Here is a 144,179-nt window from a genome sequence, read left to right as displayed (position 1 = left end):
GACAAGAATATGATTCTGAGCCATCTGCATCAGGGAACAATAAGGCCACAGCCTTATTCTTAAGTTCTTTCCAGATTGTCATCTGTAGGGGCTACACCCCTAAGTCAGCCCAGTTAGAAGGAAAAGTCCACAGAAGGGAGTATTGGGTATTCCCAGTTCGTTGGCATGATAATGCATCAGCGTGTCCCAGCACATAGAGCCACTGGGTCAAGATGGAAGAAGAGGGTGCATCTGGTGGTTAAGGGCTTGCCCTTGACTTCAGTTATACTGGGGCTGGTTCTACATTGATATTTTAAAGGTTATTAGAACGGTACTAGATATATTGTTCTATAACGTCACCTTAACCTTAAGATGCAGTTTCCCTATTGTCGGTAGCTTGTTGCTCTGCAGCATCCTCTGGTGTCACATTTTAATAACATATTATTAATAATAATTTTAATAATAATAATAAATAATTTTAATAACATATTATTAATTAAGCCACAAGTGTAGATCTGCCCTGGGTATCCCCTTTGCAGTGTTGTATGTATGCAGTGTACTTCCAAGTGATTCTCAAGACTCGCCACTCAGGATTCTGGAACTTTTGGGTAGTGTACAGATAATCTTTGGGGTTAACTTGTTTTATTGACTAGAAGCTGTTAGGTCCCTTGAAGGTTTCCTACTCACTTAAAAGGATGAAACTTAGGTGAAGGAGTAGTGAAATTTAGTATACCTCTACCTGGGCATAGTTGGCTGAAGGATCCTTTAAGTCATGGGTAGGCAAACTAAGGCCTGGGGACTGGATCCGGCCCAATCACCTTCTAAATCTGGCCTGTAGATGGTCCGGGAATCAGCGTGTTTTTACATGAGTAGAATGTGTCCTTTTATTTAAAATGCATCTCTGGGTTATTTGTGGGGCATAGGAATTCGTTCATCCCCCCCTCCAAAATATAGTCTGCCCCCCAACCACAAGGTCTGAGAGACAGCGGACTGGCCCCCTGCTGAAAAAGTTTGCTGACCCCTGCTTTAAGTGCTAACTTCTCCTACAGTCAGCTCTGCATATCTTGTTTCAAGGTTTAAATGAATATAGCTCTAGTATCACCTATTCACTTTTGTCTTACCTCTTCACTTCCAGTTTGGATGTAAACCCACATTATTCTCTTTCTTAATCCCAGCTAAAATCTATGAAAATGCTCCTTTTTTGCAGTTTTAGTGCAAATTTTAAATAATACAATGCAAGTTTATGGAAAGAAAACAGTTTACAGTGGTGCCCTGTAAGACGAATGCCTCGCAAGACAGAAAACTCGCTAGATGAAAGGGTTTTCCATTTTATGAGCTGCTTCACAAGACGAATTTCCCTATGGGCTTGCTTCGCAAGACGAAAACGTCTTGCAATTTTGTTTCCTTTTTCTTAACACCATTAATACAGTTGCGACTTGACTTCAAGGAGCAACTCATAGAACGCAGTGTACATAGTAGCCTTTTTTGAGGTTTTTAAAGACTTTGGTGATTTTTGAAGCTTTTCCAAAACTTCTTTTGCAGTCATTTGGTAAGTTAAGCTTTGAAAACTTTTTTTGGGGGGGTTGGATTTTGGGTTGGGGTGTTTGGAATTCAAGGACTTGGTGATGGGGAGGGGTTTGCAAGAATCTGGAAGCTTGTGGGTTTTTTCTGCATTTTTATGATTTTCTGTGACCATTGGGGCACTCTGCTGTTTTTTTAAAAAAATTCTGGATTTGAATTTCTGTGTGCTGGGTGGCTGGGGGAACAGTTGGGGAGGGGTTTGCAAGAATCTGGAAGCTTGTGGGTTTTTTCCTGCATTTTTATGATTTTCTGTGACCATTGGGCCACTCTGCTTTTTTTAAAAAAAAATCTGGATTTGAATTTCTGTGTGCTGGGTGGCTGGGGGAACAGTTGGGGAGGGGTTTGCAAGAATCTGGAAGCTTGTTTCCCCCCCCCTGCATTTTTATGATTTTCTGTGACCATTAGGCCACTCTGCTGTTTTTTTAAAAAAATTCTGGGTTTGAATTTTGAAATGCTCTTTACAGTATGTGTGACTTTAAAGAGCACTTAATAAACTCTTGTTGTACCAAATTTGGCTTTGTTTGGACTTTTTTTGACCATAGGAACGCATTAATTGATTTTCAATGCATTCCTATGGGATTTCGTGCTTCGCAAGACGAAAAATTCGCTAGATGAAAAAATTCGTGGAACGAATTAATTTCGTCTTGCGAGGCACCACTGTATCAGGTGTAACTCAGCAAAGGCTTGAGCAGCCATGTACCTACCCCATGAAATAATTGGACAATGTTGCATGCATTTCTACTACTTGATTGACACCAAAGGAAACCCACTGACAACATTCATCGATCCAACACGGCTAATGATTTCTTTCAAGCCCATTAAAGTCAGTGAATGGTATTTAACTAAGTTTTTTCTCAAAGCAAACCCTCTGAAATTAATGGCACTAGCTTAATCATGAACATTAATTACATTGGGTCTACTCTGAGTAAGCTAGTTGGGCATCACCCAGTAAGACTCTGCCAATGCTATTAGGTTCAGCAGGTTCCTGCACTGCAGAGGGTTAGAATAGATGGCCCTCAGGATCTCTTGCAACTCTCTAATTCTATGGTTCTGTTATTCTAATTCATCAAGAAAATCAGCTGAGCCAGTAGACAATTTGTTATGCTGTATATTTCTTGTAAATATGTTCAAAAGAGCAGATTAGAGCTTCCTAACTGAATTTACAGTGTCTACAATTGATGTGACTGTCAAATGATTTTGTTTTAATTTACAAAGGCTTAATGTTGTTGCTAAATGCTCTTAGTGTTAATTAAAACTGCAGTTCAGCAAAATGAACTCATACGAACTGGATGGGGAGGAAATCTGCCTTTTAAAATATCAAATTAATTGAAATTAATAGTGATTACCCTGCTGGTTACTTCACAATTGTGTACAGGCTAATCAAAAAGCAAACAATTGGCTTACAAATTCTCCTACCACATTTGAATTATTTATTTTGCACCTTTTCACAGCTAATAGTAATATCAGAAAAATAAAGAATTATTTAAATGTATTTTTAAAAAAGAAAAAAGAACTACCAATTTGTTTTCCTCTTACTGTAGTGATTTTGATATACAGTGGTACTTTGGTTTATGAACTTAATCCATTCCGGAAGTTCGTTCTTAAACCGAAACAGTTCTTAAACTGAGGCAAGCTTTCCCTAATGAGGCCTCCCGCCACCAGTGCCCTTCCACCGTTCGGATTCCATTCTTAGACCTAGGTAAAGTTCGCAAACTGGTACACTACTACTGGTTTTGCAGAGTTCGTAAACCAAATTGTTCTTAAACCGGACTGTTCTTAAACCAAGGTACCACTGTATGTGGACTCGGGTTGGTTTATTCATGAAGCAAATGTGTATTTTAGGGGAATTATAATAGCACATCTAGGAAATATTTGAAAGATTCTTTTTATCTATCATGGCTGCATTTGGACATCACAGTAAACAATGGCTGATCATGAATGGAATGTACAATTAATCACAGTTTAGCATTACAACTGAACCCTACACTCTGGTTAATCTTAACTATAGTTTGTGAAAAACAAGACAGTTTTTAAATCCATGGCTTGTAGTTGGCTAGTTTCAAGCTGGTCAAAATTAGATTTAGCCACAGTGTCTCAGGGCTAAACAGCAAAACAAGCAATGATTAATCAAAAAGGAAAACTGAAAGCTTCTGAATTCCTTGTGGCCACACTTAGGCTTATTCCCATCACAATAAATCATGGTTTATCATTTTTCAGAGAGGCAATCATTAATTTATTTATAAATGTATAAATACTGCCCACTCATAAAATATCAGGGTGGTACCCAGCAAAATAAAAGCATAAAAAACACTAAAAGCAGTAAATGACTGGCTACTCAAGAAAATTTTGCACAACTATATAGGTATGTCAGCATAAAAAAATGTTCCAAGAGACACCTGAAAGTTGTTCTGCCAGCAGCACCCTTCTAAAGGCCTCTAGGACAGGATGGTGGGGCAAGGCAGGTAGGAAAAGCCACCCCAAATTTCCATCACAGAGACTCACCCCTCATGTGACACTATTTGGGTCAATTACTGCTGAGGGGAAGGCCTGGTGGCTGGGCTTCTGTATGTATCTTCAGCCCCAGCTACAAAATGTTCGCTTTGTTGAATTGCTGAATTGAATCACATCTTTTTTTAATACATGCACACCACCAGCAGTTGTACCCATGAATGCTGGGCAGCAGGAATGTTCCAAGCTACCCACTATATGTAAAAGAAAAGAAAAGAAAAATCTAAGTGAATTTCGAATTAGGTTTCAATGATCAAATGGAACCGACCTTGCCAAGCATTTTGAAGCAAAGCCAACCTTTTACAAGAGGAAAGAGACACACTACAAAATCAACAACAAGCCTGATGACAGACGTTATAAGTGGATGAGATACGCTGTCATCCCAACAACATATCAAAGCAAAAATATGCAGAACTATTATTGCTTGTGTCAGCAAAATGTGTAGCTCCAGAGATGAGGTGCTTCATAAGCAGACTAGAAAACAGGACTGGAGAAATCCTCCAGGGTATCTTTGTCTTCAGCTACTGGATTTTAGAGAGCTGGTAATCAAACATCAGTTCAAGTGATCTTTCATATATCGGGCAGAGGTTAGCCAGATATATTTGGGTTGCTTTGTGGAGCTCAGCAAAGGAGTGCCAGCTCTGACCTTTGGTTAAAAATAGCATAGACCTTTCCATATAGCAATATATTAACTAGGGCGGCCTTTGTAGCACACTAAATCCCTGTTTGTTTCATTACATCTGATCCTGAGGTAAACTGGTGAAGAGCAATAAGTGTCATTGACACTTACATTTGATTAACTTTATTCTGCAGCAGTCCCAGAGGTTAAAACCACTTTTATTGCCTTTTGCTGGGACATTTTTATTGAATATTATGTCACACAGCACTAAGTACACCAAGTCAACCAAGGAAATGGTACAAGTTTAAAGCTTATTCCCAATGGATTGTGGGAATTTGCATAGAGCTCTGAAAATGGCCTCTTTACAAGCAAGAAAAACTGCCTTACAGGCCTTGTAATTAATTATGACCACAGCTTCACCATAGGAAATGTTGACCCCATTATGAAATTGGTCCCTAGTTTGCTTCTGGGGAAACCACAGAGTCTTATATCTTCAGCAGCTCAAACTGCTGAACGCTACAGTTCATACATTTTGAATAGCCATCCCTTGAGGGGACAAAATGTTCACCCCAGGAAAAGAAACCAGGATGACCATCTCTGCAGTCACAGAAAATGCAAAGTGGAACAAAACAAAAGCTACTAGCACTGTCAACTCCGGAGAGATTTTTGGGCTAAGGAAAAAAGCACAATATTATGCCATCAGCTTCATGGCTGAGTGAGTACGGATTTGGAACTCAGCTATCTACAGCATTTAAAAAGCTGGCATTCTGCTTCTCAGGTAAACAGAAATGTCTTTATTCACACAAATGAAACAGATTACTACTGTATAATATACAACATGCTTATAGTATACCACATACATTTAGCATGGAATGTTTGGTGGAGACCTGTTAGTATCTGTCAGTCTCTATAGCAGTGCAATGCATCTTGGCCCAGAGCAGATTAAATATTGCTGCCCAGTCACCATTTCAGCAAACTGGGCTGAAATTAAAGGAAATTGCCAGGTAATCAGGTACATTTTCATAGGTAGTGGAATGAAACAGGAATCTCTCTGGCTTGAACAAGTAACCAACTTTTAGCTGTTCTGGAGTATCTGGGATGCTATGTAGCAATACACTTGCTGGACAGCTCCATTTAGGCTGACAGAAACTCATCACGCTTTGGTAAATTACATTTCTTGTCTTAACAATAGTGGAATTAGCAAGCAAGTGGTACAGCTGACATAGAAGGCACTAAAGAGTCTCTATTTCATTTGAGAGAGGAAGCACACTTGCTTCAGTGCAGAAGACATTTAGGGAGAGAAGCTGAAGACCTTCCCTTCTTGACAAACACAATGGGTTCCATGGATATCACTTGTTATGTCTGAAATAAGGGTTATTTTTACATAGATGTCTAAAGTATAGACCAGGGAGCCAGGGGCGGAGGAAGGGGGGCAGTGGGGGCAGTCTACCCCAGGTGTCACCACTGAGGGGGGTGACAAAATGGCAGATGGCACTAACCTCTGGGCCTGCAGTGTGCCCGAGCCACACATCTCTCCTGGGAGTGACACGGTGGCTTAGATGCCTACACTGCCCCAAATGCCTGCCACCTGCCGCCTGCCCCTCAGCTATAATAATATAATAATTTATTATTTATACTCCGCCCATCTGGCTGGGCCTCCCCAGCCACTCTGGGCGGCTTCCATAAAAACCAAAAATACAGTAAAATATCACACGTTAAAAACTTCCCTGAACAGGGCTGCCTTAAGATGTCTTCTGAATGTCAGGTAGTTGTTTATCGCTTTGACATCTGCTGGAAGGGCGTTCCACAGGGCGGGCGCCACTACCGAGAAGGCCCTCTGCCTGGTTCCCTGTAGCTTTGCTTCTCGCAATGAAGGAACCCCCAGAAGGCCCTCGGCGCTGGACCTCAGCGTCCGGCAGAATGATGGGAGTGGAGGGCAGCTGAGTGGGAGGAGGCAGGCAGACTCCTTGGAGGCCCCACAAAGCATTCTGCCCCAGCTGGCCCCATCCCTGGGCACAGGGCACGCACACCGCACCAGGCGCTTGATCGGCTTGCTCCGCCACTGCAGGGAGCAGAATGACATGAACTTAAGAGAAAGATGAAAGCTGATTCGGTTCCCTCCTTGTTGGATATGCCCAGGCAAGTCTTTCTCTCTTAGTTTCTGACCTGTGATGTACATCTTTAATTACCTCCTGTGGTGGTAAGTGTTAAAGGGTAAGCAGAGACCACAAAATTTCCCTTATGTTTGCAGTATGTGGAAGCATATTGATCTGTCCAGGATCTGCTCTGTGATCAATCAAATTCATCATTCATGTACGAACATGATGAGTTAAACCTGAAGTTCTGTTCTAGAACCATTGGCTGTAAATGGAGAATTTAAAAACAACTATAACATTTTACTTTTCACATAAGTGGATGAAATTTGAAGGTTTAAGAGCCATTCCAGAATGGATCAAGGCTGCCAGTTTTCAGGGAGATCCACCCTAGCTTTTCATGCAGGGAATCTTTATTTAAAAAGTATAGTGATATGGGGTATGAGCCCTGCTTCCATTAGGTTAAAAGAGAGAGAGCTGCATTTGAAACATGAATGCTATTGATGTGTTTGTAGACCACAAAATCATGAAAAGCAGCAGACATTTAAAAAGTCCCCTGCATGATAGTGCATGTTCCCCACTTTGAGAATTTCCCATCTTAACAAAAACGGCATTTCTTGAGAATTCTAACTCACTTTCCAACAGCATGCCAAGATCAACCACCTTCCAGTTCATTTGGCACAGCACCAGTTAGAGAAACAGACTGGAGCAAGGCCTGGGACTGAGGGCTTCCTATACATTTTCAAATATATGTGTTTATATACTGAACATGTTAAAAGGCAAATGTAAGGCAGTATTAGGAGTGATATAGTGGCAACTCCAATTGGCATCAGAGGCAGATCATAGGAAGAACAGCCATCACCACTACACAATCAGGCAATGTTCCCAGCAATTGCAATCACCTTGTATTTCAATCTGCCTTTCCTGTGATAATAGGCAGGGGAGTGTCTTGTTTTATTCACACTAGTCAACCGTGCACCCACTCTTGAATGAAGAATTGAGACTTGACTGGAGTTATCGTCAAGGATCTATAGCAAATAAAATGAACTGCCAGTTTCAGCCATCTACTTAGTCCCTTTCACCTGGGCAGTGCCACTCTGGCTCCGGGCACCAGATTAGAGGATTAGTCATTTTTTTGCCCACTTGCTTGGGATGCAAGAGGAAGGGGGCATGTGAGAGGTGCATCCCTTCCCTCACTGTCCAACCTTTGGAATTTAGACTCCTCCAGCACCCAAGTCTGTTCCCTTTCCCTTCAAGGCAGCTGGCAATGAGGGGTAGGTTGGGTGAATACCCTTTACTGGCTTGCACAACCTGCCGTTGTAATGAAATCAGATGTACCAGCAAATTAAACAGTTCTGCTTTCTCCTTTCTTAGGTTTTGATGCCATACTTTTAGTTTGTGACTCCTATAAATGATAACTTCCAGTGATAACCTTGTAAAGTACTTAGGGTGTGCGGGTGCACATGTGTGTAATTACTCCACATTTACCTGTTATCTCACATTTGTTGGAAAGGAAGGCTATGAATTCAGCAGCCATTTGGGATTCTGCTGCTAAATTCAGGGCTAAGCGATGTCCTTCACAGGTTTCCACAGCTCTAAATCAGTTTGCATTCCTATTCTTTACTGGCTGTCATTTCCCTGACAACTCAACCATTATATGAATTTCTTCCAGAGGCCAAAAAAAAAAAAAAAAGTTACATTCTCTACAATGCATTTTACACCTGCAGCTCTTCATATAATGCACTAAAATGTCAAAATATATATTATCTTAGTTGTAGTGAAAGTGTTGGACCTTAAAATATTTCAGCAGCAATTCTGACAAGTTGAAAGTTTATTAGAGCAAGTTTGTGGATGACAAAAAGTTAATTTAAGCTGTTCTCTCTGTGCTTTCTTCCGGTAACTGCTTCTTGAATGCCATCTTCCTGTTGACTGTCTTTCTCGAAACACGAAGCGCTATTAACCTGGATTAGCTGCTGAAACTCTGGAGTCACACAGCTGCAAAGAATTTTAATGAAACAGCCTTTGCATCTTGCTGTCCTATACATAAGTATTGTTGTGCACCATTCCAGTCTCCGAGCTTTGTGAGATTCCAGGTGTTTCCGTGTGCTTCCAAAGGGTTTGTGTTTCCTTTAGGATTGAGGCACAGAGGAGACTGTGGTGTCTTTATAATATAAGGTTTATTTACACATATGCAACCTGAGCCTACAATGGAGGGTTTCACAGCATCAACATCCCAAGAGGGTCTTGCTTCTCCCACAGCCTTGGATTCAAACCAAGATCCAACATTTCTCACTGGCTTTTCCACTTATCCAATAAGCCTCTCTCCTCTACATTCTGTCTTTGTCTCTTGGAGGCCTTACCCATTTGCCATCCAGGTCAAGCCCTTTGATGTCATTAGGCTGATTAGGTGACTTTAGGCCAATGATTGTATCTTAGTCTAATCCCTCTCACAGGGTTATTGCGAGGATAAATGGGGAGGGAAAGAAACGTGTGCCACCTTGAAAGGTGGGATAAATATAAAAATAATAATAAACGAAAACCAATATTTTTGTGTGGTGTCTTAGTAATGGGTAGGAACAAATTTGAACAATGCACATCTGTAGAAAAATAAGAACTGCACAAAAGTATCTTGATGAGATCATAACATTACTTTTTCAGAAACCTAGATCAGGTAAAATATGTGAATAAATTGAAAGAGCAGAAAGCACTGGTAAGTGGTGCCTTCTCCACTTAAATAAGAGGATAAGAGTTTTCTTTAAAAGTAACTCCACATCTCTGGCACATGTTACAAACTGCACTCTGGCAGATATGTAGGAAAGCTCTGAAGAACCACTTGTTTTTCTCTGCTTCTGCTTAAATTGTATTCTGTTTGGGCTTGTGCAAAAAAACAGCTGTAAGGATCTCTCAATTTCTCAAAAAAAAAAAATCTAAGCTAAGGATTGAGATCAACCATTTCCTAAACATGCTTATGCCATTCAGGATATAGCAGCATTACCCTGATAATCTGGGACATCTGCTTAAATTCTGTTTGATATCCCTTCTCTTTGACAGTAAACTGATCTTCAATAGGCTTTCCTTTATTAATCTGTGTGTGCAGAAATGAATGTTTTCCCTTGTTCATTTGCAAGAAGACACTAATGGCAAAGCTGCATGATCTCAATTCTGTACAGAGAAGTCAATGTTGCTGTGCAATGCCAGGTCAATGATGAATAAAACCACTGCCATCCACGACCTGATTGTGGATGGAGGATTTGACCTGGCATGTGTGACAGGGACCTGGTTGGATGAAGCAGATGGGCCTGTCCTTGCCGCTGCTTGCCCACCAGGTTTCTCTTACGCACAGCAACCCAGGTCATGTTTGGGGGGGGGGGGGGTTGCAGTGATTTTTAGGAAGTCATTAGTCTGCACCAGGCGTCCTATTGGGAAGACCCATTTCTCTGAGTGCATGTTCTGGAAGTTGCCGTACAGGATTCCTATTGGTGTACCGACCTCCCCGCTGCACCAAGGATTCCCTGCCCGAGCTGCTTCAGGTCGTGGCGGATATGCTCTCAGAGACACCTAGCTTGGTTGTCCTGGGGGATTTTAACATCCATGCTGACACAACCTTACAAGAGGCCACTCGGGACTTCGTGGAAAGCATGGCCTCCATGGGGCTGTCCCTGAATAAGTCTGGCCCAACCCATAGCCGTGGACATGCCTTAGACTTGGTGTTTACCTCTATGGATGTTGGTGATCTGACATTAACTAAAAGCGAAACAAAAGAAGTGCCATGGTCAGATCACTTCCTGGTGCAACTGGACTTCTCTGCGACCCTTCCCCTCTGCAGGGAGGTGGGATCGATTTGGATGGTCCGCCCCCGCCACTTAATGGAACCAATTGGCTTCCAGAGAGTGGTAGGGGATGTTTTATCCCAAGTTGATGGCCTTTCAGCTGATTCCCTGGTGGCCTGATGGAATGCGGAGTTGACCAGGACTATTGACTGTCTGGCTCCGAAGCTCCCTCTCCGATTGCATGGAGCCTGGACAGCCCCATGGTTTCCCCCGGAGCTGAGGGTGATGAAACAATTGTTGAGATGGCTAGAGCGCCGGTGGCGGAAAACTCATTCTGAATCAGACTGGACACACGCTAGAGCTCAACGTCGAGCCTACCAAGTGGCAATGGCGACAGCGAAGAGGGTCTTCTTCACCGCCTCCATTGCATCTGCAGAAAACAGCAGCAGGAGACTTTTTCAGGTGTTTCGCAATCTATCTGAACCACCTGCACCACCGGGGCCTGGTAGGGACCTCAAGATCTCCTGCAATGCTTTTGCAAAGTTTTTTGCAGATAAAGTCGCTCAGATTCAGAAGGAGGTAGACTCCACCGTGGGAGCAGGGCCAGGGCGGGAGAATGCTAGAGTTCTGTCTAGTCCTGTTACATGGGATCAATTCCAATCTGTTACCTCCGAAGATGTGGACAGGCTGCTTGGACAAGTGAAACCGACCACCTGCCTCCTTGATCCTTGCCCATCCTGGCTGATAAAAGCGAGCCGGGAAGGGCTGGGTGATGGGCTCTGCGGGGTGGTGAATGCTTCCCTCTGTGAGGGAGCCTTCCCAGACCCGCTGAAAGAGGCATTGATTAAACCGCTTCTTAAAAAAACATCTTTAGACCCAGCCAATTTGGCCAACTATCACCCAGTCTCAAATTTACCATTCTTGGGCAAGGTGATTGAGCGGGTGGTTGCCAAACAACTCCAAGCATGCCTGGAGGATGTGAACCATTTGGATCCCTTCCAGTCGGGATTCAGGCCTCACCATGGGACTGAAACTGATTTGGTCGCGCTGGTTGATGATCTCCGGCAGGCTAGGGACAAAGGTGAGAGCTGTTTCCTAGTTCTGCTGGATCTCTCAGCAGCCTTTGACACCATCGACCATAACATCCTTCTGGACCGTCTAGAGGGGCTGGAAGCTGGGGGCACTGTTATACGGTGGTTCCGCTCCTTTCTCCTGGGCCGTGTCCAGAAAGTGGTGGTGGGGGGTGAGTGTTCAGACCCCTGGGCTCTCACTTGTGGGGTGTCTCAGGGTTCCGTCCTCTCCCCCATGCTTTTTAATATCTATATGAAGCCACTGGGAGAGATCATCAGGGGGTTTGGGCTGGGTGTTCATCAGTATGCAGATGACACCCAGCTCTACCTCTCCTTTAAATCAGAACCAGTGAAGGCGGTGAAGGTCCTGTGTGAGTGCCTGGAGGCTGTTGGAGGATGGATGGCAGCTAACAGATTGAGATTGAATCCTGACAAGACAGAAGTACTGGTCCTGAATGGGGTAACTGTGCCCCTGAAGGACCAGGTGTGCAGCCTGGGAGTCATTTTGGACTCACAGATGTCCATGGAGGCACAGGTTAATTCTGTGTCCAGGGCAGCTGTCTACCAGCTCCACCTGGTATGCAGGCTAAGACCCTACCTGCCCGCGGACTGTCTTGCCAAAGTGGTGCATGCTCTAGTTATCTCCCGCTTGGACTACTGCAACGCACTCTACATGGGGCTACCTTTGAAGGTGACCCGGAAACTGCAATTAATCCAGAATGCGGCAGCTAGACTGGTGACTGAGAGTGGCCGCCGGGACCACATAACACCGGTTCTGAGAGATCTGCATTGGCTCCCAGTACGTTTCTGAGCACAATTCAAAGTGTTGGTGCTGACCTTTAAAGCCCTAAACGGCCTCGGTCCTGTATACCTGAAGGAGCGTCTCCACCCCTATCGTTCAGCCCGGACACTGAGATCCAGCACCGAGGGCCTTCTGGCTGTTCCCTCATTGCGAGAAGTAAGGTTACAGGGAACCAGGCAGAGGGCCTTCTCGGTAGTGGTGCCTGCCCTGTGGAATGCCCTCCCAGCAGATGTCAAAGCAATAAACAACTATTTTACTTTTAAAAGACAACTGAAGGCAGCCCTCTTTAGGGAAGAGGTTAATGTCTGATGCTGTACTGTTTTTAATATTCAGTTGGAAACCACCCAGAGTGGCTGGGGAAACCGAGCCAGATGGGCGGGGTATAAATAATAAATTATTATTATTATTATTATTATTATTATTATTATTATTATTATTATTATTACTTCTATATGTCATGATTGATCATGTGGTTTGGGGAGGCTGAATAGCACAGATGAATATATGTGTATTCTTACCACTTTTTCATACAATGTTCATGCATGGGGGGGGGGGAGCCTTACAGGCATGCAGGCATTTGGGGTGTGGTTATCAGGCACTGTCCTCAGCTCTCCTCCTTGCATTCACAATGCATGGAAGGGCTAGGACTTCATAACCTTATCACTTGTTAGCAGAAACAAAGCCAACTGCTGTTGAAGGAGCTGCCTCAAACCTTTTTTACCCTACAGATAAGATGGATGGAAGGTCAAGATGTTGCATTTTATTCCCTAACAAATTGTTCATGCAATGTAATAATCAATGATGGACAAATATGCCAATTTTGGTTCTCTCTGTTTCTCATTTTTCCAGTCTTAATTTCACTTCACATTCCTTCAGCAAGCTTCAAATAAGTTTTTTTTTTTTAATTGCACAGGAAAGTTCCATTTTTCCCTCCTATTAAGTACATTTTTAAAATAAGCAGTTTAGCAAGCATACACATTTTTGTAGTGCAAGCAATTTATAGATGCATCTTTGTATATACTATTTGGTTGGAGAATTTCAAAGAATAGCTGTGTTTCAGTTTATGCATTAGTTTAAGAACAGGAAAATTGCTTAGCTTCTTGTTAAAAATTCAAACAAAATCAAATTTATGCCCCATCCCTGGTAATAATAACTTGCTTTGCTATCTCTGTGCTGGTGCATACTTTCCCTATGAGAATCATGCAATCCTGAAAAGCATTTCCCTGCATAAAAAGCAAGTATACTGTTATGAGCTTTTGGTGCCAGACTCCTCATAATCCTCAGATTTAGAAAGTGTTAGAATGCAATCAAGTCGTGGGGTGTTAAGATGAGTGCTAGACTACTTTAATCCATGGATCTAACTAATGTTAAAATCTTATTAAGCCAGACTAGCATCCTCTTGAGATAAACCCTGGGAAGCCTGTATTCCTCATACATTGGTTCCACAAGATACGTCTGCCCAATTTGGATAGATCTCCCTCCTCCAAACATTGCAGTGCCTATAACGAAGGCTGTTTTGGGGCTCACTCAACCCCACAAGGAAGCTATTGGACCACCTTGTGGGGCAAGATTGGCCCATGGGCCAGAGGTTCTCAGGCTCTGGTTTTGTGGGACACTAGCATTCTGGTATCTTTCAGCAAGTTCACTTACCTTATTCGGTGGGCGGCCTTGTGGTCGGGCCCCAGGCCCTGCAGTGACCTGGGCAAGGGTTGGAGACTGGCACCCTCCCTGCTGCTGCTACCCCTTGGCACTGGGTGGGGCCCTGCTTAAGGGGTGGGCTTCACTGTCCAATCAGCATCAACGGAGTAGTGTCTGCAGGGAATTCAAACTCTGGTGTGGTAAGGAGGCCATCCTTTTGCACCTTTTGGCGGATATCCCACCCTCCTCACCCTCTTTTTTCTGCTTTAATGTGTTATGACCTTGCTACGGACTAATATCAGTCACCATTTTGTTGGGACTGGGCCGGAATATTTCTACTTCACAAATTGGCTCCGCCATTTCGCCTACCTTGTAGCAATTGTCACAACTTAGGGTAAGCCTATGTTTGAACAGAGCGGAAGTTGTAGCCTCCGCCTCCCTCTCCTCATTAAGGGTACCCTGTTAAAGGGATTCGGGGTGTGGATTCTGTCCGATGCCCAGATGTGAGCTAAGGCCATACTACTACCCCAGTGGGGATCCTTCAGGGCGCCTCTATTTGATGTAAGTCATAGGGCTTCCCCTTCTGGTGGTTTACCCTTAGTTGGACTCCCAGCAGACGGGCAGGAGTTGAAATATAGTTCTGATTCACCCTAAGCCAAACCACTCACATCTGGAACCAATAAAGTGGTGGCCTATTTGAACTCATAAACCAAAACCTACTAGGAGACCATGGGTCACGAGGTCTTGACACGCAACATGTCTACCATTGCTTTTAATGCATGGACAGTTAAATGTGTATCTAAAGTGTTCCAGAAACATAATACTGTAAACTGTCCTGTAATACTTGGATGAAGGGCAGGACAGTGGTACCTCTGGTTACGAACTTAATTCATTCCGGATGTCCGTTCTTAACCTGAAACTGTTCTTAACCTGAGGTACCACTTTAGCTAATGGGGCTTCCTGCTGCTGCCGCCGCGCAATTTCTGTTCTCATCCTGAGGTAAAGTTCTTAACCCAAGGTACTACCTCCAGGTTAGTGGAGTCTGTAACCCAAAGTGTTTGTAACCTGAGGTTTTTTTAACCTGAGGTACCACTGTATATATAACTTCCATAATGATAATGATAATACGTCCTCAACTGAGAACTCTGGATTTATTTGTATTTTTATAATATATACACTGTTCATGTCCCAACAGCATGTCTGATCATGCCTGTAGAACCAAACTCAACTCACTGGACATTCAGTTCCCTCAGGGTAGGAGATTGAGAGAGAGGACTATTTCCTAAAACCATTTCCTAGGAATACTAGACTCTCAGGTGGCAGGTGGACTTCCAGTTGCCAAGCGATTGAGCCTGGATCTGCAGTGTATTACATATGCCTTCCATTTTAAATGTATGACACTGATTTCAGATGATCGTTCATCTGTAACCGTTTGGTGGGGATTGTTTCAAAAAGCTGATGTGCCTGGGGAATTGAACCGAAATGAAATATGAATCCCTAGAGTTATTAATCCTGCTTGAATAAATCAAATCATTAATATATTGCAGCAACCTGAGAATATAGCATCCTAAAGGGGCCTGTGAAGTATGAAAAAAAAACCTTATGATGGGTATTTTTCCTCTCTGCTTGAATAATGGTGTAACAGCAGAAGAGGATGACATATTCAGGCTTAATTATCTGCCTTTTCTGTCTTCATCCATTGCCAGGAAAATTTAATTAGAGGAGAATAAGACTTCCTCCCAATATGACAACTACATATAGCTTACAACAATGTAACTTCTAATGGATCTGAAAATAGATAACATAAGAAAACTGGGTTTATTCAGTTATACAAAGTAATATCTTTACTGTGATACTGTTAAGTGTGCTAGCTTGTTAGTGCTATGAAAATTAAGGCCCTCACATCTTGTCCTAAGCAGAAAATGTTCTTTTTTCACTCTGCAAGAAGTTTTGATGAAAGGCTAGTTATTAAGCTAGCTATGTTTTTTGTAAAGAACCACAGAAGTGAGAAACTGGAGCGACTCAACAAGCTGCACTCAAAAGCTCAGGGGAATTTTAGAACTCCTGCACAATGCAAGGAATAAAACAAAGAAAATCCACTATACTGGTGCTGTTGTAAAAATCACTGTGCACACAAAAGGTACATTTTTGATCTGGCCATGGGTTTCACACCAGATTTGGGATGCTCTTCCTCCAATATGTTCATAAAATTTCATGTGTATGATAAACATACATTCATAACATGAAATAATAGTAAACAATGACAACATATAACCACCAAAAGGAGAGGCATTACTTAAAATATTCACCATTATTTCTGATCATTAGCAAATATTTCTAATATAAGTAGACATATGTTGTTGTTTTTCCCCTATCCAGCCCACAGGGAAGGTTGTGAAATCAATGGCTTAAGTCTGATAGAATCGAAGAATTGTAGAATTGAAAGGAACCATAAGAGTCATCTAATCCAAACCTTGCAATACAGGAAACTCAACTAAAGCATCCATGACAGATGACAATTTAACCTCTGCTTATAAACTCCCTAGGACCACATTCTAAGGGAGTCTGTTCAACTGTCAAACAGCTCTTATCATCAGAAGTTCTTTCTGATGTTTAGTCAGAATCTCCTTTCTTGTAACTTGAAGCCATCCAAAGCAGGAGAAAACAAACTTGCTACATCTTCCATATATATTTGGAGATGGCTATCATATCTCCTTCTCAGTCTTATCTTATCCAGGCTAAACATACCCAACTCCCTCAACTGCTTCTTTTATTTTATCATATTTAAAATCTATATACCACCATTCATCCAAAGCTAAATATAAAATAAAACAAAAAACACAAAATACATAATAAAAACAATAACAAGACTAAAACAAAACAATACCCACCCTATAATCCTCATAAGGCTTGGTTTCCAGACCCTTGGGTCACCCTCCTCTGCACATGTTCCATCTTGTTGATATCCTTCTTAAATGTGATGCCCAGAACTGAGCACAGTACTCCAGGTATTCACCTATCATTCATAGGAGCAATGGATGAGAACCATGTATACATGAAATTGTTTCTCTCTGATCTGATCAAACAACTGTATCACGTTAATTTTTTTTGGCTGATTTCGTGTGCAGCAGAGTTCTACTCTCTCTCCCCCCCCCCCAACTTCCTCCTTGCTATCGCAAGCATGAAGATGTAATTTTATGCGTGTTTTGTTTCATCTGGAAATGAAGACAATAAAGCTAACTGAGGTTCTGGAACAATGATGTTCCTTGATATGTCTGATTTTCAGGCCAGGCATTTGAGACCAAATCTTTCTCTCCATTTTTATTAGTGTTTCTCTAACACTAGATCATACTAAAGAGACTTGATCATACACATTGGCTGTCTTGCAGAAACTTCACTGAAACCTCCATCATTGAAATTAGAAGGCTATGTCAGAAAAGGACTTCACTGATATATGCGTTGTAGCCAGAATATGTTCAGTTTCATTATACTTTTCCTGGACTATCCTGAACAATGTTTAATTACATCAACGTAGCTAAAAGTTTTACCCCATTATTCTGTCCTTGGCTTTGCTACACTTTAATTAAAGTAATTGAGTATATTTGTTCATTGTTGTGAAAGCTTGAGATTGCAGTCTATGCCCACTCACCTGGAATTAAACTCTGCTGAACACAATGAAATTTACTTCTGAACAGAGGTCTCAGAGACTTTTAATGGAAACAGAAACAGGTGCAGAAATTGTCTGCATACTTGCTTGTTATGAAGACCAGATTAACTGAATGTAAACACAAGCAGTCAACTAATGAATGTTATGTGCATCCAAGTTATGAAACTTAGATGCAAACTCATCCCAGTGAAACTCACTTCCTTGATGTAAGTCGCTTTAAAGTCAGTGAGGCTTACTCCTTTGTAAGCCCCTGTACATATGTTTCTACTGTTAAACACTGTGTATAACTATTGCCTAATTAAGGCCTACTCCTTTGATTTAATGGGACTTACTCCAATACGGCGCTACCACTCTCAGGTCAGTGGGTTTAATTTTATATGTCACCCTTCCTGCCAAAGGAGCCCAGGATGTCAAGCCTACACAGAAAACTGGGTATTGCCTCTAACAGCAGACATGCCTTATCCCCTGGGGAATAAACAAATGCCCAACATTGTTTGAGTGGGGAAGAGAGAGAAAATCATAGTAAGCCAGGTTCTTGAATGTACTGTAAGACAGGCTCAGAAGTAAGTGCAATTGAGAAGTTAATAAGAAAGTGCAGAGGGGGGCAATTCAATATTCCAGTCAGCTCAGAGCCAAGCAGTGGACAGTTATATATCCCATGCCATTTTACAAAGTGGGTAAGAGTGAATCTACTGACACCACTGACTGAAAACAGTAGGTGCACTTTTGGGTAGCTGAGCATCTGCACCAAGGCTCCACTTAATCAGCCTTTCCTGAAAACCATTCAGCTGCTATCAAAATATTCAAGGATGTACAAGCACCAAAAATTAACCTGCATACTGCATATTATTATTATTATTATTATTATTATTATTATTATTATTATTTTATACACCACTGTTTTCCATGATGGGACTTACAGATAAAAACAAAAACTGTGAAAAACAGAAAAACCCATCATTAAAATTCAATTAAACACTGATAAAATTGAAACAGGCAACTCCCCATTTGCATGGGGGTTGCATTCTGGGGCACCAAGTGCATCAGCAGGATGCACATAAGCCCACCCTGTCCCATTTCACCCCCTTCCAGTCCCGAAAATGGCACGTGTGCCAAACACATGCAACTGAGAAGTTGCCTCTATGTACATATATAAAATCTGTTTTAAACATACCAATAATGGCAATAAAAAGTGCATGGCACCAGCCCATTCATTAAAAACTGTCAATTCCCAGAAGCCTGTTGAAACAAGAAAGTCTTCACCTGCCAAGAAAAGTACAGCAAGGAGGGAGCCTGTCTAGCTTCTCTAGGGATGGAGTTTCAAAGTCTAGGAGCAGCCACTGAGAACGCCCCCTCCCAAGATGCCACCAAGCATTCCTGTGAGGGTTGCAGGACCATGAAAAGGGCCTCCCCCCGCAAAAATCGCCCCTCAAAACCAAGGAAGAAGAAAAAGAAGAAGAAGAAGAAGAGGAGGAGGAGGAGTTTGGATTTGATATCCCGCTTAATCACTACCCTAAGGAGTCTCAAAGTGGCTAACATTCTCCTTTCCCTTCCTCCCCCACAACAAACACTCTGTGAGGTGAGTGAGGCTGAGAGACTTCAAAGAAGTGTGACTAGCCCAAGGTCACCCAGCAGCTGCATGTGGAGGAGCGGGGAAGTGAACCCGGTTCACCAGATTACGAGTCCACCGCTCTTAACTACTACACCATACTGGCTCTCAGATTCATATGAGGGAATATAATATTTCAGATAGCTTGGACCTAAGTTGCGTAGGGCTTCATAGGTGATATCCAGCACTTTGAATTGTGTCCAGAAACAGACCAGTGGCTGGTGGAGCTGTTCTAGCAACAGTCATTTGCTCCCTATAACCAGCCCCAGTCAACAATATGGCTGCAACTTTTTGAGCCACTTGAAGTCTCTGGGCCCTTTTCAAAGGCAGCTCTGTGTACAGCATGTTGCAATAATCTAAATGGGATGTAACTTAGGCATGCATCACTGTGGCCAAATCAGACATCTCAAGGAACGGGTGCAGCTGACTCACAAGGATAGGTACAAGTCAGACAGAATTTCTCTGCTGTCTGTCAGATTTCTGTGAAGCCCGTGGTGCTATTAAGATGTAGTTTTCATGTTTAATTTAATTTGCTGTCTAATTAACACATGAGTGCTCTTTCATGCTTTGTGACAGCATATTAAAATACCATGTTGCCTTTGCTTACCGGCTTAATGATTCGTGACCTGAATGATAATTGACACATGCGTTGCAATCTTGAGATGTAAACATTGTGCCATGGTTGGGATGACTAAGTCTCCACTCTCCTTTCTCTTTGGATCTGTTTAGAACCGGCACTAGACCCCCCAGATTCCAATAGCATATGCTTCTCACACAGCTTCCATTGTACAGTGACAACTACATACTATGTAACTACATACCTGATGCCACACATCAGGTGTGAGGTGGGTGGGCATGGTTTGGGAGAAAAGGTGTCCTGGGCAAAACTGGGACTCTTATTAGATTGTGGGCCAGATGTTCACCACTTCTGCTATAGAATCAAGTTTATTTGCATTAATTACATTACAATCCTAATATCACCCTTTGAAGCACCTTTAATCTATTGTCATGTAAATGACACACAGGAGTCTGATTACTCCCTCATGCGCAAGTCTCAAGTGGCATGGAAAAGCAAGAGCAACTACCGAAAAATTGAAAAAAATAAACCTAGTTCCAGAAAGTGAAAATGTAGTACTGTTTTGGTTTAACATCTGCCTTGAGGAAGGAAAAGGGCATAGCTTAAAAGCTGCATATTTGCCTTCCATGCAGAAGGTCCCAGATTCAGCCTCTGGAATCTCTAGGCAGGGCTGGAAAATACTCCTGCCTGAAACCCTGGAATGCTGCTGTCACTCAGTATAGCCAATTCCAAATGAGATGGACCAACAGTCTCACTTAGCATAAGACAGACTTACCCCTGGTTAAGTCCAGTCAAAGGTGACTATGGGGTGTATGGTCATCTTGCTTCAGGTTGAGAGAGTCGGTATTTGTCTACATATAGCTTTCCAGGTCATGTGGCCAGCATGACAAAACTGCTACTGGCGCACGGAGGACCGTGACGAGGCCCAGAGTGCATGGTAATGCCATTTACCTTCTCGTCGCAGCAGCGCCTATTTATCTACTTCCACTGGTGTGCCTTTGAACTGCTGGGTTGGCAGAAGCTGGGGCAGAGCAACGGGAGCTCACCCCATTACACGGATTCAAACCGCTGACCTTATGATCAATAAGGCTAAGAGACTTAGGGGTTTAGACCACAGCACCATCCACATGTGAAAGAGATTGCTTGTGCATGTCAACAATAATGGTGTGGAGTTACACCATATACAGTGGTACCTCGGGTTAAGTACTTAATTCGTTCCGGAGGACTATTCTTAACCTGAAACTGTTCTTAACCTGAAGCACCACTTTAGCTAATGGGGCCTCCTGCTGCCGCCGCGCTGCCAGAGCCCGATTTCTGTTCTTATCCTGAAGCAAAGTTCTTAACCTGAAGCACTATTTCTGGGTTAGCAGGGTGTGTAACCTGAAGCGTATGTAACCTGAGGTACCACTGTAATGCATAGTCAGTTGCAGCAATAGAGCCACTGCAGTCAACCCAGAGCTCCCCTGACCTTGCTACCACCTTAGAACCCAATAATAATAATAATAATAATAATAATAATAATAATAATAATAATGCACTGCTGATGTTGAGTAGATACAGCAGAGCTGATTGAATAACCTTACGTAATCTGGATCAGTAGATGGTTCTCTCTGGAGTGACTGGAAGCAGCACTAGGTCAAGTATGTCTCCCTGTGTGTGTTTGTGCATTCACCATTTTATTCAGTAGGCATCTATACTGCAAATCACAAACATTCCTTAATGACCATAATGATTAGAATATCATTCAGAAATAAACACTAAAGCAGGAGGATTTAAAAGTCCAGTCATGCTTCACTTACAGTTATATTTATTCTGTGTGTTTGTTTCTTTTCCCCTGGCTCTCTGTTTTAGGTAGAAAGAACAAATAAGAAACAAACTGAGTTGGCCTGCAGCCCATATACCATTTGCAAATAACAATCAGGATGAATTATTTCTCTCTTTTGAGCACTATACTGCTCTCTGAGTTGGTCAGTCTGTAATGAATTTTCCCATTATATGTTCCAGCTCACAGAGCCCTGCTAAAGCCTTTCTAATTTTCTTCTAATGGCTATTTGCTTACAATGCCTCCTCCGGTGTTATTGGTACCTCCAAACCGAAGGCATAACCAGCCTCCAGAGGAAAAACATTCATCCAAGGTGAAGAAATGTTCCCTTTCTGTATTAGTACACAAGCACACCCAAGGAATTTTAAAAATCATGGTTGTAATACGTAGGAAGAAAATAATCCGGCATGGTTTTGATCAAGAAAATGACAGATGAACAAGAATTGGACAGCAATGCTTAGCTCACTTTCTTGGGAGTAAGTTCCATTTGAATGAAACAGAACTTACTTCTGAGTAGAGATGTTGGAGGATACCAACAAAAAATGAAAATGACTGTGGAAATTTCCAGTGTTCACTTACTTGTTCCATGTCCAGAATGGAAATTAATTAATTGAATATGATGAGCATTCACAGTTGTTGTTGTTTTCAGTCTGCAAATGATACTTAATTGATTACTCCCCCCCACTCCAAACCACTTTGCATTGTGTTCCTTTTGTATTGACCTGAAATGGGTAGAATAACATACGAACAATGCAATTTATGCAATTAATTACGTAAGTTATGTAATTTCACCCCAGAGGAGAGTGAGATGAATGTCATCATCTTAGGTGGAAAACAAACTGCAGCAGAATGGAAACAGTGCTGTGTGTGAGGAATACAACGTGGAATGGACAATGGTGCCCTTATACAGCCCTACTTCTGAGTAGACATGGTTAGGATAGTGCTGTGAAGCATCCATTCACACAATCTTGCTTTCAGGCAATGGGTGATATACAGAAGCTAGGGAATGAGTTTGTGGGAAATGTTGTGAAAAAAATCTCTTTGAGAAATAAAGAATATAAGAATATCCTTGCTGGATCAGTTCTAAAGTCTGTCTAGTCCTGAATCCTATTTCCCACAAAGGCCAACCAGATACCTGTGGGAAGCCTACAAACAGGATCCTACAAACAGGACACAAGGGTGATTACCGCCCCGCGCCCGCCTCCAGTTGCTCCCCAGCAACTGACACTAAGAAACATGCTCTTCCTTGTGCTATTAACAGGGAGGAAAATTTCATTGCCTTTCTGTATTGAATCACCTATCCAGACCTTATTTTTTGAGCTACTTTAGTCTACAGATGGATGGACAGGTCAAATTTCCCTATTCCTGGCTTTACAGTATAATGGTGCATACTTTCAGAATGCTTAAGCCTCTCTAAAACATCCATCCAATTATGGCAATTTTTTTTAAAAAAGCTATAAATTGGCCCCCTTTTTGGGGGGGGGGGTAATAATTTAGATGTGTCCAACACAAAAGCCCCTGGGCTTATTTAGTAGGTGTTATCTGTTCTGCTGGGGGAAGAATCCAATCCTCACAAAGTGGTGGTGAGATTATAGCATTTAAAAAATATTTCCAAATAGTGAATGGGTTCAGGGGCAATGATGCAAATTCAACACAGGGTAATATAGGCATCCCTCAGATTGTACTTGAGCCAAATTGGGTTGCTTTCTGAAGTGCCCCACTGGGGTCTGAAGCAAATCCTTTCATTGCTGCTTATTCCTTGTTTTCAGTCCCAAATTTGTTTGGTTTTGCCCTGTTTTTTAAACAACAACAAAACAAAACAAAACAAAAAACATCATGGAAAGGCTACAAATCCAAGCAGGACATATGGAAAGGAACAGAATAACCTTTGCTGCTGAATATTTTTTTCCTTTCAGAATCTGCCTCCATGAGCTGCTTTTTAATCTGTTGGAATACAAAGAAATATGGGCTAAGGAGGAATCTGCCTTCAGCATTGTACATAAGAGAAAATATGGTGCATGAAAACACTTCTCTCAAATGTGTACTGAGGAATACAATCAAATGAAGGCAAATAGTAGAATATTTTTTCTGTCCTTGTCTCTGCTTTCCTGTTAAGTAGAGGTGGTCACACGAAGGAGGGTCAAGATCAAATATGGCTGTACTTACTTATGGATTTCTGAATCTGCGCCCTTGTGGGCTTGTCTAAGTCAAGCACCCCTAAGTACAGTATAACAGAGGCAAAGGAAGAATGATTCATTTTAAGCTCATTGACTGTTAAAAGCCTACTTCATGATTGTGAGTTGTTTAACTTGAGGATCTGAGTAGCATACAGCTACTCAGCTCTAAGTATGTGGTGCTTATGTACTTTTCCATGTGTGATGTTTCCTACAGGAACACAGAGTTGTCACGTTTGCAGGATCCATTAAAATGTACCAACTGAGTCTTCAGCCTAACAACCATTATATATTTAATTTATATTTTAAATACCTTGAATGAACTAGTCCCACTATTCTAAAAAGGCAAAAAAGGCCCAGCCCATAACTGTGTAATCTAGATAAGAGACAGATAATGGGCAACAGGAACAAGAAAACCTTTGTGCTTGGCTGGGTAAATCTAAGGATAACTAAACAGAGAATGCAGCAAATCTACAGTAAGAATTTAATGATGGAAGAGGAACAAAAAGAAAACTATCCCACAAATACTCAGTGCATTTCAGTTGTTCCCAGCACATTTCATTGAAACAAATAGTATTTAACTCTTGTATTGTCTTATTGTAAATATTAAATAATATATTGACAGAAGTTAGAGAAATTATTGCACTGGATGGGCAAATCTGTCAGTTTGGTTTTTCTCATTTTCTCTCTCTTAAGTTTAGTTTTCCATATTCCCAGATTTGTATGCAAGTTCTTATGAATATTCAGGAGCATTTTAGTGCAAATTTCTCCTAAAACACACACCTTTGCATGCATTTCCCCCTAACATTCACATTTATTTATTTTTTGCAAAGCAATGTACCCTAATTTTTACTAAGCCATGCTTTTTTCCATCACATCTACTTCAGTACAGTGGTACCTCTGGATACGAACAGGATCCATTCCAGAGCCCTGTTCGCATCCTGAAGCGAACGCAACCTGCGTCTGTGCATGCGCGTGACGTCATTTTGAGCATCTGCGCATGCAGGAGCAGTGAAATCTGGAAATAACGCGTTCTGTTATTTCCCAGTCGCCATGGAGTGCAACTTGAAAACGCTCAACCTGAAGCAATTTTAATCCGAGGTATGACTATATATATAAGGGACGCAGGTGGCGCTGTGGGTTAAACCACAGAGCCTAGGACTTGCCAATCAGAAGGTCAGCGGTTTGAATCCCTGCGATGGGGTGAGCTCCCGTTGCTCGGTCCCTGCTCCTGCCAACCTAGCAGTTCGAAAGCATATCAAAAGTGCAAGTAGATAAATAGGTACCGCTCCGGTGGGAAGGTAAACGGCGTTTCCGTGTGCTGCTCTGGTTCGCCAGAAGCAGCTTCGTCATGCTGGCCACATGACCCGGAAGCTGTACGCCGGCTCCCTCGGCCAATAAAGCGAGATGAGCACCGCAACCCCAGAGTCGGTCACGACTGGACCTAATGGTCAGGGGTCCCTTTACCTTTACTTTTTATGACTGTATATGCATTTTTTGTACATGTTACTTGGCTGGGGAACTGCTTTGCCAAGTTTGCAGAAGTGCAGATTTCAAAAGGTTGCTGTGTTTCAGATCATGTATCATTTCAAAAAGTGTGCGTTATGTAGATTTGCCTATGTGAACGATCTCTTCCCAATTCCTAATGCATGCATGCCTTCTCAGCTATTGAGAGCATTATGCAGAACCAGTTCTGTCCATGTTGACACGTTTCTGAGTATTTCCTTTTTTTTCTTCAGTTGCGCTCTTGCTTTCACTAGATGGCACTTTGTCTCTCTTCATGGGCTCTGCTCAGTTTCTCACAACTTCTACATGCAAACAGATGCCCACTCTGCAGCTTCACCATCCCACCCACCTTTTTTCAGAGTCAGGGGTTGTGTTTAGAGACATTTAATTAAGTAATAACATCTGACAAATGAAGCTTTTTCGTCTGAAAATGCCTCAAAGGTGGAAAATTGTGGCACTGAAGTGAACCTGAAGGCAAATGAGGACCTATTTGAAAAATGATTATATAAGAAAAATGAGCCAGAAACAAGGGGAAATGAACACCTTTAATTGGCAGTTTTATAAACACAAATCAGAAAGGAAGAAGGAGGGTCCTGCCTTTCATTGGTTCATTTGAGAAAAAAGATAATGAAAGGGCTCTGACCAATTATGCCAGGAAGATTCTGGCATGACAGAGGACAAAAGTGGGGTGCCCTGCTTAAATTCCAGCTTAGAAAATTAATTGGGCTTACATAATTCAAAAATAAAAATAAAAATAAAATAATTTTTTGAATTATTTAAAAATAAATAATTCTTGGCTTCATCAGCTAAGAAGATTGTCTGTAAGTATTCTGTTCCAGAAGTGCCTGTGTGATGACTAACAGTAAACATTTGTCAGGTGAAACATACTTAATAATTTTACGCTACTATTGCTTTGAACTTAACACTCTGCTATTTCAAGAAGTAATGGGTATATTCAGAATGCTTAGTGTATGCAGTCTAGGGATGCTTGACTCACACACATTTTGAGTTCAAAGCCATATTTTGAATAGCTATTTGATGCAGGGTTTGAAGTGCCCTGAAAGATTGTTCCTTTGCCTACAGCAGCTATCAGACCAATAAGTCCTGTGTGAGGAGGACACAGAACTCAGAGGAAGGAGAAGCAAAAGTCATTTGCAGTTTGTAAGCCAACCCTAGCTGTTCTTGATTTATTAATTTATTTTGTTTTTCAGTGGGCTTATCAGTGTTCAGTCAGTAATAGGAACAACAGTATAACATTTAAAAAAGAAGCAGGGAACATGTATTTGAAAGCAAGACATGTGTGCATTCTTCATAAGTCATAATGCTCACATTTCCCTATGCACAGATCTTATATGATAGTCATGTAGACAGTAATCCTATGCAAAGCAGCACTTTGACCCCCAGAGTTACAAAACTCAATGAGAACAAAGTTCCAACCCCATTCATTTGGGAACTGCAATTTTTTATTTATGTTCTTTCTTCATTTAGTGGCTTTAGGTGTCACCCTTCATCGCAAGATAAGCCAAGCTTACACAGGACATTAAAATCTTTTTAAAAAACAAACAAACAAGCCCACATGAACATTTCTATCAAGTTCACATGAACATTTCTATCAATAACATAAACTACCAGTGCTAGTCATATTCAGATTTTAGTGGGTCTGCCATGAGTATGACTTAGCTGGAGATCACCCTGTAGCATAAAAACACAAACAGAGTGAAATACAAATAACAATTACCGAGTAAATCATGTCCGTTTCCAAATGAACTTATTTCCAGTTGAACAGTGGCAACTTGTGGGGCTGTTGCTTACCTAGCTTCCCACTGCTGGTTATCAAGAGGGAGAGGAATAAGGAAGCTTTGAAGGGCTGTCATATAGAAGATGAAGCAAGCTTGTTTTCTCCTGCTCCAGAGGATAGGCCCCAAGCCAATGGCTCAAATTACAAGAAATGAGATTCTGACTAAACTTTAGGGAGACTTTTCTGATGGTAAGAGCTATTCAGCAGTGGAACAGACTACCTTGGAAGGTGGTTTATTCTCCTTCTGTCAGGTATTCTTTTGTTGTGATTCCTGTGTTGCCGGGGGTTGAACAAGATGGCCCTTTGGGTCCCTTCCAACTCTGCAGTTCCATGTTCCTATGTATTATTTTCATTGTCTAATGCGTTCTCTTTTCTGTTCAAATTAGAGTAAGAAAGATATATCACTATTGCCAGGTCTAAATTGATTGGTTTTCATGCACTTTGGCACTCCTAACTTTACAAGATTATTGTGATGTGTTTTCATTATTACTATTTAACTGTGCCGCTATCATTAAAGGTGCACAATCATGCAGACTGCTTTAGAAAGTTGACATGTTTTTTTGAACATCTATCATCATTATATTCTCAGAGTCCATTTTGGGTAGATCATGTTCTTTGTCTTGGGTGAAATGTTACATAGAGAATTATTTTTGATGTGTGTTGCAATCATTTTAATTCATTCCAGCTATGGGTTTTTCCTCCCTTTTATAAGCAGTGGTTGAATTCTGACAAAACAGTGCTGGAAATCCTAAGGATCCTAAGGAAGTGATGACTATTGAGAGGCGAGAGACATATACTTAAGATACCCTAAGAAGCAAACTTCTCTTTATTATTACTTCACATTTTTCAGCACTGAAAATGACCTCCAAAACTCAACCATGGACAAAGTAAACCATGTAGGTAAACTGCTCTAAGGGAAGAAAAAGAGGGGCAGGAGAACAGACATGTATGTTGCTCACATAGCTGGGTGATTTTTGTACATAGCAGAAGGTGGGTCATATTTTCTTTTTCTTACAAATGTTTTGTGGTCATGCGGAATTGCCTTTCCATGCTGCACTCAATTTCTGCAGGCACTATCCTTCTTCATGGCTCAAATACTGTAAGAGATATGAGCAGTGTGTGTGTGAAAGTACTCAAAGGAAAGAGGAAGCGGAGAGAGTGAAGAAGTCTCAGGTACCAGTCAGTCACCCCCTCCTGATTTGGCACTTCAGCCCAGGTGAGCCACCCCCAGGAGAGACCAACTCTAGTCTTGCCCAAGGTAAGAGGGATGGAGCAGGAACACCAGTGTGATGCAATGATATGTAGAAGAGCCAGCATGATTCATACCTCCATGGTAGAGCACCTGTTTCCAGGTCCAATTCCACACCTATCCAGGTCCCCCTGGAAAGCATTGGAATGTGTTGTTGGTGTGTCAAAAGGCAAGGTGTGGCCATCGCCTACCACTTCAAATTTGGGTATTCCGTTAAAGGAATCTGGTGGTTGTGGATCCTGTCCGATGCCTGTGTGGCAGGGGGCCATGGCACGACCCTCGGTGACATCAGGGGAGAGCCTATAGTTGTATTAGCATCAACAGGCTCCCCCTACTGGTGAATAACCCCTCTTTAGGCTCACCCCTCTTCAAGTGGGTGGAGTCAATCTTTTGTGGTCCAACGCCTAAGCCAATACCTTCTCACTTGCTGTAATCAATAAAGTTGTGGCCTTTTCTTGTCCATTAACCTTATACACTGTATCCTTGTGTCTTTATTCCACAAAGCAGGGATCGGGTCCTCGAACCACAATATTAAGCTACATGGATCATTGGTCTGACATGGTATAATACAGCTCCTTTTGTTCCAATCCATGTGGCCAATTGTGAAAATTAGTCTCCAATCTCTAGTGACATATGTGAATGGGGAGAGATGCAACGGAAACAAATGTGATGTTCTCTGTCCCACCTAACCTATGCAAGAACTCCCTTTGACTTGTTCTGCTTTGCCTACTAAGCTTCCCTCTATAATTATAAAACTTCTATTGTGTATCACATATCCATCATGGATAGTTTAGAGATAACCACATAACACTGCAATCTATATTTCTCTACTGAGCCTGAAAGCAAATAATGTACATATACATCTCTATTTGCTGAAGATTAAAGCCAAGCACAGCCCATAAATTTTATTTTATTGCCTTACTTGGTATCTAAATATGGAAATTATTTTAAAACATGTACTTGGCATTTTGATGTATCTGTTGTGGTTTTAATGGTAGCATTTCAAATCTTCCAGTGGCAACATAAATAAAATTGCACTGAGAGCTGAGACTTAACTGCTTGGACAGAAACACCCTGGTTACTTGACACAACTGAACTGGATTGCCCAATTATCAGAAGATTCCATCTAAACATGTACAGCTGTAATGATTGGAAACATCCAGAAATCCTTGTATTAGGATTGTATTAGGACCACTGACTACAGCCAGTTTTCTGGTTACATGTCAGCACACTCAACAATATTCAAACTACACCCCATACTCCATTTAAATAATGCCGTGTGAATGAACTTGGAGCTCAGCATCAGACAGCCTATTCTCCTACTCCAAAAGCAACTAATTATTCCAAGAGATGAACTCTAAACTCCTTTGTAACCCTAATGTGGTTACAAACTACACTGGATCATACAACCTTCAGACTAATTAGATGGGTCCAATGAGATTCTCCAGGACATTTGGGCCAAGTCACACCCACCTGTCCTATACAGGTAAGGTTACAGCTGGGCCAAAAAGGGGGCTTGCAAGGAGCTTTGAAGCTATGGCAATCAGCTAATTCTCTGGGCTTTAAAGCATAGCACAATAGGGATGATCAGCTGATGGCCAGTGCTTGAAGACAGCCTTGCAGCAGCAACCATCAGGTGATTGCAGGCAACACAAAGCACTGCCCCGATGATCAACTAGGAAGCCAAACTACTTTTTCTATGGAGGGAGGAATGTTCAATTTGTCTCCCATCTGAAAAGGAGAGAAAAAGCCAATGAAAAATAGTTCCCCCTCTTCCAGCCTGAAATCTCTCTAATATGGTCACCAAAGGTGGAAGCATATGGCCAGGATTATTCTGCCACCAAGAGAACTTCTAGCTTGAGGGCTTGGTGTACATTTCAGTATATCATGCAGCAAAGTTCTTTCAAGCTCTGCAAACAGGAGATCATTGGTTTATTGGGCAGTGGCAGCTGGCAGTAGGCAGAAAACTGAAGTCAAATGACACTTTCTCAGCAATGCTGTGCCTGCAAAGCATTTCAATGACTGTGCTAAATGATGTATACTCACCAAATGAATCTCCATGGAATACCATTTTTTAAGTATTCCACAATACTTTTAAAGCATGTACAGTATTTAAATACATAGTTGCACATGGTTTTTTGCAGTTTTTTTCCAAATAATAATAATAATAATAATAATAATAATAATAATAATAATCATCACAGATTATTGCAGAAATAAGACAGGATGGATTTATGGGCGAATACATGAGAAGGAAATAGGCTGATTTGCCCATCCCTGTCCATCCTCCCCAAAGCCCCACCTACTAATTGTCATCTTCTTTTTCCTGGCTCATTCCTATCAGTATTTCAGCCTTGCTCTTCTAGGACACTTGCTACTAGGATGAGATACCTTATCAAGGGAGTGATTGCAATTTCCTGGACATGCAGCCAAAGCACCTATCAGCTGCATAAAGATGATGCCTCCCTCTACAATCACCTTCCTTTCATTCCACCTCTTTTTATGAATAGTACATCTGCTACCATTCTGTGCGCAATTGTGGGGCTGTCTGGTGTCCTGCACTACAACACCGGTTCCTAATACCAAAGCAGTAGCATCACCTGCAATGGAATGCCTCATTCCAGCACAGCCAATCCGGCCCTGCAAAACTCATGTAGGCCCAATGTACGATGTTAGCTATCCCCCTAATATATTTAATTTTCACACCATTGTTCCCAGTGAGCTCTGTTTCGCATATGCAAGCCATAACTTGCAACCACTTATTTCCCATCATTTGTATATGGCAAGGCAAGTGATGCTGTAATATTTTCTTTAGCTAAAAGAGAGAGATGAAGGGGTTTGACCTAAAAATGGATGGATAAAGCCATTCTAATGTGATTCTTCGCTCTCAAATCTTAGATGAGCTATAGATCTTCTGGGGAAAAAGTGTAAATTATTCTTTTGCAGGCCTGATTCTAGCCATCAAAGGAAACTGTGAAAATAGGGAGAATGATGCTGCCTGTGAATCATTGAGGAAAGGACGAGTGGAAATATCTGGGGGTGAACTTAACATCTAAGAATGTGAATTTATTTAAAGACAATTATGAAAAGTGTTGGACAGAAGTAAAGAAAGATTTAGAAATATGGTCTAGACTGAGACTTTCCTTGTTAGGCCGAATTGCTGTTATTAAGATGAATGTATTGCCTAGAATGTTATTTTTGTTTCAGACGCTACAGATTTTAGACAAGATGGACTGCTTCAAGAAGTGGCTGAAAGACATATCCAAATTTGTCTGGCAGGGCAAAAAGCCCAGAATAAAATTTAAGATTTTAACTGACGCAAAAGATAGAGGGGGCTTTGCCCTGCCGGACTTAAGACTTTATTATGAATCAGTAGCTTTTTGCTGGTTGAAACATTGGCTGCTTCTTGAAGATACAGACATTTTGGATTTGGAAGGGTATGATAATAACTTCGGTTGGCATGCATATTTATGGTATGACAAGGTAAAGGTGTATAAAAGTTTCAAAAACCATATTGTCAGGAAAGCACTATACAATGTTTGGATTCGATATAAAGACTTGTTGGAAAGTAAAACTCCCAGGTGGTTGTCACCAATGGAAGCTAAGGCGGTGAAAAAACTTAATATGGATTCTAATTGGCCAAAATACTGTGAAATCCTAGAACAAGATGGTGAGAAGTTTAAACTTCAGAGTTATGAGAAACTAAAGTTCAAAGTTCGAGACTGGCTACATTACCGTCAGATAAATGAGACATTTAAGCAGGACAGGAAAATAGGATTTCAGAAGGAGAGGTCAAAGTTAGAAACAGAACTGTTAGAACCCAATACTAAAAACTTGTCTAGAATGTATAACTTGCTGTTGAAATGGAATACACAGGATGAAACGGTGAAATCAGCTATGATTAAATGGGCACAGGACATTGGTCATGACATTATGTTTGCTGATTGGGAACAGTTATGGACCACTGGTGTTAAATTCACGGCATGTAATGCCTTAAAAGAGAACATAATGAAAATGATTTACAGGTGGTACATGACCCCAGTCAAGCTTGCAAAAATATACCATTTGCCCAATAATAAATGTTGGAAATGTAATGAGACTGAAGGTACATTTTATCACCTTTGGTGGACCTGCCCGAAGATTAAAGCCTATTGGGAAATGATCTATAATGAAATTAAGAAAGTCCTTAAGTGGACTTTTCCTAAGAAACCCGAGGCTTTTCTCCTGGGCATGGTTGGCCAACTGGTGCCAAAGAAGGGCAGGACCTTTTTTATGTATGCTACCACAGCAGCAAGAATTCTTCTGGCAAAGTATTGGAAGATGCAAGAACTACCTACTCTGGAAGAATGGCAGACAAAGGTGACAGACTTCATGGGACTAGCAGAGATGACCGGCAGAATCCGAGACCAGGGGAAAGAGACAGTGGAAGAGGATTGGAAGAAGTTTAAATTATATCTTAAAAACTGTTGTAAAATTGAGGAGTGTTGAGATGTCAAGGGGTAAGAAGTAGAGAAATACAGCTGTAATTATCAAGTTTAAGGAAATCTAATGAAAGGGAATCAATAGATAAACTGACTAAAGGGTTGCTAAAGAACTTTGGAATAAGGATGCAGCGAAAGGGAGGTATGGGGAAGTCGGTATATGTTTAATGTTGTGTATGTTTTTGTTTTGTAATGTGTTTGTCTTTTATTATGTGTTTGAAAAATCAATAAAAAAATTTATATAAAAAAAAGAGGAAAGGACGAGTGAAGCAGAATGATCACTAGTTTTCTATTTAAGGAAGGACAACTGCAAAGATGGAATTCTTAGTAAAAGGAAGTTTTGACTAAAATACCTTTTTTATTTTTATGAATTCATTGTGGCTGACAACTGTCCTGGTTTTCTTTTCTTTCTTTCTTTTTTTGCATTTTCAGAACCGTCCAAATAATGTCCCAGTTGAATCAAATAAACTTCCAGAACAGGGAAATTCCCAGAACTGCAGAAGACCAATCAGAAATGGAACTACAAAGCAGAAACATGCTCCTAAGGCAGCACACTCTGATCTTGGTGGGAATTCAAACTCAGCACAGAAGCAAATATTTGCATTTGGATACCATTTGACTGGAAGGATGTAGCTAGGATGCCCTCCTTGGAACACAGAGAGAATAATTAAGGACATCAAATTACCTTATGGATCAATTCCCGAGTGCAGCCCAGAGATCCATCTCATCCAGCATTCTGTGTCTAACAATGAGCAACCTGCAGGCTGCAGGCATCAACAATGAATACCAGGGCATAGTGAAACCCCCTTCCAAGTGAAGCTTCTTATTTGACTCCATTGCTGTGTTAGGCCTGAACATTTTATGTGCTGTATCTTTTATGCATTTGGCCTTATGCCTGCTGCGTCTTTCTATTAAGATTTAAAATAATTTTACAACAGTTTTAGAACTGCACTGAGAGTCACTTTGAGAATCCTTTTAATGAAGTGAATGGCACGCTACTAGTCCGTCAGTCAATCAATCAATCAATCATAGTAATCAAAAGATAGCAAAAAGTAGTCCCTCTAGTTTGCTTCTAGCATCTTGCGATCTGAGGTGTAGCTTCTCTGAATATAGACAACCAATGAGTAAATTCAAAGCGGTGGGCTGATGATGCTCACTTAAATATGAATGCTGTTTTGTTAAATATTTGCTATATGAATATAGATATGTTTTCTTCGGGCAGCAGGGGAGGAACCACATCTGTTTTAGAGATACTATAAACCAGGAGTGGGGATGCTTTGATCCATGGGCTAAATTTGGCATACAGGACCATTCCATTTGGTTTGTGCAGACAATTCCCCCAAACAAGGTCCACATCATATGTGATGTCAGGTGTGGGGCATGTAGAGACATAGCTGGATATTCCAGCTAAAGAAGTAGAACTGAAATCAGTATGCCTCATTCCTACTTGGTTCGGGTGCATGAGCTAGTACCCCATGGTGATCCTGCTGGTGCACCTGAACCCTTCAGAATGCATGACTGAACTCCCCACACATCAGCAGATATGCAGATAGTTAAACCCTGCTTGGTTTGGGTATGTGAGCTAGTTCCCCACAGGGAAGGTACACCCAATCCTTCCAGAAAACAGGACTGGAGTCTCCACACATTGTCCGATGAGCAGGATACTGTGGACCAACTTGGAGCACTCTCCTGTCAATTACCTGACATTATTATAGTATCAGAGAATTGACAGGTGGGTGGTCTCAAATGTTAACTTTGGACCACAGGCTAGTTTCTACACACATTCACACAAACATTATCTTTCTGCATTCCTGTTCTCTTTCTGCATTTGTCCTTCTCTTTCCCTGCTGCCTACATCGGGGTGTTGCATACCCCGCAAGCTCTTGCAAAACTGAGGCAATGAATTCCAAAACAGGTGCTCTTGACTGGACTGTGTAATGAAAGCCCTCTTATTTCCAAAGTCCTGTCTAGATAACTCTATATTGCACTGAATCTCCTTTTAGTTTATTACCTTAAGGATCAAGTTTGGTACTCAACTCATAAACAGCAACTCTGTAAAAGGAAAGGGTATTTTTACTAAAATTCTGTGCACCAGAAGCCACTACCAAGTCAGCTGGCTATTCAAATTCTTCTGGAAAAAAAAATGTGAGCCTGATTGGGTGGGGGGGGGGGAATGGATATGTTTGTAAAATTTGCTATATGGCTAAAATTCTCTGTACAGAGAGAGGATTCATTAAATTTGAAAAGTGAATGGTGAAAATGGAAGGGCACTTACCAGGCACTTACCAGGCCTCAGATGAGTAATTTCTGATACTTTTCTTTTCCTCACCTCCCTAAAAAAAGAGGGCTTCTCTGCATAATTTTCTCTTGACTATCCCACCATTTTGTGATGGTCACCCCTTTCTGCCTCTTTCATACAACTGACAACCTGACAACCTGCACTGAAGATTTAAGTGATCCTCTTCTAGCTGCCATCTCACTATACTGGTTTCTCAGCCCACAGATAAAATTGGGAGCTTTGAGAGGCCATTTTTTCACAACATAATCAGTAGATGGTGTGCCAAACTGTGCGCAAGAGACTGCATACATCCTTGTGGGAATGGAAGCATATCTCTTGATTCTTCCTTTCTCTTGCACAAAGGCTCTATTTGCACTAAAAAGCAGTGTCATACCACTTTAAACAGTCATGACTTTCCCCAAATAATCCTGAGAACTGTAGTATGCTAAGGGTGCTGAGAGTTGCTAAGAAACCTTTTCTCTAGTCCCAGAACTGACACTTGCCAGAGTGGTTGATCAATCAAGCCCACTTTCTAGGGAACTCTGAGCATTCTTCCCACTTAATATCTCTCCTAATATTCAGTTGGAAATTTTGAATATAAGGGCACCTCCAGAAGCACCTCTAACTTCTATATTCTTCCAAAAGACTACAAAAAAAGGAGATACCTTGGAGAAAGAAGAGAGCTTTGATGCACCTTTCCAGTATCCTAGTCTGAAACCAAATTTGGCTGTTTGCATGGAAGGAAAGGGCTGAGTAAGCTTCAGAGTTTAAATGTGAGCCCAGCAATGCAAAGCATCATTGTTAACTTTACACCTTTCTTGTTACAAATCCCACCCCGGACATCTGTTTCATCATTAAGAAAGCTGGGCATGATAGCCCTCGAACGGCTGACTGAGTGCTTCTCTCCCCCCCCCCCGCCCAATTCCCATTTATTTTCTAAGCAGGAGGATGGAAAAACTCCAGCCCAAATATTTTACATGCACAGATAAAATATGCTTCCAGTTGGCCACAAAAAGAAAACATCCATTGCCAGGCATATGTAAGGACCTTTGAATTGTCAGGAGGCAGCATGGGAGGAGGAAATAAATGGTAGAGAATGAAAATGTTACATCTGTTGAAATTAACAGCAGAGACCAAATTGTCAAAACTGTCAAGTTGCTTAGAGAAATCAGGGCACTGCAGATACAGGATTAGGCTGGATAAAATGCATGGCCTGGATCCTTAGGTCTGTGTCCAATGTACCATTTTTCTTTCATAGACAGGGTTCCAGTGCCATGGGCAATGCATTATGTCCAAATGAAAAGTATCTATGTACAAATGATCCATGAGCAGGAGCAGACAGGTGTCCAGCCTCCTGAGGTCTTTCCTTCTAAATCCACAGGCATTATGACATACTATATTTCATATGGATTCTGAATGCATGTATTTTGTTTGTCAGTACATTTGGTTTATTTTAAATAATGAAAAGATGAGGAGACTGTACTGAAATGAAATGCAATAAAGCTCACAAGGGCTGGATTTCATTCCTTCTACAGAATGCCTAGGCAAAATCAGCATATAGGGGACGCTGCTGACTCCATCAGAAATCAAAATTATTGTTGTTGAAATCAAAATTGTTGTTGTTGTTGTTGATGATGATGATGTTATCACCATCCATTCTTTCCCAGCAGACCCCAGGGTGATTTGCAACAATTTAAAATTAAAAGCAGGAAAGAGGGGGGGGGAAGGTCACACCACCATTACTGCTGACAGGGCTGGCACAGAGCATCAGCAAGACCAAGGCCATGTGGGTGTATCAGTGAGACTACTGCCACCCATTGTGTGCCTCCATTGGCACACTCATGTGTCCAGGTATGTCCTTCTGAAAATTGGCTGCCCGGATAAATTTCTGAACATCCTCCGGCTCCCCCATTATAATATGGACTTTGAAGAAACACGAACTCAGGAGAAATGAGCTAAGAGGACAGTATGTTTAGCAAATCCTCAACTCCCACCTGGAAACCTATGTCTCTACTGTGGACAGACGTGTGGATCCAGAATTGGCCTCTACAATCACTTACGGACACACTGTTAAGACCATGTACATGGAAGACAATCTTACTTGGCTACAAGTGATTGCCAAAGAAAGAAGAAAGATCCAGGTAAGCAGAACTGATGCCAATGTTTGGACCATGGCTCTTCCACATCCCGCATGCTGCTACCACTTATAAATATGGTCACAAAAACACAAGAAAAGCCCATATCCCTGTCTAGTCCAGCATCTTGTTTCTGACAGTTGTCAAGCAGACGCCTATGATCAAGAGAGATCTGTTATCATATATATATATATATTTAAAAACAACCCTTTATGTTATGAGTGATAGAAACCTTCAAAATAAGATATAGAACCAGTTCTGATTGAACCATGAAAGCAGCAAATGGATTTTAATTGGAAATAATAAGGGCACCCTGGTGGAGCAACCTCATGAGAGTTTTGGAAAGCTTTGGGTAAAAAGAATATAACCACATGGGGGGAAAATGGGCACTAAAAGTTTGATTGTGCAATAAAAATAAATATAAATAGACAACATTCCAAACAGCTTGTGATCATTTATATTTCTCAATATTATGGACTCATGAATTGTCTTTTTTCCAGCCCCATTGCTTAAAAGGTGATCACTGGGCATTAATGTTCTTCATGCAAAGCAGTGTAGCAACTGCTAATTCCCTTTTACAAAGATGACCTCCCTAAAGAACATGGTTCCAGCTTCATGGAATCGTAGAGTTGGGAGGGAACACAAGGGCCATTTGGTCCAACCCCCAGCAATGCAGGAAGCTTTTGCCCAACATGGGGATCGAACCAATGATAAACTCTCAACTGAGCTGTCCACAGGGCTAGAATGCAGCACACAAAACAATTAACAAAATAAAGGTGATTTTGAGAATCCCACCTAAGCATAAGATCCTGACTCTATCAGCTCTTCAAGATCTGTTCTAGCCCCACAGCAATTTGAGATTCTTTAAGCCAAGATGGCTCAGAATGAACATGGGACTGGATGGCTCAGAATGAACATGGGACTGGATGCATGGGAAATGGGTGTTTTGTCACTGACTTACAGTCCCAGTCAGCTTGCATGAGATAATAAAAATAGGCTTCTATTCCCTTGGAAAGGAAAAATGTCCTTTAAAAACAGGGTGTGTGAATTGATTGAACTTTTGCTGCTGTTGTTTTTTTCCCCTTTGGAACTTTACAGGCTCAAATCTTTGTCTTTGTGTCTGTGTACTTTTTCTTAAATGTCAGCTTTCTGTACACCTACCAATGTAATGAGAAATCATAACAGACTGCCTGCCTGAGGTTTGTGGTGTGCTATGCTTGGCTTGTGCTACGAATGGGATTAGAGTATCTAAAAAAGAGGAGAGAGAGAGAGAGAGAGAGAGAGAGAGAGAGAGAGAGAGAGAGAGAGAGAGAGAGGCAGGCTAGTGTGGACTGATCCTGCCAAATGTCAATATAGGACTCATTTACACTGAATTAGAGACATAAAGTTCAGTCAATCCTCAGCCTATTTGTGGTGCCACAGGCAATCCCTGATCTGAATTGCTAGCCTTGCCATTTTATATTTTTACGTAGCACTTAAATAGCCAGACGTAAGGACAGTCATTACTTTGCACTATCTGAACTGCCCCTCCTTTCCTCAACCTACCCCATCCCAAGAGAATCCACCCACACAGTGTACCTCTGTCAAGTCTTATCAGCACACTCCCAATTATGGCTCTGAGGCGCAACTTACTGCAACTGGCCAGGTGCCCAGCTCCCTAACGAGCTTTCATAAAATGCCAATCAACGCACCAACCATAATCTTTATATCCTATAAGAAAGAAAGGAACAAACAACCGCAAAAAATGAATGTGTTTGAAAATGATTTTTAGAATTCCTACAGGGTAGAAGAATTTAGACGGGAAATCTCCCACAGGTTTCTATGCCAAGTAGGCACAAATGATATTGTTGCACACCACCCCAATCTCCAAGTCGGGTGAGATTCCAGGGGTACCAGGTGCTTATCCATGGTTTGTGTTTCCTTTTGGAATGAGTTACTGTGGAATGAGATTGTGGAGGAGGAGGAGTTTGGATTTGATATCCCACTTTATCACTACCCCAAGGAGTCTCAAGGCGGCCAACAATCTCCTTTCCCTTCCTCCCCCACAGCAAACACTCTGTGAGGTGAGTGAGGCTGAGAGACTTCAGAGAGAAGTGTGACTAGCCCAAGGTCACCCAGCAGCTGCATGTGGAGGAGCGGAGATGTGAACTCAGTTCACCAGATTATGAGTCCACCACTCTTAACCACTACACCACGCTGGCTCTCCACGCTGGAGGTTTCATGGGGTAGTATCTCTGATGAGGGACACATTGTGCTCTTTCTGAGGTAGTTTGTCCAACTTTGGTCCTGCACTCAGTTCTCGCCTGTGGCTCCTAAAAGCTGTCAGCATGTGACACCAACCACACCCTGAGACTGGCTGTCTGAAGCAGGTGAGGGCAGGCAATGGGTCTCAAGCCCTCAGTGAGTCGGGGACTTTCCCTGCATGCAAAGACCGGCTCTGGTGGATTGAGCAGACAAGACCAATAGTGAGTCCAATGGTCAATAAGGCATTTTCTGCACATGATGTAGAGAGAAATGAGGAGCAGATGGAGCTCATCAACCTGGGAAGGTAGCCCATCAAGAAGAAGGAAAACGCGGATCATCAACTCTGCTAGGATATATTTAGGAAAAGAAAACACTGAGTAAACCCTGCACAAATATGGAGTGGAATCCCTAAAATGGCTGGATGGTGCCTTGTGCAGCTCCTTCCAGCAAATCCTGCAGCCCAGCTGCTGCGAAAGGCATTGCTCTGTTGTTGGCAGATGGATGCCAACAACAACCTGATCCTGCGATGGAGAAGTTCATAGAATTAACACCACAAAAGGGTCTTGTTTCTCCCATAGCCACAGCCTTCTAACATTGCTCTCAAACATTGCTCTGACTTTCTCTCTGGTTTTCTGCTTTCCTTCCAGGTCACATCACTGCAAAAAAACCCACCTCTACTCCAAACTCTGGCTTGAGAGACAGGGCCCCACCCATTTGCTGTCTTGCACGGAGCCCCATCAACTTGCAAATATGATTCCCTAGCTCCCTGATTCCCTCTCTGAAAATCCCCACCTCCCTTCCCTTACAAGCCTAAGTTGTGGCTGAGCATTAGATCAGGCTTCCCATATTTGTCAGAGTTTGGAACCTGTATTTGAAGAAGCCCTGGTTGAGCTTAGGAATTCAAATATGGCCCACAACCAGGAAATATACGTTCAACCAACAAATTTCCCCTCTTTTACATCTGCCTTGAACTGTCCTTTCTATGTGGCCATAATCCATTTGGTGACTTAACTGGAAGCATACTGAGCACCTCCTGCTGTTCCCGTCTGTAGATGCACAGAATGGTCTCCAGCTGTGTCTGTTGCTCTCCCCTAACCATCTTCTGAGTAAATCAGCGGCACACTGTACGTAATGCAGGGCTTCAATATCAAATATTGGATTACCAAGCCTTTTCCTCTCTTTAACAGCAAGCACTGAAGATTTGGATTTATGATTTACATTAATCTTGATCAGATGCCTTTCCTGCTTCAGCGGGCCCTAGTTGCTTCTTTCTTCTTTATGACACAGTAAAGCAAAATTTGCCTCAGGCGTCGCTATCCCCACCCCACTGGTTCATGGTGTTTTAACACGCGCCTGCATTGTAGTGTGAAATTCAGTTCACTGGTGAATAACAAATATATTGCTTGGGGGAGGGAAGAGAGAAAGGAACATCTGGCTGTTAATATTAGAGTTGGGATGAACAGTGAGAAATGCTGACAGTGTATTAAAGAAATGAGAGGTAAATGTGAATTATAAGGCTATAATGCCATGGATGGGTTCTGAAGATGTCACAATAAGAAAATGTATCCAGTAATTTAAGCCTGAGGTGAAATTAAAGCTTCATAACTCTAAACAAGAATGCTAAAAAGGCTTTAATTAAGTCAGCATCTGACTCCTTATTCTAACGGTGTGCTGTATCCCTGGTGTTCAGATAAGTCTAGTCTCTTCCTTTCTGCTTTTTACCTGTCACACTCAAGTACACCACCTTTGAATAAGGAATCTTTCACCCTCATTTAAACATTGCTTGGCAGCTTTTCGTTCAATCACTTGCAGCTTCGTGATGATCTGTGCTTATTAACCAACAGAGATAACCAATGAAAGCAGAGCAGACAAGATGTGTATTATCTATTTTCATAAGTGGGACTAGCAAGACTTGACCAGAACTGAAGATGTACTCTCATAGAAGTTCCTTTGACCATGAGGTAGAGCAGCTATTGATGATGGGACACCATGTAAGATGGGATGCTGGACCAGAGGGATTTTGGGACTTGTGCTCACTGCAATTGTAGAAAGGCTCCTTGGCAAAGCATCTTTTAGAAACGGAGATTATCAAACTTGGACAATCCTTGCTCCCTCTGCTTTCCAGAAGTATCTTCATTTGCAGCATGCCTTGTCCCAAAAGAACTTTATTATTGTTCTTGCCATAACCACTCTTCACTTCCATTGTCACCATTTAACTTGGCTTCACACTTTCTGTGATTGTTATTTTTCATCAAAGTGTTCTGTTCTCTGATTGCTGTCATTTGGACTTCCTTCTGGTGAATCCTTAGTAGTTCTTTTTTTATATATAATGATGATTAAAGTATAGTCAAAATTGTTCACTCCCGAGAGTATAAAATGATGTTGAAAATTAGAGAAGGGGCTGAAATGTGCTATAAAGATAATTTTGAGGGCTGGGAACTTCATCGTACAGTCAAAGATATAATAGAATCAAGGGGGGAAAGGAAGGAAGGAAGTTAGATCAGTGATGACTTGATTATGTCTGAAGTACCTTCAGAGGGAGAATATTAAAAGACTCTTTCAGATAATAAAGAAGGGTATAAAAAGAACAAGTTACTTGAAGCTACAGAAGGATAAATTAATACTAAAAACAACGTATGAATTTCAGCAGTTAAAGCAGCACTGGCTGGTTGGGAGTTTAGCCAATCCAAGGGTCTTTATCCTATTGTACAGCCTGATGATGCCCAGGCTAGTTCAATGAAGTTTTCATCTGTTCAGCCAGGTCAGTATCTAATAACTTAACTTCCCCAAATCTGTCTGGATTTGTTTTCCATACAAAACACTGATAATTTTTTCATAAACTTGCTAGGGGAATCCTCCAATGTGGGTGGTGTTGTCTTAATGGCACAATGCTAGAGCATCCTTTAAGGCATGGGTAGGGAACCTCTAGCCTTCCAGATTTGGTCGGATTACTACTAGCAGATTGCAGTGGAAATCCCATCCTCTGAATTCTAGCAGGTGCTGTTTATGCTGCCATTACAGTATACCAATAGCTTTAAGGAAAGTCTTTGGATGTTTTATTTTATGTCTGCTTCATAGTTATTGTGCATGTGTTTAAAGTTTATACCCTTTGGAGAAACCAAAGACTGGAACTGAGGGAAGTCGGGGGTGGGGGGATGGGTTCTGTGGGGGGGAGGGGGGAAATGGGGGGAATAAGGATATGTTTTTGGATAATATGTTTTGTTATAACTTTGAATAAAACAACAACAACAACAATAAATATGATTTTAAGGAATTTTTTTAAAAAAGCTTGAGTTTTACAGGCTGCAATCCTATATATGCTTACCTTAGAGTAAGTGTCTTTGATTTTCATAGAACTTGTTTCTGAGTAGACAGCCATAAGATTCCACTGCAACTTGCAAGAGATTCTTAGTAGGAAAATGAGGGGGGGGAGCGATTGTAAGATTTGGGGGGGAACACAGGAGTTCTTGGGAGTTAATGATTTAAAATGAGGAGAAAATATATATTGTGAAAATATGTGCTGCAGTCGCACTGAAAAACATTCGAGGATTTCCCAGGCAGATGAACGTGCTGCAGATTATTATGGTTTCAAAGGATTCCAGTTTCCAAACCCAATTCCACTTTTGAAAAAGCTTGATAGCAGTAAAATGCAGAAATGTGGATCATTTTTTCAGCCCAGAGGGTTGCTTTCCCTGGTTAGGAAACTTTTGGGGTCAAATGCTGGTGGTGGGTAGAGTCAAAGGCAAAAGTAGACAGGGCAATAGATGTTGCCCTTACCTTTGTACAGTAGGTTTCATTCCAGCACACAAAATCAAAGGTTTCTACACAGAGAGACGCAAACATCTCCATTCAGACAAGCAAGATATATTATCACAATTCAAGGGCATATTCCAGTCAGGCAAAAGCACTCAAGCAAGGCATGAAGCAGAGCATAGGAGCCAATTCCTAGGGGCTGAGGGGTATTTGCCCCCAATAAAATATTTAAGGGGGCCGACTCCCCCCCCAAATATTTTATTCAAGTTGGCACCCCAAAGCAGGTCAGAACTGTGGCCTAGGAAAGTCTGAGGAGCTAGATGGAGAGATCTGAAGAGGATACCTTCATCCCCCAGGACTGAGGATTCCCACCACAGGTCCAATGCATCTATTTTGCATTCATTAGTGTTGTACTTTATGCAGTTCTAAAGCATTGTTGCATGGCTTCCCAATCTCTGAGCGGTGTGAGATTCCAAGGGTTCCAGGCACTTACCTAGACTTCATGTTTCCTTTGGAATGAGGTACAGCTAAGACTTTATGATATATGGTATATTTACACATATATAAAACCCGAACCTACAATGGAAGGGTTCACAGCATTAAAACCCCGAGTGGGTTTTGCTTTTCTCATATCCACAGCCTTGGCTTCAAACAGAAATCAAACAGTGCTCTGTCTCTCTGGCTACCCAGACTGCCGCTTTTCAGCCTCTACCTTCTAGCTTGCATAACTGCATTATCCACTATGGCTTTTGTCTTTCTAACTACCAGTGACTTGAGAGAGGGCTGTCCCTCACCCACCCCTTTGTCATCTGGCACTCATTCACTTTGTTACCTTAAGGATCCATTACCTCACCATGAAACTAGCCTGGCTATTCCAAGAATTTGAATCCTGGATCAGATGTTAACACTTGCTGGATCCAGAGATTAGAAGGGTCTCAGCATACAGCCTACTTCTTCCCAAACTCTTAACAGTATGCTGTTCAAGTGCCATAGACTGAAAAACGAGTTGTTGCGTGTTGAGGTCCCCAATCCACCCCCCAAAATAACTCACAACGGACACGTAATTTTTGTTTAAGATTTTTGGCATGATTTTGGCCACAACTTTATTAAAATACAAACTGTGAGTGGTTGTTTAGGCATTGGTTAAGACTATCTGTCCCCCCGCCTGGGGACAGAACTGACTTCCGGGCACCACCGCAAGACAGTGCGGGGGAAAGCAAGTCGGGGAAGAATTGGAGCTGAGACACAGACCCTCAACTCTCACCCGCCTGCTCCCCGAAGGCTTGCCGGCCCTAGTCCCATTCCAGGGATTGGACGAAAAGATGGCAAGCCCCAGGATTCCTTTAATGGAATTCCCTTTCCGCAGCAACCATGGAGGGGCAGGCCCAGCCTATCCTAACCCCTCCTCCACCAGATTTATAACCAATGCCTAACCACAACCTTACAAGTTGTGACGATTTGCTACGCAGTAGGCAAAAACCACCCAGCCAGCCAATTTGCCAGGTGGAAAAATTCCTACCAGGCCCCTGCTCAAAGGCAGACGACCCCATGACAGGCATAGCAAGGTCAACGCAACAAACCCCTTATTCTAGGGCGGGTGGGCGGGTGATCCGTTGCACGCAGCAAAAGAGAAAGTACAAGGCTGCGTGCAGAGTATTTAAACCTTTTACCCCTCCCACCGAAATTGCAACATACCTTTGGCCCCAGCAACTCGGCAATCCAATCAATGCCCCCTGGCCATCTTGGAGAACTTACCCAGCAACAAAGGCGTGGCTCAGTAGACCCCAACGCAACACGTGCTCTCCCTGAAGGAGAACACGCTTTTTCAAATTATTTGGTTTGACTTTCTAAGCTCCATAACAGAAATCCTGAAGAGTTCCTAAGCTTCATAGCATTTAAGGTGTACATCCTGACTTCCGGGTTGACGCGATCGGTTTAATGGCGGATTCCCTCCGAGCTCCGGAGGGAATCGGCTCCATCGAGGACGGGTCTTGCCGCGCCGGCGACGCGGGGACCCTTAGAAACCACAGGTGCTGATACCTGTGGACCTGGTGACTCGGTGGGCACCTTAAGCGCCCTCCTCGACAGTCGAAGAGCCTTTTTAAAGGCTGCGGAGAAGGTCTGAGGAGCGGCGTGGCGCTGAGAGTCGACCGCTACCTCGGTGGAGCGAAGCCGCAAGCCATTGCCGGAGAGCGTCAACTTTCTTCCTGACATTTGGACTGAAACAAATACCCTCGTGAGTAAAACGAAATTTGGATTTTAAAAGAAATTAATCCTTATAATTTGGCGAACGGGGGGGCTGTGTCAAAAGGAAGTCCGCACCCCCCCCCCTGCATGTACGATCTGAAGCAAGGAGCGAAAGCCTAAGATCGGATTTAAAAGATCTTCTTTTTGTCTTTTGGGACTGATAAAAGATTCCATCAATTTGGGAAAACAAGCTTTTTTCTGTCTTTTTAAGTTGTGCTGGAGGAAGAGGTGTATCTGGAAAATTTTTGGGAACCCCCACTCGGGATCCGGGAGTGTCCCGCATTAGCCTAGCCTGAAAGAAAGGGAGTTTGACAGCTGTCATCTGAGCTGTCAAACAGCAGAATCAAGACAAGAACTGTATCTTTATATCTCTCTGATCTAAAGGTGTTACATTTAACCAGAAGTGGCTGGAAATTAAGTAACAACAAGTAACAACAAAGTAATAGACTGTTGGTAAAGGGGAAAAAATGGTAATCCCCCTAGGGGAAACCAGAGACATTACAATGGCTGCAGAAGGAAAATTACAAGCAGAAATAGAAAGAGCCCTTTTACTCGTGGGAATTCTACAAGAGCAAGAGATAGCTATGGACAAACAGCTCACGACTTTGATTTCAAAAACAAGCAACTCTATTGATGGAACTGAGGATTTGACCTTGAAAGATTCTGCAGCTGAACTGGAAAAAGTTTCTTTGAAGTTGGAGGACAAGGAGTCTGGAGGGCAAAAAGTACAGGAACAGGACTTCATGCAGCAAGGGGACAGAGAAGTTTTTTGGACTATGGATTTTGAAAAGAGAAAAGTAAAGGAGGAAGTTTTTGGACACTATAGATGGGAAGCTGAAATAATGAAGAAATATAACTGGGACTTCCTCCTCTTTTCTGGCACTGGTGAATGTGATTTAAGGGAACATCTGGCAGAACCCCTGCAGCAAGTCTTTTCAACTAGGATTGATTGGAGAGAAGGTGAAGAGACCGCACTAGACATCCCTCGAGAGCTGAAGATTAATAAGAAGGATTATCAACAAAACAGGCAGAGAGAGACTCAAATGGTGTTAGAAGCCTCAGATGTGAGGAATCCGGGCTAGGAGTTATATAAGAGGGCAGATATCTAGGAAGGGACAGATATCCGGACAAGGAGGGAGGGGGAAAAATAGAAAGTTCTAAAACTATTTTATGACTTTTGGGTTTTATAATTTTGACTTATATTTTAATATGAAAATGGGGAAATTTATGGTATAAGAACCTTGATCGATCTTAGAAAAAGAATTTATATAAGAAAATGGGATAAATAAGTTGGGCCTAACAAAGGGAATTAAGTTCAAATATAATAAGAAGAGGTTTAAGGAATGAAACAAGAACTTGCTGAATTAAGTTTGATAATTGGGATGCATGGGTGGGGGTGGGGGGAAGTCAATGAAAGAGGGTTATGAAAGAATCTATTTGTGTTTATTTTTTTCCTTTTCCTTTTCCTTTTTTTCCTTTCTTCTTTTTTTCCTCTTTGTTTTGTATTAAAATTTGAAAATTCAATAAAAATTATATTAAAAAAAAAAATAAGGTGTACATCCTGGAGGAGCCAATAGTCTGCCCAGGATTTAGGAATTTATTAGCTACCATTGGTACATACAGAAGTGCAAGCCTGCTTGGGACAACTCTCCTAGACTTCCCTCTGTATAATTTTGTTGTTGTTGTCGTTGTTTTAAAAAAGCAACCCTGCTTTTCAAAGCCCTGATCTGAATAAATTCTTTGGATGTTCTTCCATGCTCCATATAAAATCAAGGAATCTCTAGGGTCATGTGCCTTATCTGGTGGAAGTCAACAGCAAAGCTTCCATTAAATTCAGAGCACAGGATCTGGCCCTCTAAGAAGAAAAAATCACTGGCTCGCTTAAATGCTAGCTGCACTGTATTTTCCAGATCAGTGGTTAAGACTCTCTGAAGAAGTCACAGTTGCTTAACTTGTTGGCAAGCTACCAGCCTGAACTGAGACTGTGCATAACAATGAGGGAATGAGGGAGGCACCTTGTATGAGAGAAGAAAGTCATTCTCCAATTTGAATTAAATGCTGAAATCTTGCTTGTTGGGATTGGCTTTAGGCAAGTCGTATAGTTCAAGGTTTCTAAAGTGGCTGGAGCAGGTAGCAAAAGAAAGTGGAAGATGGCTTTCTGGTGTGTTAAATCTCTAAGGAGCCATAGGCCAACTTCAAATAGTTTGTGAATCCCTCACACCTTCTTAAACGCAGGCTTTGCTTAGTGATATCTGCCTAGGGCTGTCCTTAAGAACCAAATTTGATACAATTCCCCTTTCATTTGAAGCATTTAGGTTTAAGCTAGTTATCGCAGCTCTTGTGTGCCAAGGTATGAATAATGAGGAGTCTGATTCCCTCAGGTGTTATTCTTTAAAATGGTTACTTTTGCTTTTAGAATGCTAAGCAAGGTGTGCTGGAAGTAGGGCCTTGTTTACAAGGGTGCTCCCTGATAACAGTACAAGCAAGGTTATTTGTGAAGAAAAAAGAGAAACAATTTTCAAGCAATGCATAAAAGCAGAGATGTTGTACTTGGAGATGAGCGAACACCAGCACTTGCTCAGCCCGTAAAACAGATGGACTGCTCAACACTACTAAAAAACCAACAACCTCTCAGTGGGTTTTGTTTAGAGATTTCAGGGGAAGACTGTAGCATGCTTGTAGGCTTCCCTGAGGCACCCACCTGTCCACTGTCTGAAACAGGACAATGGGCTGGCAAAACCTTTGTTTCTGTTCCAGCAGGATTCTTACTTTGCTTAGCATAGTAAAGTAAAGGTAAAGGTAAAGGGACCCCTGACCATTAGGTCCAGTTGTGGCAGACTCTGGGGTTGCGGCGCTCATCTCGCTTTATTGGCCGAGGGGGCGTACAGCTTCCGGGTCATGTGGCCAGCATGACTAAGCTGCTTCTGGAGAACCAGAGCAGCACACAGAAACGCCGTTTACCTTCCCGCCAGAGCAGTACCTATTTATATACTTGCACGAACTGCTAGGTTGGCAGGAGCAGGGACCGAGCAATGTGAGCTCACCCCGTCGCGGGGATTCGAACCGCCGACCTTCTGATCGGCAAGTTCTAGGCTCTGTGGTTTAACCCACAGTCCCACCCACGTCCCTGCTTAGCATAGTAGTGCAGACAAAATTTGGGGCTCCTACAGATAACTCATTTATTGATCATCCATCATGATTTGCTTGCACAGAGCTACTGCCATGGATTGGCTGGATGCAAAAGAGTGGTGGGAGGCACCAGTTGGGGAACCCCCATGGGAACAAGACGCCAAGCCAGGGCATTGGTGGAGGGATGACAATGAGTGGTTAGGAGGAGAAGAGGGAGCAGACTGGGAGGAGGAGTTGTCAGAATCTGAAGAAGTAACAGAGTTACTGAGCTGGAGGAGCAAAGATAGGCATGGCGATGGAGTCTCAGATTGCTTGAGAAGGACCTAGGAGAGGAGGAGACGTAGGCAACTGTGGGAAGGCCTTCGGTCCCCACAACTGTCTCATGGGACAAGAGTTGCTGTGCTCATTAGTATTGCAGCTATTAATGTTACACAGTCCAGGGGCGCCAACTTGGGTCCAAGGTTATGGGTACCCACTGGCATCCATGATGTACGTTAATCAGCCTTGCAGGGTGATCTCCGAAGCCCTGTGAGGGTTTGGAGATCATGCCCAAGGCCTAGTGCAACCTCCAACGTGATTTCTGGTTTACACCTGAAGTCATGTTGGAGGCCTGTTAGAACCTCCAATGTTGCCTCGGAGGTCACTTTGGGGCTCCAATGCAACATCCAGTAGAAACCGGAAGTCATCTCGGAGCCCGCGCTGTGGGTGTGAAGCACGGGGCCCCAGGGCTCCTTATAGTTGGCACCTATGAGACAGTCCGAAACAACAAGGATGCATGAAAACTGACTCCTTTTCGGAAATAAAAGATTGTCAACGCCCATTAGATTGTTCAAAAATTTACTTACAGAACTTTATTCAAAACAGAACAGAAACATCAATACATCCAAACAGTTCCACAAGACATATGCCAGTCCAAGGCATAGGCTCAGCATCTTACATTCTCACTCTCACAGAGCCTGGGAACAAACACTAAAGGCGATTCCCTTCAAAATGGTGATTTGCAATTCAATACCTCTCATGTGATCTAAGGTTAAACACTCAGATAACAGAAAACAACAATAGTTAATTTTCAACTCTGTTAAAGTTCAGAATCTCTTAGAATACTGCAGTGGAATTTCCCAATGTTAAACCCTTTCACCAGTGCCCACAGCCACCCCCATTTTAATGTCAATTAAACCAATTATACTTAACAATTAGACTGGGCACTACTGAGCAGCCTTGTTTCTTTTAATAAAGAGCTGACTTTACTTCCTACGTGCTATTTATTGCTGGCCCACTTCTCTTACATGGAGACTATTCCCTGTCTTGACTGAGCATTTGCTCTGATTTACTTGGGGAGAGGTTGTACGGTGAAGAATATCCATCCTGATTTTCTTTTGCAGTGGTTATATACTCCTATTCACACATTAACCAATTGTTTAAGAGCATTACCCTGTTATTTTCCTAACCATAAAAGTCTTTTTTTCTTTTTCTTTTCTTTTGGATTTGTTGCAATGGAGATCTTTACTCCACTTCCCATGGGCAAACCTAAACTTCCCAAATGCAGTTGAATCCCTCCCACAAAACTCAGAACTCAGAATATTAATATTATTCTTATGGACAAAACTTTGCAGTGCTGTGATGTTGTGGTGGTGGTGGTGATAATGATGATATAATTAAATCAGGTGCTTGTATTGGGGGAAAAACCCCATCAAATCTACCATAAATGAAATGATGCTATTCAAAGCTTCTATTTCGACATCCCATTTCTTATACCAGACAAGCTGAGATTGAAGCAGCATGCTGAATGCAGGCAAGTGTACTTCTGTGATGTATGTTTAAAATGCCTGCCAATGAAAAATAAGGATGAGAACAACTGAGCTTCCGACTTTCCCTCAACATTCTCTGAAAGTATGTTCTCTATACGAGTAGCTTCAAGGAGAAGGAATTTAATGAAATATGAATTGAGCCATCATAATTCAGCATCCCTCAATGTACATTTCTTATTCTTTTACTTCTGTTACCCTCCATGCTAGCTTCTCACTCTCTTATTTTAATTTCCACACCAAATTGCTGTAACAGTGATAAACTATCAGAACAAAGGAAGATTCTCATTTAATTAAATTGTTAGAGTTGATAGAAATTGCATTTTCAGCCCTAGCACTGGAATAAGCTTCATTTGGAGTACAACCCGGCTTTTATAAAATATGGCCTATTAACAAGACAAAACCTATTGTAAAGAGAAGAACTCTCACTCACCATGCGTAAATGCATCTCAGTGTGTTGACAGGTCTCTTAATCTCCCATGCCTTGCCAGAAGCCTTTGTTTATGCCACCTTATGGCCCCTTGTTAACCCCCCTGTTTGAGGGCCAGAAAGGGCTGTGATGAATGCCATTCAAAACATATATATATTTAAAGAACCGTAGTTAATTCAATCAGTTTTTAGGATGGTTCAAAGCAGTCCAGAAATGGTATTGCACTTGGAACAATGAACCTGCAGCTGGCTAATGAAGAGCCAACAACCATTTTGATAGTAAAATGAAGAAAGGACAAACCACAGTTAGAACCAGAAGCTATGCTCCTATTACTAGGTGAAAAGAAGGAGTCATTAAGTAATAGGGCTGTGGATTGGATCAAGTCAAAGCCCAGATTCTGAACAGAATAGCCCCACCCAGAGCGGTCTAGGACTGTCAAAAGGTTATGTGGTCAGGTGGGGGTGGGGGGAGAAGGAGAGGCAGGCAGAATGGTGAAGCAGGATTGAACTCTGTGCTCCCTAGTGGGTGAGCTGACTGTAAGCAAAAATATAGCAACATACATTACTTAGCCATACATAGCCATATCAATTTCAAACGTTAACTTTGACTCTATTGAAGGGTCACCACAACCACACATTATAATTATTCTGCTTGGGGGAAGTACTGTATTTGGATGCTTGGGGATCTGCCACCCATTTATCCAGATCCAGGGGCCTAGGAAGGGGGGGGCAGAGGGGGCGGTCCACTCTGGGTGTCATCCCTGAGGATGGTGACCCCAACACACACTGTGCATGCTGAATCGCCCTGCCGCCACTGCAGCACCTGACGGATTGCTCCACTGCCGCGTGCGGCGGATCATGCTGCCCCCCCGCACAGCTCGCCCTGCCCCCCCCCCCCAGATGCACAACATTGGCGCTGTTCCAGGCACCCATGCAGCTAACTCTGCCACTGTCCGGATCACATCTTAAGCCTGTAACCAATGTTTTCAGTTCTATTTCTTATGAGCCACCTGCTTCTCCAAAATTAAAGTACAGCAAACGTGGACCAATAATTTATCCATTTTAACTGTTCACAGAGAACACCTGGTATAAATACTTCAAGATGTATTGATTATGAAAGAAGAATTGTAATTAGTCACTAAATCTTAGAGACCAGTTAATAGCTGGTCTTGCTCTATTACAACTGTAATCTATAATGTTTTGCATGACATTATTGAAATGTCTTAGATCTTATTAATCCAGAATGCACAAAGCACTGTGCATGGTTACCGTAGATCAGAAAACTGACATTGCTTAATTGCCCTTCTGTCAAATATTTGCATTTTGAAGGATACAACTGAATCTGGATTTTGGCCTAACATAATGAAATGTGTTATATGGATACAGAGCTATGCAAATGTGTACATATCTAATTACACCGATTTCATAAAAGAAGATACCAACAGTCCAATCATACCACGTAAAGTCACCACCCCTACTCCAATTAATCTGACAATTATCAGAATTATAAACCCAGGATCTCTATTCTCAGCTTCACACATTACATAGAGGCAAAGCAGACTTCCCCACCAAGCAAAAACTCCAAAGGATACATATGTCCATTAGCTAAACTTGTATGCTCATGAATTTGTTGTATTCATACAATTTACATTTTAGCTGAACATGTAAAACTTCTAAAACTGTAGACATAACTCGAGATACAAAGGATGGATAGAGCCATGAAAGGGCTTTTGCCAACACATCTCAAAGACCCACAACAACATTGGGGAAAAGGTTGTTGTTGTTTGTTGTTTAGTCGTTTAGTCATTTAGTCGTCAAACTCATGCTGGTAGCTTTGAGAACACTATCCAACCATCTCATCCTCTGCCGTCCCTTTCTCCTTCTGCTCTCCATCTTTCCCAACATCAGGGTCTTTTCCAGGGACTCTTCTCTTCTCGTGAGGTGGCCAAAGTATTGGAGCCTCAGCTTCAGGATCTGTCCTTCCAGTGAGCACTCAGGCTGATTTCCTTCAGAATGGATAGGTTTGATCTTCTTGCAGTCCATGGGACCCTCGAGAGTCTCCTCCAGCACCATAATTCAAAAGCATCAATTCTTCAGTGATCAGCCTTCTTTATGGTCCAGCTCTCACTTCTATACATCACTACTGAGAAAGGGTTAGATTTGATTAAATAAAACCTATTAGAGTATCCACAATGAAATTAAACAGATTAACTGAAACAGAATATAGTCCAGGCAGGAAAGTTCCCCACTTCTGGGCACATCTACAGGCTCTTCTTGCAAGGATTGGAAGGAATTCTTTCTCCTTGCCAAGAGAGCCTTGAGAATGAAAGTTGACCAGCGCACTGTGGTGCCAACAGTCTGGCATTCACCCAGATGTGCAGGCGAAACTCAAGGGGCATCTCAGGGTCTGAAACCCTATTTGGCAATCGATGACCCCAAAATGCCCCAATCTCAATGATGCCACATATAACCCCCCCTCCATATCTTGTTAAACACTTTCCTGCCCAAACTAACAGCTAATTAAACAAATCAGAAAATACACAGCTGCAGAAAAAGAAAACTTCCAGCACTGTGGTGTAGGCAAAAAAGAAGAGTCCCTGGGCCAATTTGGGCTCCCCCAAAATTCCTACTAAGCTCCCAGAAATGGTCAATTAGCAATGCCCATGCTGCCTAGGGAGAGAGCATGGGTGCAAAAATGGGACCCTGGAGAGGAACCACCTAACAAAGTGCAGCTATCAGGATTGGTTCATTAGGATCTTTCTGTTGTTACCCATTTTCCCCTCAGTTTTCTTTTTAAGTGGAGTCCAGGGTGTAGCAAAGGCACCCCTGTTAAGCTGGGAAAGATATTGTATCCAAAGTTGATATTTAGGTTTTGGTAATTACTACACTTACTACAAATTTTGGTAATTTGGTAATTACTACACTTCATTTAATGGTGCATAGAAAATTTAACTAAAGAGTTAATTCCCTTACAGTTCTGCACACAGGTATGATGTATATGTTCTTTAGTGCACTTCAGGCTGACTGGAGCCAGATCTTGAATTCATTTAGTTACAGATCACAGTGGAGCAGGTAGTAGGTTTTCTTTGTAAGTTCAGCACCTCGCCATATTGGCAGGAGGTAAATTAAAATGTATTTCATTCAGGGATCCGCATCCCAGTATTGGGTTTGACAAAAGTGGGAGTGGTTGGGCAGAAACCCCCCTCCATCCTCCATCCAGGTAAGCCCAGAATATATTCCCAGCAGGTGAAATCAGAAGAGGAGGGAGAGTGTAGAGCAGGGGGCAGTGAGTGGGCTGGCCTGGCCTTGGCAGAGGCTTGAGATCCAGTGCCACATTGGCCCTCCAGCTCTGAAGTTCCCCTCCCCTACTCTAGAAAGGGGCATATCCAGAGCAGCCTCTCCTCTATAGATGTTGCCCTTTTATTTGCAGTAAAAAGGGAACAATTACATCTCTGCATACTGATATTCTGAGAAATGTTTTCTGTTTTATCACCTATGATTAGCATCTGATATGTCTCACTTCTCAGCTAATTTGAAAAATATTAACTGGTTATCTTGCTTAGCTCCATTTATTAACAAAACACCGGGTATGGGTCAACATTAAAAAAAAGTCTTTGACCGTGTATTGTAGCTTGGAGCTGCAGGTTATATTGCAAACCATTAGTTAGCCAATATTCCATTAATTTGAACACAAATAATTTTATATTATGTATGCTGACCTTTGCAGAACATCTTCTGTTTTATTTACCAATGAATTTTACAAGTTTTATTATCAACTGTGATTTAATTTCCTAGACCTCATATTAAACCCTGCTAGTTTTAATTTAAAGGGATAAACAGTCTTGAGAGGAATACTTACTGTATTTAGTAGCCCCAAAATATATTACAGAAGGGAATAAATAAAGGTAAATACAACACATTTTTTAAAAAAATACACTCCACTCACAATTCATTTTTTACCAAAAGAGGTGATTATTTTAAAATGGGAAGAGCATGCTTTAATTCTAAAATAATTCACAGGCATATGTAAGGCATATTACAATTTAAGGTGATGTCCACCCTGCAGAAAATATAGAAATATATAGCATTGTATCACATTTGAACTTCATCTAAACCTTTAGGATTGCAGTGTGCACTAACCACAAGATTCAGTACAGACCACAATTTGATGCTTCAGAAAACAGCCTGCCTAAGTTCAGCATGCTTTATAGGTTGCCCAATTTAGCAAAAGGCCCATCTAAGTTTCCCTGGGCTATTGGGAAATTATTAATATAATATAATATAATATAATATAATAATAATACACATAGCCATAGCTGTTTTGGGTGCATGAAGCATTTTAAATTATATGTAAACAAATCCAGGAGCTTATGTGCTTAACACTACACAAACACACATACACACACAGAAAAAGAAAGAAAGATCTATAACTTTTTAAAAATGAGCAGGAGTGGTGAAGACATGTTTGGTACTCTTAAGGCGATTATTCCTGCAAAAATTTAGAAGGATAGCTGCAGTCCCTCAAGGGTTGGAAGCAGAAAGAGTTATCCACACTGGAGCTGATTTTCAAGTCATCTTTAGCATGGCAACTGTAGCTGTCAATGATGGAACATTCACACAACTGGCCATATGCAGCCCAGTCACAGATGATCAACTTTGCATCTACTGAGAGCCCTCAGGAAACCCCAGTCAGTGTGTCCTATGCTGTATGTGGTACTGATAGCTTGCAGCTGATATGAACACTGGCTGCTAGACAAGGAGCAGTCATAACACTTCATAAGCTTCATATTGTTTTCCATGTCTGGCAAGCCCTGGAGAAAAGGCATCAATGGGGTGATGGGGCAATGCTGAGCAATGTTTCAAATTTTATATGGCTTAGAATCATCCATCAATTCTTGAAACTGGAACCAGTAAAAGTATATCAATACTTACATTTCTTCCATTCAAATAAGAACAGTTATGACCCATTTCCTTAGCATATTTGTGGGCTACATAATACATTAGCTGCTGATATTGCAATCAAGGCAGAAAAAAAGCATGCACATTTCATATGTTGTGGTAAAGTGATGGTTTCCCGCAGAATATTTCGGAGGTTTTAACTGTCTTGTGCATTCTAATCAAAATTTCCCAGAAGCTTTCCCTCTTCCCTCACTTTATAATCCTAAATGCCAAAGACAATTCAATATCTGATAATAGAGTCTGACAGCCTACCATAGTTACAGGTTTGACTGATGCTTTTATCTCTGCTAAGTAAACTTCAAAAGTTTCTTAGTCCTTTTGATTTCTCAAAAGAAAGTGGGCTTATTAGAATCTCGATAATATTACTTTGCAATTTTCTTTTACCTCCTTGAGTAATCCAAACAAATGGATGACACTTGTTGTTTCGAGTCAAGTACAAGTTCTCCTTTGCTGGGTGGTCAACCACAAATGAAACAAGGGGGATGGGGGAGGCTTTTCAAGTTTTAAGACCAGTACGAGAAGCATTTATCTTGGCTAAGTCTGGGGTCAATTTTGGATGATGTATTTGATCAACGTATTAAAATAGAATATTGTAGTGGTATCCAGTGCTTAGAGGGGGATGTAAAATATTAAAGTGCAGTGGAGGAAATAGTATTGGATGAGATCCACCTAAAAAGCCCCATCAACAGAAGCCATGTGCAAGGACTTCTGCTTACACCACTGGGATTCCTCCCTTCTCCCCCTATTCCATATGGCAAACTGAAATGCTTGTGCAGAAAGAAAATTTTCATCGTGCAACACTGAATTCCACCCACAGAGTGGACTTCCCAACATAAGGTTACTAATGGGAAAATTAGGCAATTTGTAGCACAATCATCTATGTCTGGGATATGGCTCCCACTGAATCCAGTAGGGCTTCGTTTGAAGTGTTGTTGTTTAGTCATGTCCGACTCTTCATGACCCCATGGACCACAGCATGCCAGGCACTCCTGTCTTCCACTGCCTCCTGCAGTTTGGTCAAACTCATGTTAGTAGCTTCAAGAACACTGTCCAACCACCTCATCCTCTGTTGTTCCCTTCTCCTTGTGCCCTCAATCTTTCCCAACATCAGGGTCTTTTCCAGGGAGTCTTCTCTTCTCATGTGGTAGCCAAAGTATCGGAGCCTCAGCTTCAGGATCCGTCCTTCCACTGAGCACTCTGAAATACATGTACGCTAATGATGACCCTGCTAAGTGAAGATGATAGCAGATGTAAATTCAGCACAGCCCTAGTGAACCTGCTCTATAATAAGTGGGCTCAAAGAGTTCCAAAGCACAAAACCTAAACTCCACTTGTAGATTAAATTCTCAATTACTTATTGTCCCCGCAATACCAAATGGAGTGTGGATTTTCCCTTCTGCTATTGTTCTTCACTTGAGCTCAGTGTCTGTTGGTATATATATATATATATTTAAAAAAAAAACAAGGTGGGGAGGTGGGGAGAGCCAAAACAAAAAAACAAAAACCCACAACCCTTGCTTTTGCCATGTTCCAGAGATTCCAGTTGTGTAACATGAACAAAACCAGAGAGAGGGAAATGTTTACTGTACATGAAGAGTACTTATATAGTGCATTATTGTGTACTGTTTTCAAGCCTTTGTAGCATATTGTAGGTGTCATATTAGGGTAAAGAAACAAAAGTGATTGTCACTTTACTTTCTTAATTACAGCTTTATTACTTACTAAAGGTGATCTGTGTGACAATTAACCATTTGACAGCCAAATGACCATTTCCTCTTTTCCTCTGCCTACCTCAGACCATATGAGCTAAATCCTAGGGGCCGAGGTCCCTTTGCCCCTCACTCCCAATAAAATATTTGAGGGGGCCAGCCCTCAAAGTTGATAGGCATTTCCATTCAAATGGTGTGTGCTGCATCTTGTGATTGATTATGCAGGGCGGTGCTTAGCTGGGCCCACCAAAATTTTATTCAACTGATGAGCTGGTGACCCTACTCTGGTTTTGCGTATGGGGTCAGTTATGCTCCTAGATCCTTGCTCTTCATTGCTCCCAAACCATAAAGGTATGCAAACTGGCCTTGCCAGCAGCCAGATTGTCTCTGCCTATACACTTTGGGGCTCAATGAGTCAAACTGACAGCCTGGGAAACTTTATGTTCCAGGTCTTTCCTAGCTAGTAAGCCATGAAAGGTTGGTTAAGGTAAGTGTTCGTTCATCTTTGGCTGCCTTAGGATGTGCTCCACCTTAACCTATTTCTTTATTCCTTCCCCACCCAAACACATAAGGTAAAGGTAAAGGTACCCCTGCCCGTACGGGCCAGTCTTGCCAGACTCTGGGGTTGTGTGCCCATCTCACTTAAGAGGCCAGGGGCCAGCGCTGTCCGAAGACACTTCCGGGTCATGTGGCCAGCGTGACATCGCTACTCTGGCGAGCCAGAGCTGCACACGGAAACACCGTTTACCTTCCCGCTAGAAAGCGGTCCCTATTTATCTACTTGCACCCGGAGGTGCTTTCGAACTGCTAGGTTGGCAGGCGCTGGGACCGAGCAGCGGGAGCGCACCCCGCCGCGGGGATTCGAACTGCCGACCTTTCGATCGGCAAGCCCTAGGCGCTGAGGCTTTAACCCACAGCGCCACCCGCGTCCCGACCCAAACACATAGTTGTGATTTAATTTGTGCCTTTTGAGATCATTACAACTTTGTCTTATTTTTGTTTATGCTGAATGTTTACCAAATTCCCAGGAATGTTTAGATGCCTCATGTGCCGTCATGAAAAATAGGATGGCTGCTACTTTTATAGGGTATAAAGAGGTACAGTAAAAGATTTAAGTTGGAAAAAGTCAGGTTGGATGTGGCTTTAACTGTTGTAAAAAAAGTGGCAAAAGTCACAGTTTAAATGGGCATGTCTTTGGATTAGTTTAAAATTGCAAACGTCATTGTCACAGTACATTGCCTTCTTTACTTCTTGCAAAAAATCTACAGCTACTTAATTATCTTTATGGGCACTTATTGTCTCCATTGATTTATTAATGGGGAAATTACTTAGACGGCCCTTTCAACCAAGATTCAAGTCTGCAAAGTCCTGAGATCCAGAAATAAATGTCCACAAGTTCTACAAAATTTTCAGAGCTGGTTTCATCTAACATCATCCATTTATATACCACCCTTTACCCAAAGATTCCAGGGTGGTTGTTGTTGTTGTTTAGGCATTTAGTCGTGTCTGACTCTTCGTGACCCCATGGACCAGAGCACGCCAGGCACTTCTGTCTTCCGCTGCCTCCCGCAGTTTGGTCAAACTCATGCTGGTAGGTTCGAGAACACTATCCAACCATCTCGTCCTCTGTCGTCCCATTCTCCTTGTGCCCTCCATCTTTCCCAACATCAGGGTCTTTTCCAGGGAGTTCTCTTCTCATGAGGTGGCCAAAGTATTGGAGCCTCAGCTTCACGATCTGTCCTTCCAGTGAGCACTCAGGGCTGATTTCCTTAAGAATGTATAGGTTTGATCTTCATGGGACTCTCAAGAGTCTCCTCCAGCACCATAATTCAAAAGCATCAACTCAAGGGTGGTATACAACACTAAAAACATAATTTACATAGCATTAAGAAAATAAAATAAAAAAGCATAACAACAGTCCCCACACATTTAAAAAGTCATAAATTGTTTAATGGATGAAAGCTAGGGTAAAGGAGAATGTTTTAACCTGTTGCCTAAAGACATGTAATGATGGTGCCAGGCCAGCCTGTCTGGGGAGAATACTTGACAAATGGGGAGCCACTGCAGAAAAGGCCCACTCTTGTGTTGTCACAGTTCGGATCACCCATTGAGGTGGCACCAGAAGAAGGGTCTCAGATGTTGATCATATTTTTTGTAGAATTTGAATCAAGTTGCAGCCCACTAGTGGATCCCAACCCACCAGTTGAAAGCCAGTGCACTAGAGAACTTGATCCTGCTTCCTACACAGTTACTGTATGTGTGGACTCAGCAAGTGAAAATGGGTAGAAGTAGAAAGAAAATAGGCTTCTATATCAAATATCTAGCTTGGAAGGTCTTAGAATAAATACATTTTGGAGTGAAAAGTATCATTTTTTTAAAAAAGCCAATTAACACATTTTGTTTCAAGTTTCTTACATGCTTTCGGTGGATTCCACAGAAGTCAGTGGCACCAAATGTTGGCCTTCAGACTCTCAGTGGGAGTTTTATCCACACAGTGATTTTTTATTTTTATTTTTAATGAGAATAGACCCTTGGTAGCCTTAGAAAGTCTAGGTGCCAAATAAAGCAAGTCCCTGATTTCTGACTGGAGACGCCTACAGAATTTAAGTAAAGAGGTTGCATACTTATATCATGACGAGTGAAAGCATAAGCTGTTTGATGGGAAGTCTCTGGTTCAAATTTCACCCAAACCATTCATTCACTGGGTGATCTCAGGCCAGTTGCTGGTTTTGAGTCTTCATCTCCATCTGTCCCCAATCTGCAGTAAGAGTGGATCAGTATAGGTTTCTTGCAGATAACTGAAATAATGCTTGGATCAAATGTGAAATCTGATATAATTATAATAGTAAGTGCAACTGTCAAACTGCTAGTTACATTTATCCCACCAACGAGGGTGATTAATAATAGTTTGAGGCGCAAAACCGCCCAATAAAAGCTATCAGCTGTTGAGTCCCTTCATTGATATAGGAGTAAATAATAGGGCACATATTGACTACTAAATACGGTATTACATAAGACCTCCTTTGTTGAAAACAAAATAAAGAAGATGTAACGCTTTCTCCTTCTTCAGAAAATGTCTTTTCCTGCCACTGGTTGCTCTATAGCCATAGCTAGTGATGGTTGTGGAAAAATTCAAGAGAACTTCTAAGGATAAAGCCAGGAAGCCAATCAAAGGCCCAGATGCTACTCTTGGAAACACAAATTGGAGAGCTTTCCATCTGGGGTCCTCTATCTGCCAATTTTGTCACATAAGTGGTCACAGCAGTTAGGTTCTCTGCTCCAGATGAGAGAGAAAGATACCAAAGGGAACCATTTTCCACCCTGCAATCAGCAGGAAAATGCTGTGCCAACTGAAAATTGTAATTATATCTGTAGCAATGTGCTAATGAGCTTTGAAAAGGTTTAGCTGGATAACAGAATAGGGTGGAATTTAATATATTGTACAGAAGCATTAGACATGAAGTATTTATATTAATCAGGGAATTTTCATTCACCATTCAATGTTCACAAAACAGCTATAACTGTCCCCAATTGAGTGACTTCGTGTTTCTGGTGGAGAGAATTTCTTCACTGCTGATGGCTCAATTCTTTCTTAAAATAAATAAATAATGTTCACTGTATATAGAACTTTTATTTTGCAATTTCTTCTACCTGCATAAAAAGGAGACTTCATGGTGGTTTGCATAAATCTGTCTAATCGTACACTGAAAGTCCAAAACTTTATGTAGCAGATTAGAGATCTGCAAAATTCTCCTGAAGAATTTTGCTGCTTTGGGCTTCCTTTAAAACGTACCAGATGTTTTTCCTGAATGGAAAATCTCCAAATTTCCTTTTCATTTTACTTTAGAAATAAACTGATAGCAATTTACAGAAACTTAGACCACCGTTCCCAAGAAATATTGCTGGTCTTATTGATGCCACGTTAACTTCTGCTGAAATTACTCAGATGTTTTGCCTAACAACTATATTAAAACAACCAGCAGAAAGGGCAAATGATCAACAGTAGATGCATTTAATTTCACTGTCCATTTTTAGAGGTGTTTTATTATTTTTCCTGACTGTAAAATACAGAAAGAATCCAGCAAAAGGCAGAAGAATCTAAATATGGTTACTGCATAGCTGAACTTTAGACCCGGTCTTACAGCTATTTAATAATAATAATAATAATAATAATAATAATAAATTTTATTTACGGTATATTCCGCCCTCCCCAGCCGAAGCCGGGCTCAGGGCGGCTAACAACAATCAAATAATCAAACAGTCAAATAATCACACATTCTAAAAATATTTCATTATAAAAATTAATTAAAAAATTAAAAAAATTAATTAAAATCAAATTGATGGCAACCGATTAAGCAAAATTCTGTGCAGGTTGCCAGAGGAGGGAGTCAGGCTGCGCCCTGACCAAAGGCCTGGTGGAACAACTCTGTCTTGCAGGCCCTGCGGAAAGGTGTCAGGTCCCGCAGGGCCCTAGTCTCTTGTGACAGAGCGTTCCACCAGATTGGAGCCGCAGCCAAGAAACACAACTGCATCCTAGAAATTGCATGTGCACAATTGCAAAATACATGGAAGACCTTTTGCATGTTTGAGACAAACACAAGTCCACTGAGATGTTTTGACTCTGCTTTGATTTGCTTGAAGTTGATCTTCTTGGAGAGGAAGAAGGTGCATTTTTCATAGAACATTAGAGCCCTTTCCCCCTTCCCACTGAACAGCTGGTGGTCAGATGTGGACTCAGAGGACCAGGTGCAATCTTCCTGAGGACCAGGGGTTCTCAGTCCATGGGTCAGATGGATTAGTGCTTCACCTTTATAAAGGCAGATATATATGTTCAAATATTATCTCTGCTCTTGTTATCCTGGAACTCTGGAACTCTTATCAGTTTGGTTATGCTTCTAACCATGAACTGCTTAGGCCAAATCATATATCCTCAGTGGATTTGGGGTGATCAAGGAGTCATCTGTTTGGGATTGAAATACTGTTGCCGTCATCTGTTCTCGAAAGACTCCTGTGCCTTAAATAGCTGCATGTGAGGCAAAAATTCAGTGGTGCTTTGAGTTTTGGTGATTTCTTTTCCTATAGAGTAAAATATCTTGAGCATCATGCTGCAAGAAAACTTTCTATAAGGATGTGTAGTGCTTCCTTTTTTCTCCTCCTTCACTATAAATGCTATAGTGTTCCTTTCAAATAATGCCTATTGTGGCTACCAACTCTCTGTGTGGACTTCTGCTTCCCTTTACATTTCATTAGAGTGTTTCTTTCACTCCAGTTTCACTCTCAATTCCAGTTTAGGCAAACTCAGATAGCAACCCTAATTGCACCCTTTTCAGGCATTAGACACCATGGTGCTTTTTGTCACTGGCATTTAACAAATATTCCAAGGTGGAAATACATGTTTCAACCTATGTGAATCTGGTGGTGAAAATAGCAGCTATGTATTGCTTCTTCCTCTGTAACACCTAGCGAAACAATCTGATGTCACAATGCATGCTTTCCAGCTTCCCTCCCATACCATGACAAAGCAGCAAGAAGAATGCATGATGGTTTTACACCTGCATGTTAGGCACATTGCAGCAGATGTTAGGAAGGAGAAAACCAGGCACATGACTGCTGCTGTGTAGGTTTGGCAGAAGAGTCATGAATGACTCAGCTGAAGAATTCTATCACAAGGTAGGTAGTGCTTGTGAAGAGCATTCATCACCCAATAACATTCATTGCCCAATAATCTTAGCGTTCACAAGACAGTAAATGGGGCCAGCTGTCTTTTCACTCTACATGCCGCAAAACAACATTTCCTCCCAAGTTCACCCAAGGCCAATGTTTTGTTGTATGTCAGGCTTAATGTCAGAGGAAACATCCAGCTAACATTTCATTATCCCCATTTCTTTATCAAACCAGATGAAAGATACAATTCCCCATGGAGTCATATCTCTCTTTCAACATTGTTTATCTGAGCTATGTGGCATTTTAATATATTAGAAAAGTTAATTTGGCATTGATGGTGACTAAAGGCTCAGCTGAGACTTACAAGCACATCTTTGCCTTGGGGACTATGTCAGCTTCATTTCATTTTACTTTTCCTGCAAAGGGCAGAGCTTTTATTATGTCTTCAAAACTACTTGTTATGAAAGATGAGAAAGCTATTCATGCACGTGGCTCCTTCGTCTCACAGAAATTAGAGTATTGCTATCATATTCCATTGAGGCAGCAAGAAAGACAAAAACGTTTATTAATCAAGGTTGAAAAATAATTCTCAAATAAAAGCATGTTCCTCAAGAACATTAGAACAGGCTTAGAGGATTGGACATGTTGTTTATCTTGCCGCCTTCAGCAAGAGACACCACTCCCTAATTCAGGGATGGGGAACCTGTGACTCTCTAGATGTTGCTAGACTACAACTCCCATAATTCCTGACCACTTCCTGGACTGACTGCGGCTGATGGGAATTGTAGTTGAAAAACACACACCTGGGGGCGCATCCCAGCTTTAGAGAAACAGAACTAAAGCTTCAAATGCACTGATTCTGATTAAAATAGAAATATATAGAAGATTAACAATTAAGATGACTAGGATTATTTATTAATTCTCATTTTACAGTATGAATGTAAGATGGCAATTTATAAATAATCCTAGTTACCTCAATTTGAACTCAGTTGAGTACACATAACAGAATTATGGTGACAGAAATTAATCAGATTTACCCTACTTGGTCAGTTGTAAAGCTGGAATGCAGATCATCTGGCATCTTCCTGTATTTAATAAGCTTCATCCTATAGTCTCTGAAATTTAGCAAATTATAATAGGGTATGTGTGATCAAAAATGATTGAGTTCTCTGATTCACATAGTCAAAATAAGTAATTGGAACTTTTTGGTGCGGGGAGAGGTATAAGTAGAATGGAGCAATTACCGTAAAGCCTGGTATTTGCATACTGAAAGAAGGACAAGTGTCGGTCCTTTATCATTCAAGTTCCTAATTAGCCAAGCTGGCATGTAACACTAAGCAGCAGAGCAAGCCAAGGAAGATGAAAGAGAAACATGAGGGGAGAAAGGGAAAAAAACATCCAAAGAGGAGTTAGTAGTACACTGAGTGTTTGGCTACAGGAAGTCAAGCTCCACCAGGAAGCCAAGTCCAAGGAATTGTAGTAGATAGCTATCAATTGGGGAAATGGGCATGGGATTGTACTGTATGAAGAAATAACAATGAAGAGCCAGATAGGCAATCCAATTCTCCCACTCTCACTTGGCATCCCTGCAAGTGCTGCTCTGATTGCAAGTATCTCCTGCCACTTAACCCTGCTAATCTTGTGGCAACTGCCCCATGTTTTCTGCTGCGCTGAACCAATGGATTCAATTTATGAGAAAACAGATTCCGACAAACATTAGGAATAGCTTTCTGTTTGAGAGTGGAACGGACTACCTTGGAAGGTACTACCAATGGACTACCTTAGAGGATTTTAAACAGAGGTTGGATGACAATCTGTCAGGATTCTTTAGCTGTGATTCCTGTATTGTAAGGAATCAGAGTAGATGGTTTTGGGGTCCCTTCCAACTCTACAATTTTATTATTCTACGCACAGGGAACTGTGTTCATGGGATGCTTTAGAATGCTTGACATAGGTGGCACTAGAGGGGAGGCAGGGATGGCAGGTGCCCCCCAGCAAGAAATTCAGCGCCCCACTTGGCACCCCATTTTTGAACTCTTGTCCTTAACACAAGCTTGCAACTTATGTGCTTTTAACTTGCGTGCATTCAGTTTTACGCACATGGCAAAATAATAGTAAATTAAATTGGAAAGGGAGCAAAGTTCCTGGAAAAATGACTTTGGCAATCCTGTCCACAATTGAATCCAATGGGTTTTGAATATAGAATCCCCAAAATGTAAAAAAAAAAACCATGCAAATTGTGGGCTTACAGTAATATTGTACGTTTTTACTTTTCTTTCTTGCTCACCTAGAAATATACTTTGCTATTTCTGTGTATATTAAGCAAAATTGCATACAAAAATGTGCATTTTAGGATAAATTTTCAAGCAGGTAATTTTCACAATGTGGAAATGAATTAAATTGAAGATTGGAAATGTGAGAAACTGAGTGAAATCAAAATTGAAAATTCACCCACCCCTACTCAGAAGTATGTCTTCATATTTAATATTTCATAAAGTTTACACTTGGTTCACATGCCAACACAAGAAACTATGGTTGACATGAATGAGCAGTGTACTGGTCCATATTGCTGAAACTGTGGGCCCTTCACTCCTCCCTCACTGCTATTACTGATGCACTGTTTGGAAATAAAGTGGCTTCTTGGGATGCCCAAACCTAGACATGTGAATCCTAAATACCGCTGGTGGAGGTTGAATTCCTCTATCCAGGAAGGACCCTGTTGTCCCAATGGCCCTTGGAAGGGTTGGGTTTTCTTCCTGCCACCACTATTTTTCTCACTATGAAAGCAATGAGGCCAGCAGTTTCCATTGCACAGGAGAGGGGGAGAGCTAAAGTTTTGGAAACTTGAAATGCAAAGACAAATGGGTTTTTCCTGAAGGTGACTTTCCTGAAGTGAAGTGCTTCCTATCTGAACTAGGTTTCCAAGCATCCTTCCACCTGCATACTCATAAGTTTTATGATTATGCTGAACACAGCTCTGACCACTTTTAGTAGAAGAACAAGATGTAAATAGATGGTGGCGATGGTAACAATGATGTATGAAGTAACAGTGTGAATTTGGATATATAATCAACGTAAGGGGGAATATCAGAGTGATGGAAACTCAAGTGTGACACCTCCTCAAGATGGATGATGGCAGCATTCTCATAAAGTTGTAGCAGCAGTGAGCTGACTGCTGTATCTGACTTTGAAGGATAAAGTTAATCAAGAACAGTCATTAGAAGCGCCAAAGCATTCTCCATGCTATAGAATGCGTACAGAATTTAAGGAGACCCCACACACCCTAAAATGCAGCTGAATAAGTTGGTGACAGATCTTGCTCAGGTAGGTTGTTTGGACTGGAAGAATATGAATTCCATTTCTCCCCAGGACGCAACCAACCTACCCAAGCAAGGTCTATCATGAATAGAATGAGCCACATTTGAGGCATGGGGCTATTGGGTTCTTCAATTCTCTATGCATGGATAATTCATGAACAGCCAATGAGGAATGCAATAGCCTTCATGTCCCTTAATACTTGCGTCTTTCTTTCCTTTCCCTGTGCCATGACTGCTGTTGTTTAATGTATATGTATCTCATCTAGAGATGGGAACTTGTATATCCCACCGTAGACTGAAAGTTCTCCGATCAAATCATTCTCTCTTTAAATCAGAGCAGGGCAGTGTTCTGTCTGATTGCTTGGGGAAGAGGCAACCTGGATGATACAAAATTGTTTCCTGATGAATCCAAAAATGATGGATAGCATGATGATTTTTGTCATAAAACTTGGAAGGAGGCTCCAAGAACTCATCTTACACTTTTTTTTTTAAAGACAAAACTTTTCTTTTCAACAAAGATTGATTTTTTTCAATAGCTTCAATGTAGGTAAGAGTAATGTATACAAGGTGGGGGGTCAGAATGCATGTGGGGCAGGGATAAACCTTAGTTTGATGAGTGGGGTGATATATCAAGAAAGCAGGAAAACGATGAGATGTCAGAATAGGACACTGTTTCTTGCCATATATGAGAATATATATACTGCATGAAATTTATTCAGACTGGAAGAGAATGATTCTCCTGTGGTGTTTTGTCATGGGTGGGTTTGCCCCTATCAACCAGCACAGATATGAGAACTTGCAGGATTGGGCTTTGGTTATACTTGAGCATGTCCAGAAGATCAGGTGGAGAATAACTGTGTAAGGCATCCTCACCCACAGGGTCCTTTTGTCCTTCTTGCAAAGATACTAGCCACTCGTATCTAAACAAAGAATGGGGTTAGCCAGTTGCCCATTGGTGGGGGCTGAATCGGAATGTTTGGGTGTCTCTCATAATTGCCTAATGGTACACCTACTCCATACTTCCCAAATTGGATGCAGATGCAATGAATATGTATTAGACTGATTGGCATTTACTACAGGAAGGGGAAGGAAATCACCCTGAGACTTCAGCATACCAAGGGTATGTCTCATAATCTGTCCTTCAAGTCCAGCCAGCAGAAGGGGTGGGAATATGGATATTCTTTCAGCACTGGAGGTTTTACCCACCTCATTCGTGGTGAGATCAGGTGCTGCCTCAGCTCATCTCTTTGTGAGCAGGCAGAGAAAGGCATTCCAGTCTGGGTTTAAGTCTAGTTTTGGGACAGCCTTGGTCACCCTAATGAATGCTCCCTATCCCCCACCTGGGAGGAAGATTCCACAGTCTCTGATCGCCTTTTCTCCTCCAGAGTTGGAGAAGAGGAAGCCCATGGGACTTCAACAGCATTGCCAGGAGAATCTGAACAAAGGAGGTGGGCTCTGTCATCTGGGCTCTGCTCTGATTTCTCATTCACCTCGCACTAACATTCATTGCCCTCATATTCCAGTCCTCTTTGAATGAACTAGGGAATTCAGAGGAAATCATGACAATGTCACCATGCCAATGATACCCACTGCTATTTCTCTGTAATTTCTAAATCAGCAAAGGTCATGCAGGCCCTAGATTGGTGCATGCACTTGATGGTGGTCTGGATAATGGCCAAGAAACTAGCCCGGAATCCTGTCAAGCCTAAATCCACATATCTCTAAGTCCCATTGTATTCAGTAGAACTTAAGAAGGCACTGGAAGTTATTTTTTGTTTAGACTTGTGATGTAAGCTGCCTTGATCTCACTGGGGAAAGGGGGGAAAGGGGGGATAGACAAGTTTAAACGATAGTCATTTATTCTGTTGTGTTTGTTTGTTGGCTATCAGAATGCTCTAGACTCTATAGGGCTGCTGTGAAGAGAAGCTGTAGCATTCCATTATTTCATTTTTTTAAAAAGGTAAAAGAATAATTGTGCATATGGTAAAAGGCTTTTAATGCTATCCACCCCTTTTTAGGTTGCATCAGCAGGAGTGACTCATTTTAATAAAAGCCCAGTGCTATAGAGCCTCTCTCAATAGAAGCCTAATCCCCTTCTGACCTTCCAAATGCAAGCAGAAACATTTTGATTTCAGCAACTTTCAATCAGCTTCCTAATTTTTAAAGTACTATTTTAGGCTGTTAATGATGGTTTGGGGATTTAATAATAGAACAATATATAGAACACAGTATATAGAACACAATATATAGAATTTGATGTGACATTCCCCACCTCATTTAAATGATCATTCAGCTCTAAAATAGAATACTCATATATACACTTTAAGCAGGTAAAATTCTGTTTTTATTATGATAATTGGTATTCAGCCTTTCTACAGGAACTATATTCAAGGGAGTTAAACATAAATGCTATCTGCCCTTCATTCAATACCCATATCTTGAAACTTCAGGGTAAGCACAAGAGTGACTTACTGGTATAGGCTAGACCTGTCTGTTCCTTTTCCAGCTTCTCCCACTTCCCAAGTAAAACCCTGACGGTGTCAGGTGATCACATCTCTGCTGGCATTGGTATTATTCCCTGGTGTTGGTACTACTGCCTAAGCTCCTGGGGGTCTGGGACTGAACATGGAGAGTGTGAGATCCTGGCGTGGTGCATGGTGTTCTCAGGGAGGCCAGGTGACATGTCTTGGGAGATGGATGAACTTGGTCCTGGGTAATGTGATGATGGCATCATCAGGGTCCCCAATGGCACTGCAGAATCCTACTCTTCCTTGGATCTTGGTGAGCTGTACTCTGACACCCACATTGAAATAGCATTATACCATTATCTTATTAGCTTTGGAGATGCATTTTCTGCCAGAAAGTTACTACAGGAATAAGAAACCATTCTACCCGCTTCCCGCTGAATAACAAGAATTAAGATCCAGGGCGACCCAAGTCATTTTGCTGACTGGGGTAAGAGACAAGATCTCTCTTTTCCCCCCACCCCCAGTTTCATATACAGGAGACAACTGGACAGGCAGCTGAACATTAGTTCAATGCTGGCAATAGAACCATCCCCTTTAAGCACCTGCTACCTGAAGCTGGTCCCAAGGTTTCCCTCCTGCTGGAGATTATCCTCAGCCTGAAATTATTTTCAGTCTGATTTTCCAATGCCTGTTTAGTTACTCTTTTAACTACATGTACTTTGGTTAATTTCCACTTCTTTGCCACCTCTATCTTTGTAGTGATAATTAAATTACAAATCTGGATTTGAATTTCAAAGGAAGATGTGGGATACGTGAAACTGGAGTTCTTGCCTTCTGCTACATGCATATTATATTTGATATTAAAAACTTGCAACCTCCTGACTTGTACAGCCTCAGATTGATGTAGCAGAAGCCTGCCAGAAAAGGCTTCTAAGAAACTGGAATCCACAGTTAGCTTCAAAGAAGATCATATAGTTTTTCCTGATAAAAGTTCACTTTTCGCTTGAGCTAGTCATTGCCATCTAGAGATTAATCTTGAGCTTCCAGGTGGTGAAATTACCGTTTGAGATAACTGTGATAGTTCCTGTAAAAACTCCTGAACTTAGAAGTCTACAATGAATAAAATGAATTAACACTAGACGTTTGTCAACTTCTGAACTTTCAAGATGCTACTAAGCTGAAGTTAATATGTAAAAATGTCCTGGTTAATACATTTGATATGAAACATTATTTAGGGTCAAATGACATGATACCTTATCCAGATTTGCTCCTTTACAACATTAAACATTTGTGCTGTGATATCGCATCTTGAAATGCACATAAAATCCAATTTTCATATGCCCAAATCAGACAGTCATTTCCTGGATACTACGTGGCATATCAGCTGCACAATCTGGACACTTTGGATTTGACACATCTTTTCCTTTAAAAATGTTATGACCCTACATATGTGGATGTCTGGTTGTGTTTCAGATGTGGCAGCCATGCTGGATTGGAATGGAGGTAAAAGCTCACACAGAGAGGAGTGGATCCCACTAACAGTCTCATCCCATCTGGTTACCCCTAGTTTCTCTGCTATTGTTTTTTGCCTTCTTTTGTGTTATTGTTTCTACTGCCCTAATTTTCTTGTTTTATTTTCATTTTATATAGTTAGCCATCTCACAGGTCAAAATTAATAACAGGTGTTCTATTAATATATTACATAATAAATATTCATGGGAATTTAAGATTTTACTTATGCAAGGTGATACTGGCCATTTTAACAATTCAAGAAAAGCTGGATGGGAGCGCAAAGGCAAGTCTGCCAGCAATCTTCTGTCGCAGCATCCATCTCTGGACAAAATCCAGACTCTCTGTCTTACACTTGATGCTTGTAGGCTGGGGTCTAAATATTTGACCTTCAAAGCACCATGTCCCCTGATGCTATTGTGACATTCAGTGATTTACAGGTAGGTAGGCGCACACCCACTTTTCTGGTCCACAGAATACAGATGGTCATTGTATCCACAATGTGAACTGATGGTGGCCTACTGTGAGTAATATCAATATGTTGTTGTGGTTGTTGTTTCCTCTCTCTTTTTCTTTCTTTTTTTGCTTGCAAAGAATGCAAAATAATAATACTAATGGTAATACAAATAATATTATGAGGTTTGTAGGGGTAGGAATGATAACTATCTAGCCTCTTGGTCAAATCTAGCTCCTCACCCCAGTCTAGCTCATTTGTCTCTTCATGTAAGAACTCAAATGAAAATTCTTCAGTGAGGATGTGGTGATGGTAAAGAGCAATTAGACAAATTCATGGAGAAGGCGGCTATCAATGGCAACTCACTATGATGGTTGCATACTACTCTAGGGTCAGAGATGGATACCTCTGAATACTAGTTCCTGGGGATTGTGGTTAATTTTGTGCTTGAGTCTCACATGCCAGTCAATCAAATTCAACAGTGCTGAACTCTGACCACATGGTCTAACTCAGGCATAGGCAAACTTGGTCCTCCAGATGTTTTGGGACTACAATTCCCATCATCCGTGACCACTGGTCCTGTTAGCTAAGGATCATGGGAGTTGTGGTCCCAAAACATGCCTGGTCTAACTTGCTCTGAAATCTGCCTGCTTTTCAACTATTGGGTCAGGGCTCACTACCAGGTCACAGTCAAAAACCGTTTGAAACTAGTTAGCTAAATCAAACTATGTGAGTACGTGTGTTTCCTCTTTAGCAATCAAAAACCTTAAAGCCATACCCGAGATGCTGCTTTAAAAGATTTCCCCACTATAGTGCTTAAGGAGAAACAAGTGAATGGCAAGATAACAAGAGTTATCTTCAGACAACACAACATTTTAAACACTGTAGGAACAGTGCACTGAAATCAAAAGAAGTAGCAGGTGAAAATGTAGATCTAATCATTTACTCCTTGCATAGGCAGTTTAATTGTCTGAACACACTTCAGAATATTTGCTCTGGAGAGAAATGAAGTGTCATCTGCGAAAGAAAAAAAAAGTGGTGCTCCCATTTTGCAGGAGCAAGCTTTTCCAGAGTTACCCATTTAATTAGAAGTAGTGTACGCAGAATCACAGCATGAGTGCCTTTTGATTGGCACTCTGTGAGTGGGATTTGGTGAGAATATAGAGCGGCTGCTGTCATGCATAGAGTAATGATCTGGTTTCAGACTGAATTAAACAAGCTATAAGAAAGGCTCCTGGGGGAATGTTTGTGTCCAATTACTCGCTATATATGTTTAGGATTCTAAGAAGAATGAACTATATACCTAAAGAAGGCAAAGATAAAAAAGAAACCTATGCAGCTAATATTGCACTGTTGGCATTCAAGAAACAATGGAGTGTGCCTCCGAGGGTTAAGTCAAGCCACTGCACTAGCAGCACCAAAGTTAAATCCCCAGGTGCAAGACTGGGCAATGTGTATGGAGGTCCTGGGCTGTGCAGACGACAAGACCTCTCTCTTGGTCTTGCTAATATGGTCCAAAGGAAAACAGAACAATCCGTTTGGCACCAGCTTGGCTGAAGGAGTTACTGGAATGATGTGTACAAGGTGCCATCCAACCATCTTAGCAACTGCACTCAAGATTTGTGCAGAAGTTTAGGATCAGAGTTTTCATTGTCCTAGATAGGCTACCTTCACATGTTGATGAGCCCCATCTGTCCTTCACTTCTCTCTACAGCACATGCAGAAACTACCTTCTTGACTGTTGGACTATTGGTCTCATCCACTCAATCCACCAGAGCCTGTTTTCACATGCAAGGAAAGTCCCTAACTCACCAAGGGTTTGAGACACATTAGCTATCCTCATCTGGTTTAGCTGGCCAATCGAAGCTGTTCCCAGGGTGTCAGCTTCTAAGAGATGTAGGTGAGAGCTGAGTGCAAGGTGGGGACCAAAGGTGGACAAACTACCCCAGAAAGAGTATGATGTATCCCTCACCAGAGGTCGTATATCTCCCTCACACCCCATACACCCCTAATGTTGCATACTTTGTGTGAAATGTACAATACTTACTTACAGGAACAATCCACCTTTATTGCAAATTAGTGTCATGGACATGTCACAGGTGTGAGCATTCATACCTAAACAGGTTACAAGTTTTTCCAGGGCCCAAGGTGTCCACATTAGTGTTTAAAGCTCTCCATGACTTAGCCCCAAATATCTGAAAAACCATCTCCTTCCCTACAGACCCTCTGGGTTGTTACGATCAGCAGAGTGGGCCCTCTTGGAAGTTCTACCACCCTCAGTTCAAGGGTAGTGATAGCCTAGTAGGAGGCACTCACTGTGAAAGTGCCTAGGTTGTGGAATTTCCTGAGGTTCATTATACAGTTTTCATATGCAGAAGACTCAGCTCCTTACTGTCCTTTGACAGCTGATATATATTCACCAGCTATGTGATAGCAGATGGAAGAAGATACATCTTCTTCCCCATCTCTCTTCTCCCTGAATCTATTTGGGTTTCAGATGTGGGTTGGATTGGCCCCAGATCAGCCAGGGTAACTTGGGGCCAATCCAAAGTTCTGGATTGAGCTCTGAATTAGATCAGGGGGTACATATACATTGGAAAGCTCCAAAAAGAATATTGATGCAATCATGCACACAATCATGTACATCAAAACCATTTTATGCAATATTTTCCCATGTTCCTACATACCTTGGCAATGTAGCTGATGTGGTGGGGAGCAAGGGAGAAGACAACAACTGAAGGAGCTGCAGAAAATGCTATAGGCACGCTTTGCTTCCCCACAAGTATGAAATCAGTGTTTGAGCAGCCCGCCCTAGATGGAGGTGGGTCACATTGCATGTACACAGTCCACAGAAGGGTGGGACCAAAGTGAACAAAGTGTGGTTTCCTAAGGCCACCCCTGCCATCCTCCAGCTCTGCTGGAATTTTGCTAGCAAGCTCCCTCTCCCTTTCAAATTGTATAGTGCAGACAGAGACTGAGCACTGTTAGGCTGATTAAGACTTTGTTTTGCAAGGTAACTAACTTGGCACATTGCAGCTGTTCTCTCAGCTATTCGGGTCTGAATCACCTAGGGGGTTATTGGCATTATTTGTGCAAAATAGTGTTACAAAATAGGCTAAGGTCAGTCCTACCTTTGGTGGGGCAGTGCAGCAAAATATTCATTGAGCAGAGTGAATTGTAGGAGTGCCAAGACTTAATTTGGTGGCCAAATTAAGGTGACTTTTGCATTTCAGGTCTCCCAAATACTGTCTCTCACGCTATTCTTATTTCTCTATTGTTTATAACCAGTCCTTTTGGGGGGTAAAATATGAGACGCCAGTATTCAGACCTTACTAAAAGTGCTGTGGGTGTCAGCAGAAAAAAGGTTGGCTTCTGCCACACACAACAAAACCTTCCTATAGCTACTGTGTACATGCTCAGGCATCCATCTTCCATGAAATGTTAACATTTTTATTAGAAGCATTTAAAATGTTCCACAGTAGCTAGACTATTTCTCTCGATTAGCCAACAGCTGTTAGATGCTTTTTAATAATTTTCATAGGGTCTGCTAAAATGCTGGAGCTAATTACTTATAATTTCACATCAATTTACTAATTTCAAACCCAACAGGATGTCCCCTGCCATAAATGTGCCAGGATTTGCTTTTAATGGCCTCAACCCAGCTGGCTGCTATTGGGCCCAATCATGCCTAATCCAGTTTCAACTGTTTATTTGTATAGATTCCCCTATGAATCAAATACTTCTGATGGCTGGAATATTTTATTCCTGGAAAAGAGAAATTGAAAAAAGAAGATAAAGCTAATAAATATTGGGCATGCAAAACCAAATTTAAGATAACCATGAAATATAATATGCATTAAAACATAGGGTATCAAAGTGTTCCATTCATGTTCTCTGCTGGAATCTACTAAAATTTGGGACAGGATCATATGCTAGACTTGAATTTCCATTAACTTAATCCAAAAAGATGTTATCAGTGTGGTAACTCCATAGTGTGTTTCGATATTATGAATCATGGAGATCTAAAACCAAGCATGATATTTACTAGAAGATTGGAGACCCCATTTTGATTTGCTATGCAAACATTTAGAAGACAAGGTCAACAAATTGCCCCAAGTCAGATGAGGGCCACCACATTGCCTAGTGTTGCTCTATTTTTCATACTCCTACTATTCTGTCCCCTATACCTCTATGTTTATCTAGGTCCACAAACTGTGAAAAAAGTGATTGCCAGAATCAGAATAGTGCCTATGGAGCACTGAAGATCTCTTAATGATTTGTTTTCTAAGCAGATGTTTTTTAAAAAGTTAAGAGCTTTATTTAAATCACTTTTTCAAAAATCATTCATTGTTTAAATTGGAGGGGGAGGGGGGATCTCTTGGAGCTCTTCAGCACTCTGCAGGTGACATTCAGGTCAGCCTTGTCTTGTAATGCCAATTGAAGGACATCACCTCTATCAAACAAGCACTAGAAAGCTAAACTAGCTCGCAGGAAGCTGCTAAAGTTTTAAGTATACATATGAATAGGAATGCACACCACTCAGTCACTTCTTGATTACTCTAAGGTTAGAAAGAACAGGAAAGAAATGCCTGCTCCCCACTGTAAAAATGAAACTAACATGGATTATGAATATTTAGTTGGCCTAAAAAATGGATTGCTCTAATCTGGATTAAATGTCTGGATTGATTTGTCTGCACATTGACAGGCTTAATCCAACAGAGAAAGGCTCATGTGCTTCCAAATTCCATCTGCTTCTGCAAAAAAAAAGGGGGGGGACAACTGGTCTTCACAAAGAAGAAATCTGGGCAGAAGTGTCTTGTCTAGTAGGGTAGATGCACTATGCTAGTAAAGAGATAAGAAAAATAATAGGACCCCTGACCATTAAGTCCAGTCGCGGATGACTCTGGGGTTGTGGCGCTCATCTCACTTTACTGACAGAGGGAGCCAGCGTTTGTCCGCAGACAGCTTCTGGGTCATGTGGCTTTCCTGCACTTTCCTGTTTATCTACTTGCACTTTGACATGCTTTCGAACTGCTAGGTTGGCAGGAGCTCACCCCATTGCCGACCTTCTGATTGGCAAGCCCTAGGCTCTGTGATTTAGACCACAGTGTCACCCGCATCCCAAGAAAAGTAATAAAGATAAAGGGACCCCTGACCATTAGGTCCAGTCATGACCGACTCTGGGGTTGCGGCGCTCATCTTGCTTTATTGGCCAAGGAAGCCGGCGTACAGCTTCCAGGTCATGTGGCCAGCATGACTAAGCTGCTTCTGGTGAACCAGAGCAGCACACAGAAATGCTGTTTACCTTCCCACCGGAGCGGTATCTATTTATCTACTTGCACTTTGACGTGCTTTCGAACTGCTAGGTTGGCAGGAGCAGGGACCGAGCAACAGGAGCTCACCCCATCGTGGGGATTCAAACCGCTGACCTTCTGATCAGCAAGTCCTAGGCTCTGTGGTTCAACCGACAGCGCTACCCACATCCCAAGAAAATTAATAAGTCATAGCTAAAGAAAATATTAATTTGTGATGTACTTTAGTGGAAGGTTTCTTCATACCTGTCTTCTAAGGATGAAAAATAATCTGTCCTACGCAACATCAGTAGGAGTTTACTGAGATCCATTTTGCAAATGAATAGGTACATTCTTCCCCAAGAACACCCTTTCAGTTCCATTTCCAATTTTACAGAGGGAATTAGTACAGGCTTATTGCATGATAGACAGATGAAGGATACAGTGTGCAGTAGTTTACTCTTTAATAAACTTGATCAACAGTATCAGTGACTGCCAAATTGGACTGTCAATTACGATAGATGTGGGAAGGATGTGCATTTTATTTTACTGGTCAGAAACAAATCTGAGAAATTAAAACCAAATGCTTCATTTTTGTGGTGATTTCACCTGTCAGTAGTTATCATGTAGAAACGTAACACATTCTGTTGAATTCTAGATCTCATTTGGCCATGTGTACATTATCATATGGTCATTCATATTCAGCTGCATCTTATTCTAGGACTGGGTTTTCGGAAAAGTGGGAAGGTGACATATTAGCAAGGCATTTGAAGCTGATACAGGACTCAAACTGGGAGCCCCCTGTGCCAGCAAGGTAGCAGCCCAGAATCCTCCTCACCCAATAAGTCATGTGACATTGAAGGCCTATTCTATTCCTATTGCCTAATATAACCCGCCCCCCATTATCATAATCATGTTCTTGTTGTTTGAAGAAGAAAAGGTTCTTTTATCATGCTAGTCTTCTAAGAGTTGTCTTCTGCCTACCAGACTCCTTTGCCTCTGCCTTTCTAATGCCTGCCTGCCAGTGATATCTGCCCCATCAAAAGCACTGTCTGAGTACCTTGCAGATATGGTAGACACGTCCCATACTCGTCATTTGTATTAAAAGGGAACTATGAGCTGCAAGACTGGTTTAGTGGACTCCTAAAATTTTCATAATTTGTAGACGTGCACTTGTTCCTACTAAGTGCTTTGCAATTTTCACCTCATCTATTCTCCGAATAACTTTTGGAATGTGAAACTGAGATATGAACTCAACACGATCTGGTAGCCTTCATGATTTGACCATAGCTCTATGGTTATATCTGCAAATAAAAACAATATGTCAGTGACCTCCGCCTGCACTGAGTAGACCCTTCCTTGGCATCCACTATAGCTATACCCATGAATGACTCCTCCTGGCAGTCATTTGTGTTGCACACATGGATGACGGAGAAGGGACTAGTCAGCATGCATTATGTTAGAGATGGGCTGCTCAGCATGGCATCACTTTCTGCTCACACATTGATTTTATACATGAGTATAATGACTCAACAAGGCTCTTGTATCTCACGTATCTAAACCCACTGCACTTTTCTAGCAGTGCTCCATTCCTGGAGCAGAAAAGGCCTTTGATACTACAAGGGGAAAGCTATTGCTAAAGATTTCCTTTCCCTGTATGTCTTTATGAACTGTTGTTTCAAGGTTAAAAAGGATGAGTGCTTAGTAACTCTTCTAGCAAGCCACTGTTTCCCATAACTACCTCATTATGTAGATAACCAGAAATGACACAAATGCTTGCAGATAGAAGACATTTTCCGCTCCTAATGGATAGGCAGTACAATGAGACAGGACAAGACCTTTCATTACGGTGCAAAGAATCATGGGAAGGACTTTGGTCATCAGTAACAGACAACTGAGTACCATCAACATAGGAAGCAGCAGTAGAACATTATTGTCCATGTTGCTATTGCTATTCAGAGATTTTTTGGTAATTGTGTGTGTGTTGTGAAGGCAAATTTGTAAGGAGAAAAATTAATCTGTTTAAAGATGGGAGTTATAGTCCAGCAATGTCTGAAGAACCATGGGTTCCCATATTTGATCAAAATAATCAGATTCTTTTTAGTGCTGGATGAAGAATGTCATTCCATTTGTGCACTCTGTCCACAGAAAGCAGGATGGTGCTGTTTGTAAACATTCAGGTTCATGGGTTTGAAGGTTTAAAAAAATATTCACAGACTAAGTGCTGCCACATGTAGATGAGAGCATCAGGAGTCTTCCTCATCATGTTCTCCTACAATGCCACATTTGGAATGATGTTCTATCATAACATAACATTATTCCAGATTTATTTGAGGGAGGGGATAGTGGCTCACTGCATCGTTTGAAACATGACATTATTGGACATGGTGGGCTGTAGGGTGCTCCTGTCCACATGTAGCAGATGGAAAATGTTTGTTTCTTTGTTTTAAAATTTTTTAAAATACCTGTGGGAAATAGAATGGGGAGAGTGCTTGGATTTGGAGTCCAACAACACAGTCATGGAAAAATCATATTCCCAAAATGTACAGCCTTTCATTTGAGAAAACACTCCAATTTCCATCATCAGAATATAAGCAAGAAATGATCATAAAACAGGATGCTGCATACTGTTAGGAAAAAAAAAACTTTTGGAAAATATTTTCTATATTATTCTTCCTTACTATATAATGTTTCTTTGAATATGCACATGATCTGTATGTGTGTGGAAGAGAGAAGCGTTTGAAAGATCTGCAAGGAGGGAAGATTTGAATCACCAGAGGTTTCTGCTACTATAGCAGATTGCAGCTCAAAATGAGGAACCTTTCTCTTTTCCACAGCAACTGCCAGCTGCACCAGTAGATAGGTCTTTTGAAGGCAGGGGACTAAGCACACAAAAAATTGCATTGGTAGATCACTCTGATGTAGGCAAAACCCAGTTTGGATGTTCCACAGTAATAAATAACAAGCAGAAGTTTTTCCATTACTGACCTATGATGGCTCCCAGCAAATAAACAAATGATTTTTGCATTGCAATACTGCATGCCTTCTACCCCTGAATCTGAAATGTGCTAGTCCCAAAGACAATATGCTTTCAAATAATTCAATTAGCAAGGCTAGCCATCTATCACCAGAGTTCTGCGATTAAAATGTCCCCTGTTATAAACTCTATCATCCATTAGTCAAAGGTAGAATCCGTTTCAACAGAACATTATTATCAAAATGAGGTGCTGCAAATTTGATTAATCAGGTCCTAATTACCTAAGACTGACACAGTACTCCTTTTTTTATAGCTAGCATGGATGTGGCAGAGGATGGAAATAGTAAAGGGAGCAAGCAATAATATGCTCCATTGTTAATTTCGAACATGGCATTTGTATTTGTCAGTACATTGTCAAAGGAAAGTGTTATTTTTTCTTAGTGTTTTGTATAGAGTGTGGACAAGTCTGCTGCTCTTGAAATAAATCTGTTTTCTTCATTTGCTTAGGGTTCAAAGGGTTATTTAGATGGGGCCATTCAGTAAATAGAATTCAAACACAACCAATGTTACTTGTCCATCAGGAGAGAGGATCACAAACCCAGAAAGGGCAAGACAACTGGATCAATTATTCAAACAACTGAGTAAGTTGTTGGCTTGGGGACAGCAAGCTTTTTAAAATCCATTAAACCGGTCTCCAGATTTTTACTCCTGTGACATGAGTATACAACCTGGAAAGCCCGATTGGTTCTGCTTTGTCTGTCCACAAATCCCTGGCCTCACTGTTGTCCTGCCCTGCATGCACTGACCCCCTCCCCGCCAGCCATAGAAAACCTCATGTTTAACTCCATCTCCACTATTGCACTGCTCATGTTGACGACTTATGAGTTCAGCTGTGACTTCTGCAGCAGAGACATTTAGCTGCCCATAGAGGCTCACTGCATAGTGTGGGTGCAGTGCCTCTTGTGGGAGTGAATGTCGTAGTTGAACTCTGCACTGTGTGAAGAACTTTCTTTTGTCTCTGCTGAATCTTCCAACATTCAGCATCATTGGGTGTGCACAAGTTCTAGAGTACTGAGAGTGGAAGAAAAACCTTTCTCTATCCCCTTTTGCCCTGCCATGCATAATTTTATACAATGCCATCATTTCTGTTCTTATTCAGCTTCTCTAAATTAAGAATTCGCAAATCCTGCAACCCTTCCTCATAGGGGAATTGCTTTCTTGCCTTTAATCTTTTTGGTTACCCTTTTCTGAACCATTTCCAACTCTGAAATTTCCTTTTTGAGGTGAGGTGATCTCAAAAAATATTTTGGAAGATCCAGCTTTTATAAGCCATGAATGGCAAACTCCACCAGCTGACATTCCGTCTTGCATTAGACTTACCAGAGCTCTGTGCTTCTTTGTATTTGGTCAGTCAATACTTATTTAAGCATTTCAGGGTATGTGAGAAGATAAACACATAGTGTAAGAGAGCATGAAATTCTGTAGATGACAAAATAGTAACTATACCCCCTTCTCATCCTCCCAGAATAATACCCTCTGCTTGATTGAAAAGGCACAAATGGTCACAAAACATCTGGCTTCAATTGATTTGTCGATTAGAATTAGGTACCTAATTGTCTGTAACCACTCAACCCCCAAACAAAACACCCGTTTCAATCATGTTGTAATTGCCAATACATTCTACCATGAACAGTCTGTTTTTCAATATGAATTCTTCAGACTACCAGTTTACCCCAGTCCATCCCTAGTAGCAGATGTATATGGCTGCTACTGGTCAAATCACAATTTCTACAGTTCTGGAGTCCATGCACCTGCCATCCCTGTAGAAATTCTGTCAGGATGCTCCTACGAGCATGAGGGCCATATACCTACATCCAAGAAAAATATCCATTGTCTCTGTCTGAACAAATCTCATGATAATAGTTTTTCGTTCCTAAAGGGAACACTGTTTTGCTCATAGCCAATTCCCAAAACAATTAATTAGGATATGGATGCCTCAAGATTCGTTTTTTTGAAAGGAAAATGAGACCTTGTATACTTCAAAGAACATTTCTGTAATGAAACTTGTACACAATTGTAATGAACAGTAATGGTGATCAAGTAACTACCTGCAGTACAGTATAATATGACCATTGCAGTTTGAAATTATCATTGGCTGACAGAAAACTGCAACTGTCATGGGCTGACAGGGATGTCATACTATCATGATCTTGGGCTGATTACATTTCCATTTGAGGCAGAAGATTTAAAGAACTAAATAGAAATAATGCCTGGCCCTAATAACAACTGCTACCAAATAGAGTGGTAAATGTGTGCTTCAAAAATATAAATGTAAATGTAAATATAATGTTAGCATCTCAAGGTTATTTTCCCCACATTGCTAGAGAAATAATTCTATTTATTCCAAAATGTCATAAGAGCATCTTTATTTTTTTGCTGTGTTTTATGAGCATCATTTATTTTAATTGTGATCCTAGTCATTTTAATTCCTGAGAACACATAACTTTGGCTCAAAAACGCCACATTGCCTGGTGTTATATAACTTTCTCAAAGATGTGCTCTTCAAGTGGAAGAAAGTACACAGGGCCACCACATAATATAGTCAAGGCCATATTTTTCCTCCAATACAAACACAACAGCTAAATCTATTGCTTGAATATTGATGTGCTCCAGTAACTCACTGAAATGTGTAATTTATGTTTACTATTATATTACTCTCCACTTTCATATTCAGAGTCCTTACATGAACTCTTTGTCAGCATCAGCTCTGCATTTACTACTTAGTACCAAATACTATTTGGGTAATAACGTTAGTGCTTCCTATCATTTCAGTAAATCCTTCTCCCACTTTTAATTTAATATTTTTCCTTTCGTTTCTTTGGGTTTTACACTCCCTGAGTGCTATATATTGAAAGAAATCCTATTAGCCACAGGGAAGTAAAAAGTAGTTGATATATTTCTAGTCAAGCATGGACATTCCAGTGGGCAAGATAAACTGTACAACGTATCCTAAAACTTGCCAGTAATCTTGGGTATTCAGGGTATATTGGGGCGCTTTTTTGCAGTCCATCCTTAGTCTTTCTGCATTATGTAGTCATTTCTTCATGAGCAAAGTCATACATGCAAAGTCAAGAAAGCAAAACGCTTTGGAAAGAAAGTGAAAATCAAGCAGTGCTACTACTTCATGAAACTGAACAAGTGCAATGGTCCACTGTTCCTTATTTATTATGTGCACTCTTTCTCTTTGCCATCATGATGTAGTGGTTAAGAGTGGTGGACTCGTAATCTGGTGAACCGGGTTCGCGTCTCCGCTCCTCCACATGCAGCTGCTGGGTGACCTTGGACTAGTCACACTTCTCTGAAGTCTCTCAGCCTCATTCACCTCACAGAGTGTTTGTTGTGGGGGAGGAAGGGAAAGGAGATTGTTAGCCGCTTTGAGACTCCTTAAGGGGAGTGAAAGGCAGTATATCAAGTCCAAACTCCTCCTCCTCCTCCTCCTCTTCTTTCCCGGTAGAAAAGGGCAAAAATAGTTATTCAATATGTCATTGTTGCCACATCTCTCTCTCTCTCTCTCTCTCTCTCTCTCTCTCTTGCATACCATGTTAATAACATTTTCTTCCTTTCCATTAGAGTAATTGTTTGTTTCTCCCTCCCTCTGATTATTATGCCTACAATCTATCTCTGTAAGTGTTATGGGTTGTAAATGGATATATTCTCTCCAGGTGGCTGCTAGACTTATAATCTGTTACCTTTTCTTCCCCATTTCACTAATGAATGGTTGATGTACCTGATTAGAACAATCTGGCACCTCAAATGATAGTATAAAAGCCAGGATCGAATAAATAATTTTAATGATGATAATGGCTCTGATGGAAAGTCACGAAAAACATCTGGTTTGTAATCAAAGATTTGCAACAGAAAGTCTAGACTCTAGAGAGTGATGGAATAGTTTGGGTGAAATGTGCTTCTTGTTTTATAGGTAAAGGTAAAGGGACCCCTGACCATTAGTTCCAGTCGTTGGCAGGCTGGTTGTTTTATAGTGCTGCTTTAACTAAGGAAAGCACATTGGCTACTGTGCTCAGCTGGAATGAAAATGGTATCCTGTGAAATCTTAGGATGATGTATTGATATGAAATAGTATTGTGTATGGTGTCCGTTGAGGCAAATGATCTTACAAAATAAAGAATATCCAGTGATCTTATCATTTACAAGTTGATAGTATGGCATCCCATATCAAAATATGACAAGGCCTTGTTATTTAAACGAGGTCCCTCACCAAAGGCCTTGAGCAAAGTTAGCCATTACAGGATGTGAGGACAGGGTTCCTGATGGATGAGCAACCACCTAACAACAGGGAGCAGTGCCACCATTTGTCCTTGTCTACATGTGCATTCCGCAACACACATTCATCTGAACATTTCAGCTAACTAGGGGCAAGTTCCCTTCACCCCCCTATAAAATATTTGAGGGAGCCAGGCCACCCCAAAGTTGATGGGCATTGCCGCTCAAATGGTGTGTGTGTGCTGCGTCTTGTGATCAATTATGCAGGATGGGGCTTACCTGCCCCCCCCCCCCAATATTTTATTCATGTTAGCAACCCTGCATCTGAGGAAGACACCTTAACATCTTTAGGCTAGAGCAGTGGAAGGGGAAACCATTTTCAGCCTGATATTCCTCAGGAATCATATGCCAAGGGTGGGTTGGGCTGGATGCATATGTGGGCAGGTCAATGGAAGTGACCCTTATCTTTATACAGTAGCCTGCATTCCAGACATTCAAAAGTCATCTTCTATTCTCCATCCAGGTGAGCAAAACAAATTATTCCAGTTAAAGAGCACATTCCTGCCCAGCAAATGCACTCAAGGAAAGTTCAGACTTGAGCTAGAAAGGAGATGTGGCCTGGGGAGGAGTATCCTGAAAAAAGTCAGGTCTAGAGGGTCAGATTCAGGGCACAGTGCTGAAGTTTCCCACCCCTGACAAGGGGCCCCTGTTTGTGTGGTTTCTCTTCCAGTTTTAAGGGTTGTAAAATGTGCAAATACAATTTCCACATCTGAGTGTTGTGGAGACCTTGACTCACAGAAGAGAAGCCATTTGCATGGTGGCGGAGTGGAAACTTACTGTACATCCTTCATCCAACGTGCTATTATGCCATTATACCATCAAGTCACACCAAATGCATGAAGCAAAGCAAAGATCCAATGCAACTCTGAAGACATAGGGACAGTGAAGCAGGGAAGCCAAGAAGTCAACACCGGGTGATATAAGGGAGAATCATGGTTTGAAATCATCAGGAAAATGTTGGTAAGGTCTCAGCTAGATAACCAAACACACTATGCAAAATTCTATTAGTGTGAGGCACAGATGGCTCATAAAACTGACCACTGCACAGCAGAATGTACATAAAATAAAATTATACTGCATTATGAGTATAATTGTATGAGAAAAAATGTATTCTAAATTAGATTTTTTTAAAAAAATAAAATATACAATAGTTTCAAATCTAATTCAGAACCTCCCCCCTCCTGTACTAAGTTGTCTTAAGTGATGATAAGGGGCAGCAAGGCTAGAAATCTCTCTCCCTCCTCACCCCACCCTATAAAACAAAACTTCCTTTTGAAAAGTTACCAGCCAACAGCCCAGCCTCAAAATGACAAGGTTAAAATATCAGCCATAATCTTGAATTCAGCAGATGAGGTTATCTGCAAAGTAATTTCTAACAGAAGGTGCATAGCAAATCTCTTGATCAGAAAAGGAAATTAAAGTACAATGTACTGCATTATGGCTCTGATGAAACCTTCCTCATATCATCTCAGATTCATCACATTGTTCTATGCTTCACTCATCCAGCTCTGAAACACCATTGGAAAGTTTTTGTGTACTTGGATCCCTGGCTGAAACAAAGAGGACTGTGATAGATTTTCCCATTAACAGCAGAACATTTGGCTAAATGTGGGGCTGGGTTGTGGAGAACACCATGTCCACTCTCTGGTAGGGATGGATGGTTCTATCAACATCAGTTTCTCATCTTCCTGCCCCACCTCCCACAATCATATGTTAAGTTCTCCATGGCTTTTCTTGCAGCTGGAACTTAGCAAAACTCAGGTCAGGCATCTCTTAGGTGGCTATATTATTATATATATATATATATATATATATATATATATATATATATATATGGTTTTGGTGTCCTCGGGTGTCTTCCCGTGTAAAAGTTGGGGTGTCTAGGCGACGTTTCGACGAGGTCTCACTCGTCATCTTCAGGCTGGTGCTTTCGGCTTCTTGTTACTGGAACAGAGCAGGATCTCAGTGTTTGAGTTCCTATAAATACTGTTGAGGGGGTGTGGTGTATAGCCTCCAATGTTCTGGGCAGAGAGGAAGTTCCCAGGCTAGTGTGCCTTTTCTTCTTTTGTTCCTTAATTACTTGAGGGATATCTTGAGTGATTTCTTGAGTGATATCCTGAGTACCACTTAGGTGGGTCATTAGGTGTGGATTAGTTGCTAAAGTCTTTGTGTCTTGACCTCTTGAACTTTGTGAAGAGTTTTTCTGAGAAGATGGCTGTACTGCACTTAGTTGTGCTCTGGCTTGGCTTCGTGTATAGGGGCGAGCTGTGGTTTTGTGGCTTCCATGATTATTCTCTTGTGGTGATGTTCCATGTTAAAGAGCAATTTGGAATCTGCAAAATTAATTTCGTGTCCTGTTTCTTTCATGTGTTGGAAAAGAGAGGAAGTTTTTTCTTCTTTTTTGACACCACAAGAGAATAATCATGGAAGCCATCGAGATAGAGAAACACCCCCACAACATGAACAAGCGTGACGACACATCCCGCTTGCCAGACATCTGGAAATTAGCCCTCCCCACAAAAACTGACACCAGATCCAGAGGCACACAGAACGCCATCACCAATCAACCACACCAGACCCAAACCCAGACCCTCTCCACAGATAAATTACAGACACCATCCAGTAGCCAAACCATGGTGGCACCTCCGGATGCTGCACCCCCCTGCAATCCCTACACAGATCTGGCTGACACAGGCCACAAAACCACAGCTCGCCCCTATACACGAAGCCAAGCCAGAGCACAACTAAGTGCAGTACAGCCATCTTCTCAGAAAAACTCTTCACAAAGTTCAAGAGGTCAAGACACAAAGACTTTAGCAACTAATCCACACCTAATGACCCACCTAAGTGGTACTCAGGATATCACTCAAGAAATCACTCAAGATATCCCTCAAGTAATTAAGGAACAAAAGAAGAAAAGGCACACTAGCCTGGGAACTTCCTCTCTGCCCAGAACATTGGAGGCTATACACCACACCCCCTCAACAGTATTTATAGGAACTCAAACACTGAGATCCTGCTCTGTTCCAGTAACAAGAAGCCGAAAGCACCAGCCTGAAGATGACGAGTGAGACCTCGTCGAAACGTCGCCTAGACACCCCAACTTTTACACGGGAAGACACCCGAGGACACCAAAACCTGCATTCCTGTACCCGTGAAAATCTACGAAAGCAAATATATATATATATATATATATAAGCACACACATACATACAAGGGAGGTGTTCTTTGGGAGTTCCAGCTCCTCTTTTCTAGGAAAATAGCACCGAGCTCTCCACCTTTCCATGGGCATTTTTTAAATAAAGTAGATCTTATGAAAATTCCAAAACATTTTTGTTACTCCAATAGAAAGAGAGAAAGAAAGAGAGAAAGAAAGAGAGAGAGAGTTAGAATTGAAAGCAAATTTTCCTACTCCAATGCATGTTTGCATATTCTTATCATTAATATGTGAGCTTATGTACACTTTCCCCTAATAGATGCATTTTTAGACACACTATTTGGTTGGAGAACTTCACCATCTGTTTCAGAGAAGTGCAAATTTTGAAGGATGGTTGCAGTTCAGGGCGGGAGGGTTGTTCTTTGGTTGATGGCAGTCCTGAGCACATGCACCACCAGCCTAAATATGGAGACCTAGTAGCCTCCTGATGGGTGAATCCCTAGCTTGGTGGGCTATCTCATCCTTCTTTGTAGTTGGCTGTGGAAAATCCCAGAGGCTGGTCACAAAATGGAGAAGCATTTCTTCTGTTGAGGGAGAGGGTCCTGTGCAATGGGCTGCAATCACCGCCCAATCTAATATTGGGTAAGTGGTCATTATGGGGTTAAAGGCACTCTCCCCCCCCCCATGCTGCCTTGGCATTGGGTCCTTTGGAGTGCCCTTTAGGTATGGGAGGCACACCAGGTTGAACACCAAAACAGTGGGGCAACAGTGTGCTTGTTAGGTTAACATATCCATATTGAGGAGGAAGAATATATGAAACTAGTTTTCTCAGAGAAAAGCCTAGATGCATAAATTTTGGAAGTACTTTGGCAGAGCAGAATATGCATGCCAGTGTAACATCAGAGGACACATGTTTCCCGCACTGTGGTTATCCTGTTAGCATACCAGTAATTTTACTGAAACACAAGCTTTTATCAGCAAGGATTTCATCAACTTATACACAACACTGACAGGCTTGTGAGGTAGTACATAGGACTACATTAATAAAATTGATTTTCTGCACATCTGAAACGACTCAGTTAATCACACTGATCAGAACTACTGATGAGGTAAAAATATACCATTGGGAGGTAACAACAACAACATGTAATCTACTCAAAGCTAAGGTCCCATTAATGCATATGTGAAATATATAAGCATTTTAACTCTGCCACTAATATCAGCAAGGGTTAAAATTGCTTAACTTCAGCTAGACGAAAGCCAGCGATTCTTAAAGTGTGTAACTTTGAAAGGATCCTCTTCAATAAATTTGTTCAAACAGAAATACAGCAGGATCAGGAGTAGAAAGGTAAGGATAAACCGGACAGACAAACTCACTCTCTTGGACATTTCTCTTTTACCATCTACTTTTATCCATTACACAGGTAGAGGACAATCCAATAGGGATAGGCAAGACTAAGGGCGCAGTCAGATGTGGAGAATATTCTGTTATCAGATGTGGAGAATATTCTGGTCATAATGCCCGCATTTCTGTTCTAGTTCCTAACATTCCTTTTATAGTGCATTCCTTGTTGCAATATGGAACTGTAGCTTTCTGAACAATATACCACCATTTTGTGCTAAATTTCACTTGTAACAGTGTGTGTGTGGTGTGACACAACACGTTATTGAACATGTCACCAACCTTTATGTGCATACATGCTTCTGTTCCTCTATGATTCACCCAGGAAAGAACTGCATGCCAGAATACAGCTCCAGATTTCATCACATGCCATGATTCATCCCTAGACTGGATGGATGGGAAGTGCCTGCTCTTGATGGGGTTACACACCCTCTGAAGGAGCGGGCACGCAGCTTGGGGGTACTTGTGGATCCCTTGCTGTCACTTTCAGCTCAAGTAGCCTCAGTAGTGTGGAGTCGCTTCCATCAGCTTTGGCCAGTGGCCCAGCTGTGCCGTTATTTGGACAGGGAAAGCCTAACTACTGCTGTCTGTGCTCTGGTAAACTCTAGGTTAGATTACTGCAGCACATTATATGTAGGGCTGCCTCTGAATACAGTTCGGAAACTTCAGCTAGTGCAGAATTCAATGGTTAGGTTGCTCATCGGAGCAAGGCTGTTTGAACATATTACACCGATTATGGCCTGACTGCACTGGCTACCAATTAGTTTCTGATTTTGACCTATGAAGCCTTAAATGTCTAATATGGCAATGCCATATGAACATAGCTGGGTTGTCTTTGCTCTTATTTCTATTATATATGTTGTATTTTTAAATGTTGTGAACTGCCCTGAAATCTACAGGTATAGGGTGGTATACAAATATATTAATATTGATATTATTATTAACAACAACAACAGGAAAATTACAGCACAACAGGGTATCAATGAGGCTGTAAAAAGGTATTTTTCTGGAAACAATTAACATGGGAATTATCACTAAACATTTGCCACATTTCACTAGATTCCCAGAAGTGGCTTTTACAACTTGTGACAGATCACATAAAACACAGAAATTGTGAGGCAAAGAAACATCACAAAAATGGAATAAAGTGCTGCCCAAATAGAACCACAATGTAAAGAAGGGGGTGGGAAATGTCCTGAGTGCACTTAGCTCTATGCTGGACTGTGTCCTTATTTTATGGTCAGTTTGGATTATATGTAAGGTGATAACTTCACTTTGTCCACATCCCATGAGATCTCCAATCTGTTCTTTCACCAATAGTTGTCATCGCCGATTCTCTAAAAACAGTATTTCATTATGCCCTAATCCAGGGATGAGAAACCAGTGACCCTCCAAAAGTTGTTGGATTCCAGTTCCTATCAGTTCCATCTTGTATTGTCAATGGCCAGGGTTGGTGGGAGTTGTAGTCCATCAACATATAAAGGATGAGTTTTCCCATCCTTAATTCCTTATATTTTCTGGAATGTGAACAGAGCCAAAATAATAAAAATCTTGGCTCTGACCTGCATCCAAAACTGTTTAGTATTCTTTTCATGCAGAAGTTGTTGTCTGGTCATTAATCATGTTTAGTTGCACCTGCAATTATTTTTTCATATCCTTAATATGCCAATTTTATTACAGTGAATGCTCTCAGGAGGTTTATAACAGTGATTAAAGCTCTGTTAATTGTTGCATGCATTTCTGGATTGCTTCAAAGTCGCCGTGATCAAAGAGTAGATGGGAACTAGGTAAACGGCAAGGTTACTACTGACTGTAGAAAGTTTTGATTTATATTTCTAAACATGTTTTCAGTGCAGTACGCAGGGGGTCTGTCTCCACATTTCCCAAGACTGGGAAATTTATGTTTTTCACGTTAATACCTTTCACTCCAGATGATACCCAATCAGTCTTGTATATGTAGATAAATATGGGAAGTGGGTGGATGAGTGGGAGAGAGGCAGTTTCCAGAACATGCTGTGCTATCCCCAAGTGCGTGATAATATCTAGCATAGTGCACTCTGTTATTTGTCCTTTTACAAGCAGCAGGTAATTTTAGACCAGGCAGAATGATTAATTTGATAAAATCATTGATCCTAGATGAAAGTAAACCAATCTTTGTGGAGCAAACTAAATAAAAAATGTGTGTATTTGTGTGTATGAGAATATTTAAAATACAGCTGTCTATTGTTGTATATCCCAACACCTGCCTTTCACTTTTCTCGGCTGTTGATCTCACATGATTTCTCTGCCTTACCTTAAGTCAGGAGTGGGGTATCTGTGGCCCTCCAGATATTGTGAGACTACAACTCCCATCATCTCTTACCATTGCTCCTGCAGGCTCGGTATGATGGGAAATGGAATTGAACATCTTCTAGAGTGTCATAGGTTCCCCACCTGTGTTTCCTTAAGTTAACTTAGGTCTCCTAGATGTGATGCAAATAAAAGGTTCTTCACTGAGAGCCTTTAAAGCACAGACATTCCAAGTGTCTCTATTTTCCAGGGACAGTCCCAGATTTACAGAAGCCACCCCGGTTTCTGATTTGATTCCAGAATATCCCACTTTTCCTTCGGACATGCCTATTTTCATCAGAGAAATGTTGGAGGCTTTGGAGTTATACAACCCCCTGAGCCAAGAAGATAACTATACAACCTTTAGAAGACATCCGAAGGTAGCCCTGTATAACGAAGCTTTTTAAAATGTTTTATTATGTTTTTATATATGTTGGAAGCCACCCAGAGTGGCTGGGGCAACCCACTCAGATGGGCAGAGTATAAATAATAAAATTATTATAATTATGGAATAGGACATCTTTATTTTCATCAGAGAAATGTTGGAGAGTATGGAGGGTGATTTCACTCCCACTTTATACCAATGGTGGTGTCTACCTTCATAGAATCATTGAATTGTAGAGTTGAAAAGTGACTATAAGTGTCATCTAGTTCAATCTCTAGAAATGCAGGAATATTTTTGCCCCATGTGGGGCTCAAACCCATGACTGATATTAAGAGTCTGATGCTCTACCAACAGAACGAACTCTTGAGATACACATGTAAACTTCAAATGACATATTTACTATGACTTTCTCCCTGCCCCCTAGTTAGTCAGTCATTGTGGTAGCTTTTCCACATCAAAATGTAACATAAGAATTGGGCCTTGTTCCTTTTCCTGACACTAGAATTTTTCCGTGCTTTGAGGTTGCTCAGTATAACTACCAGAAATAAAATGTCATCACTGGGTACGTGTGTTAAATGAAAGGGTGTGTAAAACAAAAAGGAACTCATTCCTTTTCATTATTAAATAAATACAACAGAAATAAAGTAGTTCAAAATGAGTGCCTATGCATTCATTTCCACATGTTTCTTAATTTTGCATTTTTTTTCTATTCCTCTAGGAGCAGCAGTCAGTTTGAGGTCATGAGGGGGCAGGAGGAAAGTGACATGGTAAATTGTTCGAACTTTACTTCAAAAAATGTTGTATTATTAGTATTCAGTAAACAGGTCTTCTCTGCACATTAAACTTCCTGTCACAGAAGATAGGGAGGGAGTTGCTTTTTTCCTTCCTAGTGGTGTACATGTGAGAAAAATTCATCTCAGTCACTTAGTCCATTGTGTCATTTGTTTTCCCATGTATTTCAGTGGAAGATGATGATCTTGAGTTGCCTGTACTTTGACCTTCATCCAATTGGCACACCCCTTTCAAGCACTATAGTACCCCTTGAAGGGATCATATCTGCCAGATTTCAGAGAGGAGCACAGGAGCACCTGTTTTATAGACCATTAAAAAAAGCAATATAGACACAGATGGATTTAAGACCCAGAGGCTTCACCTTTCCTTCCTTGGAAGAATGGTTTTGGCACCAGTATTTCTGGCTTTTCAGTGTAGTAGAGCTGGCCAAGCCAACACATTTTTTAAAGCTTTTAGTAAGAAATCTTATATATTTCTAGAGTTTGAATCAAGTTCCGATTTCTGCTTCTGATAGATTAAAACACTACTGGCAAATAGCAGTCAGTTTAAGTCTTGGTCTCTTGACTCTGCCAATTCCAGGTGGGGTTGACCCAAGAGTTTCATCTGAACTGGCCATTTGACCTGGTGAGATATAAATTGGTTTTTGTACCTAGAGACTGATGGGAGAGACCTGCTGGCCATCAAAGTCCATTTGGATTGAGATTGGCAGATGTTGCAGTGAAATGAGGATTTACAGAAAAAGATCCAGGTATCTGTCTACATTGAAATGAAATATGGAAAATTGGGTGGGACAGACAAGAGTGCAGCTTTGAGATGTGGGGCGGGGGTGGGATGAGGCTTAAAAAATTGCTCACCAATTCACTTGGTAGGGCCGAGGCCTGGTTGTACTAATGCACCAGGCATCAATGACTGGACATACTAGTAAAGTGGTGAAATTCAATTAAACAGTGGTCATGCATTTTGCATGGTTTACTTCCTGCCAGCATTGCTGTAGATGTGAGAAGGGCTCTGGGTAGAACATAAAGCTGCTATATACACCATACCATCCAACATTCCTCAGATGAAAATAGGGTCATCTCATATTTTAACTAAATGCCAGGGGTTGAAAATGTGACCTTCTGCATGCAATATATTTGCCGTAAAGGTAAAAGTAAAGAGACTCCTGACCGTTAGGTCCAGTCGCGAATGAGTCTGGGGTTGTGGAGCTCATCTCGCTTTACTGGCCGAGGGAGCCGGCGTACAGCTTCCGGGTCATGTGGCCAGCATGACTAAGCCACTTCTGGTGAACCAGAGCAGCGCACAGAAACACCGTTTGCCTTCCCACCAGAGCAGTACCTATTTATCTACTTGTATTTGGATGTGCTTTCGAACTGCTATGTTGGCAGGAGCAGGGAAATATAATAATATTCCCTGTCACAGGGATTATTATTATTATTATTATTATTATTGCCTTACCAGTAAGCAATAGTTTCTCCCTCTTTCATTCTGGAGTCTACTCAGTCTGGCTGCCCTATGAACTATAATAAGCTATGGAGAAACCACAGTGGGCTGGGCTGAATTTGCAAAGTCACATTATCTGAGCCCACAAACTGACAGACCCAGATGCAGGAAACAGCCAGGTTCAGGTGAATATGAAGGTGTTCTCTCTCTCTCTCTCTCTCTCTCTCTCTCTCTCTCTCTCTCTCTGTGTGTGTGTGTGTGTGTGTGTGTGTGAGAGAGAGAGAGAGAGAGAGAGAGAGCATGTATGTGTCTGAAAGAGGGGATGTGTGCATGTGTGTGTAAGGCTATGAGTGAGTTTATGCATGTAGCATTTTCTATAGAGTTAATAAGTTGAGTTCAAATAAATACAATGCCTATTTGTATAATTTGTGGCTAAGGTGGCTCACTTCCTTTGAATGCATTTTGAAAAGATATGCTTTGAAAGGCTTCAGCCCGTGGCTTGGCTCATGTCCTGAGTGAAATTTATGCATGTACTCGCTGATTGTCCTTCCAAGCCGACTCTTGTTAAGACTTAGCATCAGCTTAGGGGGGGGAAAGGAAGGATGGAAGAGTTGGAATAGACACAATCATGTGTCTGGATGAGTTATTTTTAAATAAAACATGTGAGTCCCTGTAAAAGATGTGTGTGGAAAGATCCCCCCAAAAGTGAACAAGCTTGCAGACTTCCTGTAGGTAGCAGTTTGGCCACTGTGAGAAGAGTCCTTTGCTCAGATCCAGCAGGGCTCTCCTTATGTTCCCAAGCAGAAAGTGTCAGCTACTACATCCTACTGCTATGCTAATACAATCACACTAAAAGCTTGAGTGACTGAATGGAAAGCCAATATCAAGATGACCTCATTATGATGGTGTATACATATGGTTTTTAAAAAAGGAGTTGGTGGTGAATACTGATTTCTGATAGAGCAATAGCTTTGATATCATTTTCCAATGCAACTAAAGCACCCCACTTAGTGTCTCAATATCAACAAATATGTTTCTCCCCTTTTCTTTTATTTGGTAATGGGTGTAAGTGCTAATTGTTCCTAATTTGGTTTTGATGGGTTCTTACCTAATTAGCACTTAAGGCATTTTTACAGACTTAAAGAGATGTCCTAATGAAGAAGACTAATTACCTTTCTTCATAACAGCACAAAAGATTTCAAATGATAGGGAAATCATTTTCATATTCCTGCCTGTCCCATCAAGCACTGTGATTTTCAGATCTCATTTAAGGCATCTATCCCTTTGTGGGCTCATGGATGAGGTTTTGTTTGTTTCTCTCTCTGTGTGTATGGTGGGGTTTTTATGGGGGTGTGTGTTTGTCATTTTTCTAATCTGAAGAGCTGTGCCTTGATTGCTCTGAGTGCTAATGAATGTCTGTAATTATAACATTTCCCTAAAATAATAGAGATCCGTGGAAGGGCAATAGTGCTTAAAAGGAGAGAAACTCCTTTATCCAGGATGCAGATTCAAACATTCTGTTGGATGCTGGTGATACAGGAAATTGTTTTGTAATATATTCCTTTCACAGATTTTAATGCAATTTGATCACCTTTATTATTTAGATTAAAAAGATTAATTAAGATGGATCCCCCCCCACATACCCATTCATGGGAATTGAAACCTGTATTTGTGCTTAGGAGTGCAGAATATGGAACCAGGAAGGAATTCAATCTATCAATAATGAAACTGTTTCATCAGGCAAGCATAAATGCTTGCCCATGTGGAGCAATGTCCCCTCTTCTCCCTCTGTGCATTGTCTTGGAGGTTCTCCTTGTTATGACTTGTAGAAGTCAGTTGGCCCATAAGCTGTTAAACTTGGGCCCACCATCTGTTGTCGATACTACACCACACATCATCCAGTATCACCAGCAGAGTGTGCACAGCTCCAGCAGAGTCTTACAGCTGAACATCAGTTTTCCTGCTTTCTAGCTGTTGGCCTATTCCACAGTTTCCAGTTAAGAAAACCCCTTTCCCACTCAGTTCTGCCAAGTGTTTATTGGCTCATGCCACAAGACAAGCATAAACACACAAACTACATAAACTTTAAGAGATGTTGGTGCATCTACTATAACACAGTTCCTCTGCTCTTAGAAGTGAACCTTGTAAAGATGTACAGAGAGATCCACCGGCATTTTACCATGTGACCTCACCATGCTCAACTGAACCATAGGACATGTAACTTTCAGTCTCTCAACCAATACCTTACGCTGAGCAAAACCTCTTTTTGGTGAATGCCTCATACTCCTGCCATTGCTGCTGAATGCAGCCTTGGCTTTATACCTGCCTCTATGTGTGATCATATTCCTTAGAGAAAGGGATGGTGGTCGATTCATGTTACAGACAATATTTATGCTTGGACTGTTTCTAAGCCACCCAATGCAGCTGGTGTGCTAGTTCTAAATAGAATCCAGACGCAGACGGTGGGCTGCTCAAGACATTTGGCATAATTTGGTAAAATTGCACTAACACTCCTGAGCTCACAAGCCAATATGTGTGTGTGGGGAGCCCTATCATGCTAGCAGAAACTTGTGTATAGGTGAAACCCCCATTTTCCTTACAAAATATATTGCTATGGCTTTTAAAAACAGTTTTCAGTGAACAGGATTATCACTGTGGGTTGCCTTATGACAATACTTTGACTAAGACAACTGTATGTTAACATTCATGCAGTCTGCTTCTATGGGACCTAATAGTTCACAGTGCCTGTCCTCTTCTGTCTCTGAACTAAATATTTTACACCTGAGGTTTGCATATATTTAACTTTCTTGAAATATGTTGATTTGGCTCACCTACTTTAAGCCAACTGGAATTTTCCTACTAATATCATTTGGAAGGGCCAGAGTTCTTGTACCTTTTTCAGTTGTGTGTCAGGCAGATAACAGATAACACTTTCCATCACTGCATTGCTATGCTAGGAGAAACATCATGCAGTTCCTAAGGACAGAGACTTCCATTTGTATAAGGCTTACTTTCAGGAAAAGACAGATCACTCTTAATCATTTAAAGAGTGATCTGTCTTTTTCTGAAAGTTTTTTTGTTAACTCCCCATGCAGGAAACCTGGAGCCTCAACTTGGACATCTGACCCCATGCCTCCCCACTTATACACCTGAAATGCAACAAAACACATTGAAATGGGAAATAAATAATAGCATGGAAAAATTGGCTGCTTTGTCAAACACAGGTAATGGTCAAAACAAAAAAAAAAATCTTTCCAGTAGCACCTTAAAGACCAACTAAGTTAGTTCTTTGTATGAGCTTTCGTGTGCATGCACACTTCTTCAGATACACAGGTAATGGTGCTCTACAAATTGATAAATAGATGGATAGAGTCTAATCTATTTATCTAGTATCTCTGCAGTAGTGGCTTGCAGTTAGGAGCAGGGTAAGGCAGTGGTGCTTACCTAGCTACCCAGTGCAGAGGTAACCAAGAGGAGAAGGATTACAAGGCAGAAAGGTTGGCACAGTGTAAGCGCATTAGCAGAATCAATATGATCCTCTCCCCCCCCCCCCCACTGCACCCACATCGTGACAATACTCCTGCTGCTTCCCATTCCCTGTTTTTAAACCTTGGCCTACCTGGCAGCAAGTCAGTATGCCAAATCCAAAGTCCAGAACTCAGTCCACACAAGTGAAGTCCAAAATCCAGGAAACACAGTCCAGGGTCAATCTAAGTAGCCATGTCTGAAGTCCAGCAATCAAGATACAGCCCAGAGTGAAACCCAAAGCACAGTACAGTCCTGAAGAGGTCCAGGAGCATCCAAGTCAGGGTGCATCAACATGGGCAGCTGTGAAGACCCAGCACCTCAACTGTGCTTCCCTTTTATACAGTATTTTGCATACTGATTGCAGCATCTGGACTTGATGAGGCATGTGACCCTCACCTGTTCCAAGCCTGCTCCAGCTGAGGAATAACGCACCTCCTCCCAGAGATAGCAAGCCTCACCTGACTAGCTAGTGAGCTGGGCTGTGAGTTTCTGTCTGCCTTAGCTTTCTAGAGTGCCCCCATTGTTCCCTACACCTCAGAGTCCACTCTGTTCATGGAGATGGGCCTCTCTAGCTCCCGGGATGGGTTCTGCTGCTCTGGTTCCTATGCACTGACCCCCATTGCCTCACCATCTTCCATCACCCTGTGAGTGCTTCCTTCCCTATCCCCTCCTTGCCCCAGTGTGTCCCAGTCCCAGCTACACCTCTTGCTGGGATCCTCTTCCCTGTCATCCTGCAAGTTCATGACATTTCCCTCTTGGTTGCCTCTGCACTGGAAAGCCGGGTAATTAATGTCCCTCACCTTGACCACTACTGCATCTATCACCTGCAATTCCTCAGTTTCAGTAAAGGTTCTGTTTGGTGCTGCCAAGTGCCATCCTAATTTCTCCTCAGTAACTCGAACCATCTTGTGTTGGTATTTATTTTTGGACAGTGATTTCTTGCTTTAAAAAAAGAAAACTTATTAGATAAATGTCAACAATTCTACTATCACAACAGTTAGCATGTGTTGCTAATTAATTCTTAAGCAGTTAATCAGCTACAAGTGTATTGTGAAACCAGATGGCCTAAGATTTTCAAGATATCTGGCAGGTTGATTTTTTTTTTTTTTAAAACCACCCTCATTATAAATTCTGTCCTCAGTCCAGGTCTGCTAATAGGCGTTCAGTGTGTGTTCTGATTCAAGGTGAATTAAATAACTTTAAAATAGGGGAAATGGGGCTAAATTGCTTGGCTGTGATGATACACTGGCAAGGACAGATTGAGAATCAGGAGTCCTAGTTCACAGGCTAATCTTAGGAAGATCACTTTGCCCTTCAGGTCTGTATATATCTGTCCTTGTAATGGGTGAAGACCAGTAAAATACAGATAGTTTTGATTTCAGAGGAGAATTGAATAGTCGCAGAGAAATTCAAGCCATTCACTTTGGCTGCATCAAATGCCCTGGCATGGAATGGTGAGCCATCCTGGTGGTTCACAAGTAAAGTTTTGATGGATGCCTGCTACAGGTGTCAGTCAAACAAAATGGGTCACATGACTGAACACATGAGCTAAGATGGCCAAAATGCATCAGTTTGCCCGTTCTGTGTAGTGCTGTGGTGTGGTGGTTGAGAGCGGTAGTCTTGTAATCTGGGGAACCGGGTTCGCGTCTCCGCTCCTCCACATGCAGCTGCTGGGTGACCTTGGGTTAGTCACACTTCTCTGAAGTCTCTCAGCCCCACTCACCTCACAGAGTGTTTGTTGTGGGGGAGGAAGGGAAAGGGGAATGTTAGCCGCTTTGAGACTCCTTAAAGGGAGTGAAAGGCGGGATATCAAATCCAAACTCTTCTTCTTCTTCTTCTTTAGTAATGTTACTTACACGGCTTCTTCATGCATGATACCACAATAGTATCATTGGGGAAACCCAGCCAGATGGATAGGATATAAATAATAAAATTATGATGTTGATGTTAATCATAGCAGATGAACAAAGAAGAAGAAGAAAGGATGAATTCAAGAGGGGGCAGTCTTTGTAATGAATTTTAAAATGGGAATATTATTATTAGTGATAGGCAAACTGCCCTCAGATGAATTTGAAATCAGCTTAGCACTTATGAGCTTTACATATATTTGGAAGTTCTCTCACTAGATGTGTTGGCCAAAATGGAAAGGGCCATAGCTCAGTAGCAGAACATCTATTCAGCACACAGAAAGTTCCAGATTCAATCCCTGGCATCTCTAGGTTTGCCTCAGAGAGACCCCAGGTTGAAACTCTGGAGAGCTGCTGCTACTTACTGCTTACAATACTGGGTTAAATGGACCTATTATCTCACTCAGTATAAAGTAGATTCCTACATTCCTTTGGAAATTGTAATTCCCATGGTTGAGAAACTGAAAATCAGTCTTCCTACCAAAATAAAGCTAACAGGGGCAAAACAAAGGTTTACAATTCTGGGTGTAGGCAGCAAGGAACAATCAAGAGAATGGACTCAGAGTTTTTTCACCAAACAAAAGACTGCTTGATCAAGTGGTCTTTTCACATAGCATCAATAAGCATTTCACTGAGGGTGAGAGTATAGTTTATGTGTGCATGCTGGCATTGGCTACCTTGCTTTGTTGACTACATGAGCAGAATCTCATTTTATATTCCAAGCCAACAAAGAATCTCTAGTGAAAATAACACTCAGTTTGGAATACATCCAAGCATTTCAAGCAGGAGATATTTGTATTTCAAACCAGGTAATTTAAAACATTGGTGACATCTCTAATTATTACTGAAACAATTGGAAAAAAACACTGCTTATTTCTAGACGAGGGCTGTTTTCAGACATGTGGTTCCTTACATTACACTTCTGCTGTAAGCTGCAAATGGGATTGCAGCTGACTTTTAAGACTATCAATATTATTGCACTTTTTCCCATATAGATATGTCCTGCCATGTTCCACCCACACTAGTGGGCATGACACAGCTGCTATTCAGGAGGCCGTCTTTGGCTTAGCACACATTCATTATAACTAGTAGCTCATGAGCTGTGCAGGTTCATGGGCCGTGAGCTGTATGAACAGGTTGAATGTCCAATCAGCAGAGATGTTTTGAGTGCCTGTCATTTTATGAACCACTTAAAAATCATTCTTTCAATTACCTCTTAACCCGCTCCCCTCTCTCACATGCACAGAGGAGAGAGAGGAGAACAGGGAGGCAATGTTCTCCTCCCCAACCATCCTTCCTCATTGTGTGAGCTATAAGAATGCTTGAACTGCGCTAGTGCAGTAGTTCTCAAAGGTTATGGCACACCACAGTGGAGGGGCAGGAGAAGATGACAAGTGGTGGGAAGATTCAAGGACAATCAAGGAAACATTTAAACATTTCAGTGTAGTGTAGTACAGTATAGTATAGTATCAAAATAACCCCAATGTTGTCTACAGAAAATGTCAACTGAGTTAGAGATCCCTTTGTGAATTGCAGCTGTTCAGGACTGACATTGGATGATGATGAGAAAATGGCCTGCATTTCAAGTGATCACACCTTGAAAATGAAACATGGGAGCATGCCACTGGACTCTTTTTGAATATACAACCTGAAACAGTATCCTTGACTCTCTTCAAGAACATTAGCTATTCTTCTGCAGTTCTCCATGACATATTGTCATCAACCGGGATTTTCTACTCTGACAAATATGAAAGATCAGAAAGCAGAAAGGCTTCTTTGTGATGATGAGGAGATGAGAGTTTGTTTGTCTCACATTAGACCAAATATAAATGAGATTACCTGATAAAAGCAGGCTCACACCTCTCATGGAGATTGTATACAATGTACATATTTAAGGTATATATGTTAGAGGCTGGTTTATAATTATAGTTTGGGAATGAGTCATGTTCTTATGTAGCTTTTTTATATTTTTGGATGTCCCATGGTCATATTACAAAGTAGTTGTGTTCTATGTTATAAATCAAGCACTGCTTGGAGTTGTTTCATTTTGTTTTCCAATGTACCAATAAAAAAAAGCCATTTTTTATTCTGAAAGTGTGGCCCAGAGAAAAAAGTTTGAGAACTATTGAGATGGTGTCTCTCTTGATACTGGAGTACTGTTTCATTAGCACTGAAACAGATTGTTTAAATTCTCCAAGCTACCGTAGCTAGTTCAGAGCAACATAGATCTGGTGGATCTGTCTGTTGAGAGCAATGTAGTGGATCCAGATGGTTTACTTTTCTTAAAATACTTTCAAGGGACAATACATCTTAATGAGCAAATTATGGGGAGATGGCTTGATTACTGTTTTGAGATCCAGAGCTAAATCCCTACCACATCTTTGTTTTAATGAGACTGCTATATGCTCAAACACCTGTTCCTGTTGGACATTCGGTTTGCTCATTAGCATGTCATGATATAGGAGTTTTTGATCTATGACTTTAGGCCTGCAAAGCACATGTTCTACCAGTGAACTATGTCCCTTGTGGCAATTACATTTTGACATCCAGCTCTTAATAGAGAATGGCGGCTCAGTGGTGGAACACATGCTGTGTATGCTTAAAGCGATAGGATTAATTCCATACCTTTAGATTAAAATGGCCCTGCAGTAAAAAGAAAAGGAGCTTATGTGAGACCTTAGAGAGCCAATACCAGTTAGAGTAAGCAATACTGGGCTTGAGAAACAAGTGATCCAACTTTGTATACAATAGCTTTATGTGTTCATATAAGTTGAACTTTTTCTAAGCATGTTCCATGTTGCATTATTAGAATGATGACTAGAGCAAAATAGAAATATTGAGAAATCAGATCACAGAAAACCAGAGGGGTGTTCTATTACAATAAAGAGAGGGGCAGCTGATTGTACCTGCCCTAAAGATATTTGGTAGCAAAATATTTAGTCAAATGTTCTATGATGTTGAAATCCAGGGCTCTGATTCAAACTCATTCCATTAAGGTTTTGGAAACTGTTCCGTCCTGAGACTTCTCTCAGTCTGGATAGCATGAACAAAACTCCACAAAGCTCTCCAAACATGCATTTTATTGAAGTTCACAAGGCACATGTAGATATATTTACTCATTCCAGTAGGTTGTTATTTGGCTCTGAATGAATGTGTTTAGGAAGCTCTCTATGGAGTTCTCTACTGAGTTCTGTAAGAACGAGTGAGTTTACCCCTCTTCCTATATATGCAAGAACTAAAACAGAACTAGGTTGCAAAGGGGAGAGGAAGGTTTTTCCCACTCTGGGCAGAGCCAATAGAAACTAGGATATTACCATACTTTGCCTTCATTTCCCAGTCTGCCTTGAGGTCTGGAAAGGGTAAAGACACTACCTTGTCTTAAAGGAGCAGCATTATTATTCTACCTAATACTAATACAGGGGTACTTTGGGTTACAGATGCTTCAGGTTACAGACGCTTCAGGTTACAGACTCCGCTAACCCAGAAATAGCACCTTGGGTTAAGAACTTTACTTCAGGATAATAGGCAAAAATTGTGCGGCGGCAGCGGGAGACCCCATTAGCTAAAGTGGTACCTCAGGTTAAGAACAGTTTCAGGTTAAGAACGGACCTCCAGAATGAAATAAGTTCTTAACCCGAGGTACCACTGTACACCAGGCTTCCTCAACCTCAGCTCTTCAGATGTTTTGAGACTACAATTCCCATCATCCCTGACCATTGGTCCTGCTAGCTAAGGATCATGGGAATTGTAGGCCAAAAACATCTGGAGGGCCGAGGTTGAGGAAGCATGTAATACACTGATTTGCTATCACTAAATAACTGAATCCGGGGATGGGTGGGGTGTGGTGGGGCAGAACAGAAACTGCACAATAATTTCTTTTCCCCAGAAGCTGTTCTCTCTGCTATCAGGATTATCAGAAGCTCTTCTTCACATAGAATCTGGGTGGCCCACAATGAAGAGCAGACTGCGCTTCAGTTAAAGTATATTAGAAGAATTACTACTTTGCCAATTGAGCATTCTCTGTTTAGGAAGGTATTCAGTGGTCAGAGCTAAGTAATTTATAAGACTACCATCTCATGCCAGTGGTGGGGAACCTTTTTCAAACTGAGGGCCACATTTCATCATGGAATATCTTCCAGGTGTTGCATACGAGTGGCACTCAAGAGCAGAGTCAAAAAGTGGGCTGGGCATCTGATGTGCCTCTTCCTTTGCGCTTAATAATAATAATTTATTATTTATACCCCACCCATCTGGCTGAGTTTCCCTAGCCACTCTGGGCGGCTCTCAATTGAGTGTTCAAAACAATACAGCATTAAATATTAAAAATTTCCCTAAACAGGGCTGCCTTCAATGTCTTTTAAAGAGAAGATAGCTGCTTCTTTCCTTCACATCTGAAGGGAGGGCGTTCCACAGGGCAGGCGCCACTACCGAGAAGGCCCTCTGTCTGGTTCCCTGTAACCTTACTTCTCGCAATGCGGGAACCTCCAGAAGGCCCTTGGCGCTGGATCTCAGTGTCCGGACAAAACGATGGGGGCGGAGGCACTCCTTCAGGTATACAGGACCGAGGCCGTTTAGGGCTTTAAAGGTCAGACCAACACTTTGAATTGTTCTTTGCAACGTACTGGTAGCCAATGCAGATCTCTCAGGACCGGTGTTATGTGGTCCCGGCGGCCACTCCCAGTTACCAGTCTAGCTGCCACATTCTGGATTAATTACAGTTTCTGGGCCACCTTCAAAGGTAGCCCCACATAGAGCGCATTGCAGTAGTCCAAGCGGGAGATAACTAGAGCATGCACCATTCTGGCAAGACAGTCTGCAGGCAGGTAGGGTCTCAGCCTGCGTACCAGGTGGAGCTGGTAGACAGCTGCCCTGGACACAGAATTGACCTGCACTTCCATGGACAGCTGTGAGTCCAAAATGACTCCCAGGCTGCACACCTGGTCCTTCAGGGGCACAACTGCCCCATTCAGGACCAGGGAATCCCCCACACCCGCCCCCTGTTTCCCCAAAACAGTACTTCTGTCTGGTCAGGATTCAACCTCAATCTGTTAGCCGCCATCCATCGTCCAACCGCTCTAGGTTTCTACAAATACCTCTCTCCATAAAGTCAAGTAAAAGGCATGGTCACAATTCAGGGCCACATTCTAGCCAGGCCAAAGCAATCAAGGAAAGGGTGGAGCAAGGCCAGTGAAGGGTATGGCCTGGGATAGGGTGGGTCCCAGAGGCCAGTTAGAGATAGCTGGATGGCCACATTTGGTCACTGGACCTAAGTCTGCCAATTGCTAATATACACACTTAGCTGAGGTCAGCAGCACTTAAGAAAGTGGATCTTCCAAATTGAGGAGCAATAGTACTTTGTCGATTTTCTGCACAACCTATGTTCTGCAAAGGTAAGTTGGTACCTCTGGAAAGTATGCTTCTTCTTAACAATAGTATGCACCCTCACTGGCAAAGCTGGGATATATATGTAAATGCATACAATTAATTAATTTACCAATGTTTTGGCCTGCACATTTTTATTTTTAATAATTTCTTCATTTCCCTACCAATTCTCAGAATCCATCATTCTTATGTGTGCCATATATAATTAAATGAAGTAAAAATGGTCCTAATCTGTACATAAAAAACGAACAAAACAGAAGCCCCCTTTTAAAATAATGAAAAAACCAAGCTAATCAGGATGAAAGGACAAAAGAAGCACATTTCTATCTATTTGACTCTGTCAACAAATCCTCAGTGAATTCAATCATTATTTGCAGCATGCAATTTAATACTGATAGTTTAGTGTTTTGCTCTATTTGAAAGATAATTAATCTGGAGTTTATTGACACACAAATATGACTTTCTGAATGTTTCTTGAACACAATCTGGTAGCATTGCATTTAGAAAAAGAAAAAGAAAAAAGCTATCCATCAGAGAGTTGTTTAGATAGAAATTTGAAAAATGTACTAAGTCTTAAGAAGTCAGAGAGCAGTGGCACTGAAAAGAGTGGCAGAGCTGCCACCACATCTGCTCACGCTGGCCAGGGAATGAGGACAGAAAAGCAATTTCCCCCTCAATTTTTCCTGTGACAGCTCAAGGCTACATAGCAGAGATCTGGATCATGCCCCTCCCAAGGTGCTGGACAGGCTTGGGATCCAGGGGATCATGCCCCTCCCAAGGTGCTGGACAGGCTTGGGATCCAGGGGATCCTCAGCTGATCCAATCACTATTACTGCCCCTAAAATGCACTTCTGGTAGCTTTTTGTCCATGATGTAACAAGGCTGTAACAGGGGCCTCGATGGGGTCAGAGTCTCCCACTTGCTGGTGAACGCCAAGAGAACAAGAAAAAGGAAAACTCCTGTTGCACAGCCAGTGTGGTGTAGCAGTTAAGAGCGGTAGACTCATAATCTGGTGAACCAGGTTTGATTCCCTGCTCCTCCACATGCAGCTGCTGGGTGACCTTGGGCTAGTCACACTTCTTTGAAGTCTCTCAGCCCCACTCACCTCACAGAGTGTTTGTTGTGGGGAAGGAAGGGAAAGGAGAATGTTAGCCGCTTTGAGACACCTTCGGGTAGTGATAAAGCGGGATATCAAATCCAAACTTCTCCTCCTCCTCCTCTTCTTCTTCCCTTTCAGCCATGTGGATCATAGGTTAGGATTGCTCTGCCCAAGGCTATTTTATTATAATTTAATAATATTTTCCTTTGGTATTCTTAAAGTGGGCGAAAAGCATTCATTCTGTGAGTGCAACGTATGTTACCAGTGCTTTTTTTCTGGGTGTACGCAGGGATACACATACCCATAAACATTTTGTGAATCTTTGTACTTTTGTCCATTTACTATATTTATTTTCCCTGTTTTGAACTATAAAATAGTGATTTTCTTAAATCAAAATGAAACTAGCCCTAAACATTTTTTTTAGGGGAAAAACCACTGGAACAAGTATACCACTATGTGACTTTAGATACATTGGAAATAACCCCATGTTAGTAAGCCATTTGAGGGGTTTTTAATGGTTGAACAGATATACTTGGAATGCACCATTGAATGGCAGGGGGTTTGGGGGTAGACCAAAACAGAAGGGCCCCAGATTGGTTCATCTTCTCTACAGCCTCACTAAGTATGTTAGGTTGAGAGAAAGCAACTTGTCCGATTAAATTCAAAATGCAGGAATGAACTTGGGGACTCAATGTCCAAATTGAAGGTTATATCCATGGTTGCCTTTTCAGTATTTATTCAGAATGTAGTTGATTTTTAATTAACAAATCAACTGTCAACCCCCAAACAATTCCCTTTTAGCAGAGTTTTGCATTTGTGGTGAAGTTTTCCATACCTAAGGTTATATCTGCCTATAGTTAGCTACCTGTTTCCCTATTTCAGCTTATCTTTCATAGTTAGTTAAAGGAGGCCACATGACAGTGTTTGTGAGCATTGTCACTTTTTCAATGTAGATAACTTGATCCTGAAGCTTTTGCATTTGAAAGATGTAATTTTATTTTATTTTTTGCAAATCCTCTCTTTGGAGACAAACCCCATTTATATCCAGATATAGAAGCTCTTTGCACATTCAGCATTTTATGTGTTGCAGCACAGATATGCCTTGCTATCAATTAATAACATGGATTTTGATGTATTAATGCCTTCATTCATGTGCTTTATTGGAAGCAAAGGTCTTTATTGGCAATTATATAAGAAAGGAAAAGAATAAAAACAGATGAAGCGAATTTAACATAAGAATAAAATGTAAATGGAATTACTGTAGCAAGGATATATTCCATTATTTCTACACTTCAATTATCTCCCATTAGTTTATTATTAAAATAAAATGACTGATTTGCCAGTGGCGGATCGCATCAACCGAAGATTAACTATTATTAATATTCTATCAATCAGGGATGCATTAACAATGGGTGCCTAGGTATGCATGGAACATTTGCGTTTTAGGCAAGCAATATTTTATCTTTCTTCAAGGACACCATGTAACAACAGGGGAGGGGGAGGGGAATAACCAAGCTGTACAACTTGCAAGGGACCGAATCTAGCATTTCCAAAAGCAAATTAAGAGGTTGAAACCAAGTACCCCAAATAGAAGTCTCAACTTTTTCTAGAAAGAAACCCTTTGTTTATTCAACAAATCTCTACTCTGAATATGCTGACTAACATAAGGCCATTAATTTTAATGGATTCAGTCTGCATGAAAGTTAGTTTAATATAGCCGTCTATGCTGCATCACATAAAGCAATTTACAGCGGAATCCTATACATGCAAACACAAATTTAACTCCTATTGGCTTCAATGGGAATTACACCCAAGTTAGCATGACTACATCTCAGGACTATGTATATTTATGGCCAGTTCATTGGCTCTACACACTGAATGACTTTTATTACAAAAATTAAAATAAAATAAAATTAGATGGGCTAACATGCGATAGCAACAAATGTCTTTATTTTCCTTTTTCTTTTTGAAAAATAAGCTGTTTGACTTGTGCTAGAGTTATTATGAAGTAAAGAAAGCTAAGCAAATAAGTGCTTTTATAATGTGTTAAGTTATTTCTAATTCAATGTTGAATGTATCCAAGAGCAGGCTTTTAAACTGTCTCACGTCCAAAAAATAGAAAATGGCATCAATGAGCAAATTCCTCCTCCCTCAATTCCTTCCTTCCTTCCTTTAATTTCTATGCTATTCTTGCCTTTGGGCTCTGGTAACTTTCAACATTTTTAATATAAAGCAGAAGGAATTACTCCAAAAAAAAAAAAAAAAAAATACCACACAGAGAAGCAGACTCATATATCCAAGTTGTTAATCAAGATTTTAATATGCTGCACTTGCCTGGTTATGACTTTTATATAGAATATACAAACAGAAAAGACAAATAATATGTTTTCCCCCATTTCCTACACTGTATCAGATATTTCATAGTGACAATGCATAGAAAATAATTGTTGTTATCCTCTCTAGATTAAACAGATTCTGAAGGTGTAAGAATATATGTAAAACATAAAAAGTTACACACATTTAAGCCCCGTATAGAAAGGGGGTCATAGCTAAATGATCAGTGCCAGTACAAAGAACTTGCCCTCAGCCAAATCCAATGCTTTAAAACAGTCTTCATCAGTTTGGTGCATTTCAGATACTTTTGGACTCCAGTTCCCATCAACCCCATTGACCACTGGGCAGGGCTGATGGGAATTGTAGTCCAAAAGGAGGACACCTGGCTGGGAAAGTATTGCTGTCCCAATTCCTGCCTTCCTCTATTCCTCCATCATGGTGCTGCAGGAAGCTGGTCCTTTCACTCAAGCCCCATTAGTGGTCAAGCTCCATTAGTGACAAACCTGAACATTTCTTGTGTAGAAGGTCCCCAAATTTATTTCCAGCTCCTCCAAAGATGTGCTGTAAAAAACTTTCACTTTGCAGGCCCATAGTCAGAATAAACCAATACTGTACTGTGATTTAGTATAAGGCAGCTTCATATCCTTATTAAAATTTTGAGTACGGTGGTACCTCGGGTTAAGAACTTAATTCACTCTGGAGGTCTGTTCTTAACCTGAAACTGTTCTTAACCTGAAGCACCACTCCCGCTGCTGCCGCGCCGCCGGAGTACGATTTCTGTTCTCATCCTGAAGCAAAGTTTTTAACCTGAGGTACTATTTCTGGGTTAGTGGAGTCTGTAACCTGAAGTGTCTGTAACCCACTGTACATTAAAAGCTTTTGTCCCTTTTGATTTCAATGAGCAGCATGAATTTTTCATAGGCATCCAATAGCTCTACATCAGTTTGAGAACTCACATTATGTCATAACTGGAAATCATTAGTTTTCAACAGCATGGGTAAAAGTTGTACATATTAGGTGATATCCAACATTTGTATCCTGTTAGTGCAAGGATTTCTGCTATGGATAAAGACCATATCATGTCAAATGCATATCAGACCTCTGATATGAAAAGAGATGTGTGAGAACCGTTAGCCAGCTGAGAATAATAAGGATGGCAACAGTAGCATCCTTGTGTTTTGTTTGAAACATTGTAAAATTGGGTCAGCACTACCCTTAGATTCTCAATTGGGGGGGGGGGATCTGTGACTATGGCCAACCCACCAGCAACCATTTACTTTCTTGAGCCCTTGTAAAACCTTTCTTCGGAAACAGCAAGTAAATCCTTTCACAAGGTCTCAGAATTGTGGGTTCATTTGTTAATTAAGGGTCATTTTTATTCTGTGATCTTGATAAGTGGTTCCAGCTTTTGGCCCGCTTTGTGGCTCCAGACCTCCCTAGGCCTCATTATTGTGCCATTAAACACATTGCGTTTCTGGACCACTGACACTGCTGGGCATTTGTGCTGCTTCAATTATGACAATGATTTACAACTACTTGACCTTTTCAAGAGAGACAAAAAACTTGGTTTCTGAAAGCTCTGCTGCTTATATTCATTTCAAATTCCATTTCTTAACAGAATATGAAATTATCTCTGACACAGAGACTAATGACATTAGCACTGCTGAATTGGAAGCAGATGAAATCTAAGGCCGGGGTGACAATAGTAATGATAATGGTGACATATGGCTGATGCTCATACAAGTGAAAAAAGGAGTGGATAAATTCTTGACACGTTTATGTGTTTCTCCAAGAATAACTGGAAATATGGGAGGCAAATGTAAAAACAATTATTATGGTGCAGAAGCAGTGGTGGCTGGTGTCCATTGGGAGTGATAGGGCAGAAGGCAAGGAGACTAATAGCAGACAGGCTCTAATTTAGGTATGGTTGTAAGTAAGAAGGCAGGCAGACAGGGCTGGCTGAGGGCAGATTGCTATTGGTGGGGCCCCAATGGGCTGGCTTCCGTTTTGCAGAAGGAACTCTAAAGAACATCTTTGATAGTATTAATGAACTTTTCCTAGATTTCTCTTGAGATTTCTCCTCAGGCAGAATGCTCAAATCCATTTGTAGGTTTATCTTTGGTTGAATTTGTACAGTAACCAGCCTCACATAGTCAGTGTGCTTGATTCTAATTAGTAATGAAAGGGTTACAACCATAGAGTAAGCTGTCCTGCCAGCCTATGCCACTTCCCCTTAACTTGGGAAGAAATAGGTAACCAAGTCTTTTGTTACTTCTCTTTTCCCATTTGAATTCAGTATGTAAGGAGTTCTGAGCTGGTCACTTTAACTATCCTCTTTCGTTTCAGACCAGAATGGAGTCTGAAAGCAGCATTATTGTTTTTTTTTAACTAAGCAACCTTTTAAACTGCCTGTGCATTGCTTCTGACTGCTGTATGGAATCTGACCTTTGAAGAGTTTTGTAAGTAAACCATTTTATGCTACAGATGTGGGAAAGCTTTGGAAAGAACTTTTAAAAAGGGACATTTTGGGTCTTACTGGAAGGTTTAACAGTCTATATTTCCATACTTTTTTGATGCATGTTTTTATTTTAAATCTTTGTTCGGATTCTCTCACCAAAGAGTACTTGTCCCAAACTTGCATCTTGGCTTCCAGGACCACTCCTGCCCTTTATAGCAAGGTTGAATTTGCCATACATTCCTTCCTTGGGAGAAGACATGTTGGTGTCTCCATGGGGAGGGGAACTTAGGGATCACATGGGCACAAATGCTGCTATTTCGGCCTGCTCTGCCTTCTCCCTCTCTTCTTCTGCAGAGCCCTCTCTTCCTCTGCAGTTTGGGTTTTTTCTAGTCACCCTTTGGAATTTGGAGACGAACCCATAAGTGACCCATGAAACTACCCCTCCCCCACTGTAAGGTTCTTTGATTCACTCCTGATATATGCACTTATTTCGTCTATTCCCTTTGCCTGGCAAAGGAAATGAGGATTTCTGAGTGTACAGACCACTTGCCTTTTCTGTAGTTATGATCTTCTGGATCAAGGTCTAGGGGCAGTATCAGTAAGGAGATACTTTTCTCCTTTACTACTGTATAGATCCAGTGGATCTGCAAATGGAACAGAGGAAGACCAACTCACAGCATGTCTCTCTGCACCAGGGGAGAATTTCCCCAACAAAGAACTGGCACACCACAAATAAACAAAACACAACAAAACAAAATCTGTTCTCATGAATATTTGTGAATAACAAATATGAAAGAGGCAGGAATTTGGTCAAGCAGAGCAGCTGCTCAGAATTCAAATGGCTGCTCATAAATACTTTTCCTTTACACTTTTGATGGTAGGCATATTTGTTAAAAGGCATCTAGGGGAGAGAGAAAGCAAAAAAATCTCACAAACTGAAAGAGAACATTGGTGTCTGTCCATCATCTTCTTGGCTGCAGTAGTGGCCAGTTCAACAAAACAAGCATGGTTCCTATGTTGGATGCAATGAAGGAACATTGTCAATTATATTTAATTTTAAATTTCCCCTTCCACTTGTTGTCCTGTGCTGGCAAAGTCTCAGTAGCTTGGTTTTGCTGCTAGAGGTGGCCCCTGTATCACCAAGGGAAGATCTGGCATCTAAACTACAGAGGGACAGAGGGACAAAAATAATGTGGTACTACATATAGCAACTTTGGAGGTATCGAAACACATTTTATAGAGCCCCCCCCCCAGCTGCCCAAACTCCATTCCAGTCACATGTGGAAGGTGACATATATTATCCACACCCCACTGTGAATGCAGTGGGGCAGCATTTCACAATTCCTCTGCCTATTTGAATTCTCATTTCACCTGTCCTTCTCCAGCCATTCCTATACCCTTTGCCTGACTTCCCAGTTGAAAAAATGTGATTGTTCTCTCACACACTTATGGGCACATATACTTGAGCAGGATTTCTGGGTCTGCAAAGAGTGTGATTCCACATGTGGAAGTTTTGTTCTTGCATATGTGAATAGGCAAATATAAACTTAGGTGTGTGTGTGTGTGTATGCAAAAGTCATGCTTGCTCCTTGGAAGCCTGGCTCAATCCTTTTTCTGCTTTCAAAGATATCTGCACATAATCCTGAAGCCTTTACATTTATATGCATTCGCAGTACATTTGGACTCTCATGAGTGTTTGGCCCAATAATGCAATCTATTTACCATAAAATAATGTTGGTAGAAAGGTACACCAGTTAACGGGGCCAATCATGCAAAGGAGCTGAGCCTGGCTTGCTTGAACAACCATGGCTGGATGATGGTTGGCATCTGTATGTCTCAGAATAAAATGGAGGAGTGTGCCTTCAGAGGTGAACTTAAACCATTAGAAATTAAACCATAGTGTCTGCAGTGGCTGTAGAGATTGAAATGGGAGAGACATGTTTTGTTGCAGCTGGGGCAGATGAAAGTGTCCAGTTGTGTTGATGCAAGTGCATCATAGTGTTTCTTCTTTCTGCTCTCCTCCCAGTGCATTCTCCCGCTTTGAAAAAACCTTTGAAAAAATCAGGGATTCTTCACTCCCCCAAACCCTTCTATCCTTCTGCCCAATACATATATACACTTCCTCAGACTTTTCTGTTGCCTAAACACTGGGAGTGTGGTGCATAAAATTGCTTAACGGTTTAATTCTATCCATAAGACTTATAAAATCCTTTATCTTTTGATATTTCAAATTTCAGTCATTGACTTTGGTAATGACAGAGACATTTGAAACTTGGACAATAGTTTACTTAAATATCATTGCTTGCTATTCATTAACCTTGTTCTTCAGATTGTAACCTATTCAAGTATGATGAGATGACTAATATTTTAAAAGGCCTCATTGTGAAAAATAGAATGTTTGGGTCAATTGACTCCAGTTATGGCCAAAGTCTGCAGAGTGTATGTCTTATCCAATCCCTTATAAAAGCAAAAGGATAAATCACTTAACACCCCATAAGATTGAGAGCAGTACATGTGAAAAGGATCTAGGAGTCTTGGTTGACCACAAACTTGACATGAGCCAACAGTGTGACGCGGCAGCTAAAAAAGCCAATGCAATTCTGGGCTGCATCAATAGAAGTATAGAATCTAGATCAAGGGAAGTAATAGTGCCACTGTATTCTGCTCCGGTCAGACCTCACCTGGAGTACTGTGTCCAGTTCTGGGCACCACAGTTCAAGAAGGACACTGACAAACTGGAACGTGTCCAGAGGAGGGCAACCAAAATGGTCAAAGGCCTGGAAACGATGCCTTATGAGGAACGGCTAAGGGAGCTGGGCATGTTTAGCCTGGAGAAGAGGAGGTTAAGGGGTGATATGATAGCCATGTTCAAATATATAAAAGGATGTCACATAGAGGAAGGAGAAAGGTTGTTTTCTGCTGCTCCAGAGAAGCGGACACGGAGCAATGGATCCAAACTACAAGAAAGAAGATTCCACCTAAACATTAGGAAGAACTTCCTGACAGTAAGAGCTGTTCAACAGTGGAATTTGCTGCCAAGGAGTGTGGTGGAGTCTCCTTCTTTGGAGGTCTTTAAGCAAAGGCTTGACAACCATATGTCAGGAGTGCTCTGATGGTGTTTCCTGCTTGGCAGGGGGTTGGACTCGATGGCCCTTGTGGGCTTTTCCAACTCTATGATTCTATGATTCTATGATTCATTTGCCATGGAGCAAACTGTAATTCACATTGCATCAGCCAAATCCATATCCTGTAGTCCGCAAGGGAGCTCAGAGCTAATTGAGTTACTCTCAGGTGATATAAATGTTCTGTGTGTGGTAGATGTTGCAGTCATGAAATAATGAATTGCGCATGTCAATCAACTCCATGAAGCTTCATGGTTCTTCCTGTTTCCTCCTCAGATGAATGATTCAAAGAAGACCATAGTAACCCTGTTGCCTCTCTGCCCTCCCCATTCCGTGTCCAATTCTGTATATGTGGAGAAGCTAATCAGGACAGAAGATCAATGGCATGATCAGTGGTAGATGGTGGAATAGGGTGGCAGTGTTCACCTCCAATCACCTGTGTTGTTGTTGCGGAGGGGAGAAATGGCAGCAAGGCCAGTCCAATGCTCCTGCTGGTGTTTGGGTGCCTCATCATCACATTGCCCTCTGTCTCCTGGTATGCAGCAACGATGAGTTCAACCACAGGTTTGGTGAGCATCCTGCCCCATCATCCACTACTGGAACCAAATGCTGGTGTAAAATTAGGACACATATAACTAATGTAAAACATTTGCCTTCAGCTATTGGGACAATTTAACTAGTGCAAAATGCCACCACCAGAATACCTGAGTTGGCCAATTGGATCATATTACTCTGGTCTTTTTTTTATCTGCACTAACTAGCTGTTTGTCGCTGGGCTCAGTTTGGTTTTGTGTTTGCCCTTCAATGCGCTAAACGGCTTGGGCTCTGGCTATTTTGGGGGCTGCCATCATTCATAATTGTCGCCTTGTACGCTACATTCAGTTCTGAATCCTTGCATTGTGTTCTGCTGCTTGGAATAGGGAGGTTGGAGAATTTCATTAGAAATGGAAACTGGAGTAGAAATAGCCACATTTTGCATAGAAATCAGGTAGAATAATGAGAGTGGCATTTGCTATTATTGAATGGGGTTTTTTAGTCCACATACGTTTTAGTCCACATATCTAAATAATTACAGGCAATTCCTGATTTGTGCATTCTGGGTCATTGCACACTTTGACTCTTTTAAGTTTAATGCTGCTGTTTAGTGTTGTGCGTCCTTTGTCTCAACCTGTTGGGAAGCGATGTTATTATTATTGTTATTATTGATTAACTTCCCTGACATTTTGTATTTTGTTTTGTTTTTATTGTTCTTGTTTAGAAACTTTGTTTTGTTTTTATTCTGTACCTGCTTTTGGTGATCACTGACCCAGAAAGCAGGTGTATATTATTAAAGTAAACAATACATGTTCATACAAACTATCAGGTATAATTGGATTTTGCATTTGAAACACTAAGTTGTTTTGTTTGAGAAGACACTCCTCTTGATAGCATAAATAATTTTTCTCTTTTTCTTGTGACATTCCCCCACTGAGTGTCTCTCCCCCTTGCCATTACTGGTTATTAGTAGCAAGTGATTAAATGCTGATTTTATTCAAAACTGTGTGTGGGTTTATTTTGACTAGAAATCGACAGGCATCAATATGGCAAGACTGTGCGGGGAGGCAGAGATCCTAATGTAAATTCTTAAGCTGTAATTACTTCTTTCTAACAGGTCTCCCCCCGCACAAAAGGAAAGTTGCTTTTATAAAATGCTAACACACTTCACCCTACATGACAGTTTTTAATATCAGAGGCATTTTATTGGAACAGAAAAGTGGAAACTTCATATTTCTGGAAACCAAGCAGTTCACCTCACGCAGGCATTGTAGGAAACTAAATATGTCCATCTCTCTCAAAATGTCCTTTCCCCCTTGAAATATATTGCTGTTGCTCAGAGCACTGAAGGTCACTGTCCTCCACCCCCAAAACCCACCCAAAACGTCTGAAAAGTGAGTGTCTTACATCACACTATGAGTAGATCAGGCTCCTCACTTCAGACATTCTCCTTCAGAGTTGTGGAGAATTGTAAACTGGTTAAGCAGCACAAATGCTTTGTCTGCCCAAATAAAGGGAGGAAAAAAGATGGCAGTCTACAGAAATCACAAAGTCTGTTGGGCTAACCGGTAACATATTAACTAAAATATTTTATTCTTCCTGCCTATTTAGGCTCCCCATGTTTTTTGTTTCAGTTTGCACATTATTGCCCACTATGTTACATTTAACAGAATTAAACAGATTAAGTTAAGAGTTTAGCAGACTGACTGTGCATTTGCTTCACAGACCACATTTTGGTGTTATTCCTAAATAAATCCCCATTTATTTCCAAATCTGCTGAACTGCATTATACAATACCATATCAAACTTGACAAACTAGTATTCCCTCCACCCCTCATGTGAAAGTGTCAGTGGATATTTTGCTATTCTCTCCTTTGAATCTGGGGTTTTCAATTAGTGCATTTTTCAATTACTCTCTGCTACTTTTCACACTCTTTCCACTCTTGTGGCTTGGAGGGATGGGTATGTTAGTATTACTTATCTCCTGGGTCAGGACCATCGTAAGGCTCCCCCAAGAAAATTGAAGGCATTTGTTTCTTTAAAGCTTATTTGTTTTTTTCCACAATTTAGTGACCTTTAGCAAAAGTGTAAAAGAAAGAAAGAAAGAAAAGTAACACATCGAAGACCTTGTTTAAACTAAGCCTCACAGTCTGAATAACTTTTGGCTTCCATTCAACTTCTTAAAATGCCAGGAATAACCCAGAGGAGGAGTCATAGCCAAGTATTTGGTACATGAAGACAACTCTTGTAGAATTACCGAGCAGTCTTCTGGTCCATGATGCTGGTGGAGTAAGAATGCAGAGGAGGACCCAACAGAACTGACCCAAAGGACAGAGAAATGGTAGTCCAGTACTACTATTGCTGTTTCTGCTGCTGGTATCCTGTCACAGGGCCACAAAGCAGGGCATTAATTGGCTGGGACAAGTATGGAGCATGGCTGGTGAAAAATATGTTGAATCTAATGCCTCCTGGATCTAAAGCCTGCCTATTTCCAATTGAGATGCCCAATTTGGGTCTGCCAGTTGCTGGTGTCCTAGGCTTTATAGACTTGTCTACCTATGTATTTTCTGAAACCAAAGTGGTGCCTTGGTTGCCAGATGTTTCAGCTCTCCTACCACACTACAAGAGCATTCTCCCAATCACAATCTCAAGCAACTGGTACCCCAATGTATATTGTCTTTGATACTGGAGAAAATATAGCCATAAAGATTAGTAGTCACTGATTTCCAGAATATTATACAATAGTGTCTACATGTCATTGGCTTGCATTGCCTTTTGCTGTGCTGAAGGACTCTGTTCATTCACAGTAAATGGTTTCAGTTATTCCAGGACCCTCTTTTGATTTCAGTTCCCTGCTTCAGGTCAAGACGGGAATCTTTGCACTTCTGTCTTATCTGTGGTTGTTCAGAATGAAGTAACAAGAGCTAGACTTAGCTAGACTAGGCTAATGCACTAAATCAAATGAAGATCTTTCTCATGTAGCAATCATATTAAAATGCCAGGCTGTAGACTTGGCTCTTAGAAGTCTAGGCAAAGTTTTCAATAATGTGATCAGGGCCTGTGGTGCATATTATAGTGAGCGTCACCTAAAAAATCTCTTGCACTCATAATGGAACGGGATAAAAATACTAAACTAAGAAAAACAACAACTAAAGGTGCTAATTTAATCTGGTCTGAGACATCTGACATCCGTTGGCAGCTGCCGGCTGGCATATCATCCCAGTTGGCACCAATTCAGGGCTGAAGTTCTTTGGAACTTTAATTGAGTTCATATTGTAAGAAATTACTGCACTTTTTCTTCTATTGGTTTTCAGCTGAGACTCAGGTGGAAGATCTGTGATAAAAAAAATTAAAACAGAAACAAGAACCTCCCAATTTTCTTCCAGTGTTACAGAAATATATTTATGCATCTCCTCCGAGAGCCAGGCAAGTGTCTGATAAGGCTCTCAGTGGACTTTTCTGTCTGATATTTTCAACCACACTAGAATGTAGCAATGCTACGGTTATTACTTTTCTTTCTTTATCTCCCCTCAGCCCCCTTCCAGCTTAACACTACTTAGAAAGCTAACACATTCATTGCTGAGCTGGGCTTGTAGCTTACTTGGATAGGCGTTCAACAGACAACATTTATTTATTGGTCTGGTCCAGAGCTCCATAAGGAAAATATTTATGTATGTGTGGCCCCTTTTTATAATGAATGTGCGAGCTTTGAGGTAGAGGCACCATGTGGGGGGGGGGGCTTGTTGTGTGCACGTGATGTCATGTGCATTGGGAGAAGGCCGTGAGGCCCGGAAACGCATGCTGCCACCACAGGGAGGCCTGCCGAGGCTCACCACTGCTGCAGGGAGGCCTGGTGGGGCCTGGCCCCTCAATATTGCACCATTCTCACATACTTTGGGGTGGATGAGCTGTCCTCAGCCCCATGAAGTTGGCACCTATGCTTTGAGGATATGGGATTCACATGCATCTTGGGCTCCTCTACAGAAAACAAAGAAGGAGATTAAGAAGCACACATTTTATTCAGCTTTGTAAATTCAGGTTAACCAAGCTGCATGGAGTTTCCCTTCATCAAACCTGTTTATCCTTAAAATACTTAAACAATTCTTGCTTAAATCACTGTGAACAGCTCTAGTACAGCCAAGAGGCCACTTTTGATTGATAGTTCTGTTGTAAAAAAAAGAAAGAAAAAAGATGTGTACTGAAGCTTGAGAGAGCCAGTTCAGACCTTAGAACACCAGTGTGACCTCTGATGATCTGTCAAGGATTCTTTAGCTGTGATTCCTGCATTCTAGGGGTTTGGGGTAGATGACCTTTTGGATTTCTTCCAACTGTACAATTCTACAATTATTTGAGTAACCGGTAGGGATGGGGGAGAAATTTGTTCATTTTATATTCTAATACAAATCAACCTAATTCAATTTTCCTGAACCAACACGCAATCTAAAACATACATGTTATTTAAATGTGTGCTTCTCAAAATTGACAATACAGCTTTCCAAACAAATAATGTGTACAGAATAGCATAGAACAGGGGAAAGGGTGCCCTAGAATACATAGATTAGTGAAAATAGCATACAAAAATGTGTTGTATTATGGAGAGTTACAAAATTCCTTGCAAAAATGTATGTTAGGAGAAATGCACACAAAATTCATGTGGATTTTCATGCATACCTTAAAAAAAGCAAGCTGATGTGAAAATGGAACAAACTGGAGATTGGGGGGGGGGAGGATGAGAAGCTGACAGAAACTGATTTGTCCATCCCTTGCAACTAGTATTCCTCAGCAAGCAAGCCTCTGATGCCTTTCCATTTACTCCACAATCCAGGCTGCTTTGCACATACAGACTGGGAAATGCAGCTGGAGAGTCACAAGGAGAAAGCTCAGTCTGAAGTGTATTGCCCCTAGTGCCAGTCTGCAGCTATTTCTATAATCTGGATGGCACCTTTGAGGTGTCAACTTCATGGAAAGTGCTGTAGGCAGTGTACATCTGAAGGCTGGCTTCGCAACCATGCCGTTCTGCAAGCTATCTCTTGCATAGGAAAAATGATGCAGAGAACAAAAGAGGTTAGTTTGAAACAGAGTGGTTCTACATCATCTGAGCCCTCATTAAATGCAACCCTATGTAGAGCACATGACAACGATTGAACCTTAAAGTTATGAAAGAAGCTCTTAGTTTCTTCTTGTCCACTGTTGACAAGAGTTTGTAAGAGATGTGCTGCCTAGCAAATGCCCTTTGTGCATACAGCCCATGCATAGTGTAAAAATAGTTAACGTATTTTCCCGTGTATAAGACAAGCTTTTTTGACCCCAAAATGAGGCTCGTCTTATACACGGGTATCGCGAATGGTTTTTTGGTGCAAGCCCAAGATTGTAAGCGGTGATTGGCCGCTTAATTGTTGGGGGGGGGGGTGTGCCAAAAACCACTCACCTGCCAGAATGCAGCACACAAAGATTAGTGCTGCTTACAATTGTCGCTTAAAATCTCGGGTTTGCACTTCGTTCCAACGGGTGAGCGATTTTTGGCATTTGCCCCCCCCCCCAACAATCAAGCAGCCAATCACTGCTTAAAACCTCAGGCTTGTGCTTCGTTCTGGCGTGTGAGCGATTTTCGACATTGGGTCGCTTGATTGTTGGGGGGAGGGGAATCCCGAAAATCGCTCACCCTCCAGAATGCAGCACACAACCGCTCGCGCCGCAGCTGCCTGATCGCCACCATTAGCCCTGGTTACCGCTGCGGCAGCCAACAGACAGCTGCCCTTGTCGCAGCAAGTGGGAGCGTGATTGCTGGCCGCTGGCGGCGATCGGGGAGCTGATAAGTGGTTTCAGACTGATGAATCCAGCGTTTGTCCGCAGACAGCTTTTCTGGGTTATGTGTCCAGCATGACTAAACTGCTTCTGGCACAACGGGACACTGTGATGGAAATGAAACCAAACCGCATGGAAATGCCATTTACCTTCCCACCGCAGTGTTACCTATTTATCTACTTGCACTGGCATGTGCAAGGTACTAGGTTGGCAGAAGCTTGGACAGAGCGATGTGAGCTCTCACCTCTGAAAGCCCTTTCCCACATGAATATCACTTCCCATTTTTCAAACAGGCTTCACCCCTTCCTTCTCTCCCACTGAAGGTTCAGTTGCAGAATATTTGGATCAGCCTCAATAATTATCTAATACACTTAGGAAATAGTCTGTCTCACTTCTGTCTGAAAATCAGTGGTACTAGTCATCCCCTCTCTCTGATGATACCCAAGGTGTTTAGTGAGCTGGTAAAGGTAAAGGTAAAGGGACCCCTGACCATTAGGTCCAGTTGTGGCAGACTCTGGGGTTGCGGCGTTCATCTCGCTTTATTGGCCGAGGGAGCCGGCTGCAGTTGCCCAGTAATTATCTCCTGTTGCAGACGTAGCGACTTTAGTAGCTGCATTGTCAAACAACGTTGACTAATGTGTTTTCCTTTTTCTGATCTGGATTCTTGTTTCCAATTGTACGGTTTCCTTAACCCTTTAGCTGATGTGTGTCATTGCTCCACAAAATGTACCACGATGTATCTGTGCAGGATGTTTCTTTTTTTTTAAGTGGCTCCAGCTTTCATCAATTATAGTTAAGTATATTTTTGTCACTTCTGAAAACTGAAGGTCCAGCTGCAGTGTCTGTAAGGAGAGATATTACCAAGTGTCGAGATACAAGTAAGCAATTGTCAATTTCCAAGGTGTTACGCAGTCCTAAAATCAGGATAAACCTTTATCTCGTATCACTGCTAGCCAAATTGACAAGATAAAAGCTAACACTTTTAGAAATTGAAACAGCAAGTTTCAAGGGAAAATTTGCTGCATCACAATGCTGCAGTTTGAGAGAGCCACTGGAGGTACATTAGAGATCCATAGTTTGGCAGAAATTGGCAATTAATTCATATCTTCTAAAGACAACCCTGGCTCAGTTAGATATGGGCTCTTTTTATTCAACAGGGCCAGGGCATGTTCTGTTGAATACAAAGAATGCAGAGGAACAACAAGGGTGTGAATTAAGTATCTCTCAAGTGGACTTTTCAAGAAAAGTCCGAGCTACTTGATCACAAGGGCAGCCTCCCCACAGACGAACTCACCCTTCTTGAGGACCTTCCCCACACCTGGACAAGGTCCTAGCTGATGCGTAGTGAGCAGGGAAGCTGCGTGCACGGCTTAAAGCAGGGACGGATTTTAAACCTCCCTGCCTGGAAAATTAGTCTAAGAAGATCCACAGCCCCGCAGATACCCGTCTGCGAAGAGAGGGGTGATTGGCTGATTAAATTACAAAAGGCCACCCCCCACACCCAAGTACTTAGCCAGCCGCAGGACGATCAGGGGAGACTTTCTGGAAGACCGCAGCTGCTAGAAGGAAAGAAATGGGCGAGTATGGGCTATCCCGACCTTAAATGCCAGTTACTCGCCCCGCCCACGCCGCCAGCCGATTGAATCGCGCGATGAATAATGCATACTAATGATCCCGGGATTCCCCTGTTCTCGCGGGGCTGTAGTCAGCCCCGCGAGAGTGTGAATGGGTCGTGAGAACCACAAAACCCCCTCCTCCTGATGGCGGAAGTGGCATTCTAAAGACAACCCTGGCTCAGTTAGATATGGGCTCTTTTTATTCAACAGGGCCAGGGCATGTTCTGTTGAATACAAAGAATGCAGAGGAACAAGGGTGTGAATTAAGTATCTCTTAAGTGGACTTTTCAAGAAAAGTCACCAACATTATACATATGAAGAATTTTATGATTATGAAATAATATCCTCATTGAATAACATTACATATATTTTGAATGTGATAGTCAAGAGTAATAATAATAATAATAATAATAATAATAATAATAATAATAATAATAATTTATTATTTATACCCCGCCCATCTGGCTGGGACTCCCCAGCCACTCTGGGCGGCTTCCATAAAAACCAAAAATACAGTAAAATATCACACGTTAAAAACTTCCCTGAACAGGGCTGCCTTAAGATGTCTTCTGAATGTCAGGTAGTTGTTTATCGCTTTGACATCTGCTGGAAGGGCGTTCCACAGGGCGGGCGCCACTACCGAGAAGGCCCTCTGCCTGGTTCCCTGTAGCTTTGCTTCTCGCAATGAGGGAACCGCCAGAAGGCCCTCGGCGCTGGACCTCAGCGTCCGGGCAGAATGATAGGGAGGGAGACGCTCCTTCAGGTATACTGGACCGAGACCGTTTAGGGCTTTAAAGGTCAGCATCAACACTTTGAATTGTGCTCGGAAACATACTGGGAGCCAATGTAGGTCTTTCAAGACCGGTGTTATATGGTCTCGGTGGCCGCTCCCAGTCACCAGTCTAGCTGCCGCATTCTGGATTAGTTGTAGTTTCCGAGTCACCTTCAAAGGTAGCCCCACGTATAGTGCATTGCAGTAGTCCAAGCGGGAGATAACCAGAGCATACACCACTCTGGCGAGACAGTCCGCAGGCAGATTGGGTCTCAGCCTACGTACCAGATGGAGCTGGTAAACAGCTGCCCTGGACACAGATTTGACCTGTGCCTCCATGGACAGCTGTGAGTCCAAAATGACTCCCAGGCTCCGCACCTGGTCCTTCAGGGGCACAGTTACCCCATTCAGGACCAGGGAATCCTCCACACCTGTCCGCCTCCTGTCCCCCAGAAACAGTACTTCTCTCTTGTCAGGATTCAACCTCAATCTGTTAGCCGCCATCCATCCTCCAACCGCCTCCAGACACTCACACAGGACCTTCACTGCCTTCACTGGTTCTGATTTAAAAGAGAGGTAGAGCTGGGTATCATCTGCATACTGATGAACACCCAGCCCAAACCTCCTGATGATCTCTCCCAGCGGCTGCATGTAAATGTTGAAAAGCATGGGGGAGAGGACAGAACCCTGAGGCACCCCACAAGTGAGAGCCCAGGGGTCTGAACACTCATCCCCCGCCACCACTTTCTGAACACGGCCCAGGAGGAAGGAGCGGAACCACTGTAGGACAGTGCCCCCAGCTCCCAGCCCCTCAAGACGGTCCAGAAGGATGTTATGGTCGATGGTATCAAACGCCGCTGAGAGATCCAGCAGAACTAGGAAACAGCTCTCACCTTTGTCCCTAGCCCGCCGGAGATCATCAACCAGTGCGACCAAGGCAGTTTCAGTCCCATGATGAGGCCTGAATCCCGACTGGAAGGGATCCAAATGGTCCGCTTCTTCCAGGCGTGCCTGAAGTTGTTCGGCAACCGCTCGCTCAATCACCTTGCCCAAGAATGGAAGATTTGAGACTGGGCGATAGTTGGCCATTGTGGCTGTATCTAAAGATGGTTTTTTAAGAAGCGGTTTAATAACCGCCTCTTTCAGCGGGTCTGGGAAGGCTCCCTCACGGAGGGAAGCATTCACCACCCCACAAAGCCCATCTCCCAGTCCTTCCCGGCTAGCTTTTATAAGCCTGGATGGGCAAGGATCCAGGAGACAGGTGGTTGGTTTCACTTGTCCAAGCAGCCTGTCCACATCCTCGGAGGTAACAGATTGGAATTGATCCCACTCAACTTGACTAGACAGAACTCTAGCACTCTCCCGCCCCGGCCCTGCTCCCACGGTGGAGTCTACTTCTTCCCGAATCTGAGCGATTTTATCTGCAAAAAACTTTGCAAAATCATTGCAGGAGAACATGTGGCCCGTAGTGGGCCCCGATGTCGCAGGTGGTTCCGTTAAATTGTGAACCACCTGAAAAAGTCTCCTGCTGCTGTTTTCTGCAGATGCGATAGAGGCAGCGAAGAAATTCTTCTTTGCCGTCGCTATCGCCACTTGGTAGGCTCAACGTTGAGCTCTAACCTGTGTCTGGTCAGATTCGGAATGAGTTATCCGCCACCGGCGCTCTAGCCGTCTCAACAATTGTTTCATTGCCCTCAGATCCGTGGAAAACCACGGGGCTCTCCGGGCTCCATGCAATCGGAGAGGGCGCTTCGGAGCCAAACAGTCAATAGCCCTGGCTAATTCCACATTCCAGCGGGCCACCAGGGAATCAGCTGAAAGGCCATCAACTTGGGATAAAGCATCCCCTACCACTCTCTGGAAACCATTTGGATCCATTAAGTGGCGGGGGCGGACCATCCAAATTGGTCCCACCTCCCTGCAGAGGGGGTGGGGGGTCGCAGAGAAGTCCAGTTGCACCAGGAAGTGATCTGACCATGGCACTTCTTTCATTTCGCTTTTACTTAGTGTCAGATCACCAACATCCATAGAGGTAAACACCAGGTCCAAGGCATGTCCGCGGCTATGGGTTGGGCCAGACTTATTCAGGGACAGCCCCATGGAGGCCATGCTTTCCACGAAGTCCCGAGCTGCCCCTTGCAAGGTCGTGTCGGCATGGATGTTAAAATCCCCTAGGACGACCAAGCTAGGTGTCTCCAGGAGAACATCCGCCACGACCTGAAGCAGCTCGGGCAGGGAATCCTTGGTGCAGCGGGGAGGTCGGTACACCAAAAGGAATCCTGTACTGCCCCTATTGCCCAACTTCCAGAACATGCACTCGGAAAACTGGTCTTCCCAATAGGACGCCTGGTGCAAACTAATGACTTTCTAAAAATCATTGCAACCCCCCCCCCCCGCCCACATGACCTGGGTTGCTGTGTGTAAGAGAAACCTGGTGGACAAGCAGCGGCAAGGACAGGCCCATCTGCTTCATCCAACCAAGTCTCTGTTACACATGCCAGGTCAAGTCCTCCATCCATGATCAAGTCATGAATGGCAGTGGTCTTATGAATCATTGACCTGGCATTGCACAGCAGCACCTTCAGGTCATGTGGGTATCCCTTGCTGATTCAAGTATCCATCAGGTCAGGACCAGACCCGGAGGCAGGAATAGTCCTCAGATAATGACTAAACCTGCCCCTAAACCTGCAACTTGGAAATGGAAAATATTCAAAGCTTTTGTTTCTTTAAACTTCCATGTTCCATGATTAAATTTAAGTTCAAGCATTAGTTCTGCAGTTATGTAGTCAATGGGATGCTTATGTCAGTCTACATATCCTTCCAGTTTTTATGTTCTTAGGCAAATCTTCATTGTTCATCTCATCTTTGGCAATAAAGTTGCCCCCTCTTCTACCTTTGCTCTGTTTTCAATTCTTTCTCAATTATTGCAACGTCTCCTCCTTGCTGCTGGCCTGAAGGTTTCATTGTACTGTATTAAGAATAGAGTTGTACAAAATTAGAGTATCTGGACAGAACTCATAGGCAATGTTTGGGGGTGCAAAGCGGTAGGGTGCTGGGGCCAGGGAATAAAGCCCATTGGGGTCAAGGGGCAGAGTGTATTGTATAATTTATATTTTAAGCTATATTGATATATTTTAAGAAAAATGTAGATTATAAACACAGAGAAAATAGAAAATAAACAAATGGTGGTAAAGAGATAGAGAGAGCAGGTGTTGTTGTTTAGTCGTTTAGTCGTGTCCGACTCTTCGTGACCCCATGGACCCTAGCATGCCAGGCACTTCTGTCTTCCACTGCCTCCCGCAGTTTGGTCAAACTCATTTTCCAGATTCCTATGCAATATTTTTCTTTACATTGGACTTTCCTTTCGCTTACAGGCATATCCACAACTGAGCGTCCTTTCGGCTTTGGTCCAGCCGCTTCATCAGCTCTGAATCTACTTGTACTTGTCCTCATCTTCCAGCGTCATAACTTTTATATGCCTGTTGTCTTTGTCCATGGAGTTTTCTTGGCAGGAATACTGGAGTGGCATGCCGGTTCCTCCTCCAGGTGGACTACATTTGGTCAAAATTCTCCACTATGACCTGTTCATCTTGGGTGCCCTGCTCGGCATAGTTCATAGCTTCTCTGAGTTATTCAAGCGCCTTTGCCACGGCAAGGCAGAGAGTGCAGGTAAATAGACATTATATGAGAGCCATTGTGGTTAAAGGGTGGGGTGTTGGACTAAGACCTGGGAGACCAGGGTTCAAATTCCCACTTAGAGCACATACCAGTCCTGAAAGATCTTCATTGGCTCCCAGTACGTTTCCGACCACAATTCAAAGTGTTGGTGCTGACCTTTAAAGCCCTAAACAGCCTCAGCCCAGCATACCTGAAGGAGCGTCTCCACCTCATCGTTCGGCCCAGACAATAAGATCCATCTCTGAAGGACATGAAACTCACTGGGTGACCTTAGGCCAGTTACTCACTCTCAGCCTAACCAACCTCACAGGGTTGCTTTGAGGGTAAAATGGGGGAGGAGAAGAATTATGCTTGCCACCTTGAGCTCCTTGGAAGGAAGGTGAGTTATATATGTAAAACAAACAAACAAACAAATGGATATCTGCCACCGTGAAATACCAGCCACTCATGAAATGTAAGACCACCATAGATCAACCTTAAATAACTTATAGTTATGTTATGAGAATGATGCTAGAACTAGAAGTGCATGCAGAGTTAATTCAATTAGTCACACATGCAGTCTCACACATTAAACCCAAGAGATCAAAATTACTGGAATTGCCATTAGAGCACAGATAGGTAGTGAGCAGAGTCAGGTTTATGTTTGCCAGCATTTTCATATAGGATCCAGCCAGTGGCCCAATAGTGCCAAAGGCTCTGAGACTAACATAGCCCCTCATGGTGCTATTGCATCAGTAGGCCTAGTCCTACAAGGAAGGTGCATGTGTACTCCATATGTGATTACATTAGAAGCAACATGGGTGGTGCTGTGGTCTAAACCACTCATCTACTTGGGCTTGCTGATCAGAAGGTCGGCAGTTCAAATCTGTGCAACGGAGCTCCTGTTGCTCTTTCCCAGCTTCTGCCAACCTAGGAGTTTGAAAACACACCAGTGCAAGTAGATAAATAGGTACAGCTGCAGTGGGAAGCTAAATGGCATTTCTATGTGCTCTGGCTTTTGTTATGGTGTTCCATCGCTCCAGAAGTGGTTTAGTTATGCTGGCCACATGACCCAGAAAGCTGTCTGTAGACAAACGCCAGCTCCCTTGGCCTGAAGCAAGATGAGTGCCACAGCCCATAGTTGCCTTTTACTGGACTTAACCGTCCAGGGGTCCTTTACCTTTACCTACCTACATTAGAAGTCAACAAGAATATATTTTTTCTGGCATACTAAAGAAGCAAGAATGCAATGTAATATTAGTTTGTTATTTGACAGAGAGAAAGAGATGCCAATTTGCATTAAAATTCTATTCCATTTCCAATTCATTTCAGTATCTGTGATTAATAATAATGTAAAAAGCTTCCTACTGTGGAAATTCTGAGAACACGGTACTGACATATCATAGATTATTTCCTCCTAATTCATGTATATTAGTGTCAGATGACTTAATAGATAGCCTGCTCTCTTTGTCAGCCAGTCATACAACTCATTCACATGTTAAATACTGTGTCCAATATAAAAATAGTAAAAGGAACCTTCTGAGATGCTTTGCTTTCTTGTGTCTTACTATGGCTTTTGAGTGGGAACTGCTGATTAAAAAGGAAGACTGCACTTACTCAATTCATGTAGCTGTGGAGAATAGTATTCAAAGAAAACTATTTGTTCTTATGGGCCAAGATGTCATTTGACAAATTCATAGTTATTTATGGTTGAAAACTCAATGCCGTGCTTTGTCACAGGCTAAGTGGTGAATTTATATTTTCATGTGTTGTGTGAATTACAGCTTCCTGGCAATTTTACTTTCTCAGAAAATATTGTTCCTTTGGCGAGAGAGTATTAACAAAGTGTTGCGGCTATACATTCAAACAATAATTCATATTCAGAGAAAGAATCTTATTCCTTGTTTCTTAAAGATGTCCTCAATGCAATACCTTCGAAACAGCCAAATTCCTCATCCAAGAAAGCAGAATTTTGTGACCTGAAAACACAGACGATTAACAATTACAGGACCACAGTCATTGCCCTATGTTAAGAGTGAATTGAGTGCCTCACATTCCACCATTATGAGAACTTGGCTGGATAATAACACTACAAAATTGAGAGAAGTGCAATTTTTTGACAGGGGGACATGGGCACCCACCTGTCAATCACATGGTATTATGGAGTTGACAGGTAGGCAGCCACACAAAGCCAACCCTGGTAAGTGAAGATTAGGTCCTGCTGCTTCTGGAACCAGAAGTGTTACCATGCCTACATATTTTCAAGCCTAAATCTATAGCTAGAGAAGTGTGAGACTGGGCCTGGATCTAGACATGTCAAAGAAGCAATTCAGTTAAATGCATTGTAAACTCATACAGGGAAATCCTGTAGGGAAAGATGGGACTCTACAGCACCATCTGGTGTCATAGTGTTATATCACATATAAAACACTTTTTCTTTACCAATCTAGCTGAGTCCTGGGTTTCCCAGTCTGGTGAATCCTGAGCCATATACCAAATTCAATCCCATGCTTCCTGTCATGTAATCACAGCAATATACAATACACACAGTCTTCTTCATAACAAAAAAAATTCCTTCCAGTAGCACCTTAAAGACCAACTAAGTCAGTTCTTGGTATGAGCTTTCGTGTGCATGCACACGAAAGCTCATACCAAGAACTGACTTAGTTGGTCTTTAAGGTGCTACTGGAAGGAATTTTTTTTGTTTTGACTATGGCAGACCAACACAGCTACCTATCTGTAACATCTTCTTCATAAGTTGGTCGTATTGAACCAAGGAGATGCATGAGCTTCAAGACTTGCCTTTGGTAATATTTAGCCAGAACTTGCTTCAATGGCTAAATCCTACATGAATATGCTGGCAAACAATCCTATCACTTCTTACTGCACATCCATGTTCTAGTAATAAATCGAGTAATAACCCTCTGTTTTAGTCCATTTGTTCTCATTACAAGCATAAATGCAAAGTTATTCATATAAACCCTTATTCTTTGTGCAGTTTGTGGGAGGACTACATTGTTCATCAAAGATTTCATCCGTCACCTAATGGAAGTAGAGCTATAACCACAACTCAGCAATTAGAAGTTAACATATGATATTAAACAATTACGCTTCAGCAAACCCAAATGTGTTCAAACGCTTTGGGCCAAGCCACTTTCATTAAAATATCACATCCGTGAAACTTGCTGCATCCAGTTTTGAATCCATAATTGTTTTCAGAAACAAAGCCACACTTCTGAAAATAACTGATTAATTAGGCCACATAGAAAATGTTAATATCCATTTCTGAGCATATGCCAGCAAAGACATATCATTACTGTATTCTGTTTCTATTTATGATAGCTGCATGTCATTTCAAAATGGAAAGCACAACATTTTATTTAAAAAAAATGTTTTCTCACTAATAGTTCTGCTTTATTATTATGACTATAATGGAACTATAACCTAAAGTGGCGAAAGAGACTACAATTTTTCATGTGCCTTTAAAAGCCATGTTCTCCCCTCCTTGGTTCATTGACCAGTGCCTCTGTGCACACCCTTATCATGTAACCTTACTGTGAAGAAGAAGAAGAAGAAGAAGAAGAAGAAGAAGAAGAAGAAGAAGAAGAGGAGGAGGAGCAGGAGGAGGGGGAGGAGGAGTTTGGATTTGATATCCCGCTTTATCACTACCCAAAGGAGTCTCAAAGTGGCTAACATTCTCCTTTCCCTTCCTCCCCACAACAAACATTCTGTGAGGTGAGTGGGGCTAAGAGACTTCAAAGAAGTGTGAGTAGCCCAAAGTCACCCAGCAGCTGCATGTGGAGGAGCAGTTGAACCCGGTTCACCAGATTATGAGCCTACCACTCTTAACCACTACACCATACTGGCTCTCTTCAGTCTCTCTCTCTTTTTTTTTAATATATTTTATTGAATTTTGACATAAATATATTTCACAAATGTACAAAAGACAAAATGAAAAAGAAAAAACAGAGAAAAGGATAAAAAGAGGGGAAAAAAGAAAAAAAGAAAAACACAAAAAACATACGACTTTAAAAGACATTGATCGACTTCCCCTTATCTCGATTTCGGAAAATATTACCTTGTTTATCTATCTGCTGTGTCTATTCCTTAATAAAACTTTTTACGTAGTAAGCGTTATCTCATGCCTACTGTGATTTCTGTAAGTACATATATGTTTCTGATCAACATTTTGAATTTCCCTTTATCTCTATTTCCATATATATCCTAAATTTATCCCATTCATTATTAAATTTTGCACTTCTTTGATTTCTTATTTTCTGTGTCAATTTAGCCAACTCCAAATAATCGGATAATTTAAGTTGCCACTCCTTTAGTGTTGGGATTTTTGGTGTTTTCCAGTACTGTGCTATGAGGGTTCTGGCGGCCGCCATTGCATATTGAAAAAAGGTTCTATCTTCTTCTTTGATATCCTTACCAATTATCCCCAGCAGGAAGGCTTCGGGTTTTTTAACAAACGTATATTTGAGAATTTTTTTTAATTCATTATAGATGGATTCCCAAATTTTTTTGAGAATCTCGCATGTCCACCACGTATGGATGAAATCGCCCTCCTTGCTCTTACATTTCCAACACAATTTATCGCCTGTTCTATACATTTTATGTAGTTTTACCGGCGTTATGTACCATCTGTACATCATCTTATATATGTTTTCCTTTAGTGTCGTGCATGCTGAGAAATTCATATCTTTACACCACAATGCCTTCCATTTGTCAAACTCTATGTTGTACCCTAGGTCTACCGCCCACTTCACCATCACATCCTTTACTTCCTCGTCCTTGGTGTCCCACTCAAGCAACTGGTTGTACATTTTTGATAATAATTTTGTTTTACTTTCTATTATTTCAATCTGAAATCTAGATTTCTTGTCATTTATTCCGATCTTATTATCTTCTCTCCACATTGAATTAATTTGATGGTATTGAATCCAGCCAGTCAGCTTACTTTTTATTTCTTTGTAAGATCTAATCCTCCACCCGGATTCTGTTTTGGTTAGTAAATCTTCATATGTCCATCTTTCCCCCTCAATGTTTGATCTTTTAATTGTTAAAATGTCTATTGGTGATAACCACCAGGGCGTTTTCTGCTCCAACAATTTTTTGTTCCTTTCCCACACTTCCAGCAGTGGCCCTCTGAAAATGTGGTTAGAAAAACCTTTATGAACCCTTCCTTTGTCTCGCCATAAATAGGCATGCCAACCGAATCTTAGATTAAACCCCTCTAGATCTAACAAATTTTTGTTTTTGATGACAATCCAGTCTTTTACCCAACAGAGACATGCAGCTTCGTAATATAACCTCAAATTTGGGACCGCGAGACCACCCCTATCTCTTTGGTCTGTGAGCAGTTTAAATCTAATTCTTGGTCTCTTTCCCTGCCAAATGAATTTGGAAAGTAATCTCTGCCATTCTTTGAATATTGAGGTTCCTCTAATTATCGGTATATTCTGAAATAGGAAGAGTAATTTAGGTAGTAAGCTCATTTTAATCGCCGCCATTCTCCCCAACCACGAGAGATGTATTCTGTTCCATGTATCCAAGTCCTTCATTATTTCTTTCCATGTTTTCTTATAGTTATTTTCAATCAGATTTATGTTTTTCATAGTTAACCAGATTCCAAGGTATTTTACTTTTTTAGTTATTTTAATTCCAGTTTGACTTTCAAGATCGTCTTTGGTTTCTTCTTCCATATTTTTGGTCATTATTTTGGTTTTTGCTCTGTTCAATTTAAATCCGGATAATTTTCCAAATTCCTCTAGTAGCTTTAACACTTTGCCAACGCTCTTTTTTGGTTCTTCCAATGACAGCATAAGATCGTCTGCATATGTTTTCAGTTTATATTCTTTCGCTCCTATTTTTATGCCACGGATCTCTGGGGTTTTTCTTATCTTGTTTGTGATTATCTCTAAAACCATGATAAACAACAACGGTGACAGAGGGCACCCCTGTCGAGTGCCTTTTGCTATTTCAAACTGTTCTGTCAAGGTATTGTTAATAATTAATCTAGCTCTTTGTTGTGTGTAGATTGCTCTAACTCCTTCCAGGAATGTGCCATCTATCCCTGATCTTTCCAGGCACTTTATCAGAAAACCCCAGGAGACATTGTCGAAAGCCTTCTCGGCATCAATGAACATTAAAGCCGCGGGAATTTCAGTATGACATTCTAAATATTCGATAATGTCTATCGTATGTCTAATGTTATCTTTTATTTGTCTATTGGGAAGGAAACCGGCCTGGTCAATATGAATGAGATTAGTTAAACACTTTTTAAGTCTGTGTGCCATTATATCTGCAAATATCTTGTAGTCATTATTCAATAATGAAATCGGTCTGTAATTCTTAATGTTAAGTTTGTCTGAGTCTGGTTTCGGGATCAGCGTGATATAGGCTTCTTTCCAGGATGCTGGCATTTTTCCTCCTCTTAGTATCTCGTTGATTACGTCACGTAATACTGGTGTTATGTATTCCTCTAGGACCTTGTAATACTTGGCGGATAACCCATCTGGGCCTGGGGCTTTCCCCAGTTTCATCCTTTTGATTGCCTCCCGGATCTCCTCTATTTTTATGGGTTTATTTAAGGCGGTTCTTTCCTCTTCTGATATACTTTTGGGGCTATTTTCTTCTAGGTATTTTGCGATGCCCGTTAAATCTTCTTCTTCTCTTTTATATAGGTTCTCATAGAATTTAAGGAAGTTCTTTTTTATTTCATTAGGGTTTTCCAGGACTTGTTCTTCAACTTTTATTTTATTGATGGTACTAAGTTTTCTTCTTTTTCTCAGTTGCCACGCCAGAAACTTTCCAATTTTATTTGCCGATTCGAAGGACCTTTGTTTCATTAACTTTATTCCCCATTCCACCTCTCTTCAGTCTCTTTGGCCCAAAGCAGCCTCTTTTCTAGGAAGGTAGCTGTTGGGAAGCACCTTCTAAAGTACAGTGGTACCTTGGTTTAAGAACTTAAACCATTTCGTAGATCTGTTCTTAAACCAAAACCATTCTTAAACTGAGGGGTACTTTCCTAAATGAGGCCTCCCGCTGCCAGTGCCCTTCCACCGTTCGGATTCCATTCTTAGACTGAGGTAAAGTTTGCAAACCGGGACACTACTACCAGTTTTGCGGAGTTCATAAACTGAATAGTGTGTAAAAAGGGCTGTTATTAAACTGAGGTACCACTGTACCTGTCTTAAACTGTACAGGTCCATGAGTACAGGTGTTACTTCCCAGTTGTTCCATGGGATTATTCTGCCTTTTAAACAAGGCCACTTCACTGTTACGAGGTATCAGTATTGCTGCCTGAAAATGATACAGTCGGCAGCAAGCAATGGGCAGAAGCTATGCAAAAACCACCGCGATTATCACTGTCAGAGATACCATAATAATAACAATTTAACTCTGTATTACAAGGCGCACAGCACGTCTTTATCACAGCATGCTCAGAGATCCTGGCAATCCCTTTGGCATCAGGACCGCATGAGGTAAAGACAGAAGGGCCATGCAAATAAACATGCAAGAGCAGCAGGTGGAAGAAGGGAAGGGAGGAGTATTTGTTGCTACCTACCCCACACAGTATGTCATAATGCTGGAGCAAGCAGTCTGTGTGTACAGGGGGAGGAGAGCTCTGCCTTCACCGCCCTGCTTCAGTATGCGTCACCTCAACAAGTACAAAGTGTCCGTCGTATTTATAGAAATGGCAGCTCTCAAGCAAGCAAGCAAACCATTCACACAGTGCATTACTAGAAGATTTATCTTGATTTTCCTTAGGGATTTGAGAAATCTATAGCCCTATAGCCCACTTTACTTTCAAAAAGAAACTCAAAGCAGTTTAGTAATCTGCTGCAGCACACATAGTCCCTGTAACTAAATTAAGTTTCATACACTTGAAGCAACAATTCAGCGGGGGGGGGGGGGGGAGAGACAGCTTTAACCCACACAAAAAGCTATGCAAAATAATAATAATAATTTAAAGGTATTCACAGCTTGCAGGAAGATTTAAAGGCAGAAGGTAAACGGGACTGCTCTAGGGAGGGAGTTCTACAACCTGAGTGTCACAACAGAAAAAAACCCCCCTGCTGTCTCACGTCTCAACCAATTTCTAGATAAGAACCAGAAATTGAGTTGCATCCAGAAATGAGCTGCTGAAAGAAAACTGGAGTGATATGTTCAGCAAGGCAGGCTCCAGAAATCAAACTGGTTTCTTCAGTTTGCACTTAATGATGTTTCTGAATGCTTTGCAGTGACTGTTCAAATATACCATGTTACAGTTAGGCTATACCATTGGGATTGGGGTATTGTTTAGGATTTGGGGGGATTCTGTTGCTGTTATTATTGTCCTAATTGTTTAAAATGCTTTAAATCGTTTTTAACTGCTTGGTTTTTTTTTTAATGTAGTGTTTCTGGGTTTTGTTTTGTTTTAATTAAGGAAAGTAAGATGTTCCTGAGAAGAGAGGAGCTGGGGAGCGCAGGGTTCCACCAGTCACAGTGGTTCTGCACAAGGGGAAGGATGAGGTGGAGTGGGGCAGGCAGGGTAAGGGGAACACAAAACAGGCAGAATTTGTGAAAGACCACCTCCCCTCATATTAACCGACCCAGAACCTGCAATCAACATCTGAAGTCCTTCTTTGTGTGTCTCCTCCATGAGATGTCCAGAGGGTGGCAACACCACACGGGGCCTTTTATGCAGTGGCTTCCTGCTTGTGGAATGCTCTCCCCAGGGAAGCTTACCTAGCGCCTTCTTTACATATATTTAGGCACCAGGCAAAAATATTTCTCTATAACCAGACTTTTGGCTAATTAGAAATAATAATAATATAATACAATACAATACAGTAACCTAATCTGGATTTGGCCATGGCACGTGTCTCAGTAACATGATACAGTGGTACCTTGGTTTACATACATTTTGGATTACAAACACGTCAAACCCGGAAGTGCATGTCTCAGTTTACAATCTTTTTTGGGACTACAACCCCTTTTTTTTAAAACGAACAATTTTTTGGGGGAGGCCCCATTGGCGAAAGCACGCCTTGGGTTACAACCTGTTTTGGTTTACAAACGGACCTCCGGAATGGATTATGGTTGTAAACCAAGGTGCCACTGTATGTTTTATCTGGGAAGGGATATATCTGGTGCACCAATCAGTTTTGTGTCATAGTCCGGTCCCAGCTCCTGCCCACCTAGCAGTTCAAAAGCACCCCTAACTGCAAGTAGATAAATAGGTACTGCTTTATAGCGGGAAGGTAAACGGTGTTTCCGTGTGCTGCGCTGGTGCTGGCTCGCCAGAGCAGCTTCGTCATGCTGGCCACGTGACCCAGAAGTGTCTCCCGACAGCACTGGCCCCCGGCCTCTTAAGTGAGATGGGCGCACAACCCTAGAGTCGGGTACGACTGGTCCGTACGGGCAGGGGTACCTTTACTTTACCTAACCCCTAGGAACCCCACAGACAAAGCGCCAAGGCATTGAGCAAGAATCTCCCATCGTCAGTACTGTGTTGTATTTCGCACAGAATTTGCACTATTTTGAAGCACCTATTTTCTGTGAAAGAAATTATTGTAGCAACATACTTTTCTTCTTTTATTAAAGCTTTCTTGGTCTACAAAAGTATGTGCAATATCTCTTTTTTCAAGTTACATTTTCTGCAGATCAGTTTCATTTGTTGAGACATTAGTGTTATATTAGGAAGAAAAGGGGGGATGAGGTGGAGGGGGCATGATGAGTGGGGGTGGGGTCGAGTGGTGATGTTTCTATATTAATGTATGTGAGGGGTTTTGTGCCAGCGTCGCTTGTGAGGGTTCTCTTTGTTATTCACTTGTGTTCCTTTGGTGGTGAGTGAGGTTGGGGTTGGCTGTGGTGAACTTTGTTTTTATGTGTGAGTGGGGTGGGTGGATGTTTTTGTATCAGGTTAGCCATATTGATTCATATGCTGTTGGTGGATTCTTGTCATTGTCTTGTTGGGCTGTGTATGTGATAAAGGGGAGCCATACCAGAGTGAAGACGTCTTCTTCCATTTGTCCCCACGTCAGTTTCAGTTCATTGGTTAGTTTTTCTAATAAGGCTGTTTCCCATACTATTTGATACCATTGGTCCCTGCTTACTCCTGATAGGTCTTTCAAGCGTCTGGCTATGATGTTTCTAGCTGCTGAAAGCAGGTGGGTTATGAGTTCTTTATGGTGTGAGTGGGCATCATTATCTTGGAAGGTGTTTAGTAGGGTCAGTTCTTGGGTGACTTCTAATAATTGCTTACTTATTTTGCATATTTCTTTTATAATTGCTGTCCAGAAGAGTTGGACTTTAGGGCATTCCCACCACATGCGGAAGTATGTGCCTGTGGAGGTGTATCCTCTCCAGTATTTTGGTGAGGTTCCTGAGCATATTAGCGCTAGTTTCCATGGTGTTAGGTATCATTTGTAAGTGAGTTTCAGAGTGAGTTCTTTCCTTTTCTCTGATATGGATTTAAAGGGAAGTTTAGACAACATTGTGGTCCATTGGGTGGGCAACACACATTTATTGACCATTTGACCCAGGAGTTAGATTTGCATCTATGTGTGGATGAGATGTGTCACACTGATTTCAACAATATGTTAATCTTTCCAGCACTCAACAGTATGTAGAGTGATCTAGACAGAGATACAGATAAGCAACTTGTTGGCAGCTTCTGAGAGAGGCCCAGACTCCCAGGAATGAGTCATCTATTCCAGCCTCTTTTTGCAGCTTTAGTGGCACAAGCACCCCTTGCACTAGTGAGAGCTCTCTGCAAAACAGACACTCTGCAAATGCACAACTCCACCAAGTCCCATTCACAATGCACACAAGCGCAGCATTTTATGCACATTAAATATCTCTTTTACACCATCCTCCTAAGCTTTGTGCCTGTAACATAATGGCTTATAGGAAGATTCTAACCACATTCAGATGCAATTAAAATCCTTCTGTTGCTCATGCACAGGGCTTCTGATCAGAAAGAATATTTTATGGCCAAAGAAGGCTAAAGATGTGTGTGTATTAGTGTGGGATTGCAGCCAAGAACTCAGTCATTGGACATTGCCAGCGTCTGTGAATGGTGTCAGAAATACAATACATTCAAGGAAATGACTGCGTCTTGCCTTAACTTTCTAATATTTTTCCTTAATGCGTTATCGTAAGCTGCCTTAGGTACAGGGGGAAGTGGACTGGAAATATTTTAAATAAATGTATACTGAGATTTTAAAATATCCAAACCTGGCTCCTGAAAATTTCAGTGACTTACATCTTGGCTACAATTATATGTCTTACTGAAGACATAACTTACTCATACATGTGGGGGTGGGGGTGGGAAGAGATATAGCTTTTACCTGTGAGCCAAAACTGAAACTTCCTAGTTAATAAATGGGGATCAATTGACATGGTGAAACCACTAAAGCTCCACTGACTCTAAAAAGGACTCTGCTAAATTGACTGTAAAAGCTTCTATAGAATTTATGCAAAAGATAGAAACTTCTACAGAATGCTTAAGCCACCCCATAGAATCTAATAAAAAAGCACGCCAACTATAGATTTCTGCAGACTGGTTTTTATCGTTATTATTGAGAGGATATACACAAGAAAGAATGAGAATAATTCTATATTGAAATTTTAAAGGACTTTTCTAGAAAGGTTAGCTTTATTATCCTGGAGATAAAATATTTCCAGCATGCCTTATCAAAAATAAGGGAGGAGAGGTTCTAGCTGATCCCTTCCCTCATGAATATTATTTTATTCCATTTATTACCAACTGTAACAAGATAAAAACAAGGAGTAACTTTAACTATTCAACTTCCCAGCCTTCAATACAAACAATTTCTTTTAAAAAAAAATGAAAGGAAGGCAATTTTGATAGAATCTAGTAAGGCTGCAAATCAAGTAAAAAAATGGGGAGATAATAAATACCAGTATCAGTATCAGATAAATATCAGTACCAGTGGATGTTACTTTCTGGTAAACTCATTAGAATTTGAGTATTATCAAAAAAATGCTTTCCAACTATTTTGTATGCTGATTTTCTTATTAATCCTTTGTATGGGTCAGAAAATTTGAAAATGAAATAACTTCCCTCCATCCCATTCCATTAAGATGTTATTTACATGGATGGGGCTGTGGTCGAAACCACTGAGCCTCTTGAGCTTGCTGATTGTAAGTTTGGCAGTTTGAATCGGCCTGATGGAGGGAGCTCCCAATGCTTTGTCCCAGATCCTGCCAACATAGCAGTTTGACAGCATACCAGCACAAGTCACTGTGTTCTGTGCACTAGAAGTGGTTTGGACATGCTGGCCACATGACCCAGAAAAGCTGTCTGTGGGCAAACGCCGGCTCCCTTGGCCTGAAAGCGGAGATAAGCACCACACCCCATAGTCGAATTCGACTGGACTTAACTGTCCAGGGGTCCTTTACCTTTTACATCTTAACAGGTCATTAGGTTTTAATGGGAGAAGGCAGTCCTTCGGGTTCCTGCTCCTGCACTTTTGAATTGTGTCTGGAAAGAAACTGGAAGCCAGTGTGGCTATTTCAGTGAGGGAGTAACATGTTCCCTGTGCTGCCACAACAGAAATGTCATTTGCCTCCATCCTTTGAAAGGTCGGAAGCAAAGCCAGCCATACCAACACAAGTTGAGCTGGAGAGAACAATTCAAAATATTGGACTGGATAGAAAGGAACAAATCATTTTTCATAGTTCAAGGGTCCTCAACCTTTTTCAGCCAGTGGACACACTTGGAATGTTGAGACAGGGCTGTGGTCAGGGGACTGCCATTGGGACAGGGGAGGGATGCAGGGGGATACAGAGAGCCTCCGATGCTTCTGAGGAGCAGCCCCTCATCGAGCGGTGGGGAAAGCCACACCTCCAGTGGAGTGGAGGGGGAAGGGGGTAGCCAGGCGAGGGGAGGGCTTGAAGATGCTACTGAGAGCCCAAGCTCCTCACCTAGCCCAGCTAGCCAGGAGACAGGCACACCATTTCCATTGCCCAGCTTGCGCAGTGGGGTGAAACGTAAGGAGGGGAGGTGGCAATTTGGGGTGTCTAAGTTCTTATGTTGGGGGAGAAACCAGAAGGGGCCACTCCTGGAATCTGCAAGCAACTAAGACGGACATGAACTTTGTGGTTCTGCACTGTATATAGTTTGCACCAATAAAACCTGTAAATAACAGGTCGGAGTCCTGCCTGGTTACTCACGAGCAACCACCAGCAGCACCTGACAGCTACAGGTGCCCGTCACAATATGGCTGCCATGGAGCAGGGGAATAGAAAAGAGAGACATTGTCACAAAATGTTATGGGGGTGCTCCCCATCAGCCACCTCAACAATGGGGAAAAGGATGCCTACATCAGCATGTTCTATGTATGAGAGGCTGAGGCAGTGTAAACAGGAAATGTGCAGGAAGAGCAAACTGTCTCTTGTGTGTTATGGATTTCTGAGCGCTTTCATGGGTGCCATAGGAAGTATTGGTGGGCACACTGGCACCCACAGGCACTGCTTTGGAAACCCCATCATGGACCTATCTGGGTGTTCTGCTCATGAGTGAAACTTATACATGAGCCAGGAAAACAAGGATAAGTTCTGGGAAGCCCACTCCTATCTCAATTAATGTTCACTTCCAACACTTGAAGCATGAAGATCTTGAGTGGAGAACCTCCTGTACTGGGAGAGTCTCCTTGCTAAATCTAGAAAAGTTCAGACCTTTCTCCTCTATGAGTTGGAGATCAATGCGGGTTGAGCTTCTTGTATTGTTTACCACATTCCCTGCTCAGAGGTATGTTCTACACCCAAATAGGGCTCATATATGTGGGAAACCTATACAATAGATATCAGATAAATAGGAATATTTATAGATTTTGAATCTCAAAATTTATGAACATTTTTAATTCTTTTCTTTAAAAAAACAAAACAAAGAACTTAAGCTGGTTAGTAGGTAAGTGGAAACTTGAAGAGGCTAAATGCACAGGGTATTTTGTGGGCCTGCTTTCAGCTTTTAAAAATCCATCTATCTGGCACCATCTATAAAAGCTCTTCAAATCAATGTCAAACATGTCAGTCAGTGAGCAATGAAATAGGGGAACAAGTGATATATATCCTCTAAAATGATCTTTTCATCAGACGAAGTGCAGCACAACAGCATTCGATAAGCAAAATGTAGTTTATTGATAGCAAATTAAGATATAGCCATTGAACTGATGGTAATGAAACTCCAAAGCCTGCTAAGCTTATAGCTGGACTCACTTTATAGCTTATGCCCTATAGGTGGACTCTTCTTCCAAGCTCTTTGCTCTTTTCAGAATATATGTTTTTATTTCCGTTTGGCCGATCCCAGCTAACTTTTTTTCCCCTACACAAAATGTTGTTAGTGAATAGCATAAAGTTTAACAAGAACTAATTTTATGTCTGGAGAAAACAAAGGGGTTTAGAGTTCCATTTTGTCTCTAGAGAAACATCAAGATGCTTAAACAAAAATCACACTATGCAATCCCTATAGGGTTTTGGTACCTTAATCAGAAGCACCACAAAACAGAGCTCCACAAAATTGCCTCCACTATACTGAGTTAACTCTTCTAAATGCAAACTCTTCCAACATATTTCTAGAGTGAAATAAAATATCTGGTTCAGCCCTCTTTTTACTGGAGATCCAGCTCTGAGGGCGTTCTGGAGGTTCTCTCACTGTGAGAAGTGAAGTTATAGGGAACAGGGCAAAGGACCTTCTAAGTAGTAGTGTCCACCCTGTGGAACACCCTTCCATTAGATGTCAAGGAGATGAGTAACTATGCTTTTAGATATGTTGGAAGCCACCCAGAGTGGCTGGGACAACCCAGTTAGATGGGCAGGATCCAAAAATAATAATAATATATAAATATTATTATTTATTAGGCTGCTCAAGCACAATGTTGTCATTGTGCATTTAAGGATGGTAGAAGAAAAAAGATTTGAAGTCTTATTTGTCAAGTCAGAATATGTTTTTTGGGGCCTCATCTGCACTAGACATTTAAAGCATACCACTTTAAACAGTCCTCGCTTACCCCTACAAATCCTGGAAAGTACAGTGGTACCTCCGGTTACTTACTTAATTCATTCTGGAGGTCCGTTCTTAACTCAAAACCATTCTTAACATGAGGTGCGCTTTCGCTAATGGGGCCTCCTGCTGCTGTGCCACTGGTGTGCGACTTCTGCTTACATCCCAGGGCAAAATTTGCAACCAGGAGCATCTAGTCCAGGTTAGCAGAGCTCATTACCCGAAGTGTTCATAAGGAGGACAGTACGTAACCCAATTTTCCACTGTATAAAGCTGCTGAGAGCTACAATTCTCAGAATGGCTTATCAATCACACCCTCTTTCCAGGGAACTGGGATTTATAGCACTCTGTTCTGTGGTTAACCACAACGCTCCAGAGTATATTTAGGGAGCATGGATGAAGGAGGGAGGGGGAGTCCCAATGCATGGGTCAACCTTGTTCTACACATGCAACCATTTACTTAAATCCCACCCTTTGTATTTTTGACTGTCAAATATCAAAACAAAACAAAGAAAGCTCCATGAAGCTCTGACCCAGAAGATTATATTTGCAACTCATCTGTTTTGCCACACATGGGTGGCAGCTATGATGCCTTCAGACCTGAACAATCAATTAATTTTTATTTCCATCAATTTAATTAATTTTGTTTTCCATTTATCTGAGTTGCATTCGATTAATTTTTAATTCAATATTACTTTCCATTCAGTTCTGTTCTTAATTCATTTTTGTTTTTTTTCCATTAAAAATGTTGAGACCCACACAGCATTCTGGTGCCTGTAGCTTTGCCATCCAAACGGCATGACATAGTCAGGATTTCTGCTGTTACTCCAAGGCATAAGATCTGTAAAATTGCAGTCAGATTGGACAAAACGCCCCCATTTTGCCAGCAGTTAAAAAGAACACATGTTCTGTCATCATCCCTTTACATTCAGTGGGAGACCCAGCTGCATTTCTCTGGCTTGTAACTTGTGTTTTACATCCTATTGGTATGAATTTCAGATCTGCCAAATTGTAAGTAGATAGGACAATGAGCTCCATTTTGTGTGCAACTGAAAAAGTAGTGTATAGACACAGTCTAACTTCCAGCTATACTCCTTTCCAATCTTTCTGTTTTACTCTTCTCCCCCCCCCCACTCCACACGACCTTTCTGTGAACTGTAGACTGCGTTGCAAACTACATATCCAATGCAAAATTGTCTCCATTTGCAAATGAATAAAAACCAATGGGGAAATTAAACAAATGTATTTCATTCATTTTCCTATTCTTTCTCATTTTTTCCATTTGTTTTCATTATAAAAAGAAATAAAACACTCCCCCTCTCCCCGAAATCCATACATACACCTCATTAAGAGTGAAACTCACATCATCAAGATTGTAAGCATGTTCTTCCAGGAGACAGTGGGGGGAATAAGGTAATTTAGGTAGCGGTGCTTGAAGAATTCAATCTGGGGAAATCCCTATCACCTGATCTGCACCTCTTGGATTAATATGTGAATCTGAGTTTAGCTAGCTAGGAGATTTGGCTCTTCCATGACTGTTGCAATGCAATTCTTGTTAGTTTTAAGATCTATCATGCATTTAAATGTACATTTTGAGAAAAGATACAAATTTGAATACTAATTTTGAAAAGAATAGCATATTAAAATATTATTAATATACTAGGAAGTACTCTCTGTTTACTCTGCTTGCCTATCTCCATCCCTCTGTCTGCTTCTTGCCTACATTATCCCTCAGGACCACAACATTTCTCAGCTCCCCGGTTCAGTTTTCCTCCTGAAATGTTTCTCTCTGCATCTTCCCACTCCATGCCTCAATTTCCCTCCCCAAGATCACAGTCTGTGGTTTTTTTTTTTTTTTTTGCAGCTTCTGAGCCTATAAAAGTGTCACAATATCTCCCTACCCCTACCACCATCTTCTCTCCCTCTCAGAGCTTCCCAGCAAAAGGATTATATTCTTCCTCCTCCCTGGTTCCCTTCCTCGCCATTGCTCCTCTGCCAGAAAAAAGTCTCCCTCAGAGTCAGGGAGAAAGAGAGATGGGGAAGGGACTTGTCTCCCCCAAAGCAGGTAATGATGACCTCCACCTAAGGTGACCTATTTAGGCACTGAGGTGGATTCTTCCACACACTGGATTCAAAGTCTCATTTCAGCCCCTCAGTACTCTTCCGAGAGAGAGAGAGAGAGAGAGAGAGAGAGAGAGAGAGAGAGAGAGAGAGAGATTGGATTCAGCTAGATCAGTCAAGAAAAAGATTTTTTTATGTGTTGTCTATGCAATATAACACTGTGACACCAAATACCGCTGTGGAGCCCCGCCTTTCCCAACTGGATTTCCCAGGATGAGGATCAGAACAGATTTGTGAGCAGAGAGCAGTGAAAAGAGAAGGAGATTAAGTTCTGTTGTGCAGGTGGAATTCCTTGCAATAACAGGATGACTTTGTTGGATACAACCTATGTTTTATTTATGGTTATGTTGTATGTTTTAATTTGTAAAATCTTGTTGATTGGTGGCTTCAGTATTGCATGTATTACAAACCTGGGTCCATTTGGTGAAGGCAGGGTTATAAACATTATACAGCATCGTAATAATTTTTAACAGGATTAAAAAAAAAATCACAAGAAAATATGAAAATAAATCAGGACAGAATTATCGGTGAAAACCTCTTCTCTAAATTTAGAGGCATACAAAATGTTTAAAATAACCTTCCTAATAATTCAGGATATCTGGTTAGTCACTTTTGAATATTGTCTCACACAGATAATTGACTGGATGTTGATTAGAAATGAATATCACTTTCTAAATATATGAACCCATGATCCCCCCCAACGTAATTCACAAATCTATCTTAATTGGAATTCTAAAATAGCATAATAGATCACCACAGAGTGAAGAATGATGCCATGTGAGAAGAAGGTATATGAAGGGAGCCCAATGGGTCACCCCCTCTCCTCTCCTGCACCCTCCCAATCAGCTCTGGGGGTGGAAGAAACCCCAAATCTGAGGGGGAGGGAGTATGTTCCACCTGGCAAGCAGAAATGCTTGTGCCAATGAAGCATAATAGTGTGACACTAAATTTCTCCCCAAAATTTGTTTTTATTTTCCCCAACAAAATTGTGAACTTTCATTGGATCTGTGCTAGCAAAGATATGTAATGACAAAGGTGTTTCTGATTTAATTTTCACTCCAGTATTAGAAAGCTTTTAAATCGTGCTTAAGGATATTTTGTACTTTTTACTAGGAGACTTTCAAGTAGAGATGGAGACCCTGTAGCTCTGCAGATGTTGTTGGACTCCAGTGACCACCAACTTTGGCCAGCATAGCCAATGGTCAAGGATAATAGGAATTGTATTTCTGAAGGCCCAAAGGTTAGCCATCCCTCCTTTAAAGTTTCTTTCTTTTATTTTCTTTTTTAACAAAAGTCAACTTTATATTTATAAAAGTTTTGCTTTGCTGCACTTGCTAGGTTCTGTATATTTTTCAAAAATACCTTGGTTTTAAGCTTATCAGAAGGACACCTGGAAGCGCTTACTGTGGTCTTTAAGAGAGATCACATTTGCAACCCACAAATCTTCAATGCGTTCCTTTGATAGGATGTCACTCATGCTCAATAGATCTTATCCTTTGCCTTTTTACCTGAACCGAAAGGATTTCTATATCCTATATAAGTTATCTATTAAGAAAGCAGTAGTGGTGTACTGTAGTGCCTAGCTATTTCCCTTTTAATTTTCTAGATCCTATACATGTTTACATGGAAGTAAATCCCATTAACCTCAATTGAGTTTACTTCTGAATAG

The sequence above is a fragment of the Podarcis melisellensis genome, assembly GCF_964234715.1.
Source record: "Podarcis melisellensis genome assembly, chromosome: 1".
In the NCBI taxonomy this organism is placed as follows: domain Eukaryota; kingdom Metazoa; phylum Chordata; class Lepidosauria; order Squamata; family Lacertidae; genus Podarcis; species Podarcis melisellensis.
The sequence above is the reverse complement of the archived record's forward strand: the minus strand, read 5'-3'. Positions refer to the sequence as shown.